This window comes from Saccopteryx leptura, chromosome 6, assembly GCF_036850995.1.
Source record: "Saccopteryx leptura isolate mSacLep1 chromosome 6, mSacLep1_pri_phased_curated, whole genome shotgun sequence".
In the NCBI taxonomy this organism is placed as follows: Eukaryota; Metazoa; Chordata; class Mammalia; order Chiroptera; family Emballonuridae; genus Saccopteryx; species Saccopteryx leptura.
The window spans coordinates 132,078,050-132,199,945 of NC_089508.1; the positions used below are offsets into that span (position 1 = coordinate 132,078,050).

General features: G+C 43.9%; 1 protein-coding gene and 1 non-coding gene across 2 annotated transcripts; both read right to left on the reverse strand.

The window, feature by feature from the left end:
• Positions 1 to 61,396: 61,396 nt before the first annotated feature.
• On the reverse strand, positions 61,397 to 120,030 carry HSPA4 (heat shock protein family A (Hsp70) member 4). Its single transcript, XM_066344147.1, has 19 exons — positions 117,285 to 120,030; positions 97,887 to 97,944; positions 93,691 to 93,831; positions 91,230 to 91,352; positions 84,720 to 84,819; positions 83,924 to 84,057; positions 80,955 to 81,199; positions 77,213 to 77,289; positions 75,945 to 76,096; positions 75,336 to 75,442; positions 74,233 to 74,366; positions 72,714 to 72,895; positions 71,554 to 71,643; positions 68,579 to 68,731; positions 67,176 to 67,301; positions 66,849 to 66,956; positions 64,250 to 64,369; positions 63,770 to 63,931; positions 61,397 to 63,557 (listed from the first exon to the last, which is right to left on the reverse strand). Exons 1-19 carry the CDS (start codon positions 117,389 to 117,391, stop codon positions 63,354 to 63,356), a joined length of 2,523 nt encoding a protein of 840 aa, XP_066200244.1. The 5' UTR covers positions 117,392 to 120,030; the 3' UTR covers positions 61,397 to 63,353.
• On the reverse strand, positions 118,405 to 118,544 carry LOC136377939 (small nucleolar RNA SNORA7). Its single transcript, XR_010746541.1, has one exon. It is a non-coding gene; the product is annotated as a small nucleolar RNA SNORA7 (small nucleolar RNA).
• Positions 120,031 to 121,896: the final 1,866 nt, after the last annotated feature.

The following is a 121,896-nucleotide window of genomic DNA, read 5'->3' on the forward strand; positions in this document are numbered from 1 at the left end:
GGTCAATCTAAAAAAATTTAAAAGGGGGTAGTCATATCCTGGAACTCCTACGGGTCTACCATATCATGCTTTTTACTTAAAAAAAATTAAATTTCTTTTGAATGCTGATGAACAGGAGATGCCAAATATTTTTTGCCGGCAAACTACTTCCTTCTTTATTTGATCCAGCTAATAACACTGTTTTGTCTTTTTCCAAATAGCTCTAGATATATGGAAAAGATTTATATAGGCACATGGGGATCTTCAAACCCCTCAGTGAGATCTTCTGAGCATGGCTTTTAAGATACCTAGAGGCAGAAAAAGCCCAATAGAGATCAGGGGAACTACCAGCTTTTAGGATACGCCCTTAAAGGCTCCAACGCCCCAAAGGGGTCTCATAGGATGCCATCTGGGTCCTGCTTCAATAGTGGAAAGGAAGGTCATTGAGCTAAAGCCTGCCAGACTTACATGCCTCTGCTGTGAGGAAACAGGGACACTGGAAGGTAGGCTTCCTCCTCGCTCCTCTAAGGGAGGGTTCAGTCTCTTCCAGCCCTGCTCCAGCCATCTATGACCTAACCTTGCCCAGAATGCTGGGGTTTGCCACTGAAGGCTGAAGGTGCCCAGGGCCGTCAGCCCCATCTACGACACTGTGGACGAGCCTAGGGTATTTCTTCCAAGAAGCAGGTAAACTGATCTCATTTGCACAAGGGCCACTTAACTATGTCTTGCCTGAATAGTCAGGTTTTTTATTCTTCCCTCGAAGATCTCTGTTGTGGGTGTTGATAGTCCTATTTTCTGCTGTTTTGTTTAATATATAGTGCTTCCTTTATTCCTCCTACCTCAATGCCCCACTCATATTTCAGGCTGTGACCTACTCCTAATTTAGAGCTCTCTTTCCCCCTTTTGCCAACTTCTATTATGAATCTACCTTTGCCACCCAGCTTAGTGTATCCCAAGGTTCTCTTTACCAAGCCACAGTTGCAGAGCTCCAGAGAAAAGCAACCTGGTCTCATCTCTCCAGGCAGAGGAGAACAGAAGCTCCATATCCACACATGATGCAGATGGCTTTTCCAGTCTACCTGAATCATTACCAGCTAGAAGCAGTGGTCATTGGAACTTGGACGTGAGCTGCAAAGTATAGAATTGTGACAACAATTCCAGTGCCATGCGGACTTTTCCTGGATGTGGACTTTTCCTGGACTCTGCTCCTTGTGACAGCTCCAAACAGACTGAACTGTGGTTGGGTTGCATTTTTCAGGGATTTGGCATGGTGTTGGGGCCAATTTGGACTTGGTGAACATGTTAAGGACACTATTCCTTTATGGATTCTTGCTGTATTGGCCAAGAGTTTGCTTAAAGGCTTTAATCACTGTAAAGAAAAAAAATAGAAGACTAGATAAAGAATATGTGGCACATATACACTACGGTATACTATTCAGCCATAAGAAATGATGACATCGGATCACTTACAACAAAATGATGAGATCTTGATAACATTATACGGAGCGAAATAAGTAAATCAGAAAAAAAAAACAAGAACTGCAGGATTCCATACATTGGTGGGACATAAAGACTAAGAGACATGGGCAAGAGTGTGGTGGTTATGGGGGGGGAGGGAAGGAGGGAGAGGTGGAGGGGGATAGGGAGGGGCACAAAGAAAACTAGATAGAAGGTGACAGAGGACAATCTCTCATTGGGTGATGGGTATGCAACAGAATTGAATGACAAGATAACCTGGACATGTTTTCTTTGAACATATGTACACTGATTTATTGATGTCACCCCATTAAAATAAAAATTTATTTATAATAATAAAAAAAAAGAGACATGGACAGGAGTGTGGTTGTTACGGGGGGTGAGGGAGGAGGAAGGAGGGAGAGGGGGAGGGGTGGGGGAGGGGCACAAGGAAGGCTAAATGGAGGGTGATGGAGGACAATCTGACTTTGGGTGATGGGTATGCAATATAATTGAATGACAAGATAACCTGGACATTATTTGAATATATGTACCCTGATTTATTGCTGTCACTGCAATAAAATAAAAATTTATTAAAAAAAAAATAACCAAAATTTATAAAAAACTTGTAAAACTCAACACCAGGAAGACAAACAATCCAATCAAACAATGGGCACAAGAAATGAATAGACACTTCTCCAAAGAGGACATACAGATGGCTAACAGACAAATGAAAAAATGTTCAACATCACTAATCATTAGAGAAATGCAAATTAAAACCACAATGAGATATCACCTCACACCAGTCAGAATGATGCTCATTAACAAAACAACACACGATAGGTGCTGGTGAGGATGTGGAGAAAAGGGGAAAAGGGAACCCTCCTGCACTGCTGGTGGGAATGCAGACTGGTGCAGCCACTGTGGAAAACAGTATGGAGATTCCTCAAAAAATTAAAAATCGAACCGGCTTTTGACCCAGCTAAACCACTGTTAGGAATATACCCCCAAAACACCATAGCACTGTTTGAAAAGAAGAAATGCACCCCCATGTTTATGGCAGCATTGTTCACAATAGCAAAGATCTGGAAACAGCCCAAGTGTCCGTCAGTGGACAAGTGGATTAAAAAGTTTTGGGACATATATACAATGGAATACTATGGAGCTATGAAAAAGAAGGAAATATTACCTTTTGCAACAATATGGAGGGACCTGGAAACTATTATGTTGAGTGAAATAAGCCAGGCAGAGAAAGAAAAATATCATATGACCTCACTCATTTGAGGAATCCAAGGAATAATGAGAACTGAGGAATGGAAGTGAGACAGAGGAGGGATCAAAGGGACCAGAGGAAAAGAGGGCAGAGGGAAAGGGGCTGATAGGATGGGATAAACCTGAAGGGAAGGGGGGAGGGTGCTGTAGGGAGGGGGACAAAGGAGATGTTGAGGGGAATAGGGCGAGGGGGGATGCATTCGGGGTGACCCTAGAATCTATGTAAACACAATTAATTAAATAAAAATAAAGAAGAAAAAAAAACTTATCTGCAAAGCTTCCTCCCAAGAAATATATATATAACATATATATTATATATATGTAATATAGAGATTAGATATAGATATATGATATATATTTTATATATATATATATATATATATATATATATATATATATAATCATTACAGCATTTTTCAAGAGCAAAAACCTGGAAACAATAAAAGTGACTGTCAATGAGACTAATAAAATTGCATTCATCCCTCGCCATATTATGGTTCACTTTTCGTGGTCTAACTGTATTGTGGATTTTTTTTTTTTGTATTTTTCTGAAGCTGGAAACGGGGAGAGACAGTCAGACAGACTCCTGCATGCGCCCGACAGGGATCCACCCGGCATGCCCACCAGGGGGCGATGCTCTGCCCCTCCGGGGCGTCGCTCTGCTGCAACCAGAGCCACTCTAGCGCCTGGGGCAGAGGCCAAGGAGCCATCCCCAGCGCCCGGGCCATCTTTGCTCCAATGGAGCCTTGGCTGCGGGAGGGGAAGAGAGAGACAGAGAGGAAGGAGGGGGAGGGTGGAGAAGCAAATGGGCGCTTCTCCTATGTGCCCTGGCCGGGAATCAAACCTGGGTACCCCGCACGCCAGGCCTACGCTCTACCGCTGAGCCAACCGGCCAGGGCCATATTGTGGATTTTTAAATTGTATATATCTAATTTTGTATCACAGATTGTTCACTGTATTATGGGATTTTGCAGTATATAGGCATTTTTATATATTTATTATTTTAATTATTTTTGCAGTAAAATAAGCAAAATAAGTGTGAGAAAGGTTAGTAACTGGGAAAGGTTTATAAGAGTTTGGGGAGGGTTTATAAAGCCTTAAAATATATATAAATAATAAAATAAGTATAAAGTTGTTACTTCGTGGATTTTTGCCTATTGCCAGGGGTTCTGGAACCTAACCCCCACAATAAACAAGAGACCACTGTATATTCTATTCATATAAGGACCACTATGCATCTATGTAAAAGCATAGAATAGATCTTTATATACTAACAAGGAGAACTTGCCAGACTAAACTGTTGTTTGAAGAAGAAAAAAAAGCAAAGTATAGAAGAGTGTAACCCTTTTTGAGTTTAAAAAAGATATAGAGGCCTTGGTCAGTTGGTTCAGTGGTAGAGCATCAGCCTGGCATTTGGAAGTCCCAGGTTCAATTCACGGTCAAGGCACACAGGAGAAGTGACCATTTTTCTCCCCCTCCTTCTCTCTCTCTCTTCCCCTCCCACAGCCATGGCTCAAATGGGTTCAAGCAAGTTGGCCCTTGGCACTGAGTATGGCCTCTCCTCAGGTGCTAAAGTAGCTCGGTTGCTGAGCAACAGAGCAATGACCCCAGATGGGCAGAGCATCACCCCCTAGTGGGCTTGCCAGGTGAATCCCAGTCAGGGCACATGTGGAATCTGTCTCTCTGCTTCTCAAAGAATTAAAACAAAAGAAGAAGATGTAGATTCATATATGCATAATTTTTCCCAAGGGGATACATAAGAAACTATAACAAAAGTTATCCCTGAGGTGACGGACAGAGAAAAAAAGTTTAGAATTTTTTTTTTCATTTTTCCCCTTTTTGTAGTTTGAGTTTTCTAACCTTAAAAATGTTTTGTTTCTGCCTGACCAGGTGATGGGATCATGGATAGAATATTGATCTGGAACACTGAGGACCCAGGTTCAAAATTCAGAGGTCACCAGCGTAAGCATCAGGTTGCTGGCTCTAGCCCAAAGGTCACTGGCTTGAGCAAAAGGTCATTGGCTTGTCTAGAGGCACCCCCCCCCCCTTGGTCAAGGCACATATGAGAAGCAATCAATGAACAACTGAGGTGCTGCAACTACAAGTTGATGCTTCTCATCTCTATCTCTTCCTCTCTGTCTCTCTCTCTTTCAAAAAAAAAAGTTTTGTTTCTAATATCAACAGGACATTTCTGGGTGGGAAGATTAAGACCTATTGCTTTTCTTTTTTGTAGCTCCTTACATTAAAAGACAAGTAGCCTATTAAAGAATGTAAATACTGACCTGTGGTGGTGCAGTGGATAAAAGCGTCAGCCTGGAAATGCTGAGGTCGCTGGTTCGAAACCCTGGGCTTGCCTGGTCAAGGCACATATGGGAGTTGATGCTTCCAGCTCCTCCCCCTTGTCTCTCTCTCTCCTCTCTGTCTCTCTCTCTCTCTCCCTCTCTCTCTCTCCTCTAAAATGAATAAATAAAATAAAATAAGAGTTTGTATCTTTAAAAAAAAAAAAAAGAATGTAAATATATAATCAAGAGAGATTTTGATGGTGGAGCTGACACTTAGCAGCCTTGCCTATTTGATAGACCCCCCAGGCTGGGAGACTCTGCCCTCTCCCAGGAGCCGCCCTCTTCACCTTTGGCATCTCCCAGCCCCTCTCCTGGTTCCCCGCCCCCCTCAAAGGCAGCATACTCATTGCCTTGCATCAAACCCTGCCTTAGAAGGGCCAAAGGCCAAGATAGAGACTTCCAAAATGGTTCTGCTCCTCCTAAAGGCAGCCAAGAGGATTCACTCCTCACACAGAGAAGAGTGCGATACATCTTCCCTGGCTGAGGACTGGCCTCCCTCCATCTCTGGTGCCAGGAGTCTGACCCCAAGGATGAGCCTCCAGTCACAAATCTACATGGGCAAGGCCCAGGGCTGGACCCAGACCACAACAATAATAGCTAGAGATGCTGACTTCTTAAGCTCCCTTTGCCCATCTTCGGTAAAGCATCAAACCCGTATCTGACATCCCAGTAACCTCTGAAGACATTCACCAGCAACTTTTTTCAACTCCGATTTCACACTTTGATTTTAATACCTAAATTGATTTTTCTGTCAATGACAGGTACTAGCTGAGAACCAATGCCCTTGACTCAGACGCTGTTGAACTCCAGGCCAGAGCACTGTCCTGGCTCTGGCACTCGCGGGCCGCCCACCTGGCCTGCATAGAGCACTTTGACAGAATCTGATTATCCAATCAGTACCTCCTGCCTCAGACATGAGCCCCAAAGGAATCTGTCTTGATTATTTATACTCCCCTTCTCTCCAGCTTCTGGGGCTGAGTTTTTCTTTCTACTCACAATGGTTTTACTAACTCTAAATTGAGCACTAGTGTCTCTCAGCACCGCTTCTTCAGCATCCTCCCTCACTAACTGCGGCCCGTGACCAGGCACCAGCACCAGCACACGGCCCTGGTGAGACAGTAGGCATGAGCCATTCGCAGTGTGTAGGGACAGGCAGGACACAAAGCAGATGCCAGCTGGAGGGCCTTCGCTGAGGCTTCTCACACAACAGTGCATGAAAGGAACCCGGTGGCCCCACCACAGAGGAGTTGTTTGGAGTTAAGAAGATCAACCCCTACAAGGACCCTGCTCTGGAAGCTTCTGCCTCATGTCAGAGCTCATAAGCCTAGGACTAGTGCCCTTCACTGTCACAGGGTCAGACCAAGGACATGAGGAAAACAGAGCCTTTCCAGCTAAGCCAGTCTGCTGCCTGAAGCTTGGCCCCTTTGCAAATAGCCACCCTACCTCAGAAAAAATGGGGCATCCTACAGGAAAACAGACATGCCTGAGCATTTATTTTATTTTATTTTTTCTAGTCAGGGAATCTAGAAAGGGCTGGCAGAGGTCAGCAGAGCTAGAAAGGAGGTGGGGTGGTGACACTGGAAACTCGGAAGGGGGACGGGGAGCAGAGGCTTGCTGCCCCCACACAGTGGCTGGGCTCTGGACCATCTCCAGGATTAGGGTTTGCCAGGAACTTGGATCCCAGCCATAGCTCTTAACACAAGGTCAGACACAGCCCCTGGGAGTGAGGACCAGCTCTCTCTGGTCGCTCCAGAAAGCGGTAGGGTGACCAGCCATTCTGGTTTGCCCAGGACTGAGAGGTTTCCCAGCCGTGAGACTTTCGGGGCTAAAATCAGCTAAGTTCAACACAAAAAAATTTCATGGAGAATTCAGAAACAGAAGGTTCAGAGTCACCTCTCAGGGATAAATCTCTGTCATTTTTTCTCTACAGCTCTTATATCAGAGTTAACTGAATCACAGGGCCCAAGTCAAGTGGCTCACAGTGCATGACCTCAGAAAACACCTTCACCCTGATGACTGAGTCCTTCTGTACAAACACAGTAAGAGCCACCTCTCTCTGGGATAAGATGATGGACATAAGACCCAACAAATCTCACTCTCTGGCCCAGGGCTCAGCCCTGACCATAGAGGAAAGAACTGAACCACAATGCCCTCCAGTACTGTGGTCATAGCTCTCTCCCTTGCGGGTGGGAGATTGCCTTAACATTAAAAGGGCAGAGTTCTAGGAAGGGACACACAAAGCAAGTTGGTAGGGACAGTGTTTCTGGGCAACAGGAGACGTTTCTGGTGCCTTTGCAAACCCCACCACAGGGGTTGGTACCTCTATAGACTTGGGCTCAACAGAAGGGGAAAGCCAGTGACTGGCTACAACTTCTTCCCAAGCAGTAACATCCTCTGACCTTTGGCAAGGTGAACCGCAATGAGCCTACACTGTCACGCAAGGCCACTAAAGCCAGGATGTGGCTCATGATACCACAAAGAAGGTTCTGACACAAGGTACTGAGCCAGATATACACATCTGCCATCAGCTCAAGTCCAGGGATGTGCCTGAGGGAAGTATGAAGGCAGATATGGGATGTACAGGCAGGCAGCTATGCTCTGTTGTGAGAGTTCTAGTGAAGGGTACTGCGGCCCTAAAAGAGTCCATACTCAGAATTCCATGTGTTATACAAAAATGTCTCTGTGGCTACTGGGAAACTGAGTATCTTGACCTCCAGTTCCACTTTACTAGAGCAAGTCATACCGTGTTGATTTAATGTATAAATACATAAGAATGGGATAAAATATGGAAATATTACTCAAGACAGACAAGATTTACAAAGTAGATAAACTACATGGGGATCTCACTTCTCAAAACTTTATCTATTTGGCTCATTTTAACGATCTTTCTTCTACTACTGAGGCTTCTGAGAGGAAACACTATTCCAGATGCATAATAGAAAAAGAAAAAGAATTCCAAGGCTAACCGGCAAACCAGTTTTTATTTTATTTTGTTTTTAAGTGAAAGGAGGGGAGGTAGAGACTCCTGCATATGCACCAACTAGATTCACCTAGCAATGGGCCAATGCTCAAATCAACTGAGCTATTTTTAGTGCCTGAGGCTGATGCTCAAACCAACTGAGCTATCCTCAGTGCCCAGGACCAACACTCAAACCAGTCGAGCCGAAGTGGGAGCGAGAGGGAAAGAGAAGCAGATGGCCACTTCTCATGTGTGCCCTGACCAGGGATTGAACCTGGGCCATCAACGTGCCAGGCTGAGACTCTACCCACTGAGCAACTGGCCATGGCTGCAAATCATTTTTTATTGTCACAGGGAGGAGAAATATTTGTGGAAATGATGGACATTTCAGCTGCTTCTAGCAACCATCCTCCAGACTTCTCTAGGGACTACTGGGGACAAAACACCAATGAGAGAGTGAGATTCCAGAAGGTAAAACATGAGGGGATCCACATTTGCATCTTTTTTCCACTGACAATTTTCTAACCCAAGAAGAGCCAAACTTCTGTTGTAGCTCTCTCACAGGATCCATAATAGGATCTCACAGTATCTATAACAAGATCTCTCATTGGAGCTATATAACAGGATCTCTCATAGGATCTATAATGGGATCACTAACAGGATCTATAACAAGATCTCTCATAGGAGCTATATAACAGGATCTCTCATAGGATCTATAATGGGATCACTAACAGGATCCATGCCAGGATCTCTCATAGGAGCCATAACCTTGGGTGTCTGGAGCTTAAAGTGCTTTCATCACAAGCAATTCAGAGCTAGTGGGACACCCATCCTCCTCCACGAAGTCAGAACTTCTATCAGAAGGGGCAGTGAGGGAACATTCAATAGCATACACAGTGAGGGCTAGGAGCATGGGTATGAGGCCAATAGAAAAGTGACAAACAGCAGAGTCTAAGTTTTAGGCCCGACCCCTCCCCCTCTACGTCTTCTCACCCGGGATTTTCTTGCAAGCTATCAAAACCAGCAGGACTAAGAGTGGAAGTGGGGAGGGTGCCAGTAGACACTTCAATAAACAACTTGCAATGGATACTAGGAGTTCCAAGGAAACTTCAGACCTCGAAAGGCTGGCACTCACCCCATCTTCACACCCTTATCTGGTGAAGGGTACACAATTGCCATCAGGTGACTATCTCCAGGATGCCGGGTGATCTTCCCATTAAACCTGATTGACAATAGAGAGGCTTTAATGCAGAATGTGAATCTTTGAGCAGTAACTGTGTACCTCAGGTGTTTGTACTAAATACCCCAAAATGAACCTCTAAGCAAAAGGACATCTGTTATGGCAGCAGCTTGAGTCAATATTAGACAGCTGGGTCAATCCCAGGTTCCTACCAAGCATAGCAAAGCCTTCTTGCATTCCCCACTCCCAACACACTCACACACACCACGTGTACACAGCACAAGCAGCCTTCTGCTGAAAGCTCACAGCTGATAGTACAGGGGCACCCAGACTTTTCACAAGAAAGTCTCATCTCACCTCCTCATACAGAACCCTTAGCCACATCAAACAGTTCTCTGCTTCTCATGGTCATATTGTCAAACACTTCCTCAACAGGGAGGCATGAAGCAGGCCCAGACACAATCCTAAAGTCCTTTTATTGGGCCACAATGTAAATTACTCTCAGAATCAGAATCACTGATGATTCTACTCTGGGAAGAAGAGAGACGATAGAGACCAGAATCTGTCTGGTAGTATGAGGGGGATTGACATCCAAATTCAATATGTATTAGAGATTTTTTTTAAGTGAGAGGAGGGGAGACAGTGAGACAGACCCCAGATGCACCTTGACCAGGATCCACCCAGCAACTCCTATCTAGGGCCAATGCTCGAATCAACCAAGCTATTTTCAGCACCAGAGGCTGATGCGCTCAGACCAATCATGCTATCCTCAGCACCCAGAGCCAATGCTCAAACCAATTGAAAAATTGGCTTCAAGAGAAGAAGAGAGAGAGAAGGGGGAGAGGGAGAGGAAGAGAAACAGATGATGGCTTATGGCTTCTCTTGTGTGCTCTGACCAGGAATCAAACCCAGGATGTTCATACACCGGGTCAATGCTCTATCCACTTAGCAAACTGACCAGGGCCATGTTAAGGATTCTAAATAACAACTGAACTAAAAGTATACCTAACCTATACTTAACATTAGTGATGTGCTAGGCCAAATGGTGAGCACTGGCTTTATCTCATGTCATCCTCACAACCAACCTAGGAGGTGGGGGTTGTCCTTCCCAATTTACAGATGAGAAAACTGAGGCTCAAAGAGGCAAGTGACATACCCAAGGTCACAGAGCTAATATGTGATAGAATCTAGATTCAAATCTGTCTTAATCACTAAGTGCCTTCTCACTATTAAAAAATTATACATACACAACTATAAGATGTACTTTTGTAAGAGGCCTCATTAAATAAGAACAGATGTGAGCTACCAGGAATCTCTTGACGTGGACATCACTCTTCTGTACCACAGTGGACACTGCTGGCCATGCTTCATCCATGTGAAGACCTGCATGTGGAAGCTTGCTCTGTGACCTCGTAGCATCACCCAGGAGTTTCCCAAGACAGCTGGCACTCCTTTGGTGCTTTGTGGAGAGTTCCTTATGCAAGATTCAGCCTAAAACACAGTATTTATGTAATGATTATCTTGACCAGCACCCCATACACATAGGCAGAAATAGGATATCTTGGTTTCATTTCACACTGAAACAATACTTGTGGGTTTAGGAAAATTAAATTCCACTTTGCTCATAGCCAGGCAGCAGGAAACAAGCAGACGTATGATGTACACAGGGCTCGAGTGCAGCCAGGAGCTCCTGCTGAGGGGCAAACCTCAGAACAAAACAGGGGAACTGAATCTTGCCCTAAATTCACTTGAATCGACACCCGTGTCCACATAACACATCTCCCCCTCAAGGAGTCAAGATGTGTTCTCTGAGCAGGGACATGGCAGTTGAGGCTGAGCAGGGCCTCTTTTTATTGAATTTATTGGGATGATACTGGGGCCAGGCCTCTGACTATTCTAAGATCCCACCCATTGCCCCTCTGCCTCCATATACTCCTTTTCCCGAAAGTCTGTGTTCTTAGGAGGCCCTTAGAGCACAGGAAGGGCGGATGCCAGGAAAGCTGGCAGCAAAGGGGCTGCACACTGATTCTTTCCAGGGCTCAGGAGCTGTGGAGGTGATCCTTCCCACACCTACTTACTCAATATCTACTCCATGCCAGGCACAGGGTAACATCGGAGCTGCAGCTGAGTGAGACCTTCCCTCACAGAGCCCACGAGCTGGTGGGCAGATGGACCAGTGAACAGACACTAACAGTTCAGAGTGATCAGAGCTGTGACACACGATATGCAGAACCCTCTGGGAGGACAGGTCACCAGACCCAGCAGAAAAGGAGAGTCATGGTAGAATCAGGGAAGGCTTCCTGAAGGAACTTCTAAGCTGAGACTTGAGGGTTAGAAGTTAGTTTAGCAAAGCAAAGGAGATAGTGGGGGTATGGGGTTCCCAAAAGGACTAATGTGGCAGCCACACCTGGCAGGTGGCATGCACCATCCCAAGCCCTGGCAAGATGAGCAGGGAGTGGGCACAAGGTCTTTGCAAGTCAAGCTGATGAGATCCTGCCTTCCCTGAGCACAATCTCCTTGTGGTGCTCCAGGGTCCAGAGGTATCTCAGACCAGGCTGTCTGTCTGCATCCCGTAAGGGTTCATCACAATGAGAATACCAGACCTGGTTATTTTGAGGTCGGGGGTGAGATAGAGGTGACAGCCTTACCATATTTGGCATGGCAAATTCATGGAGACAGAAAGTAGGAGGTCATCAGGGGCTGGGACAGGAGGCATGGAGAGCAACTGGTCAATGGTACAGAGTCTCTGTTTGGGATAATGGTGGTGGTGACACAACACTGTGAATGCATTTAATATCCGTGACTTGTATATATTGATACAAAAATGGTTAAAATGGAAAGCTTTATGTTATAACTTTACCACATTTTTTAACTGGCCAAAGCAGGGGATCACCTAAACTTCCAGCCCTTCCTAGCCTTGGAGAATAATCAACAGTCTGGACATTAATCAAATATATATAGCATATACCTAATGCATTCCTATTCTTACTATTATTATTAAGTCCACATAGCTTTTCTTGTGATCACCAAGTTATGAATGACTATATTTGCTATTAGTGCTCCTTAAGTACTCCTAGAGAATTCCTATATTTTTTAAGATTTTTATTTATTGACTTTAGAGAGAGAAAAGAGAGAAAAAAAGGCAGGGGAAGGAGAGGAAAGGGAAGCATCAACTCATAGTTGCTTCTTGTATGTGCCTTGACTGGGCAAGCCCTGGATTTCAAACCAGTAACCTCAACATTCTAGGTCAACACTTTAGCCACTGAGCCACCACAGGTCAGGCAGAGAGTTTCTATTATTAAGTATTAATTAACTTAACAATCACTGGAGAATCCCCAATATAACTCCACATCATAGGTTTTTCAAATTCAAGTTCAGCTTCCCTTTCCATAGCTCACTCCCATGTCCCACAATAAGCTGTTTACCATTTCAATTATTTTAGTTCCAACAACTGTGATCACTGTGCTTAAAGTTCAATCAGGCTTCTAATTTTAAGCATCGTTTTTGTGTATAGTGCCAACAATTGACAAGCGTCCTGAATTTAACATCTGTTCCCAGCAGTAAATGGTTTTAAATTTGAGAACTGAAAACACATATAAGGCAATTATGAGCAGCTCCCACACTGTGATTCACGGCTGCATCAGCATCCTCCTCTGTGACAGCGATGGTCCTGATGGATGAGGCTGCAGCCAGCAGCGTGGTACAGCACAGAAGCTGTGTGAACAACCTGGACACCCCATGCCACCGCAATGCCTTTTGACTAACCAAAAAACAACCTACTGTGCACCAGCAAACCTGCCGGACTTTTTTTATGAGTGCTCTCTCATAGAATCCTCAAGTAAGTTGACTTGCCCCAGAGCTAGGAGCAAAAGTGGGGTCTCTGGGGAAATCTTATACAAGCTCAGACAGCCATCTCTGGGAATCTTGCTGATGTTCACAGCCAAGAAATCATGGCAGGTGGCCTTAGCCACCAGTGTCCTCTGAGACAGTGCTGATATCTGTAGCAAGGCTCTGCTGCTGAGAGGTGGGGATGGAGAACCCAGCCGGAGACTGTCCAGCTGGGCTCATGGACTCAGGTATGAGCTCACAGAAAGAAGGGATGTAATTACAGCCCAAGGTGTTTTTCATTCAGATTTGGGAGGTGACACTGATCTCCAGTTGAGACAGCTAGAATCATTAATTGTACAGAGAGAAAGCAGTGATTTCTTTGAGCTCAATCAGATGATAATTATACTTAAGTTGAGAGAAGACAAGATGGCGCTGGAGTAGGCGGACGTACCAACATCCACCTCCCAGAACCAAAGTGGATTACAAACTAATTTTAAGAACTATCATCTGGAAAAACCAACTTTGGACTAAACTAAGAGGACTCTTCAACCAAGGAACACTGAAGAAGCCACACCGAGACTGGTAGGAAAAGCGGAAATGTGAAGAGGGCTGCCCAGCTCCCCAGAGCGAATGGCAGCTGGGAAAGACTCGCATGGTGGAAAGTGAGTTTAGCAGAGAGGGGAGGGTCCTGAGCCCCAGGAACAAAGCCCCAGCCTGCAGTCCCAGAGCTTAGAAGAGGTGTAAGGACAGTATTTAGCTGGAAACAAGTCAGGATACTGTTTGTGAGAAAGAGTCTGATTTCTCAGACCCAGGATTCTTCTTAAAGGGACCACGCAGAACACCTCTTTCACAACCACTCACTCAGGGCTCCGGGGAATGGGAGGAGAGAGGAGAGGACCGGAGTAGCAGGAAGAGAGTGTAATCTAGGAGGCACAGGGAGAAACATTTTGGGAGACAGCCACCCTAACCCCTGGGTCGAGTCACTCCCCAAATCTGAAGTGAATATTTCCCCCAGAAACAGCAATACCAGCAAAGGAAAGCAGGATGCCAGCCAAACAAGCTCTCCCACAGCACTCAGAGCAGAGTTGCTTAGAAGGAGGAAGCTTTTGGGTCTACAGTAGTGAGTGTTAGGTTCTGAACTGCAGCACCCGCACCCACACGGCTGAGGGATGCAGAGGCGCAGTTCTGTCAGCAAGGGCAGAAGCCAGGTAGCCACCACTGGGCCCAGTTGTGAGCTCAGTCTTGCCCGGCTGGGGAGGAGGGGGCATACAAAAGTGGTCAAGCTCAGCTGTGGGCTCTCTGTAATCCAGCCTGCAGGAGAAGAGCGGGAACCCCGAAAGGGGTGGAGACCAGCCCTTGAGCAAGGGCACAGGAGCACAGCCTTGCCCCGCTGCCCGTGGAACCGAGGCTTGTGGCCTGACTTGGGAGCCGGCTCCTCCCACGAGAGTGGAGCCAAAAGCCCAGAACAGGCGGAGTTCTCCTACTGAGCTGAGTGTGGGCACACAGTCCTGCCTGGTCAGTAGAGCCAAGGCTAGCAGCCGTTCCACGAGCAGACTCCTCCTGCAAGGGTGGGGCAAAAGCCCGGAAACAGGCGGAAACCCGCAGCTGAGCAAAGGTGCTTGCCAGTGCCCTCAGGACCGAGCATAACGCCACCCACAGAGGCGGGGCAAAGGCTAAGGCCACCAAGGCTTGTGCACCAGAGCACATGAGCACAGCCACTCCCGTGAAGGAGAGGTGGAAACCACAGCAATATCCCCAGTGGGCAGGCACCGGCAACACCCAAACCCAAATGCCCTAGGCAGCAACAGAAGACGGGGTGGCGGGCTTGCAGAAAGACCATACCTAGGGAACAGAGGCCATACCCAGTGGACTCCAGGGGCCAAAACCTTCCTTTACCCAGAGAAAATGCAGAAGCAGAGAAATGCAACACAAATGAACCAAGAGAAATCCCCAGAAAAGGACCTAAATGAATCAGATATAACCAAATTACCAGATGCAGAGTTTAAAATAACAATTGTTAGGATGTTCAAAGATATTAGAACAACAATAGATGGTCATTACAAAAACCTAAATAAAGAGATAGCAAATATAAAAAAGGACATTAAAATAATAAAAAAGAATCGGTCAGAAATGACAAATACAATATCTGAAATAAAGAACACAATGGAAGGAATTAAAAGCAGGATGGATGAAGTGGAGAATCAAATCAGTGAGTTAGAGGACATGATAAATAAAAGCACAGAAGCAGAGCACAAAAAAGAAAAGAGACTCAAAAAGTCTGAGGAAACTCTACGAGAACTCTGTGACAACATGAAGAGAAATAACATCCGTAGCATAGGGATTCCTGAAGAAGAAGAGAGAGAACAAGGGATAGAGACTTTATTCAAACATATCATCCCTGAAAACTTCCCTCAATTAAGGCAGGAAAATGTCTCACAAGTTCAGCAAGCACAAAGAACTCCATTAAAGAGAAACCCAAAGAAATCAACACCAAGACACATCATAATTAAAATACCAAAGCTAAGTGATAAAGACAAAATATTAAAAGCTGCTAGAGAAAAAAAGACTGTCACCTACAAAGGAGCCCCCATAAGGATGACTTCTGACTTCTCAACAGAAACACTTGAGGACAGAAGGGAATGGCAAGAAATATTCAAAGTAATGCAGAACAAGAACCTACAACCAAGACTACTTTATCCAGAAAGGCTATCATTTAAAATTGAAGGAGAAATAAAAAGCTTTACAAAAAAAAAAAAAAACTCAAGAAATTCACTACAACCAAACCAAGGCTGCAAGAAATGCTAAGGGACTTGTTGTAAACAGATCAAAGGAGAAAAAGAATATAGCAAAAGAAGAATACAGTTTTAAAGAATAAAATGGCAATAAACAATTACATATCAATAATAACCTTAAATGTAAATGGATTAAATGATCCGATCAAAAGACATAGGGTAGCTGCATGGATAAGAAAACAGGACCCATACATATGCTGTCTACAAGAGACACACCTTAAATCAAAAGATGCACATAGACTGAAGATAAAAGGATGGAAAAAATATTTCACGCAAATGGAAATGAAAAAAAAGCTGGGGTAGCAATACTTATATCAGACAAAATGGACTTTAAAACAAAGACTATAGTTAGAGACAAAGAAGGTCACTACATAATGATAAAGGGATCAATCCAACAGAAAGATATAACCGTTATAAATATCTACGCACCTAATATAGGAGCACCTAAATATATAAAGCAGACTTTGATGGACTTAAAGGGCGAGATCAACAGCAATACTATAATAGTAGGGGATTTCAATACCCCATTAACATCTTAGATAGATCCTCAAGAAAGAAAATTAACAAAGAAACAGCAGACTTAAAGGACATATTAGATCAACTCGATTTAATAGATATCTTCAGAACCTTTCACCCTAAAACAGCAGAATATACATTCTTTTCAAGCACTCATGGTACATTCTCTAGAATAGACCACATGTTAGGGCACAAAAGCAGTCTCAACAAATTTAAGAAGATTGAAATCATATCGAGGACTTTCTCTGATCACAATGGCATTAAACTAGAAATCAACCACAACAGAAAAACTGAAAAATACTCAAACACTTGGAAACTAAATAGCATGTTATTAAATACCAAATGGGTAAACAATGAGATCAAAGAAGAAATTTAAAAATTCCTAGAAACAAACGATAATGAACACACATCAACTCAAAATTTATGGGACACAGCAAAAGCTGAGAGGGAAGTTTATAGCATTACAGGCATACCTCAAGAAGCTAGAAAACACTCAAATAAACAACTTGACCCTACATCTAAAAGAACTACAAAAAGAACAGCAAGTAAACCCCAGAGCTAGTAGAAGGAAGGAAATAATAAAGATCAGAGCAGAAATAAATGACATAGAGGCTAAAGAAACAATACAGAGGATCAATGAAACCAGAAGCTGGTTCTTTGAAAAGGTAAACAAGATTGATGAACCTTTAACCAGACTCACCAAGAAAAAAAGAGATGACTCAAATAAATAAAATTAGAAACAAGAGTGGAGAAATAACAACTGACACAACAGAAATACAAAATATTGTAAGAAAATACTATGAAGAACTGTACGCCAAAAAACTAGACAATCTAGATGAAATGGACAAATTCCTTGAAACATATAATCTTCCAAAAATTAATCTGGAAGAATCAGAAAACCTAAACAGACCAATTACAACAAATGAGATTGAAACAGTTATCAAAAAACTCCCAACAAAGAAAAGTCCTGGGCCTGATGGCTTCACAAGTGAATTCTACCAAATATTTAAAGAAGAACTAACTCCTATCCTTCTCAAGCTATTTCAAAAAATTCAAGAGGAAGGAAGACTTCCAAGCTCCTTTTATGAGGCAAGCATAATTCTGATTCCAAAACCAGGCAAAGACAACACAAAAAAAGAAAATTATAGGCCAATATCCCTGATGAATTTAGATGCAAAAATCCTCAACAAAATATTAGCAAACCGGATCCAGCAGTATATGAAAAAAATCATACACTATGGTCAAGTGGGATTTATTCTTGGGAGGCAAGGCTGGTACAATATTCGCAAATAAATCAATGTGATTCATCACATAAACAAAAGACAGGAGAAAAACCACATGATAATTATACTTAAGTTGATAAACTGTAAAGGGAAGTAAATATAAAATGCTAGAGATATACTTTATTATTAAGTATGTCTGAAATCTTCAATTAGGAAATTTAATCATTGTAGTCCTGTAGGACAGAGCTCTCTTAACACCCTAGCCTGTCTCTGGGCCTTCAAGAACTCCAGTTCTATCACGGGGGTCAAACAGATGGTTGTGGAAGGAAATTGCACTTCAGGAGGGCAGCACACAATGGAATCCACAGATGCCAAGTTGTAATCTTGTGCACCTGAGAACTGTATGTTATTAACCAATGTTATCTCAGTAAATTTAATTTTAAAAAATAAGTGTAAATAAATGAATAACTCTCCCATATCCACCTCTACTCAAAAACCTTCCCACCTTCTCTGAAACCTCGCTTCCTGTGGAAACCACCACTTCCCCAGCAGGGCGGCAAGTGGAGTCCTCACCTCTTGCTGTCACATGAACACTCTCACAGCTCCAGCAACCTCATTAGGTCACCAAGTGATTGGTAACCATTCATCTAATGGGCCCATCTGGTGCCCATCTTCCCCCCCTTACCTCCCACCTTGTAGGTGAGCAATGTCCACATGATGACCCATCTTGCACCCTGACCTCTACTTCCTAGGCCATCTCATGCCAGTGTCCTCCTCCTCTCCATCTCCATCTCAGCCACCCAGAATCACACCCTGGACCTGGTCACCTACCGACAGTACACCCCTGTCACCATCATTAATTCAACACCACACTCTTCCCAGCCTGTTTGTCAGGCACTGCCCTCTGGGCATTCTCTGATGGGTCCAGGACCTCAATCCTTCCTCCCCTCTCCTTCTGCATCATCCATCAGTGCAGTGCAGGTGCATGAGCAGAGAGACCAATCAAACAGATTTGTCTTTTTCCTTGTGTAAATTTGAATATTTTTTATTATTTCATTTGTGTAACGCTGGCTTTGACTTGGAATGTATGCATATGTAGTTTTGTTAAATCACCTTAAGAAAGTATATCAGTCGATAGAGGGTGGTCAGGGAAGGCGTCTGTTATATTTGAGCAGAAATCTGAAAGGAAGAGAAAGAAGAAGCACATGGCTTTCTGGGAAGAACATTCCAAGCGGAACAAACAGTAAATCCAAAAGCACAGAAGGCAGCAGTATGCTTGGCAAATCCAAAACACAGCAAGGAGGCCAGCGCAGCATGGGCAGAGCAAGCAAGGGGGGAGGGTGGGGGCTAAAGTCAAAGAAGTGAGCAAGATGGCAGGTGGAAGAGAGCCATGGGGAGCCTCCACAGCCACGAGAGGGCCATGGCTTTTACTCCGATGGGAGGGTTTGGGGCAGAGAGGTAACATGGCCCAACTTGCATTTTAAAAGATGAGCTCCAGCTGCCGGGTTCAGAATAGGCTATAGGGCAGGGCATGAGCGGAGGCAGGGGTGCCAGGAAGGAGGCTATGATAGTACTTCAAATAAGAGAGAAAGGGGAGGAGGAAGTAATGAAAGTGGTCGGATCTATTTTGTATTTTGTAAGTAGACTGTATTTTAAAGGTAGAACCAATTACACAGATAAAGATAGACAGATGATAGATAGGTAGACAACTGATGGACAGGTGACAACCAGGAAGCAGACAGAGGACAGAGCACCAGAATGAAGTAGGCACATACACACCCCTGAAAGCACACCCACAACTTATTGAGTGAGAAGCATATCACAAAGCAGAACTATAATCCCATTTACACTAAAAAACAATCACATATTTATATGTGCAAAGGAAGATTTAGAATGATACACACTCAACCGCTAACACTGATTACCTCTGAGGAATAGGGTTAAAAGGGGAACTATCATCTTTTATTTTAATGTATTTTTGGTTTAAGCAATAAATATATATATATATATATATATATATTTGTTACTCATGCTGAGTGAGACAGGTCATTTGGTAGTGAGCACCCCTCCCCAAGAGGTGGTGAGACCTGGGCTGGACGACCTCTTCATGAGTTAAGTCACCAAAGGGAGTTAAGCATCAGATGACATATTGGACCTAAAGAGTTCTGGCATTGGGCTTCTTTCCCAATAAATCTTTCTGGACCCCCTCACCCCTCTGAATTTCAGTTTCCTCACTGGTAAGTCAGGGACATAATACCTACTTCACTGGCAGGGGTCAGAGGCTGAGACAGTATATATACAGTGTCTAGCACAGCACCTGGCACACACACTCAATAGTATAAATGCCCTCCCCTTCCCTAGTAAAGATTCCAGGGAAGTTGGGGGGGGGTGCTTCTCCCAAAGGCTCAAAATGCCCTAACGTTCCAGGTTCCAGGGAGACAGGAAGTTTGCTGGACTAAAAGGAATTCCAGTGCCTTATCCCCAGAAAAGGGTGAGGGTCTCCCTCAAACCAAAGGGCAAAGCTGCTTCCCCCAGTCCCTCTCTAAAGACAAGAGAGTGATATAGAAATACCCCCAAATCTATTAGCAGCTGCGTGTGGTTGAACTCCCAAAATTCCAAATCAAGGTCAGAATTTCCTGGCAATTTGTGACTTTCCTCTCTCGGCTTGAAAGGAGGCCACAGGGAAAGGGAAAGAAAAGCTTAATGCTATTTATCTAAAATCACGGATACTTTCTGAGAAGCTATAAAATGTGCAAGCTCTTGCCAAATTGATGTCAAAAGAGCTGTGATCTCCATTTTGGCCGGAAATGATCCGTTCCCTTCCTAATGCAGATATATGGTTTTCATGCCTCAAATCTGCCCAGTCAGATGAACAGAACATTCTTAATTATTTTGAAATTATTAAAAATGGAGCCATAAATCTATGCTTTGATGAGACATGGTGATTTGACCCCCAGACATACCATAATGGGTTATTAACAGTGCTTCCCAAATCTATTGAAATTATTTTCCAAAGCTATTCACTAATTAATAGCTGTTCACACAATGATCATTTTTGAGAAAGTATGGAACTGTGCCACATTATTTTGTGATGGGAGCATAATCATGTCCATTAAAATTATTTGTATAGTTTTTAACCTTCTGTCAGAAATAAATGAGGCTAGTCTAAGGGTAATACAAACTCTGCAACAATAGCTAGAGGTTATCTCCTCTGTGAGGCTGCTCAAAACTAAATTTGTAGCCCAGAAACTTAGAATTTGTCCTTCAGCTTTCAAGCTCCTAGAAGCAAATGGCAAGAAGTGCCCAGGAAGGACAGTCCTCATGACCTTACTGCCTTCACATCACCCCTTTGTGGCCAACAAACTGCTCCCCCTCAGCCTCTGGTCATCTCCTGCATGGCCCCTTGCCCATCTCACCCCTCCAGTCCACCTTCCTGGCTGAGCCCCCAACATTCAGTTTGTGTAAGCCACTACCTGCCCGAATTCTGATGTCCTGGCCCTGGGACCACCTCCTTGGACTATATGGGACCTGCTGGAAGACAAGTGCTCATCCCACTCATCCCTGTGTTCAACAGAGCCCAGCAGATGGAACTTGTCCCAGTGGCCATTACCAGTGGAGGAAGGGGTAGCAAGCTTGCTTAGTTCTCACTTGCATTTGAGGAGTGAGACTGGGTAGGAGACCGGGTCACACCTAAAGACAGCACTTTTTGCTGGGAGTATCTAAGGGTGTATTTGGAGTCAAGGGGAGGCATGCCTTACTGCCTTCCCAATCAGCAGTCCCTCCCAGGTTCTGGGAGCCTCCTGTCTCAGATCTGGCCAAATGGAGACACCCCAAATCCATGAACAAAGTTATACTAAAAAAGTAGTTCTAGTTTATCTGAAATTCTAATTTAACAGAGCATCCTGCCTTTTATCTGGCAATTCTAGATGGAGGCAGGTGTCCACGTATAGGGCACATCCCTGATCAGCCCAGATGGTCTTCCCGACTTCCAAGGCATAATCTGCTACATGGTCACCCCTACCATCAGCAGCCACAGGTCAGGTCTTCTGGGCTTAAGCTCTGTACAGGGCCAGAAATAAAACCTAACCTTGAGTTCTTTTTCTTCAAAATAACCATGTCATCTTGTCTCAGCCCCTGCCTCTCTGTCCAGCTCCTCCATTCAAGGTGACTCATCTCCATCCAGGTGACTTGCTCCATCCAGGTGACAAGTCTTCTGCCTAGCATTCACCTTCTCCTCCTTCCAAGAGACAGCCTTCTCTCCCCACCTTTACACTCCTGCCAGCATGCCTAGCTGTGGCCACAGAGATGTCACCGCCTGAGGTCGCAGGCATGGGAGCTTGAAAGGGGCTGGCCCTTAATGCTGGCTACCACACACTCCATGAAAGAACTTCCTCTGTACAGGTGGTGGGCGGGAGGCTGGTGTTGGGCAGGGGAGGCTGGGAGAAGCAGTAGCAAAAGCACCTGTCACAATCGGGCTTGTGCCCTGTCCCCTCCTCCCCAGACCCCAGAAGGTCTCCCTAGCCAGGGAAGCTTCCAGCAACTTCCCACCAGTTCCCCAGATTCATCTCTTATTGGCCAATAACTATGTATTGCACTCCTACTATGTGCCAAGAAATGCTCTAGATGCTTGAAAGACATCAGAAGGAAACAAAAGAGAGATCCCTGGCTTGTAACACTTATTCACAGAACAATCCAGCAACACCAAATTTGGCAACAAAACAGCCACAGACCCAAATGGAAGCCAAAATGTCATCACCTGTGTGAAAAATTAGTAATGCTGACTTGACTGAAAATATCAAATTATTTCATGAAAAATAGGGAGTGACCAAATAATTCAAATAAGAACATTTTTAAATACATTCAAGGTTGTTCTTTGGAGGAAACCAGGCTTAAAATAGTCAAATCTCTGACAAATAAAAAAACAAAAATTTTTATTTTTAAAAATGAAGTAGATACAGGAAAGAATAAAAAATTGTAAGGCACTTAACTATTCTTTTTTTGCTGATGAATTTGAAGAACTTGAAAACATGGATGATATTCTGGGAAAAACATAAATGATCAAAATCAATCTTTTAAGACAAACAATCAAAAAAAAGCTGAAGCCCTGGCCGGTTGGCTCAGTGGTAGAGCGTCGGCCTGGCGTGCAGAAGTCCCGGGTTCGATTCCTGCCCAGGGCACACAGGAGAGGCGCCCATCTACTTCTCCACCCCTCCCCCTCTCCTTCCTCTCTGTCTCTCTCTTCCCCTCCCGCAGCTGAGGCTCCATTGGAGCAAAGATGGCCCGGGCGCTGGGGATGGCTCCTTGGCCTCTGCCCCAGGCGCTAGAGTGGCTCTGGTTGCAACAGAGTGATGCCCCGGAGGGGCAGAGCATCGCCCCCTGGTGGGCAGAGCGTCGCCCCCTGGTGGGCGTGCCGGGTGGATCCTGGTCGGGTGCATGCAGGAGTCTGTCTGATTGTCTCTCCCGTTTCCAGCTTCAGTAAAATACAAAAAAAAAAAAAAAAAGGTGAAAAGGTACCAAATATTTACTTCAACAAAGGTTCCTGTTACACATGTTGAATTTAACTTGCAGGAAACTGCTCACACTTGTCCTGTGAACAGTTCCACCATAGGAGAGAAGCTGATCAGCAGTGTCATTTATTATATGAAACCATCATAACTGACACCAAAATCTGACAGAAATAGTAAACAAAATCTATGGATTTTCCTCACCAAAAGAAATAGGTAAATCTATGGATTTTCCTCACCTATAGAAATAGGTAAAATAATTCTAAATAAAATACCAGAAAATAGGCCCTGGCCGATTAGCTTAGTCGGTTAAGAGCATCATTCTGAAAGGACAAGGTTGCAGGTTCAATCTGTTAGAATCCATTGGAGTCTGAAAAGACCAGTGTAACAGGCTTTATTGAAAGGAAGAAAGGAACCCTGCCAGGCTGACTCATAAGGGAGAATTGCGCCAGGCACAGACTAGGATGTGCTTTTTTAAAGGTTAGGGGAGGGGGAGTAGGAAGGGTCGTGGGGCATTTAGCCAACTGGCTACAGTATAGGATGGTCTTTTATGGAAGTTTGCCAGGACTTCTTGGCTGTGACGTCAGACATTCCTTTGTGGTTGGTCATCTGCTGCGAGCCCTGAAACAAGACTACTAGCAGGGTTAAAGAAATAAAACCTAAGATTCCCAACTATTTGATATATAAAAAAAGAAAAGAGTGGTTCTTAGAGAGACTAAAGGGAAAGGGGACAGAGGTCATCATCTTCTGTAACTTCTTCCTGCTGAGTAGGGGCAGTGAGGGGTTATGGCTTCTCTAAGGATTACTCTCAGTGGGGGGTATAGAGGTGCAGTTGTTGGGTAGGGGTGTATTTATAGCAGTGGTTCTCAACTTGTGGGTCGCAACCCCAGTGGGGGTCGAACGACCAAAACACAGGGGTCGCCTAAAGCCATCGGAAAATACATATTTATTATACAATACATTTTAAATAAAATATATATTTTCCAATGGCTTTAGGCGACCCCTGTGTTTTGATCATTCGACCCCCGCCAGGGTCGCGACCCACAGGTTGAGAACCGCTGATTTATAGGGTTCCAGATTTTTTGTTTCGCAAGGGCAGGTTTCAGGGTTGGTGTGTAGGGTTAGGTAGATTTTTCCAATTTTCTGATTGGTGAAGGTCTGCATGTGGTTTTATAAGAAACTAGAGAACAAACGTAAGAGGTAGGGTCCAAAAGTTAGAAAAATAAATAGGAAAGTGAATGGACCAATGAAAGGCAATAGTCAAGACACCCAGTTTGTGTGAAACCACTGATTCCATGTTTACGAATTTGCTGGGCTTCAGAGAGAGAGAGAGTGGGAATAAGACAGGGCAGTGGCCAGTCCCCCTGCCCCAGACCTACTTTTATATAAATTCTTAAAGCAATAAGAAGGATTACCTGTATAGCTCGTTTGGTCCTTAGATTGATGGGTAGTGTACTAGGAACTGGAAAAGGATCATGGGGTGGGATTAGGTTGATATATGGGGTGAGATAAATTAGGGTACAGGTTTCTGTCCAATTAGTAGGGAGACACAGATAGGTGTTGGTCCCACACGAGTAGAAAGCCCCTGATTGGGTAAGGCAGACTGAGAGGTGAATAGAGAATAGAAGGACAAGGGGTTGGTTTTGTTTCTCTGTTTCTGAGCTCCAGATGGTCAGGGTAGAGGAAAGAGCCACCCCAATAAGTGGGGAGAGTAGAGGATTGCTAACTAGGGTGACAAACATTCATCGAAAACCAGTTTTCTGACTCTTCAAATTCTTTTTTCTCTGTACAAATCTCCTACAACCTGCACAAACCTTCTACAACTTACATAAACCCTCAGCTCTCATGAACATTCTTATCCAGAAATAATTGGCTTTCATAACAACTTGCTTTTTCCTTTTTCTTTCAAAAGTATTTCCATACCTTATACCAGGGGTAGTCAACCTTTTTATACCTACCATCCATGTTTGTATCTCTGTTAGTAGTAAAATTTTCTAACTGCCCATCGGTTCCACAGTAATGGTGATTTATAAAGTAGGGAAGTAACTTTACTTTATAAAATTTATAAAGCGAAGTTACAGCAAGTTAAAGCATATAATAATAATTACTTACCAAGTACTTTATGTTGGATTTTCGCTAAGTTTGGCAGAATAAATCTTTATAAAACAACTTACTATAGTTAAACCTATCATTTTATTTATACTCTGGTTGCTCCACCACTGCTCACCATGAAATCTGGAATGCCCACTAGTGGGCAGTAGGGACCAGGTTGACTACCACTGCCTTATACCTTCTATTATCAAAACCATACAATTCCTTTCTAGTCAGAACTCTTGATTTAAAAATCTTTAACCTTGGGAGCTCCAAGATGGCAGCAGAGTAGGTGGATACACAGACGCCCAGCTCTCAACACCAAACTGGAATACAAATCATTTTAGGAAAAATCAGCATGAAAAACCAACACTGAACTGCAAGAACAGCTCTCAAAAACCAAGGAGCAAAGAGGAAGCCACAATAATCCTGGTAAGGAGTGCCTGAATCTCCTCTGTTTACAGGAACGGAAGGGGAGGTGAGGCTGAGAGCCCAGAGAGGATTTCACAGAGGAAAAAGAGCAGAAACTACTGCTCACAGCCACTTACCTGGTGACCAGGGAGCAAGGTGGGTTGAAAAGACCAGCTTATCTCCCAAGTGGAAAGGACAGGGAGAGGGACAGACTGTGAGGGGCTAAGGTATGCAAGAAACGAAATAAAAAAGCTGACTCATTCATGCTGGAGGCGGCCATAACTGGGGGAGGGACTGAACCTTTCACAAAACAGAGCTGAAGTGCTTCCGGATCAGAGAATTCCGGACATCTATCCAGCTCCAATGAGCGCAACAAGACACAGCTGAAAACAAGAAGTGGAGAAGAGGGGCAGTAACTCAGGTCTCCATGGAGATCTAAGATACACCTCCCCCTACTGAAGCTGAGAAAAACCCTGCCCCCAGTGAGATTAGTTGGTGGAAGAGACCTTCAGCGTCTCAGGTTACACCCATAGCATTCCTGGTTACAGTTTCAAGGAAGCCCCCTGCTGAGATCAGTTAACAACACTATCACCTGTTAAGAAAACAAACAAATCAAGACTTCAAAGCTGCCCAAATCCGAAAGTGGATTACAAATAATAGCTGATACCAACCCAAGAAGACCTAGAAATAACACAACTGAAAACTGGAGGCAGACAACACCAAGCCTAGACTCAATCAACTTTACAAATAAAACACCATGATGAGAAGACAAAGGAGTGCAACCCAAATGAAACCACAAGAGACACCTTTGAGAGATGAGCTGAGTGATATGGAAATAATCAAACTTCCAGATGGGGAGTTCAAAATAATTATTGTAAGGATGCTTAGGGATCTTAGAACAACAATGGAGTGGCAGTTTGAAAACCTAAATAAAAAAATAGCAAGTATAAAAAAGAACCAGTCGGAGACAACAAATACAATATCAGAAATAAAGACCACAATGGAAGGAATTAAAAACAGGATAGATAGAGCGGAGGATCAAATCAGCGAGTTAGAGGACAACTGGAATGAAGGCATGAAAGCAGAGAAGAAAAGAGAAAAGAGACTCAAAAAGTCAGAGGAAACTCTTAGAGAGCTCTGTGAAAACATGAAGAGAAATAACATCCACATCATAGGGGTTCCTGAAGAAGAAGAGAAAGAACAAGGGATAGAGATGTTGTTCAATCATATCATAGCTGAAAATTTCCCTAAATTAATGCAAGAGAAACTCTCACAAGTCCAAGAAGCACAGAGGACTCCATTAAAGAGAAACCCAAAGAAACCTACACCAAGACACATCATAATTAAAATACCAAAGCTAAGCGATAAAGAGAAAATATTAAAAGCTGCAAGAGAAAAAAAAGTTATCACCTACAAAGGAGCCCCCATAAGGATGACATCCGACTTCTCAACAGAAACACTTGAGGCCAGAAGGGAATGGCAAGAAATATTCAAAGTAATGCAGAACAAGAACCTACAACCAAGACTACTTTATCCAACAAGGCTATCGTTTAAAATCGAAGGAGAAATAAAAAGCTTCCCAGACAAAAAACAACTCAAGGAATTCATTACAACCAAACCAATGCTGCAGGAAATGTTAAGGGGCCTGTTGTAAACAGATCAAAGTGGGAAAAGAATATAGCAAAAAAAGGAATACACCTTTAAAGAAGAAAATGGCAATAAACAACTACATATCAATAATAACCTTAAATGTAAATGGATTAAATGATCCAATCAAAAGACATAGGGTAGCTGCATGGATAAGAAAACAGGACCCATACATATGTTGTCTACAAGAGACACACCTTAGAACAAAAGACACACATAGATTGACGGTAAAAGGATGGAAAAAAACATTTCATGCAAACGGAAATGAAAAAAAAAAGCTGGGGTAGCAATACTTATATCAGACAAATTGGACTTTAAAACAAAGGATATAGTAAGAGATAAAGAAGGCCACTACATAATGATAAAGGGAGCAATCCAACAGGAAGATATAACTATTATAAATATTTATGCACCTAATATAGGAGCACCCAAATATATAAAACAGACTTTGATGGATTTAAAGGGCGAGATCAACAGCAAAACTATAATAGTAGGGGATTTCAATACCCCACTAACATCACTAGATAGATCCTCAAGAAAGAAAATTAACAAAGAAACAGCAGATTTATTGGAAACACTAGATCAACTCGATTTAATAGATATCTTCAGAACCTTTCACCCTAAAGCAGCAGAATATACATTCTTTTCAAGTGCTCAAGGTACATTCTCTAGGATAGACCACATGTTAGGGCACAAAAGTGCTCTCAACAAATTTAAGAAGACTGAAATCATAGCAAGCACTCTCTCCGATCACAACGGCATGAAACTAGAAATGAATCACAGCAGAAAAGCTCAAAAATTCTCAAACACATGGAAACTAAATAGCAGGGTGTTAAATAATGAATGGATTAAGAATGAGATCAAAGAAGAAATTAAAAAATTTCTAGAAACGAATGACAATGAGCATACAACAACTCAAAATTTATGGGACACAGCAAAAGCAGTGCTGAGAGGGAAGTTCATAGCACTACAGGCACACTTTCAGAAGCTAGAAAAAGCTCAAATAAACAACTTAACCCTGCATCTAAAAAATTAGAAAAAGAACAGCAAGTAAAGCCCAAATGTAGTAGAAGGAAGGAAATAATAAAGATCAGAGCAGAAATAAATGACATAGAGGCTAAAGAAACAATACAGAGGATCAATGAAACTAGGAGCTGGTTCTTTGAAAAGGTAAACAAGATTGATGAACCTTTAATTAGACTCACCAAGAAAAAGAGAGAGAGGACTCAAATAAATAAAATTAGAAATGAGAGAGGAGAAATAACAACTGATACAACAGAAATACAAAATATTGTAAGAAAATACTATGAAGAACTGTATGCCAAAAAACTAGACAACCTAGATGAAATGGACAAATTCCTTGAAACATACAATCTTCCAAAAATCAATCTGGAAGAATAAGAAAACCTAAACAGACCGATTACAACAAATGAGATTGAAACAGTTATCAAAAAACTCCCAACAAAGAAAAGTCCGGGGCCCGATGGCTTCACAACAGAATTCTACCAAATATTCAAAGAAGAACTAACTCCTATCCTTCTCAAACTATTTCAAAAAATTCAAGAGGAAGGAAGACTTCCAAGCTCCTTTTATGAGGCGAGCATAATTCTGATTCCAAAACCAGGCAAAGACAACACAAAGAAAGAAAATTATAGGCCAATATCTCTGATGAATATAGATGCTAAAATCCTCAACAAAATATTAGCAAACCGAATCCAACAATATATGGAAAAAATCATACACCATGATCAAGTGGGATTTATTCTGGGGAGGCAAGGCTGGTACAATATTCGTAAATCAATCAATGTGATTCATCACATAAACGAAAAGAAAGAGAAAAACCATATGATAATTTCAATAGATGCAGAAAAAGCATTTGATAAAATCCAGCACCCATTCATGATCAAAACTCTCAGCAAAGTGGGAATACAGGGAACATACCTCAACATGATAAAAGCCATCTATGAGAAACCCACAGCCAACATCATACTCAATGCGAAAAAATTAAAAGCAATACCCTTAAGATCAGGAACAAGGCAGGGGTGCCCCCTTTCACCACTCTTATTTAACATGGTCCTGGAAGTCCTAGCCACAGCAATCAGACAAGAAGAAGAAATAAAAGGCATTCAAGTTGGAAAAGAAGAAGTAAAACTATCATTATTTGCAGATGATATGATATTGTATATAGAAAACCCTAAAGTCTCAGTCAAAAAACTACTGGACCTGATAAATAAATTCAGCAAAGTGGCAGGATATAAAATCAATACTCAGAAATCAGAAGCATTTTTATACACCAACAATGAACAGTCAGAAAGAGAAATTAAGGAAACAATCCCCTTCACAATTACAACCAAAAAAATAAAGTACCTAGGAGTAAACTTAACCAAGGAGACTAAAGACTTGTACTCGGAAAATTACAAAGCATTGATAAAAGAAATCAAGGAAGATACAAACAAGTGGAAGCATATACCGTGCTCATGGTTAGGAAGAATAAACATCATTAAAATGTCTATATTACCCAAAGCAATCTATAAATTCAATGCAATACCAATTAAAATACCAATGACATACTTCAAAGATATAGAACACATATTCCAAAAATTCATATGGAACCAAAAGAGGACACGAATAGCCTCAGCAATCTTAAAAAAGAAGAATAAAGTGGGAGGTATCACACTTCCTGATATCAAGTTATACTACAAGGCCGTTGTACTCAAAACAGCCTGGTACTGGCATAAGAACAGGCATATAGATCAATGGAACAGAACAGAGAACCCAGAAATAAACCCACAGTTCTATGGACAACTGATATTTGACAAAGGAGGTAAGGAAATACAATGGAGTAAAGACAGCCTCTTCAACAAATGGTGTTGGCAAAATTGGACAGCTACCTGCAAAAAAATGAAACTAGATCACCAGCTTACACCACTCACAAAAATAAACTCAAAATGGATAAAAGACTTGAATGTAGGCCGTGAAACCATAAGCATCTTAGAAGAAAACATAGGCAGTAAGCTCTCGGACATCTCTCAGAGCAATATATTTGCTGATTTATCTCCACGGGGAAGTGAAATAAAAGACAGGATAAACAAATGGGACTATATCAAACTAAAAAGCTTTTGCACAGCTAAAGACAACAAGAACAGAATAAAAAGACAAACTACACAATGGGAGAACATATTTGACAATACGTCTGATAAGGGGTTAATAACCAAAATTTATAAAGAACTTGTAAAACTTAGTACCAGGAAGACAAACAACCCAATCCAAAAATGGGCAAAAGAGATGAATAGACACTTCTCCAAAGAGGACATACAGATGGCCAACAGGCATATGAAAAAATGCTCAACATCACTAATCATTAGAGAAATGCAAATTAAAACCACAATGAGATATCACCTCACACCAGTCAGAATGGCGCTTATCAACAAAACAACACAGAATAAGTGCTGGCGAGGATGTGGAGAAAAGGGAACCCTCCTGCACTGCTGGTGGGAATGCAGACTGGTGCAGCCACTGTGGAAAACAGTATGGAGATTCCTCAAAAAACTGAAAATTGAACTGCCTTTTGACCCAGCTATCCCACTTTTAGGAATATACCCCAAGGACACCATAGAATGGCTCGAAAAGGAGAAATGCACCCGCATGTTTGTGGCAGCATTGTTCACAATAGCGAAGATCTGGAAACAGCCCAAGAGTCCGTCGGAGGACGAGTGGATTAAAAAGCTTTGGTACATATATACTATGGAATACTATTCAGCCATAAGAAATGATGACATCAGATCATTTACAATAACATGGATGGACCTTGACAACATTATACGAAGTGAAATAAGTAAATCAGAAAAAAAACTAAAAGGAATCCATACATAGAAGGGACATAAAAATGAGACTCAGAGACATGAACAAGAATGTGATGGCAACAGGGGTGGGGGGTTGGGGGAGGGGGGAGGGGGTGAAGAAGGAGAGAGGGGTTAGGGGAGGGGCACAAAGAAAACCAGATAGAAGGTGACAGAAGACAATTTAACTTTGGGGGAGTGGTATACGGCACAATCAAATGTCAAAATAATCTAGAGATATTTTCTCTCAACATATGTACCCTGATTTATCAATGTCATTGCATTAAATTTAATGAAAAAAAAATTTTAAAAAAATAAGAAAAAAAAATCTTTAACCTTTAGTGACAATTAAGTTGACTTTCTTTTTACCCTAGTTTCCCTTTTCCTAAAGTCTGATCAAAAGAGTCCTTAGTTTCTTCATATATTCGCCATACATAGACCAACCAGCTTCTGGTTTGTGGTTGGAGTAAGGCATGTCGTTTTTCTACTTTAGCAGCAGTGGGAGTTGTCAGGATCACGGTGTGTGGACCTGTCCATGTGAAAGTCAGTCCTTGGGTGATGTAATGCTGGAAGCGCATCTTGGACAGTCTTTGAACAGTTTGCTGAGTAACCTGTAAATCCTGCAAGTACTTAGGGAAAGGGTGGTTACATTTCTACACTTTGCAGCTAGAGTTTAAGTCCTAGTGACCACTGCTTCTAGCTGGAATTAGCAGCAGGTCCCAGCCTATAATAGGCATGGGGTATTGAGACAAGTGGAATAAAGGAGACACTATACATTAAATAAGGCAACAAAATTAGACTGTGGATACCCACAGTAGAGATCTTTGAGGGATAAATAAAACTCAAATATTCAGGAAAGGCATAGTAAATGGCCCTTGTGTTCACAAGAAATGAGATCAGCTTATCTACTACTTGGAAGAAATACTTTAGGCTCGTCAACGATGTCCTTGGGCCTTTAGTGGCAATTCCCAGCAGGCAGGGCAAGGTCAGGTCACAGGTAGCTGGAGCAGGGCTAGAAGAGACTGAACTCTCCCTCCATGGAGCAAGGGGGCAGCTTACCTTCTCGTGTTCCTCTTTCAACAGCAAAATGTGTCCCTTGGTGGGGCTGAGAAGCCTCGCAGGCTTCAGTTCAATGACCTTTCTTTCCACTCTTGATGCAGGGCCCTGATGAAATCCTATGAAGCCCTTTAGGGTTCTGGAGCCTTTAAGAGCATGTGCCAAAAGCTGGTATTTCCTGTCCTCTTTTGGGCTTATTTGCCTTTTCTGTTACTCCCTTGGCCATTATAGACCTTAAAAGCCATGCTCAGAAGATCTCACTGAGGGGCTTGACTAAGAGAGCAAAATGGGGAATCCAGTGTCCAAAGAAGCCTATTAGACTGAGGAAAGAAAGGATTTGATTTGCGGTGGTAGGTGGCTGGAGACTGCGGAGGGTCTGAGTTTGATCTATGGTGAGACCTCAGGTGGTGGGGGTTAAGGCGATGCCCACATAGACTATGGACTAAGAGTGAAGTTGAGCCTTAGCAGAGAAGACACAATATCTCTTCATGGTGAGGAAGTTAAGAAGGATGGTGGTGTGTCTCCTTGAGGCAGGCAGGGAGGGGCTGCAGAGGAGTAGGTTATTTACATATTATAAGAGAGTACTAGTTTTGAGATTGCATGCTGCTAAATCCTGAGCTAGTGCCTGCCCAAACAGGTGTGGGCTGTTTTTGAACACCTGGGGTAAGACAGTCCACGTAAGTTGCTAGGCTGCATTAGTATCTGGGTCGGTCCAAGTAAAGGCAAACAGAAAGTTAGAGTCGGGATGTAGAGGAATGGTAAAGAAGGCATTCTTGAGGTCTAGAACCATGAAGTGAGTGGTGTTTGAGGGAATGTGTGACAGTAACCTGTAGAGATTAGGGACTGCTGGATGGAGGAGAATTACTGCCTCATTGATTAGGTGTAAGTCTGGTACAAGGTGATAAGCCCCTGAAGGTTTTGAACAGGAAGGATGGGGATATTGCAAGGAGAGTTCATGGGGATGAGTAAGCCTTGATTTAAGAGGTGGTTTAATAGACAACTCTGCCTTTTTAAGCTTTTTGAGATGGCAGGGAGTTGTTAGCATAGAGGGGAGGAAGAGAGGAAGCAGACAGATGGACAGTGTGAACAGCTGGATGGAAAGAAGGAGGGTCAGAATCTGTAGGAGGAGGAGGAGGAAGTTGAAGTGCTGGTGGTGGCACCACGTGGTCAGAGGAGTCAAAAGATTAAAGCTCTGAGGAGAGGGGTGGGGGCGAGGAGGAGGAAGGCATAGCTGTAGCCTGTGAGGAGGGGTTTGGAGTGAGGAGAAAGGCACCGCTGCCACAGCCTCTAAGGAGTGGATGGAGAAGAGAAAGGCAGAGCCACAGCCTGTGGGGTGGGAGGAGGGGTCGAAAAAGAGAAAGGCAGAGCTTCAGTCTGTAAGGAGAGAGGGGGGTCAAAGAGGAGAGAGGTATTTGCAAGTGAATGAGAAACAGGATTCACGAAGGAAGGGGGCTTTTCTGGAGGGAAGAGACTCAAGCAGGAGAGATCTGCAGAAGGACTAGAGAGGGGTCCTGAAAGAGGGGTGCCCCCGGGGGTCAGGCAGGAGGGGAGAGTTGGGAGTTTGTGGAGAAGGAAAGATTAGGAACAAAGGTTTTAGGTGAGGTTTGTCTGGCCAAAAACGGCCTGTGTGTAGAACAGGCAGAGATTAAGGACAGGAGAGAAGGTAGAAGGAAGCCTGCACGTAAGGAATTTCTGAGGCTTTCCCAGTCTGGTGGCAGAAATTATCTAGGTCCTGGAGGATGTTAATATCAAAAGTTCCATTTTGGGGCCAGTGGGAGCCATTATCTAGTCTGTACTGAGGCCATGCCATGTTACAGATGAAGTTAAGAGGCATCCCAAAGGAGTAGTCTCTGAGGGTCGGGACTAGGAGGAGCACATATGGGTGGAGAATAGAGAAAGAGAAGAGCATCCTCTGACTTTCAACTATACTTTATACTGAACGTGGAAAACGAGAAGGCCCGACGTAACTGGGAATCTCACTTTCAAAGAGGAGTGGAGCAGCCTGGCTAGGCGCCTAGGCTTTCGAGGAAGTCCGTGTTAACAGGCTGCCTGGAGTAGAGACCTCCCAATCAGCGACCTCGAGAAGAGAGAGTGAGGGTGAGGGACGAATAGGGGCCTACCAGAGACGGGAAAGAGCAGAAACTCCTTACCTCTGGTCCGGCAGGGGTTCGAGACAGGGTCGGGTAGCCAGCCAATCAACCTATGTTCACACAGCCAAACAGAATCAAGGAGTAAGCCCGGAACAAGCTGCCGCTGCCCCCTGCTTCCCTGGTAGTAAGTTTGGCTGGTGAAGGGGATCATCCAGGTGTCCGGTACCCTGTCCCGGGTTTCAGCACAAAATGTTAGAATCCACTGGAGTCCAAAAAGACTAGCGTAACAGGCTTTATTGAAAGGAAGAAAGGAACCCTGCCAGGCTGACTCATACGGGAGAATTGTGCCAGGCACAGACTAGGATGTGCTTTTTTAAAGGTTAGGGGAGGGGGAGTAGGAAGGGTCGTGGGGCATTTAGCCAACTGGCTATAGTATAAAGGATGGTCTTTTATGGAAGTTTGCCAGGACTTCTTGGCTTGTGACGTCAGACATTCCTTTGTGGTTGGTCATCTGCTGCGAGCCCTGAAACGAGACTACTGGCAGGGTTAAAGAAACAAAACCTAAGGCAATCCCCAGTCAGGGCACACACATGAAGCAACCAATGAGTGCACGACTGAGTAGAACAACAAATGAATGCTTCCCTTCCCCCCTCCTCTCTATGTTCCTCTTTCTGTCTTTCTATAAATAAATCAATCAATAAAAACAAATTAAGCCCTGGCTGAATGGCTAAGTTGGAGCGTCAACCTGGAGCCTGGAAGTTGCTGGTTCGATTCATTAGTCAGGGCACATACAGGAGCAGCTTGATGTTTCTGTCTCCCTCTCCCTGCCTCTTTCTCTCAAAAACAAAACAAAAACAAAAAAAAAACAAAAAATAGGATTCCACAGAATACTAAAGAATAAAACATAACAATAAAGTAGGGTCTAGCCGAGATTTGCAAAAATGATTTAGTGTCAGGAAATTAGTCCCAACATCCCTCAGACAAGGGCCTCAGTTGTTTGTTTTAGTGATAGCCTTGTGCTGAGATTCTTGTTACAGTCAGCATCTTTTCCACATGAAAATTCTAAACCTGGGAATGGAATGATACTTGCTGAATATAATAAAGTATATAATATGTAAAGAATTTCTCTTCTAAGGATACTGGTTATATCAAATGGATGTGTATTTAATTATATGACACTATCAATGGGAAGAAATTATATTCAGGGGTGGGCAAAAGTAGGTTACATTACCAGCCATCATTACCTGAAAGATAAATCATAAGGATATGAAATAATAACAATAAGGAGACAAATAATAATTAATAAATAATCCAAGAATAAACTGTTTTGCATACTCACAATTGTCAATCTACTTTTGCCCACCCCTGTATAGACTCCTCTTGGTCATTCTTTTTTTTTTCTTTTTTAGAGAGGAGAGTGAGAGGTGGGGAGAGGAGCAGGAAGCATCAACTTCTGTATGTGCCTTGACCAGGCAAGCCCAGGGTTTCGAACCAGCAACCTTAGCATTCCAGGTCGATGCTTCATCCACTGCATCCACCACAGGTCAGGCTCCCCCTGGTCATTTTTAAGTGCATTTCTTTCACCTGTTGAAATAATTGCTTTCCACCAATGCATAAGGTTAATGCTAAGTCATTCTCTCCCCTCCCCTTCCCTTTCCACCAAGCTATCATTAAATCAGTGCATAATAGAACCAATATGTTAAATTTGATCATCTCTCAGATGAACAACTCACATCAGACCTACCAGTGTAACATGCAAGTATGACATTAAAACTAGGGTCAAGATGGAAATGCTCATTACCCCCATTATTATCTAAGACTTTTCAGAAAGACCTAATCAACACAATAAAAAATGGCATTTAAAAGCATGACTATTAAAAAAAGACTGTACTGTACTATCATTTTCATTCATTCACTTATAGATTGTATTTCTACAAAACTCAAGACAATTTAATTAAAAAACTGTCAGAACTAATAAGAAAAGAGTCCAGTAGTACCATGGTTATTAGTAAATATGCAAAACTCACTAGTTGGCAAAGCTGTGGTGAAAAGGGCATACTCATATGCTGTTCATAAGAATTGGAGTTGGTACAACCCATCTGGAAACAATTTGGCAATGGGTCAAAAATCTTCAAATATTTATACAAAAATAAATAAAAGTTAATACCCCTTCTGGCAAATACTATTGCTTTCCCAAAAGTTACTCCTGCTTTTTTTCTATTAACAGAACCTATGGGGAGCAATGCCCTTGGCCCAGATTTAAGGCAGCTATGGTAGTCCTGTTACCTTTACTAGTCATGGATCTAGGAGTAGGCATTTAACTTAGATTTATCTAAAGGAAAGTCTGCTGGAGACTTTAATCCTTGGAAAGTGAGAGCTCTAAGGATAAATCCCTTTTTTTTTTTCCTTTTCTTTTTTTAAGTGAGAAGAGAGGCAATAGACACCCACATGCGCCCCAACTGGGACCCAGCCAGCAACCCCAGTCTGGGGCCAATGCTCAAGTCAACCAAGTTATCTTCAGCACCCAGGACCAGTGCTTGAACCAATCAAGCCATGGGCTTCACGAGAAGGGAGAGAAGGAGCAGAGGGAGGGGAAGAGAAGTAAATGGTCATTTTTCATGTGTATCCTAACCAGGAATCGAACCTGGGACTTCCGCATGCCAGGCCAACACTCTATCTACTAAGCCAACTGCCCAGGGCAAAGAAACCCCTTTTCCTTACTCCTAGAGAATCTATCAAATAATGGTGTGATACTTGGAGCTATGGCAGCTATTTTGGGCCATGAAAGAACACACTGTCAATACACTGAAAAATAGAAAGCACCTAGCTCTTGATAAAAACACCAAGCCACTGGCCCAACCTGTATAATCTTTCCTCTAATTTGAATCTGAACACAGAGTGGGTATACATCATTCATAGATGTCTGACATCTTTTTTAATAACCCCATGACATTTTTGGTAGTTTCACATCAGTCTTACCTTCCTGTACTAGGAATCCAAAAATCTACCTATCAGTCTGGCTTTATTGCTAGACTGAGGACCTGTGTCCCAGGTTATGCTGATGTAACTGGCCATACAAGTGCCGATGGAACTTGTACTCAGAAAGCAGAGGTAAAAAGACAGCCATATGCCAGGAGTTCAGTTTTCTAGCCATGTGCTGTTGGAGACAATTGGTCCTTCTAGAGCAGTGGTCCCCAACCCCCGGGGCCGTGGACCGGTACCGGTCCACAGAGAAAGAATAAATAACTTACATTATTTCTGTTTTATTTATATTTAAGTCTGAACAATGTTTTATTTTTAAAAAATGACCAGATTCCCTCTGTTACATCCGTCTAAGATTCACTCTTGACACTTGTCTCGGTCACGTGATACATTTATCCGTCCCAACCTAAAGACCAGTCCGTGAAAATACTTTCTGACATTAAACCGGTCCATGGCCCAGAAAAGGTTGGGGACCACTGTTCTAGAGAATCTACGAGAGAGCCTGTGGAGTCCAGAACCTGGGGTCATTAAAGCAAATCAGCAGGAAGTGGCAGCAGTAGTGTTTCATTAGAAAGTTTCACAGTGGAATGGAGCCTTGGTCACACCTGCTTTGTTCCTGGCTTTCATACCCAAGGAAACTTCTCTGCATAACCACCTCAACCCCCAGGCTATCTAATATCTATTTAAATATCTACAGTAGATGCTATCATTGTAAATGAGAACCAGAACCTGTAATTCCACCTCTAGCAATCTATTCCAAAGAAACAATCTGAAACCTAGAAAGAGCTTTAGACAAAAAAATAATTGCTGTATTATCTGCAATGATGAAAATTTTTAAAACAATTTAAATGTTCCACAATGAGAAAATTAGGTAATTTATAGTAAAGCCACTTGAAATCTATAAAGTGCTTGTAATAACATGGAAAATTACTAAGATAATAATGGAATAGTGAGAAATCATGTTAGTTTGAACATAGCCTTATTTATAGGAATGAGAGTTGCATAAGCATTTCCCCCACTTGGGTTAAGGACTCCTTTTATTTTCCAACAAGTACCCTCTGTGGCAAACACCTTGCAGGCAGGTTGCACAGCCACCACCTTCCCTGAGACTTTGCCTCCCCACACCACAGTGTGAATCCTGGCAGCCATGTTTGAACCTCATGACCCCTCTTTCTGCTCACAGCTGACTGGACCAGGGTAGACAAGCTGAGTCGGTGAGAATCTTCTCCAAGTATTTGGACTTAGAATGTTAATTTCCTCATGTGTCTGGAACTGAAAGTCAAGTAAGAACTCAAGGGGTCCAGGAGGTTTTCTTCCTCCTTCTGTCCAGAGAAGGAGGGAAAACTGGCCTGCAGAGAAAGAGGGGGGAAAGGCGGGTGGGGGGGACACCAGAGGGTGGTAAGGGAAAGACAGGCAACAGAAAGAGAGGGAATAAGGCAGAGGGAGAGAGCTGGCAACTTTCTAGGTTCTAGTCAGCCCATTCTTGGGTCCCAGCTTCCTCCCTGTCCTTGGATTCTCTGAGAAATTTCTATGTCCTTATAATAATTTTTTTGCCCTGAAGCAGTTTGAGTGGGTTTCAGTTACTCAGAACCACAGATGATCTTAGTAGCACATTTTTTTAAGACTTTATTTATTCATTTTAGAAAGGTGAGAAGGAGGAGTAGCGAGAGAGAGAGAGAAGGGGGAGGAGCAGGAAGCATCAACTCCCATATGTGCCTTGACCGGGTGGGTAATCCCAGAGTTTCAAACCAGCAATCTTAGCATTCCAGGTCAATGCTTTATCCACTGCACTACCACAGGTCAGACTTAGTAGCACATTTCTAAATGTGAAACATCAGGATGCCTCAGGAGGAGGGCACCCTACCCTCAGCACCTCTGACTTTTTTTCTGTTCACCTTCACCTCCTCAGATGCTGAATTTTGGATGTCAGCCTGCACAGCCAAGCTAAAATCACCCAGGTAAGCTTGACCAAACCAGATTGGAAATCACAGTAAGTTCCCAGTTCCCTGCATTGACTGGTCAGGGTGGGGGACCAGGAAGGGTGGGAATAAGGAGAAAGTATACGGCTGTAGGTGTTAACAATAGACTTGTCTTTACTGGAAGGAAACAAAAGTGTGGAGCTGGGAATAACTTAAAAAGTCTTGGCCAGGCCTGACCTGTGGTGGCGCAATGGATAAAGCGTCGACCTGGAAATGCTGAGGTTGCCGGTTCGAAAACCTGGGCTAACCTGGTCAAGGTACATATGGGAGTTGATGCTTCCTGCTCCTCCCCCCTTCTCTCTCTCTCTCGGTCTTTCTCTCCTCTCTCTCTCTGTCTCTCCCTCTCTCTCCTTTCTAAAATAATAAAATAAATAAATAAAAATAAAAAAAATTAAAAAACAAGTCTTGGCCAGAGCCAGAAGAGTCATGGGGGAAGAAAGTTAGTCTGAAGATCGGGCATTTTAAAAGAGAAAACAGAGATATAAGTGCTCACTAGAAGAGCCACTCTTCAAGGACATTAATGGGTAGTAGAGAACATTTAGGAATTTCTGCATAACTCCTGGTTGGCAGGCCCCTTAAGAAAACCATCAACAAAGTTGTTGCTTTCCTTCATCCCTGCTTTGGGAGCTTTGTATATTTCTTTCAGATGCTTAATTGTACTGAGACTGTCTTAATGAAAGGAGGTCCAGTTTGGGGGTAGGGGGTTTCTTCTGATTTCACAGGGCAAGGTGGGAGGGGGTGGATAAAACCATCCTAGTACTTAGAGGAGGAGAATGGGACTTGGTGGTTGTGATCCTAAAAATAAGAGGAAAAGGAGCCATGGAAACGTCTGTGCATTTTCTTCAGAAAGTGCTGCTGCTGGCTATGCATGCTGACAACTCCCCAGAGCCCAGAGCAAGCTATGGTGTGTAGAAAGGCCCCGGCCGCCCTCTGCACCATTTGCAAGGGAACCTCTCCAGGAATCCTGCTTGCAATCTAATTCAACTAACGGTAATCAGTTGACTACTGATCGCAATGATTAAAACCTTTGCTGATGCAGAAAATCTGGAACCTCAAAGGGCCAGACCTGACATGTCCTCCAGCCCTCTCCCCCCACCCATTGCCCTGGTCAGTGATGCAGCCTGACCAAGACAGATGAGTCTGCTCCCACCTTCACACCTTCAGGGCCCTGTCACTACAGAGAAAAAGAGTTTCCCATCCCAACACCCATTCCTGCTACTTCCGGAGTGACCAGTCAAATTCAGACATGCAGGCAGTCCTGTCTTTGAGACTCACATTCCCCATAGGAGACCAGCTTTCCCTGTGGACTCCTGGGACTGCTGCTGCTGCTGCTGAGAAAGTATGGGCTATCAGAGAGAGCAGGTTCTGGAAGGTTCATGCCTGCATATGTGAGGGCAGTTATTCTACCCCCACATGGTCAGGCACAGCATCCTAAAAACAAAGTCCTTTCCATCTTGTCTCCCCTACCCCTCAACTCAAAATCCCTTCAGATCCCTTCTCCTCCCTCTTCTCAGTCATGCTCTTGATTCCTTGAGTATTTAGAAAATCCTATGAGGTTTTTATGGAAAGAAGGTCGACCTATTATAAAAATGCCTTTCCAAAATGACAGAGGTGGCCACCAGGGAGCTGACAGTTCTAATTAGGGAGACAGGCTTGATTAGCATAGCCATGGCACTCAAGAACTCTCTAGAGAAGCCATTGAAAGCCTGGAGAAGCCCCAGACACATCTGGGCAAAACACAGAGTTAGGGAAGAGAAATGTGCTGTGTTCTGACTATGGTGCCCTCTGCACCATTTGCAAGGGAACCTCTCCAGGAATCCTGCTTGCAATCTAATTCAATTAACGGTAATCAGTTGACTACTGATTGCAATGATTAAAACCTTTGCTGATGCAGAAAGGTTTTAATGTCCTCAACAGAAGTTGACCCATCCTTGTGTTGGAATGAGCCCCTTTCGTTTGCCCTTTCTCTATCGTCATCCACCCCATCCCCTTATCCATACACCAAATCACCCATGCTCCTTTTACCAGTCTGTCTATTTACATGTTTATGCATCCACCCAGTCATCCATTTAGCTTCATCTCTCCATCTACAGATTCACCAACCTCTATTTTCACCCACCTTTTATTCATCCATCTTCCCACCCAGCCATCCATTTGTCCATCTTTCTGAGTTTCCTCCAGCCATCCAGTCCTCCAGCTGCAATGTTTTCAATTCCTAGGTTCACTTATGTCCTTGCAAAACCGTCCTACCACAAATACACTCACCCATCTTTTTTTTTTTTTTTTTTTTTCATTTTTCTGAAGCTGGAAACAGGGAGAGACAGTCAGACAGACTCCCGCATGCGCCCGACCAGGATCCACCCGGCATGCCCACCAGGGGCGATGCTCTGCCCACCAGGGGGCGATGCTCTGCCCATCCTGGGCGTCGCCATGTTGCGACCAGAGCCACTCTAGCGCCTGAGGCAGAGGCCACAGAGCCATCCCCAGCGCCTGGGCCATCTTTGCTCCAATGGAGCCTTGGCTGCGGGAGGGGAAGAGAGAGACAGAGAGGAAAGCGCAGCGGAGGGGTAGAGAAGCAAATGGGCGCTTCTCCTGTGTGCCCTGGCCGGGAATCGAACCCGGGTCCTCCGCACGCTAGGCCGACGCTCTACCACTGAGCCAACCGGCCAGGGCTACACTCACCCATCTTATTCACCCAGCCAGCCTACTACATGCAGACTTCCCAGGGATATGTAGCATCATCTCTTCCCCACCACACATGCAAAGTGATATCCCTTTGATTCTGGGTGGGAGGTATCAAAAGTCCCAGGAAATTTAGTTTGTTCAAGAGCACATGGGAAGATTATTTATCTGTGTCCTCTAGAAAACAAAGGCTGTGGACCTTGCTGATTCTATTACCCCACTGAGAGACAGAAATAATTCAGAAGGTGAAGGTTAAATCACCACTTGGTGAAACAAAACTTACAGACAGGAAGGGAGAGAAATGAGAAGCATCAAGTCTTCATTGCCGCACCTTAGTTGTTCATTGTTTGCTCTCATATGTGCCTTGACTGGGGGGCTATAGCAGACCAAGTGACCCCTTGCTCAAGCCAGTGACCTTGGGTCCAACCAAGCTGGTGAGCTGTGATCAAACCAGATGAGTTTGCACTCAAGCCGGTGACCTTGGGGTTTCAAACCTGGGTCTTCTGCATCCCAGTCCAACGCTCTATCCACTGCGCCACCACCTGGTCAGGCCCATTAAACTCTCTTTGATTATAATTCATAACAATGACTAAAGCAAAGAAAAAGGGTATCTTCAGCCCAGCCAAGAAACGTGTTCTTCTGAACATTAACGATTTTTTCCATAAGCAGAAACACAGGGTGTCATGTCCAGAATAGCCACCGCCCACCTACAATGATGAGTGGGAGTGACCAGGTTCACCCTGAGTGAGCAAACTGCTTCCCCCTCCCTCCTCTACAGAGGAAGCCACCCAGCTGCCTGCTGGAGCTGAGCCTGGCTGGCCCTGGCTGGAGCTGCCCAGATGGGTCAACACTGCTAGTTCTTTGTGCAGATTGCCAGAGAGCCCTGGACTCCGCAGGGCAACATCTTTGGCTTTCCAAGTCCAGGGGTTTCATGCAAAAGGGCTCCTGGCTGGGTGGGGACCAGTTCCCAGGCAGAGAGGGACTCTGGGTATGCCTAGGGAGCAAGTCCCAGAGAGGCTGGCCACAGTCACTGAGGTAGGACCACTGGCCTTCTTCAGCCACAGCCGCCACATTGAAGGACCTACCTCCTGGTGCCCAGAAAAACCCCCGAGTCCAACGCCTGTGTCTGGGTAGCAGAACCTTAAGGTGAGCCGCCCTCCACAGCCTGGGATAGACAGACAGGCAGAAAGCTAGGCACTGGGGACTTTGTTCAGCCGGTTGATCCCTCCTGACTTAGCGACTCCCCTGCACCATCCCCCTTGCGCCTACAGACTCTCTCACCACATGACTCTTGGATCTCTCATCCCCAGTTCTCTGTTCCCAGTGCCAAATGGCACCTTGACATTTCCTCTCAGACCTTTCAACATCATTGCAAAGTAACAGACATTTAAAACTCAACCACCCATATCCGGGCTAGTGCTTTTCCCTACCAACCCAACCTAAAGCAATGGCACCTTCATCCTCCAGCCATCCCCCTGGGCAAGCCAGTCACCTGGGAGACACCCACACCAACTCACCACACCTCCCTGTCCTCACACCACATGTCTACTCCCTCGCCCATGCCCTGGTGGTCCCACCTCCCAGCCATCTCTCGGAGAAGCACACTTCACTACCCCTCTGCTTCTACCACCCCATCCGAGCCATCACTGTCTGTCACCTGGACATTTGCTGTCATCTCCTAAACGGTTTTATGACTTCCATTCTCAGTCAGGAGCTAGGGTAGTCACTCTCTGCTTAACACCTTCAATACCAGCCATTGCTCTTAGAATGAAGACTGCCTTTCCTTCCCTGGACTCCGTGGCTCTGCCTGGGCTGGTTCCAGCCCACCTCTCCATTTCATTCTGCACCACGACCCCTTGCTCTCTGCACTCCAGCCACCAGCCTCCCTTTGGTCCCTCAAACTCACTTTGACCTCTCCGACCACAGGGCCTTTGCCTTCCAAGCCCACCTCACCTCTCTCACTTAATGACCTGAGGGCTATCTTTCAGGCCCCAGCTTAAACACACCTTCCTATGGCAGGGAGCCTTCCCACCACACGCAGTTCCTTCTCACACTCATCACAGCTAACGATAACGTTTTCATGTGTGTGGTTATTAAATTTCTGGCCCCACTAGAATCTAAACTCCGTGAGGGCAGGGACCATCAAGTCTGTTCGGCTTGTCACCACACATCCAATGAATAATTATTGTATAAATAATGAATAAGGACAAGATCAGGGCTCCATTGCTGTAGGCCAAAGGAAAGTATAAACTCCTCCCCCCCCCATGCCTCTGCCCAAATGTCAGCCCCCAAAGGCCCTAGACTGGCCCTTGACACCAGGCAAGTGTGTCAAGGAGTATGAATGACTCAGGGCCAATGTCTATATACTAAGAGTCAGACATCCCAGTCCTCTGTCAGGCACACTCTTGAAGCCCTTCTGAGTGACACCAGTGACATCACAGGACAAGAAGTGATGGGCTTCTCTCAGAAATTTGAGATCCACTAATCCAGAACCACTTCCCTACTCACAGGCAGCTTCTTCTTCCCTCGTCTGTCCCCACTCCACATACAGCCCTCATCTTGCCGGCCCCTCAAACATCCTTCCCAAAAACATCCTCCCTAAACAGTCTCCAGGAAAAAAGCATGTGTGTGGGGCAACGTTTCAGGCTGAGCCTGGCTGGACTCACAACCAGCAAGCTTGACAACACGGTAGGACAGGCCCCTAGGTGTCCATCTGCAGAGACATTGAGGCATCTCCCAGGAGAGGGTCTGTCCTGAGAGAAAAAGGGCTCATGACAAACTTGACCCAGAGACCAAGCTTGGTGATGTGACCAGCTCTGGCCCTGATGACTACTCAGCCTGTGTGCAGGCTATCGCCCAAAACCAGAGTCTTGTTCTACAAACACCACAGCAATGAAGGATGTCAGCAGTCTGGCTGCAGTGCCTTCAACTGGAGAAAATGGGGAAAAAGAGGCACCTCTTCCTCCACATGAGCTCAGGACCACATGCACGAATCTGAAATACCCAGGAAAGTGGCTCCAGAAAGAGGACAGAGCTCTTAGAACCAGGAGGGCTTAGGCAGTCAGGCCCAACGGGCCTGCCAGGACCGGACACTAAGGAAGAGAGAACACAACCCCACATGCCACCATGGGCCCTGACTCAGCCTGTTCATGGACATAGAAAGGAATCACAAAATCTGCAGGGAGCCCATTCTGGGAACTGGTCCTCATGAGCTGAGAATCCAAGAAACTTTGAATATGGGCCAGCCGGGATAGAGCTTAAATCCCTTTATAAAATTTATAAAATCAAAATGGTCCTCAGAGACTCAGACCTCCCAAACCAAGTCCAGAGAGACAGGTTTATGGATCATTATTAAACTGCTGAGAAAAGTATAAACCAGGAGACTATTAGACATAAATCAGACAAATGACAAATTATCATACTAATAACCATAAAACTTCCATTCCTTGAGCTGGACACTTACTGTGTTTCAGTTCATCCTCACAACAACCCTATGAGGCAGGCAAGGTCCTGCTGTCATTTTGTGGATGAGAAAATGAAGCCCCAGAGGGGATAAGTTATGGCTTCCGGGTCACACAGGTGGAGGTGGTAGAGACAGAACCTGAACTGGGCCCAGTCTGACTCCAGGGTCTAGCATTAATGCCTCACCAAGAGGACCTTTACACAGCAAAGATCCAGGCTGTATCAACCTCACAGTGAACGCCAGTCTTGTCTCACCTGATGGATAAAGAGAGCTAAAATTTACTTACTAGGTGCCAGGTGAGGGGCTTACCACTTGAAGACAATATCTTGTTTGCACTCACAGGGAGTATTAATCCCATTTCACAAATCAGGAAGCCGGTTCAGAGAAGCAAGTTACAGGCTCCAGGGCTGGGTCACGAGGACAAGCCTTTGGGCTCAGGACTGAGTTCCATGAACTGTCATGTTTGTTGCCAGACCCCCTCCCCCTGGGGTGCTCTGGGGCAGATGGGAGTCTGAGATGCCCTATCATCCTCCCTACCATCTCGGGGAGACTGGATTGGAGCTACCAGTCAGGAAGAGAGCTGAGTCTGACTCCAGCCCAGGTCAGGCGCACTGTCCTGGACACGCAGGCCCCAAGGATCTGCTGCCTTGGCGTCTCCAGTCAGGTCAGCTGGGCCCAGGTCAGTGGGCCCAAAAGAAAGGCCCCAAGCAAGACAATTTCTCCCCCACAAAGCACCTTAAACTAGAGCACAGGCCTGCAGACCTGCTGGGTCCCTGTTATCCTGGAATGTCCCTCCCTATGAACAGAGAGGAAACTCTGAAGCCTATCCCAGAACAAAGGACATTGAGGACCACACCATCCTACTGCCATAGGCCCCCTACACCCAATCACAGATCAAATTGAGTGTTACTTATCACCTTTACTTCTGCACGTGGATGGAGGGTCTGGCGAAAGGTCTAGGGCAGGGGTCTCAAACTCGCGGCCGTGCGGCCCGCCCACCAATTTTGTGCGGCCCGCAGACTAATCAAACTTCGTGGATTAGTCTGCGGGCCAGTCTGCGGGCCGCACAAAATTGGTGGGCGGGCCGCGAGTTTGAGACCCCTGGTCTAGGGGGTACAACATGACAACCCGAAGGCTAGAATGAAGGCCCAGATGAGCCGGAGGGGCTGTGCAATGAAGGGAGAGTGCCCACTCTTCCAGCCCAAACAGCAGTGTGCAGTCAGCAACTTTCCCCTCACCTGTGTGGCCCACACCTGCTGTGAGGATGAAAGTCATCTGATACCATGGGGGAAGCAGCTTTCTGCCCATGAACCCAATGCCCACAAGTGCTCCCATGGACAGCCATCTGCTTCCCAGCTGTTTGGTAAGCCATCTCCCCTCACTTCCTTGGGACTCCTGTCCCACTGGGGGCCTCCCTATGGGCCCAGAATGGTGCTGAACCTTCACACACTTTCTTGTTAATCTTCACAATCGCCCCAGCAGAAAGGACTATTATCATCATCTCCATTTTACAGATAAGGAAACTGAGACACAGTCAACATCAATGCCTTGCCTATAGTCAACCAGCTCATGTATGGAGGTGCCGCGAACCAGCGCAACTCATATTTGACCAGGACCTGAGGGACAATGGTGGGGAATGGAGAAATAAACAGAGAGAGAAAAAGAATGGGATCGAGAGGTCTCCGTAGGCTGACAACCCACCAGAGCCCCTACACCCCTGGTGAGCTTTATTTTATAGTGCAGAGAACAAAGCCGTTTGCAGAACAAGGGAATCTCTGACACAAAGTCATATATCTGAGGTATAAACAGGATCTTTCTCAAAAGTACATGACCTTTCATCATGCATGACATTATAATTAGCAGTTCCACAAACAAGGGGTAAGAGGAAGGGCATGTAAATTGCCTCAAGGAGCAAAAAAATCAAAGGTTGTGGGGAAAGGTTAGGCTTTGGCTTAACCCTTAGACTGTATGGGCCTTGCCAGTTTACAACCTGTCTCCCACATGGAGGAGCTGGGACCAAGGCCAGGCCTGTCCAATTCCAAAGTCTTCCACCTGTCCCTCGGCCTCCAGGCTGCACCACACAGCTCTGCACCCCATCTTCCAAGCACCAGACCCTCGGGTGCATCAGGCAGTGGGAATCACCCCTGACTGCCCTCTTTCTGCATCGTCTGATTACTCTTACCCACCCTCCTGCCTGGGAGCTCCGCAGATTATGAGCTCCAAGGAAGCGCTGATGGATAGGCCCAAGCTCAGATACTTCAAGCTGCCCGCTGCAGTGTGGCAGCTCTGGGCTCCCACAGTATTGTTTACTGATAAATTCCTGAGAATTTATAATAAAGTTGACGGGGCCTAGGCCCTGGCCGGTTGGCTCAGCGGTAGAGCGTCGGCCTGGCGTACGGGGGACCAGGGTTCGATTCCCGGCCAGGGCACATAGGAGAAGCGCCCATTTGCTTCTCCACCCCCCCCCCTTCTCCTCTGTCTCTCTCTTCCCCTCCCGCAGCCAAGGCTCCATTGGAGCAAAGATGGCCCGGGCGCTGGGGATGGCTCTTTGGCCTCTGCCCCAGGCGCTAGAGTGGCTCTGGTCGCGGCAGAGCGACGCCCCGGAGGGGCAGAGCATTGCCCCCTGGTGGGCGTGCCGGGTGGATCCCGGTCGGGCGCTTGCGGGAGTCTGTCTGACTGTCTCTCCCCGTTTCCAGCTTCAGAAAAATACAAAAAAAAAAAAAAAAAAAGTTGACAGGGCCTAACCGATGGGTCCAGGACAAAAAGAAGCCAATTACCCAACTCTCTCTCCTATGATTTTAAAACAAATGTTTGAGCATGTAAAATTACAGCTTGTGGTTGGAAAGTACGGAAACAATTCCAACCTTGCCTTTTATTGCTACTCATAAATGTTAAATGTGGCGGGCTCTACCTCTGAAATTTATTTGTTGCCTTTTGTCCCACGTTTCTAAAGCTGACGCCAAAGCCACATTTGGAGCTGGTGTCCAGGTGATTACTCTGCAACTCCAGGAACAATGTGTAAAACAGAACCAGCACCGGGCAGCAGAGGACAGGCCACCGGGGCCCACCCCGACCACCCAGTCCTGAAATGCGGGTGAAGGGCCCCTATCCCCTGCCCTCTGTGGTTCGTACTTCAAGTGATCAAACCTAGACCAGTAGACTGGGCTCCTCCCCACTTCCTAGAACCCAAACTGGCCTGACTCTTGGCACACTTATACAAGCCAAGAATGAAGGTGGGTTCTTGCACACTCAAGTGTGATTTGCATGTAGGGTTATACCTGGGCTCTGGGATTCCCCGGACCACCCACAGTGGGGACTTGGGAAGCCGGCCACGCAATCAGTTCTGCACATGTGCTTCTCACAAAACTGCCTACTGAGGAAGCAGGAAGTATGGAAGTCAGAGGGATGCAAGGAAGAGTATCCGGGAAAGTGGCACTCTCCTGCTCAGAATTCTCAACCAGGCATCCTGGCATCTTTGCTCAAGCCAGAGGCCCTTTCTGATAGGTCAGCTGCTGGGCCTACTCACAGGGCAACCCCAGAAGCCCTCGTACAATTCAGCCCCACCTCTGAGCATGTGTGCCCTGAGGTCCCTGAGATACCCACACATGAAAAGGTATATTCTGACAACAAAACAAAAAGGCAGCTAACCAAATGGGAGATGATATTCACAAACAGCTCTGGTAAAGAGTTAATATCCAAAATATATAAAGAACTCACAAAGCTCAGCAATAAACAAGCTAACAATCCAATTAAAAAATGGGGAGAGGGTCCTAGCCAGTTGGCTCAGCAGTAGAGCATCGGCCTGGCGTGCAGGGGACCCGGGTTCGATTCCCAGCCAGGGCACATAGGAGAGGCGCCCATTTGCTTCTCCACCCCCCCCCCTCCTTCCTCTCTGTCTCTCTCTTCCCCTCCCGCAGCCAAGGCTCCATTGGAGCAAAAGATGGCCCGGGCGCTGGGGATGGCTCCTTGGCCTCTGTCCCAGGCGCTAGAGTGGCTCTGGTCGCGGCAGAGCGACGCCCCGGAGGGCAGAGCGTCGCCCCTGGTGGGCGTGCCGGGTGGATCCTGGTCGGGTGCATGCAGGAGTCTGTCTGATTGTCTCTCCCCGTTTCCAGCTTCAGAAAAGGAAAAAAAAAAAAAAAATATATATATATATATATATATATATATATATATATATATTAAAAAAAAAATGGGGAGAGGACCTGAACAGACACTTCTTCCAAGAAGAAATACAAATGGCCAAGAGATATATGAAAAGATGCTCATCTTCTCTAGTTATTTGAGAAATGCAAATCAAAACTACAATGAGATACCAACTCACACCTGTTAGATTGGCTATTATCAACAAGAAAGGTAATAAGTGTTGGAGAGGCTGTGGAGAAAAAGGAACCCTTATTCACTGCTGATGAGAATGTCTGATGGAAGACAGTATGGCATTTCCTCAAAAAACTAACAATAAAGCCACCATATGACCCAGTAATCCCTCTACTGGGTATCTACCTAAAAAACTTGAAAATGTTGGTATGCAAAGACATGCATTCCCAAGTTCATTACAGCATTATTCACAGTGGCCAAGACATAGAAACAACCAAAGTGTCCCTCGATAGAGGATTGGATAAAGATGTGGTACATATATCATAATATACACAATGGAATATTACTCAGCCATAAGAAATGATGACATAGTGACATTTACAACAACATGGATGGACCTTGAGAACATTATACTGAGTGAAATAAATCAGAAAAAGCTAAGAACTGTATTATTTTGTACTTAGGTGGAATATAAAACTGAGATTCATGGACATAGATAAAAGTGAAGTGGTTACCAGGGGGAGGGTGGCAGGGGGAAGAGGAATAAAGAGGGACAAATATAAGGTGACTGAAAATTATTTGACTTTGGCTGATGGGCACATAACACAACCAACAGTTCAAATGCTATCAAAAGGTTCACCTAAAACCTATGTATTCTTATTGATCAATATCACCCCATTAAATTTAAAAAGGTACGCTATGAGCTGTGTGCCCTCAAAAAAGATATCTTGAAGTCTCCCTGTACTTAAGAATAGGACCTTATTTGGAAATAGGGTCTTTGTAGAGTTTATCATAGTAAATGAGCTCATTAGGAGCTCATGAGGGTGGGCCCTAATCCAATATAACTGGTGTCCTTATAAAAAGGGGAAATTTGGACACAGAGACAGACCCACGCAGAAGAAAGACAACATGAAGGCACAGGGAGAAGTCCACCTACAGCTCAGAAACACCTGAGGAGGCTTCCAGAATCCCAGAGAGAGGCCTGAAACACATATACCCTCACAACTCTGAGAAAGAACCAACCCGCTGACTAGGCCTTAATGTCACACTGTGGCCTCCTATAATGCCAGTGGCTGAGGCCAAGCAAGTTCACATTGGATTCAAGCAGACGGTCAAGGAATTGCAAAGCTGGAAAGCTTTGGGCCATTCCTGCTTATTAGAGTCTTGCAGGGCAGATAAACAAACAGGCAAGGGAAACTACTTCTTATGGCAGCAGGCAAATGAACAAAACAGCCCCTCACAGTGGGAGGCAGGCAATCCACAACCTGCCCTGAGGGCCAGCATCCTAGCCTTACACAGGCTACACACACGTGGCTCTGCCATGTGCTCATGCACCAGTCAAGCAAAGTGCAAGCAAGCGAGCCTAACGCAGCTGTCTTCCCAACACTATAGAACTGAGACTATTTCTACTGTCTAATCACAGTACTCCATCACAGCAGCCACAGGAGACAAATACACCCTGTCACTGGGACACTGTGTTGTAACAACAAAGCTAAGAACAGGTCATTCAGCATTTTTTTAAAATGTTTTTTATTTATTCATTTTAGAGAGGAGAGAGAGAGAGAGAGAGAGAGAGAGAGAAAGTGGGGAGAAGCAGGAATCATCAGCTCCCATATGTGCCTTGACCAGGAAAGCCCAGGGTTTTGAACCAGCGACCTCAGCATTCCAGGCCGACGCTTTATCCACTGCGCCACCACAGGACAGGACAGGTCATTCAGCATTTTAAGGGCACAGTTTAGCCCTTGGCTCTTCAGAGGTCCAGGGCCAGGCTGGGTTCATCCTAACATGAGCTTCCTCCAGGCCCCAGAGGGGGCTCTAGCCAGGTGTTTACGTGGGCCCATGTTTTCAGTAAAGTTATAACCTGGGCCATTTTGACCCAAATAGGGCTGAAAAGAAAGGAAAGTTTAATCACCACCAAGTCAATCTATGAAATAGGAAGAAAAAGGCCTGAAACAGCATGCAGGGGCACTACCAGAGTGTCCACACAAGCTCCTGGAAACACTGCCATCTTGTCCCCCAAGAGCAAAGGGTAAGTGGGAAATAGGGACATCAGTCCACATTTTCACCAGGAAGACAAAACTGTCACTGTTGGCATAACAGGTCCACTGGGGACAGAGAGGGAGACGACCCCACAGAGAGACTGGCCTAGGACAGACTGTCCCTGTGACCCTGACCTCACCACTCTGGCTGTTTCCTTGGTGACCCAGCTCAGGTGGATTTCTCTTCCCCATGTGCTCTAGAGAGGAGATGACTCTTCCAGAGGAACCACCACCAAAGCCACTTCATAGCTGGCTGTTGGAACAAGGGAACCAGGCTGAACAGGGACAACGAAGGGCAGTGTGTCTGCGAGGGTATGCTCACAGAGCCCAGCCTCACACCACCTCCGACCGCAGGAGGACCTCTCCTCCAGCAAACCCCCAACCCTATCCCCACACTCTCAAATCCCCCTGCTGTGAGGGCCAGGCATTGAATGGGTGTTGTGGGCAAAGCTACTTTCACGTGGAGTATTCTGCTCGCAGCTGCCAGGATGCCTCCTCGAATGTATGCCATGCTGCAACTGGTTTTTCTGAAGGGCACTGATTCCCTCCGATTCTACCCTAGCACAGGAGAGCTCCACTTAACCATGGAAACCGAGCCGTGCTCTCTGGCCACGTTCCTTTCCACGTGAACCACCTAGCCTCAGGATCACTATCTCCCTTCACCAGCCCTCCCTTGCCCCAAACAGAGGATTGCTCTGCAATGCAAATCATCTTAGCTCAACAATTTATGTGGCTTACCGCACCCTCACTCACCTTGATGTGGTGTGAAAGCTACCCGGGCTCCAAGCCCCAGGAACTCCCTCCCCATCTGCCTGCAGGATGCCGCTTGTATAGGTGACTTACTTGCATGTCCCATGTGTCCTTGGAGGAGCACCAGGCCTCAGCCCAGGCAGCCCACAGATGGGGGACACTACTGAGCTATTTGACCTTTTGTTCTACCTGTTCAAACAAACCACACTCAGGCAGCAGCAGCCCCAGCAAAGGTGCCGCGGGCCAGGGCATAACGGACTGGGGCCAGCTCTCTCCACACACACACTCAGGTGTCCTGGAGCTGCAAGCCCGGGATGAGGTTGCGTTCCTCCTTTCTCCTGCAGCACCAGGCCAGAATCCTCCTTGCTTTACAGAGCCTCTCAGGGGTCCCTGTGGCCTTTCCTATAATCGATCTCACTCACCTTTGACGGTGTTTGTCATCAACTTCAAAGGCCCCCAAGACTTAAGTAAAATAATGGCTGCAGAAAGGGGAGTCAGGAAGAGCATTTAATATGACACCACCCACTAGCCCCTGACCCTTCCCCATCTGGCCACTTTCTTTCCCCACACTTTCCACCCCGAGCTGTCTGTCCATCCCTGCACACCTCTGGTCCAGCTGTCCCCTCCATTTTGAGCACCCTCATGAGCCCTCTCTGCACTTGCTCATGACACCGCTCCCACCTCTCAGCTGCTCCATAGCTCCTTGTGCTTCTCTCCAGGGGTGATTGCTAATTGTCTGTTTATTTGCTAAACTAAGAGCTGCAGGAAGGCAGCTGTGAGCCCTGTGGATAGTTGCCACCCCAGGCCAGGGCTGAGCCCAAGGCTGCTCAGAGAATGTTGATGGACAAGCCAGCGAATGAAGCCAGGCTCCCCGTGTTTAGCACCCAGCAGCTTCCCTCACATGGCTGCCATGGCTCCCAGGTGGAGTCCTCCAACAGCCCTGGGAAGTGGGCGCCATCACAGCAATGCCAGATTGTCGGGTGCCATTTATTTTGTACACTCCAATTAAATTAACGGGAAGCAATTTCATTAACAGATAGTGCTGCTTGATGAGTTTGTTCCAACTCAGGGCTTATTTTTAAAGTGTCCTTAAAAGCTGTGTGGAGTCAGCTGAAGATCTGAATCTGATTTAATGGAAATTGTGTAACACTATGTCTCACCTGGGGATGCAGAGTTCTTCCCCTTAAACTCTGGGGACCCCTCTGAGCCTCAGAGCTCTCCTCCAGTGCGAGGAGGGGTATACATACCTGAAGCTGGGCTCTGGAGGCTGTGAGCCCAATTAGAGAAGGGAACTCAAATCAGCAAAAGCTTCTCCCCGGAGAAACTCTCAGCCTAGCCAGTCGGAAGCCACTCAGAGAAATAGTCACAGACTTATCTACAATGTGAGGGCCTGGAAAGTGGGACGCTCCCTGGAGATGAGCCAAAGGCCAGTCCCCCACAGAAGAGAAGACCACACACGAGCAACCACAGTCAGGCCAAGTTCATGTAGCCTGAATCACCCCCAGCACTGGTGTCAACTGGATGTAGTGTTCAGAGTCACAGTCCTGCCGTAGTTTCAATGAAACTCCGAAACTCTGAACTTGACTGGGCATTGCTTAGGAACCCTTTGCATTTACCTCTCTTCCTGCTCCCCACAAATGTACCCTGGTCGCTTCCCTTCCCCCTCCCACCCACAATCACCTTCACCCTCAGTTGTTTATTACATCAATTAAGAGCCTCCTTTATTCCCTTAACCCAGACTCTCCATCCCCAGAACTAAAGCAGCAGATCAGCATCACTTGGGAACTTGTTAGAAATGCAAGTCTCAGACCCCCCCCTAGACCTGCATCAGAACCTCTGAGGGGTTTAACCTGTGTTCTAACCACGCCCCACCCCTACCCCACCCCTGGATTCAGAGGTACAGCTGAGCCACTGCTTTACCTCAAAGGACAGCCCAGGAGCTGAACCACAGGGAAGGTCCCTCTCTCCCTGCTGCTTCAGTCTCTTCCCACCTCCTGATGTAGCATTACAGAAATCTGGGACACAAGCTGGCCAAGACAGAACTCAGGGTGGGAAATAGCAGGAGCCAATCCTCTTTGGAGGGATGGGGGACGCTCATACACCAGGAAATCTTGCTACCACAAGACAAGGAGCAGAAACTAAATTGGGTGTCCAGAGGCTCACTTTGACCCAGCTGATCCGAAGCTGGTCTTAATCCCCTGTGGCAGAGCCTAGGACTCAAAGTCCACAGCTTCCTGGGACTCGCTATCCAGAGACTCCCTCCCTCTACAGAGGTCAGGGTCAGCTCCCTCTTGGCACTACTAATGGAACCAGGCCAAGTCCAAAGGAGTGGCATAGGGGAGGCTTGCTTCCTTGCTCTTTGCACGATTAGTGCGTGAGCACATGGCAGAGCCACATGTGTGTAGCCTATGTAAGGCTACGGGTACTTGCCCTCAGGGCAGATTGCTTGCCCACCACTGCAAGGGACTATATTGCTGTTTGTCTGCCTGCTGCCCTGAGAAGCAGTTTCCCCTGCTTGTTTGCTCGTCCACCATAGTGAGAATCTATTAAATAAGAATGTCCCACTGCTCTCCAGCTCCCCAGTTCCTCTACCATCTGTCCAAATCCAGTGTGAACCTGCCTGTCCTCGGCCACCAGCATTACAAGTGGCCCAAGTCAATAGGAATGGTGGGACCTCTGGCACTAAGTGGAATGGATTCATGTGTCACTCCAGAGGCAGGAAGCAACACCTCTCCCCAACCTCCTCCCAGGGGTTAGTGGTGATGTCCCCCAGGAGAAGGTTGGTGCCTCTCTGCTCTGCAGGCTGCTCGTCAGTATTGTTCCTCAGAAGCCAGGCCCCTGGCAGGGTAAGGACAAGAAAGGTTTCTCCCTAGCCCTGGGACTGCTTGTGGCTGCTCCTTGTACTGCCAGTGGGACTTCAAAAGGCAAGTTATGTGCCTAGTGTTTACAATATCTTTAATTTTTTTTTTTTTTTTTTTTTTTTTTTTTGTATTTTTCTGAAGCTGGAAACGGGAGGCAGTCAGACTCCCGCATGCACCCGACCGGCATCCGACCGGCATCCAACCAGCATCCACCTGGCATGCCCACCAGGGGGCGATGCTCTGTCCATCTGGGGCGTTGCTCTTGCAACCAGAGCCACTCTAGCGCCTGAGGCAAAGGCCATAGAGCCATCCCCAGCGCCCGGGCCATCTTTGCTCCAATGGAGCCTCAGCTGCGGGAGGGGAAGAGAGAGACAGAGAGGAAGGAGAGGGGGAGGGGTGGAGAAGCAGATGGGCGCCTCTCCTGTGTGCCCTGGCCGGGAATTGAACCCGGGACTTCCGCACGCCAGGCCGACGCTCTACCACTGAGCCAACCAGCCAAGGCCTTATCTTTATTCTTCTTGTTTGTTTTGAATGTCTTCTACACCCATCATCTCATGAGGGATAGGACTGGTGTGATGAAGAAACCAAGGCCCCTAGAGGTTGTCTTTTCTAGTCAAAATGAGGCCTATGATCAGCCTGGAGCTTGTTAGAACTGTAGATGCTCAAGCCCCACTCTGACCTAGTGAATCAGAATCTGCCTTTTAGCAAGATCCCCAGCTGAGTGTGAGGAGCACTGGGCAGGAAACTTACCCCAGATCTGGGATCCCGGCAACATTCTCCTTTCACAGGTGATGCCACACTTTGAGATGAGGACTCAAGGCATTGCTAGCAAAAGCCCATAACAGAGCCTCTGTGCTCTCACTCGAGGCCTCTGTTAAGCCGATTCTGCTTTTGGCTGCCATGAAGGAGAGATGGCTGGCTGTATTCTCCAAACTCTGGGACTCCGCTTCCGGTGAAGTCTTTACTGCATCTGACCCAAGGCAAAGAAGAGCTACAGCGCCCTCACGTGACAGCTTCGACACAGCCGCTTGCACGAGGCTGTCAGCGGGCTGGAGGGCCGCCAGACTAAGAAGCCAGGACTACTTGTATAAAACATGCTGTATTCAGAGCAAAATTTTGGAGGGAAAAACCCCATATTCTTGCCACATAACTTTCCAGATTAATGTTCTTCAAAACTGGAGTCAGGATTCTGGGCTCTGCCATCCACCTGTTCTGTGAACTTGGCCTGCTCTGGCCCTTTTCTTATTCAGAAAGTGGAGTCAGATATGATCTCAAGTATAGGTGTAATGTTCCGGGGGAGTTTCTTCATTGAAAATACTGCAGGGGGTGGTAAGGGAGGACAAATATATAGTGACAGAAAATGAGTTGACTTTGGGTGATGAGCACACAACACAATCAACAGTTCAAATGCCATGGAGATGTTCACCTGAAAGCTAAGTACTTTTATTGATCAATGTCACCCATTAAATTTAATTTCTAAATAAAGAAAATACTGCACTAATGTTTCACTGGGCACCTTCTCTACATTCCCGGCATCACAAAGGCTGCAAGGGCAGGGGCAGTTGTGAACTAAGCAATGGTCCCTCCTTCAGTCATAGGATGTAGAATGAATTAAGAACAGGACTGGTCACAGAGGAAAGGCCGCCCACCCCACTGGGGCTTCCTTTACGACCACATGGACCCTCTCAGTTTTCTGCATCCCATTCCACACTGCATGCACTCCTGGTCCTTACGGCAACCTCACCAGTTCCAGAAGCCTCCCCACTGGAATTGCTGACAGGTACCATCTACTGATCCCGCTTGTCTTCAGAAATGCTTTGCTATGATTTACATCTTAGAAGCTGAGCCGTTAATGTGGTTTTCCAAGTGTTTCCAGCTTTCTCTTCCCCGCACATTAGCCGAGTTTTAACTGAATGGCAGACTAGTGTATTTTAAGTTTTAAAGTGCATGTAGAAAAAACAATGTACGTGGTGTGGAAGGGCCTGGTAACCTGTGATGTTTTAAGTGTTCTCTCTCCCTTCATTGACCCAGGACTCCAAATCCAAGAGTCCACTTGGCCATTGAAGGGTGTAAACCTAGACATGACTAATGAAAAAGGCCCCAAACACAGCTACCTATATTTTTTTTTCTGCTTGTTGTGCTTGAACCTGGCAAATTCCGCAGAAAATTTAGAAGTAAATATTTCCCATTTTCCCTCCGTCTTTACAAAACAATGCCAAACCCTCCCTCCGTGCCAAAACTAGAGTGACAATAGGGTTAGCCTAGTCCTTTCCCTTGGATATTGGACAAATCTGGAAAGCATTCTAAATTTTTTACATCCTCTGAGGTCTTCCCTTCCCTGAATCCCCAGAAATGGACTGCCCCCCTTATCCTGAAAGTGCTGCTTCTAACTCAAGACAGCCTTTTTTCCATCTGGCCTCCTCCTCTGCTGTTTCAGAGGTCCCGTCCTTCATTTCTACACTGATGGCACCTGCTCCAGTAGCAGTACCCAAATCACAGAAGACAAAGGCGTTGAGGACCATGTCCCAGGGCTGCCACAGGACAGGGATATACTGGCAACTCCAAGACTGCCATGGTCTCCAGGTAACAGGTGGGAATTATCCCCATCTGCACACAGAATGTGGGCCCAGGATATGCTGCCCAACCTCCTTCCTCCCAAGCTGACCCCTCACTTCAACCAGGCCAAGCTTCACTGAGCATCTCCGCCTATGGCCTCACTGCACCTCTCTGAAGCCCTGCCCTGCCCTCCCTACAGGGCCCCCCACAGGACATAACCCTGTCAGCCACTGCCATCTCTCACTTTGTCAAACTCCTGTCCTCCCTAACATGGCTCATACACAATCATTCCCCTTGTCAGCTCGTTCCCTTCAAAGCTTCCATATTCTCTTCCTGATACATCCAAACACGACCCATCATTCCAGGAATGCAGCCTGACCCCTGAAGCATCCTTCCACACCCCACCTGGGAGCCTTCCTGATCTCACCCACACTCCCAGCAACACCTCCAGGGACTCCTTCAGACTTGAAGCTCCCCGTGTCTACTCCTGTTCCAAGTTTGAAACCCTGGAGCCATTCTTTTAAAAATACACATCTCGCTTTTACAAACATTATAAAATTACAAAATGCTGATTACATGAATCTTAGAAAATACAAACAAGCAAAAAACTTACAGAAATCACACACAATCCCACCTTGGGAGGAAATCATTTCCTTGTGAAATATCATCATCCAGTCTTAGTTTTCATACAAATTCTTTAGTCTCTCCAAACGTAGGAAGCTGTGCATATTGTTTTGTAACTACATTTCTCGTGTGAAAATAATGTTAAAGGCACTTAAAAGAAAAATGATTGACATGAATTGACCTTGATAACATTATACTGAGTGAAATAAGTAAATCAGAAAAAACTAAGAACTCTATGATTCCATACATAGATGGGACATAAAAATGAGACTCAGAGACATGGACAAGAATGTGATGGTAACGAGGAGGGGGTAAGAAGGAGAGGGAGGGGGTGGGGGGGGAGAGGAGGGGCGCAAAGAAAACCAGATAGAAGGTGACGGAAGATAATTTGACTTTGGGTGAGGGGTATACAACATAATCAAATGTAAAATAATCTGGAGATGTTTTCTCTGAACATATGTACCTTGATTTATCAATGTCACCCCATTAAAATGGATATTAAGAAAATTAAACCTTCTATCATTATAAAATAATTTTTTTTAATTTAAAAAAAATGATTGAAGTACCTCACATGTACTGAAGTTAACATCCGGCCCTGAAGCCTGCTTCCATGGCCTCATCAACTCATTACTTCACAAAGGTTAACCACTTTCCCAGCTTCTTAACAGCAGAGTTTTGCCCTAAACTAGTATTCTAATATTCTCTTCTAATATTCCCCTTCCTCCAGGTACCAAGTCCTACTATTCCCCCCTTCATTTGGCTCATCCTCTCAAACATGAGTTATTTTAGAAGTCTACCTCCAACTTCCCCCAGGTCCAATTCATTCTGTACACATCACATGAGCTTCCTTAAAACATTCTGTGGCCCTCAGGTTAAATTATCTAAATAGCCTAGTGCCCCACACCAGGACCCGTCTCTCAGCCCAACCACCTCTGACAGCTCTCTACAAGAACCAGGGTCGCCTGACTCTGGGTGAATGTTCACCAACCCCACGGGAGCTCTGGAAGTTCTTCACATGGAACTGAAGCTGCCCTATTGCAAAACTGTCACACCAGCCCTGCCTTTAACACCCTTTCCCAGGACATGCAGGTGACACTGGTACCTCTTCTGTGTAAATGGCTGTCGCACTCCTGGTGACCCCGACTCTGTAAAATGACAAAGCTCTGGATGATGGCCAGCTAGCTGGCCCCAGCTTCCCACCCACCTGCTGGGGTACGCAACTCCTCTCCTCTGGATGGAGGCCCGGGAGAAATGGCCTTACCTAGAACCATGCTGAAGGTGGCTGGCACAGGCCATTGGTAGGCCCTGGTACCCAAGCTCCTCCTGACACAATCAGGCACAGGGAGTGTTCAGCAGCAGGACTCCTGAGTGTCAGGGACCCCTCCCAGCCTAGGCCCAGGCCTTGTACAGTTCAGCTCTCTTCTGATGGCTCCATCCCCTCAGCACTCACCACCTCACATACACCAACACACATATGTGCACATGTACACACCTAGTGGTGGCAACTGTTACTAGCATACTCGGGGCCATGGTATTTTTTTTTTAATTTATTTTAATTTATTCATTTTAGCAGGTGTGGGGGTAGAATGGTGGGGAGGATCAGGAAGCATCAATTCCCATATGTGCATTCACCAGGCAAACTGGGGGTTTTGAACCAGCAACCTCAGCGTTCCAGGTCAACCCTTTATCCACTGTGTCACCACAGATCAGGCTGGGCCATGCTATTTTTTTAAAGGGACAGGTGGCAGCCATGGCTAGATACATTGGTTGGTTAGAGCGTCACCCCAAAGCACAGAGGTTGCTGGTTTGATCCCCGGTCAGGGAACATACAGAAACAGATCAATATTCCTGCTTTTCTCCCTCTCTAAAATCAATAAATATTTTAAAAATAAGTAAAAGGACGGTTGGCTCAGTGGTAGAGCGTCGGCCTGGCGTGCGGGAGTCCCGGGTTTGATTCCCGGCCAGGGCACACAGGAGAAGCGCCCATCTGCTTCTCCACCCCTCCCCCTCTCCTTCTTCTCTGTCTCTCTTCCCCTCCCGCAGCCAAGGCTCCATTGGAGCAAAGTTGGCCCAGGCGCTGAGGTTGGCTCTGTGGCCTCTGCCTCAGGCGCTAGAATGGCTCTAGTTGCGGCAGAGCAACACCCCAGATAGGCAGAGCATCGCCCCCTGGTGGGCATGCCGGGTGGATCCCAGTTGGGCGCATGCAGTAGTCAGTCTGTCTCCCCGTTTCCAACTTCAGAAAAATACAAAAAAGAAAATAAAAAGGGACAGGAAGCATCAGTCCTGACACTGACCTTTATGCTTCTATAACTCATCCTCTACTAGTGTCAAAACCCTCAAAGTAAGGCCCAATCACAGGAACAAGGTCAAGATCGGAGAACTGGGCCAACTCCCACAAGAAATTGAGCAAAGGCCCTGGCCGGTTGGCTCAGCGGTAGAGCGTCGGCCTGGCATGCAGGGGACCCAGGTTTGATTCCAGGCCAGGGCACATAGGAGAAGCGCCCATTTGCTTCTCCACCCCTCCCCTCCTTCCTCTCTGTCTCTCTCTTCCCCTCCCACAGCCAAGGCTCCAATGGAGCAAAGATGGCCTGGGCGCTGGGGACGGCTCCTTGGCCTCTGCCCCAGGCACTAGAATGGCTCTGGATGCAACAGAGTGAAGCCCCAGAGGGGCAGGGCATCGCCCCCTCGTGGGCGTGCCGGGTGGATCCCGGTCGGGCGCATGCGGAAGTCTGTCTGACTGTCTCTCCCCATTTCCAGCTTCAGAAAAATACAAAAAAAAAAAAGAAATTGAGCACAGAAAAGGAAACTTCTCCCCACCCAGTGTGCTGTGCCTCTGTTCAGACCCGAGTCTCTGACAAGTTAACTAGAATTTAGCTGAAATTTTAGCTCTGGGGAAATTTTCACCACACACACACACACACACACACACACACACACACTCAATATGAAATTAAGAAAACCATTCTTTTTGAGTGTAAGACAGGTTTCTTTTATTAATTTTTCCTAAGCTTGTCTCATGTTTACTGAATGTTTTTCTTAGTGTAAGAACGTGACCTGGAGCCTTAACAAACCAGTTTGAATAATGCGACCTGGGATAAACGCCTGTCTGCAGTCATGTATTATCACTCTCTGGCCTGACCATGTGAATCCAACTGGTCTTAAAGCCTGTCTAAACAGAGAGCAAGCAGACCACATCATCTTATTTCTAGTTTAAACTTCAAATTCATCCCCATCCCAACACCCACACCCTGCCCCACACACACACAAAAAAGTACTAGAAAGGGCCATGAAGGACTAAGTCAGTTGCATAAGAATTGGCTTTATCCTGCAGCCAGCACTCCAAAGTAGCTACTGGCCTCACAGCAGGCCAGCGGGAATTCTTGAAGCATGACTGGTAGCGGATGCTCTAAGAACAGGGCCGATTCCTGGCTTCCAGGCATGCTTACGCACCAGCATTAATACACGTCCACCTTACTCCTCCTCTCAAAGCAATGTTTCTCTATAGCACTTGTGAGATTCTAACATCCTAAAATTTTTTAGTGCACAGACAGAAACATTCTAAATGCACAAGGTATAATCATATTTCTAGTAACATAGGCCAAAATTAACAGAGGCACTCTGGTAAACAGAATAACAATTATTACAAGGATCCAAAATGTAACCAACAAAGCTTGTAACAGTTTCTAAGGCAGGTACTAGCTCTGGCCTCTAATACAGGCTTCCCTTGGTTTCCAAAATGCCTCATGCCTATCAACGCCACCCCCAAAGAACATCACAGGAAATGCTTCGGTACTTCCGCCACAGGCTGGCTACACAGTAAGAATGAGGTGCTGTAAAGTCAAGCACTACACTTCTTTAACACCAATTTCAGAGTCATCCAGTACAACCCAGTATATCTGTTTTTGTATGATCTGTCAGCTGTTCTAACATGTACAAATTGGCAGATTCATGACAGATATTAACACTTAACACACAAGTGATCATGAATGAGCTTTAAAAAAAAAACTTTTAACTCTGGTCCTAGAACTTCAAGCTATACCTCAAATTTACAGAACATCTCTCAGCTGAATAAGCAGGCCAGGATACAAATCTTTACACCGTAATTAACAAGTATCAGTTCCTCAGGTAAATTTACCATGCCTATATCTAACAATACATCTACCCAATTCTAACTTTCCAAAGAGAAAATTATTTAGACTTTGATGCTTGGGGTATTAGTAAAACATATGTTCAGGTACACTTTTTCAGGAAGAGCCTCCAGGTCTGAAATCCTCAGTTAACTTGCTCCAGGTGAAGGGGTCTATCTTCCCAGGGGCAGCACATGGCATTTGTAAGAGCTCTTTCCTTTATTGGGTGGCAGGGGCTAAGAAAAGGGTGGGGTTCAGTGGAGCAGAAATAAAACGGGGAGCAGCTCAGGCATACCAGGGCTATTTTATGTGAATCCGTGCCATGCCATGTTCTTGCCCTCAGGAACAGAGGAGACCACCCCTGTCCCCACACCAGCGGGGAGACATGGTGACAATCTCCACAACATATTTCTGAAACACAATTAGGGTTCCTGCCATATGTGTCATAACAAAAAGTCTGCTTGATAGCTGGTTCTAGTTTTTGCTATAGCTCCACTCCCCAAACTTATCTTTGTATAAGCATGATTTAAACATAAAAGGAGTGAAGCATAAGCTCAGTAAGACTAACTGGGCTTCTAAATAGTACCATTATGAAAAAGATACAATGCACTTAAGTTCTGTATCTAACCATTTAGAAGTCAAAATGCTCCGTACATTACCTATACCCCTTCCCCCCAAATCCCCTAAAAACTAAGAAATGTCCAGTATTGGATTGTTCTAGTTGATATTTAGAACAAAGTTGACAACTTAAAGCTTTATAATAATCTGTTTTAATATAAACAATTGTTGGAATCAATCTATGTCCATTTCAGGAAGCTTCTTGTCTGAATCCGAAGGCACAGCTGAGTCTGTGCCCTGCGCAGCAGCCTGGGAACCCGGGCTGTCTCCTTGTCCGTCCACTGGTCCATTCTGCTCTGCATTTTTTGGCTCCTCTTTTGGAGGCTCCACTTTGGGTTTGGGCTTTGAAATTATAGGACTACAGATACTTATCAGCTCCTGGAATGGTAGACGAGAAACTCGTTTCTTAGAAAGTAACACATTTTACATGACACATGATGAAACCCAAGTCCACCCTGTCCCACCCAATCCCCAAATCAGAAGCTAAAATGCAGTAAGGAAGTTCCCTCCCAAATGTCCCTTTAAGGACTATTAATAATAAATAACGAGGCTGACGAGAAAAGACATGAGAATGTAAAACCATAAAATACCTTGATTTTAGCTTCAATGTCTTTTGCTTTGACAACTGGATCCACGGTCATACTCTGCTTGTTCTGAAGATTTAGCTTCTTGTTCATCCACTCCATGGCCTCGTTCGTGCTCTTCTCCACCTTCCCCAGGTCGGCAGCATCCAAATGGTCATACTGGTCCTCCTGCAAACAGCAGCCAACACACAGTGTCAAAGGATGCCACTCCCGACCCAAGTCTCATCTAGTACTTCATAGTCTTTCAAAAAGTTACAATCTCTCCCAAAACAGAGCACATTTACTCTCACAATCTAAATCGATACTCAATTCCTTAAAAATTCAAGAAAGGAAAAGTGAACCCAATTTTTAAAACAAATATGTATTATATTAACAGCCCCCCAAAAAAACAATATTATTAAATAACAGTTAAAGAGAACAAAAGAAAAATATATAATGCCTCAAAGCTTAACTCTAAGAAAATAGTAGGGAAGCAAAAAAAGATACCTTGTTTTTGAAAGAGCTGACTACTTTCATATACTGTTGGATTTGTTTCCCTAGTTCTTCAAATAATTTTGGTCTTTCTTCAGATTCCTGGAATCTTATCTTAATAGGTTGACCTAGATTCTTAACAAAAGAGAGCACACACAGATGTTCACAGGCAGCTCCAATTAGCAGAGCAGCAGTGTTTTTACAGTCACTCAAATCGGTTATGGGTTTAAGTACGTTCAGTTTCCATGTGCAATATAGAAGTTAAATCTTTTTCCCCAGCCCACTGAACTATACAGGCTGGGACAGAAGGAGGTTTACAGCTGTGAATATACAAACCAATTTATTCTTGTATTATTATTTATTACTTATTGTATTATTTTCCATATGAACTGTAAGCCTACTTTTGCCCCACCCTGTATACTCAGGTTAGATATAAGAATGTACACCTCAGTACTATTCAATGTGGAGCCACTCCAACTATCACCTGAGACCCCAATTCTCAAAACACAGTGGGAAGACAACCAAATACAGGTGCCTGCTGACAGTGACACATAACACTCAATAGGAAGTACTGTTGCCAAAAAAAATTTTTTAACCTATACCTGATGAGCCCTCTACATCCACCCATCAATTTACCAGATATTAACCACCCCAGAGATTAAAATCAGCAAAACCCAGACTAGGGGCGAGTCCTACAAGACAAATGAAGTAGTTTTCCCATCAACTAAGTAAGGAGGAGGGCCGCCCTGGACATATAGCTCAGTTGGTTAGAGCGTTGTCCCGATAGGCCAGTGGTAGTCAACCTGGTCCCTACCGCCCACTAGTGGGCATTCCAGCTTTCATGGTGGGCAGTAGCAGAGCAAACAAAGTATAAAAAAAAAGATAGATTTAACTATAGTAAATTGTTTTATAAAGATTTATTCTGCCAAACTTAGCAAAAATCTGACATAAAGTACTTGGTAAATAATTATTATTATATGCTTTAACTTGCTGTAACTCTGCTTTATAAATTTTATAAAGTAAAGTTACTTCCCTACTTTATAAATCACCATTACTGTGAAACCGGTGGGCGGTTAGAAAATTTTAATACTAACAGAGATACAAAAGTGGGCGGTAGGTATAAAAAGGTTGACTACCCCTGCGATAGGCCAATGTTGTGGGTTCCATCCTTGGTCAGGGCACATACAGGAATCAAAGAAAGAATACATAATTAGGTGAAACAACAAATTGATGTTTCATTCTCCCCACCCCAACATCAATCAATGAGTTTTTTTATTGTTAAAATATAAGGGGAGGGATGACAAAAGGAGAACTACAGACATGAGGTTAAGAGACATTATCAACAAAATGTGTGGGCCACACGAGTCCTGAGTCAAACTTACTAAAAAATAATGTAAGTTAACTGGAACTTGAAAACTGACTGAATATATGGTGATAGTAAGGACTTTTTTAGTGTGATATGCTAGAGTTTAAGATTACATTCTCTTTTAAATACATATTGAAATATTTTTAGATTAAATATAACATGGGATTTGCTTTAAATAACTGGGAAAGGGAAAATAGGAAAAAGAAAAAAAGGACGATACCTTGATTTTGAAAGAGCTGACTACCTGCATATACTGTTGGATTTGTTTCCCAAGTTCAAATGAAACAAAATCGTCCGTAACTTGGCATCAGTTGAAACTATTCTTCTCTTTACATTTTTATGTTTGATATCTCCCATAATAAAAAGGAAAAAAACAAAACACTCAATGGGAAGGATCTCACTGGAGGTTCTTGCTGGGTTTTTTTAAACTGAATTTAGAGAGAGGGTAAAGGGAGGGAGGGGGAGGAAAAGAGGGAGGAAGGGGAAGGGAGAGATGGATAGAGGGAGAGAGGGAGGGAAGGAGGAAGGGGGAGAAACATCAATTTTTGTTGTTCCACTTACTTATGCACTCATTGGTTGATTCTTCTATGTGCCCCAACTGGGGATCAAAACCACAACTTTGATGTATCGGGACAGCACTCCAATCGAGCTACCTGACCAGGGCCCTCTTCCTATTCTTGCCAGAATGACAGAAAACTACAGGTATAACCCTTAAGCAATTCCATTCCAGATTAGTCACAATGGCCCAGTTTGAAAAGCAAGTAAGTAAACTAGAGAAATGTGAGAAGTCCTTGTGCACTGGCATCCATTCCCAAGCAAGAGACCTCAACTTTATACAGGTGTTTCTATTTTAACTCTCAGGTTTAATGATCAGATAGATTCTTTAGATACAAAACCAGAGGTCTGCTTTACCAACAACCAAAGCTCACCCACAGCCCTGCCAGAACTGCTCTGCCTGCCTTCAAGACAAGAATAAATGTCCTCAGCTCCAATTTAATGATCACTTTAAGTCTTAACTCAGTTTAAAAAAAATTCTTGTGTTAATATAAGTTCTAAAAGTGAGAAAGAAAATAAAAAAATAAATAAATAAATAAAAGTGAGAAAGAATTAACCCAAGTGATAAAGTGTATAGTTATTTAATCACTGTCAGCCTGTCTTCATTACTTGACATAATTCTTCCCAATTCTGAGATGCTCTTGGAAACTACAGCAAGGGTTCAGGGCACTTTTGCTTTCAAGAGCCACTTACCTTTAACTCAGCCAATTTATCGACGTAAACTTGCTTTGGCTGGTCTTCTCCATCTTCATACAACCAATTTTCAGTATCTTCTAGTTTCAAAGTAAAATTGCTACGATCCTAAAGATGAACAAAACCTTGTCATTAGGTCAATTTTGATTTACCAATTTTCATTTCATCACTTTTGAAATCAGTGGATTCACCAGTGGAATCACAGGCACTATAAACACAAAATGATACTCCCCCCAAAAGTACATTTTAATCATTTTGCAGTACACCCACAGATGCACACTTCCCTTCTAACACATAATAGGTAGCCACAGTGTGTAACCTACTTACCTCTTCATTCACAAACTTCTCGTATTCCCCACTGAGCTTGTCTCTCATCTCATACACATATTCTTCTACTGCGTTCTTAGCATCATTCCTCTCCTTCTCCAGCTTATCCTGCATGATCATCTTACCCTGAGGGCAGTATCAATCAGTTAAGACATTCAGACAATGAAGAAAATTTCCTCTTAAATATTAAGTAATGTCAATTATCAAAGTAGGAAATCCTTCTTTTTCAAATCCTTTTAATTCCGCAAATCATCCAAGAAAGGAGAGCTGGAGGTATTAGTCCTCAGTAAACGAGGAAGACTGAGCGAGAGTTCTGTGGGTGTGCCTAGGAAAAAGAGCAACTGAAATACCAAGATGTAAACTCAAGAAAAACTAAGAAAAAAAATTTAAGACAAGAGAGCTTAAATAGTTAAAGAAACTATCAGCTAGGCCCTGGTTGGTTGGCTCAGCGGCAAAGCATCAGCCCTATGTGTGGAAGTCTCGGGTTCAATTCCCAATCAGGGCACATAGAAGAAGCGACCATTTGCTTCTTCAGTCCCTCCCCCCAGCCCACCTACCCCTCTCTTTTCTCCCCCCACAGCCATGGCTCAAATGGTTTGAGCAAGCTGGCACCAGGTGCTGAGGACAGCTCCATGGCCTCACCTCAGGTGCTAAAATAGTTCAGTTGCCAAGCAATGAAGCAGCAGCCCACATGGGCAGAGCATCACCTGGTAGAGGCTTGCCGGGTAGATCCCGGTCAGTGCTCAAGAGGGAGTCTGTCTTTGCCTCTGCCTCCCTGCCTCTCAATTAAAAAAAAAAGGAAACTATCAGCTCAATGTCAGAAGTGAGATGTCTGCTATATTATAATACCAAGAAAAATCAAATTTACTTGTAGTATAAAAGCTAAAGGTCTGTAAAACAACTATTTTTAGACCCAATGAATACAAGGTAAACTTCATAATAATTAATTCAATATACATGCCCCAAGGTCCCATACTTTGCATCACTCACTGTAACAAGTTATCAAATTGACTGACAGCAGGAGAAGGAAATTAAAACAAAACAGTGCTACCATTAATGCTATGTGACCTATACCATCAACTCCCAGGACCGACAACTCAGACATCCCAATCCCTAGTGAGCAAACATACGTGCCCAAATATGAACAGCACCTCCCCCTAAAACAAAGCCATAATGTCAAAGATCTTGATCTCATAACAGAGCTTCCAGGAATACAGAAGTTATTTTGCCATAAAAGATTTTGGGATTGCATGCTATCTATTAAACTTGCTCTTACACAACCCAAAAACCTATAATAATTTTTCTTAAACTCCAAACCAAAAATGTGTAAGGGTCACTAGAAAGGGTTTGAACACTATGTCCACAATTTGTTAGCTTATTGTTCTGAGACTTGAAATAACTACCTCATTTTCAATGTACAAGTTGAGCATCTCTCTGTCTATCTGCCACAACAGCTGATTCTCAATTGGCAGGTCCACAGTACTGGTCTTCACTTTTGCTTTCTTGGCTTGAGGTGGTTGATCCATCTTTTTGTCTTTCAATCCAGCTTGGGAAGTCTAAAATAATAGACATCGTTAAGAACAAATACATAAACTACCTTAAACTTCTGAAAGGGTCATATTTCAAAACCTATTTTTGCTTTTTTATTAACTTTGTTTTCGCATTAATGCCTCAGATACCCAAGGTATATAATATCTGGAAAGCTAAAATTATAAAAAACTGTAAAAATCTAATCAATGGAGACAGAACGTAATGGTGGCTGCCAGGGGTTAGGGGAGGAGGGACAAGGAAATAGGAGGTGTTGTTCAATGGGCACAGTTTCAGCTCAGCAAGCTGAGAAAGTTCTGGAGACGGCTGCATTGCAATGTGAACATACGTAACACTGCTGCAGTGCACATACGTGCACGTATATAAAGCAACCTCTCATCATCCCCCAGTCAGCACACAATCACTCTTAAATCTTCATGCTTATCTAAACATATAGACATGCAGACGCGTCTACAGCCATACCACCCTGAACGCGCCCGATCTCATCTGATCTTGGAAGCTAAGGAGGGTCAGGCCTGGTTAGTACTTGGATGGGAGACATGCAGATGAAATTAGTGAGGAGAGTATCTAAAATTTTTATGGACTAGAAGCATTACCTATATAATTTTCAGAATGTCTGACCTATTTACATTCTCACAAGGAATGGGAGAGCCCATTCTACTGCATCCAGGCCATAAATGGGAATTCATCTACCATCACATCACTATTATTTTCTTTGAGTCAATAACCTTTGTTTCAAATTGCCTAGTAGTCCTATTTCATCCACCATTCTCTCCACCCCAAGTGATTGACTCTTCTGGTTTTTTCTAATTTTATACCATTTGCCTATAGAAGTTTTTATTGTTGAGTCTGCCTATCTTTACCTCTGAGGTTACTTCTCTCACTCTCTAAAATCAATAACTTTAAAAGATTCCAGTCATTTCCCCACATCCTATCCAAGTAAATTAAGTTAGGTGCTAAAATTTATGTATTATTTGCATTTGTTTCCCTCCATACAGTACATACTCTGAAAGGCACCAGTTCCCAAGCCACATCATAGAAAAAGCCTCAGTAACAATCCCCCGTAACTTCCCACAGCTCCATCACATGGGGTTGGGGACAGTGGGAGTGGCACCTCTCCCTTCTCCTCCTCCCCCACCCTCCATAAGCATACAGGAGAATGAGTACTTCTCTCTCCCATTGCCCTCAACCCAGCCAACAACATGAAGGTTTCCCACCTTGGAAAATGCCTGTAAAAGACTCAAGAATCTCTGAACATCATTTTCCCTATCCATTATTTTCTTTTTCATAAATTATTTACACAGCTAAAAGAAAGTAATCACAATCTGTTAACTGATAAGCATATGGGCAACAGACTTAAGCCACCTTCAGGCTCTGCCAAACTTTTTTAAATGCCACAATCATAACATAACTAGGTGAGATTATACACTGCAGTGTTATATTAACAACTGGAAAGAGAAGGTGTTTTCAATGCTGACAAGTTTAAACATGAAAACTCAAAAGTTAAAATTAAAGAACAGGTATGTCACATATTCTCTTAAATGCTTGGGTAAGGATACTATTTTAAAAATATATTTAAGTACATTATTTAAAACAATATTTTCTGACAAAAAAGATGAGCTTCAGAGAGTTGACAAAATTTGAAAGGATTCTCTCACTTATCAGTGAAGAATGGGCAGGATGACTATTAGTAATAGCCATTCAGAAACCAGCATTAGCCTGACCAGGCGGTGGCGCAGTGGATAGTGTCAGACTGGGATGTGGAGGACCCAGGTTCGAGACCCCAAGGTCACTAGGCTTGAGCACGGGCTCATCTGGTTTGAGCAAAAGCTCACCAGCTTGGACCCAAGATCGCTAGCTCGAGCAAAGGGTTACTTGGTCTACTGTAGCCCCACGGTCAAGGCACATATGAGAAAGCAATCAATGAACAACTAAGGTGTCGAATCGAAAAACTAATAATTGATGCTTCTCATCTCTCTCCGTTCCTTTGTCTGTCTGTCCCTATCTATCCCTCTCTGACCCTCTCTCTGTTTCTGTAAAAAAAAAAAAAGAAGAAGAGGAAGAAGAGGGAGGGGGAGGAGGAGGGGGGAGGGGGAGGGGGAGGGGGGAGGAGGAGGGGGGAGGGGGAGGGGGGAGGAGGAGGAGGAGGAGGAGGAGGAAGAGGAGACCAGCATTAAACAATCACACGTCTAATAAAACTAGGGCTTCTGGCCCTGGCCAGTTGGCTCAGTGGTAGAGCTTTGGCCTGGCGTGCAGAAGTCCCGGGTTCGATTCCCGGCCAGGGCACATAGGAGAAGCACCCATCTGCTTCTCCACCCCTCCCCCTCTCCTTCCTCTCTGTCTCTCTCTTCCCCTCCCGCAGCCGAGGCTCCATTGGAGCAAAGATGGCCCGGGCGCTGGGGATGGCTCCTTGGCCTTGGCCCCAGGCGCTCAAGTGGCTCTGGTCGCAGCAGAGTGACCCCCGGAGGGGCAGAGCGTCGCCCCCTGGTGGGCAGAGCATCGCCCCCTGGTGGGCGTGCCGGGTGGATCCCAGTCAGGCGCATGCGGGAGTCTGTCTGACTGTCTCTCCCCGTTTCCAGCTTCAGAAAAATACAAAAAAAAAACAAAACTAGGGCTTCTGAGAGCTTTTTCTCAGACACTGGCCAGAGCAGAGTTCAAAGACCATGTACTTATCCAATGTACTTTCCAAACATACTATAAAACTTTACTTTAAAACTATTCAAATACATGAGGAATTCCTAATATAACTACCTTCCTAACAATAGTAAAAACACAGATAAACCATGTATGTAAAGAGACTATAATACATCCTCTAAAGCACAATTCATACCTCCATTTCTTCAGACTCAGCCTTATTTTCTGCTGGCATTTGCTGCTGTTGCTCTTCAACATGTGGTTCCTCTTGGTCCACTTGCATTTTCTGAAAAACAGGTCACATCAAATCCTGAAACTAGTTCATACCAGTGAAAGACCAAACCACCAAATGACACACTAGCAGAATCACAGTATCAGATCCCTGCTGAATTCCCAGCATCAGAAACTCGAGTCCAATTCCAGGTACGATGTACATGTTACTTACAACTCAGAAGTCTTCCTGCTTGGATCTCAGGAATGACCTCTTACACTGCAGGGAAACCTCCCCTGCCCTAGCTTTATATAAACAAGAGTAGCTGTGGAATTGCTCTATAAACCACATAAAGTACTCAAAGTACACAGTATGTCAATATTTAACAATATAATCTGAAGACAGCATGAATTTCTCCAAGCTTCCTGAGTAGTAAATTTCTCTCAAAAGTCTTCACTTTTACCAGCAGTTTTTACATCAGTCTTTTCATCCTCAAAGTACAGCTACTGCATACATTACAGTAGGCAAACACCTTGAGAATTCTGTTAATAGACTGAAGCCTGACAATACAGTAGGCAAACACCTTGAGAATTCTGTTAATAGACTGAAGCCTGACAATAATAAACTAAGGAGAAATCTGTGGAGACCCTGAATCAGTGGCTTCTGATGCCTGCAGCCTCCCCCAGAATGACCTTGGAGGTCTCTAACACTGATACCCTGGCCCTAGTAGGCCCAGATAAACTCAAAACAAATCTCTGGAGATGAGACCCAAACATTTGTAGTTTTATAAAGCTTTGATTTTGCTCCACAATAGGATGAGACAATGCATGATTCCAACAAATCAATGTCAAATCTATTCCACTTGTGAAAATGATCAACTAAGGCTCAAACAGCATTCTCCAATAATCAGAGTCAACACCTCAAATCAACAAGTGCATGGTCTGAAGGAGGGAGCCAGTTATGTCACATTTCTGTGTAAATTCCGGGTAGACTTTCTGCTAGTTCACCCATGGGAGAAGAGGACACATGCAAACTGAGCCAGCATCTATCATAATGTTCCTCCCTTGTCACCCAGTCTAGCTCTGAGAATTTTTAAACAAGTCACCTCTGAGCCATCATAAAATGATATAAAATATCCAAATTACCTCTTCCTCCTTTGCATTCTGATCTGTTTCCATTGGTTCCTCATTTTCTTCAAACTTGTGCACTTCCACTAGAGATGCACTGGACACACTGAAAATGCCATGGATATTTACTCGAACCTTGACTTTGACTTTCGAACTGGAGCCATCAGACTGAGGAGTGACTTTCTGAACAGAAAACTGAGCTAGGGACATATGAGAGACAAAAGAGAGCAAATAATCTGATAGGAGACATTCTAACATGAATATATATCTACAAAGTCAGGTTATGTGCATTTCTCAGTTAACAGGTCAGTAACAGAGTCAACACCTCAAATCGACAAGTGCATGGTCTGAAGGAGGGAGCCAGTTATGTCACATTTCTATGTAAATTCCAGGTAGACTTTCTGCTAGTTCACCCATGCTGTGGGGGAAGGGGACACATGCAAACCTCAAAGGGGACACCTCAAAGAAGCAAAGTGGGTACTCACAGAATTTTACCAAATCGTATTTCTCCTTTCTCTTTCACATACAAACTCTTATCTTGTCCCAATTAAGGGTTCACATATCTCTTAACCCTCTAAACATTTCTTTCCCTCTACTCCCACTCTCTTATTCGATGCTACTACCAGATAAATTCCTAAAACAATTCTGTCACATTCTACAGTCACACTCGAGGACTTGCCATTTATAGATTCAGTTACCAAACCAACATTTTACTTATGTTTTTTAATTCACAAAACTCTGCAAAGCATGAATTACCACCTTTATTCCTATTTTACAAATGAGGAAAACAGTAGATTAGCTTTCTACAGCTTCTAAGTGCCATTTAGGACAGTCCATGAACTCTAGGTCTGCAATTACTATGTAACTTGTTTCTTTCCTCATCTAGTACTATTTCCAGATTATAAATTTCTTAGTCTCTGAACACTATAAACAATATGGTTTATGATACTGACATCACAATTTCCTAATAATTTTCTGGGTCAAAACTGAATTTCAACTCCTTTCAATATCTAGCCCCACATTAAGCACAAGGTATATACCCAGATGATACATAAACCAGGAAATAATGCTCCCACAATAGGAGATCCAATTAAATGATCATCCTGGTTTGAAACCTAGTAACAAGACTAAAAGAGGGTGCCTGACCAGTGGTGGCACAGTGGACAGAGCACTGACCTAAGATGCTGAGGTCCCCTGTTCGAAACCCCAGCTTGAGTGCAGCCTCACAGGCTTAAGCATAGAATCAACATGATCCCTCTTAAGCCAGGGGTCACTGGTTCAGCTTGGAACCCTTCAGTCAAGGCACATGTGAAAAGCAATGAACAACTAAAGTGAAGCAACTATGAGTTGATGCTTCTCATCTCTCTCCTCCATCTCTTTCTCCCTTCCCGTCTTTCTCTAAAATAAAAATAATAAACTAAAAGAGGGTTTATTGTGTGTGATCTGAAATACTGAAATTTCAGAATATTGTACTTACTCTGCTTTTCCCAGTTCTCCCAACTGTGTGTAATTTTTTAAATCCCAACTCTTTACTTACCTATAGCAGGATCTGGGTAGGGCAAATCCTGAGGAGAGCTGTAATAGGCCTCAAGAGTGAAAGGCTCCTTTCTATAAAATGTGAGTACTTTAGAGAAAGGAGCAGCATGATTTCTTGGAAAGACTTCACAGTCACTAAATGGAGAAAAGACAAAAACACACAAAATTAGGATATTCCTAACATTTTCCCATGCACTCTAGTTTTACAATTATTGTGTAGCTTTCTTTAGTTATTCTTCTCAACTGGCATCATTTCCAGATTATAACTTTCCAAAAACAAAACAAAACAAAAAAGCCTAACTGATGGTGGCACAGTGGATAGAGCGTCGACCTGAGATGCTGAGGACCCAGATTCGAAACTCTGAGGTCACTGGTTTGAACGCGGGATCATCAACCTGATCACAGCTTGAGCCCAAGGTCGCTGGCTTAAGCAAGGGGTCACTGGTTTGGCCAGAGCCCCCTGGTCAAGGCACATATGAGAAGCAATCAATGAACAACTAAGGTGCTGCAACTACAAGCTGAGGTTTCTTATCTCCCTTCCTGTCTCTTTCTCTCTCACACACATAAAAAGAAAAAAAAAATACACGTGTGTGTATCAGTTTTTTAAAAAGGAATATATTTCGTCCTGGCCAGGTAGCTCAGTGGATAAAGCAGCATCCCAGCATGCCAAGATCATGGACTCAATCCCCAGTCAGGACACACATAAGAAACAAACAATGAGTGCACAATTAAATAGAGTGACAAGTTGATGTGTTAACACTTCTCTCTCTCTCTCTCCCCATCCCGTACCCCTCATCTCCCTCTCTTTGTCAAATTAATAGAAAAAACTTTTTTTAATTTAAAATTTTAAAAAACTTGGTTTAAAAAAAGAAATATATTTCAATCTGCACCAAAAGGCAACAATTATTTCATCACGATCAAATATCAGAAACTAAATAAAAGATATAAACTTCCTCTGATGACTAAATTAAGTAATCACTTTGACTCGTGCACTATAACAAAATGTTACAGATTTGAAGAAGCTGAACTGGAGCACAATTATTTTACTCAAACTTAACACTGAATTAACTCAAAGTACAAAAAATAACTGATAAACGCTATTACCTTGACCCTTCTTCAGCTGGAGAATTCCATCTCAGAGATATTGGGTATGGAACTACATCAGTGATAGAAAATTCTCTGACTTTGAAAGCAGGCGATAAGATTGCACACTAGAATAATAATTTTTAAAAAATTCCATTTGACAAATATAAACATGAATATCATGAGTTCCAGTAAAATAAGACTTCAGAAAACCATCATAAATAGTTTTTAACTATTTATAATAAATTCTTGATGTCTGAATATGCACTTTTATAAACTTCTATCATTTAATCACCTATAATATAGTTGTTCTTTATCTTTCCATTAGCTCCACCCTTTACTTAATTGATGTACAATAAATACTACTTCACATATAAACAACAGATAACATGCCATATCCAACAGTATTTCAGGCTTACCTATGTTTCTAGTAAATTAATTCACTTTATTACATGTATAGAGTTCTATTAATGAATACCACCTCTGACTTCCCTTTCAAAACAAATGTTTCAGAACCTTATACCTTGAGATCACCCCAAGCTAAAGCCAGGTTATTAGCCAGATACATAAAGCCACTGCTGCCTCGTCACAATGACCTGTAAGTGGCTTGTGTGGAAAAAAGAAACTCACCTGCAGTGCACAGCCTCGAGTGACGGCTTCATCGGCATTGAGTGTTGTACTGAGCTCTTTACCAAAAAATTTGCTAATCTTCTCTTTTACTGCAGGGATGCGTGTTGCACCACCAACTATCTCCACTGCATAAATATCTTCTTTCTTTAACTCTATTTTAAAGTAATTGGACATTGAGATTAAAGAATCTCTAAATTAGCATTTCACAGTGAAATGAAAGAGCAACACAGCACATCATCACAAAAGAACCCATAACTCCCTCACTCTAGCTCTCCAAAACAGCACTCACACCAATGTGTGCTCACACACAGATGCACAGTATCTGAAACAAGTAGGTATGTTTTGATTCTCAAAATAATGGGAGCAGGGTGGCACAGTAATATTGGGATTTAGGAGGTGAAAGCCAGAATACTCCATGTCCTACAATCTCTGAAAGTGTCCCACACAAAGAATTGTTAAAACAGGAATAATTAAGCTAGCTGTAAGGAAGGTAAGAGGGCCCTTCAATTTTTGGATCACCCCGACATGACATGAAAGAAAAAGAGCTACTCAGATGCACATCTAGCCACTCCAGCACCCATCCAGAGAATAAACAGTCCCCATTAGAGCATCCATCTTCTCACATCAGAAAGAAGGTACGCACCATGGTTCTGCTATCACTCATAAAATAACTCTTACTACCAACTGGTTTCCTGGTCACATTTTATGTAATAAACACTAACAATTTGTTGAGAAAGGCTATTTAAAGAAACAGGCTGTCACAGCGTGGAAAGAACATGCCCATTTGCCATAATCACTGCTGACAGAATTTTTCAGCACTGAAATAGCTAGTAACCAACACAACAGTGGACTCGAAGTAAACATTTTGGAAAAATCAGTAATATAGTCTTAAATCAAATGTCTACATTTTAGCCCAAGTTAAAAAAGCATATCATCCATCTGCTCTAATTGTCATTCAGCAAACAAAAGACTCACTGACAAAAAGCCTACAAGATTCCTCTGGCAGCATTGCAAAAGACAATTTTTACGATCATGAAACAAATGAAAAGTTTATATCCATCTCTGGTCTGAATTAGGTTTCATGGGTAAACTTAGATTTCCCTGGACATTATTATCAAAAGATTACTTGGAGCAAGTGGGAGTTTCAGAAGGAAGATATAAAGAAGTTGTTTATACAATAAAAATGTGTGTAACTGAAAAAAAAAGTAATAAACAGTATTTCCAAAGAGTGTGAGATACACAAACAATTCTATCACAAAAATACTTACTGGCTTGTTCCAAAACACTACGAAGTGGCGGCTCCACTCTAGCTAAGAGATCAGCACACATCTCCAGAAATTTGCCTCTATTTAAAAAAAAAAAAAGTTAAATAACATTCTACAAAAAGACAGATGATAGTAACAAGTACTGTCGAGAATGTAGAGAAATTGGATCCCTCAGACATTCCTGGTGGGAATATAAAAAATGGTACAGCCACTGTGGGAAATAGTTTGGTAGTTCTTCAAAACATTAAAACACAGTGTTGCCATATGACCCAATAATTCTACTCTGGGTATATAATGAAGAGAATTAAAAAACATATGACCACATAAAACTTGCACATGAATGTTCTACAGTAGAATTACTCATAAATAACCAAAAAAGTGGAAAAAATCCTAGTCTGTTAAATGTGCTCAGCAACAGGAATGAATACAATAAAAGGGACTGATACATGTTAAAACACAGATGAAATCTGGAAACATTAGGTTAGGTATATAAAGCCAATAAAAAAAAAGTTACACAGGCCCTGGCTGGTTGGCTCAGCGGTAGAGTGTCGGCCTGGCGTGCGGGGGACCCGGGTTCGATTCCCGGCCAGGGCACATAGGAGAAGCGCCCTTTTGCTTCTCCACACACACCCCCTCCTTCCTGTCTCTCTCTTCCCCTCCCGCAGCCAAGGCTCCATTGGAGCAAAGATGGCCCGGGCGCTGGGGATGGCTCCTTGGCCTCTGCCCCAGGCGCTAGAGTGGCTCTGGTCGCGGCAGAGCATCGCCCCTGGTGGGCAGAGCGTCGCTGACGTGCGGGTGGATCCCGGTCGGGCGCATGCAGGAGTCTGTCTGACTGTCTCTCCCCGTTTCCAGCTTCAGAAAAATACAAAAAAAAAAAAAGTTACACAACTCCATTATATGAAAAGTTCAGACAGGTAAGTTCAGAGACAGAGAGTAGATTTATGGCTCGTAATGCTGGGGAGTAAAAGAAGAGATGCAGACGGTGCATATAAGTTCTTTGTTTTTTTTTTAAATTTAATTAATATACTTTATTTTTTAGATCACTTTTAGGTTTACTGTACAGAGAAATAAAGTACAGAGAATTCCCATATACCCCTCAACTCCCCCAGTTCCCCTAATGACACTCTGCATTAGGGTGATTCATTTCTAACTGATAAGCCAATATTGATAATGAAGGTATGTACATATTAGGGTTCTATAGGTTTTTACAAATGTAAGTATTCACCATTACAGTATTACAGAGTAGCTTTACTACCCTAAAAATCCTGTGTTCCACCCATTCGCACCTCCCCAGAACCCATGCCAACCACTGACCATTTTACTGCCTCCACAGTTTTGTCTTTTCCAGAAAGTCATGCAGTTGGAATCATAAAGGATTTAGCCTTTTCAAAGTGGCTTATTTTACTAAGAAATAAATGCATTTAAGGTTCCTCCCTATCTTTTTACAGCTTGTCAGCTCATTTAGGGGTTCTTTATTAGGTGACAAGTACATTCCAAAATTGGGTTGTGATGGCTGCACAATTCTGTGAATATACTAAAAGCCATTGAAATATACACATTAAAAGGGTCACTTTTATGAATTACATCATAATAAAAAGAAAAATTATAGAAGTGTAGAAAATATCCATCATAATGGCAAAAATTCAAGACCACAAATGCTAATATTGGTAAGGATGTGTAACAACACAAACTCCTACATGTTGTCAGGAATTTAAAATGACAGTTGTACTCCTAATAGCAAGTGATTTCTCAAAAAGCTAAACACAAAATAACCAAAGGACCCAGCAATTTCACTCCTAGATATATACCCAAAAGAACTGAAAACAAAATACTTGAACACTTGTTCATGAATGTTCGTAGCAGCATTATTCACAATAGCTAAAAGGGGAAAACACCACCAATGTCCATCAACTGATCAATGGATAAATGTAATATTATTTGCCATAAAAAGCAATGAAGTATTAATACATGCTACCATATGAATGAACCTAGAACCCATTAAGTGAAAGAAGATAGACAAAAAAGAAGCTAACACATACAGAAACGGGAAAAGTAGGTTTACAGTTTTAAGTACATGAAACAGTTTGTTCTTTAAGTATTACTATTATTTTCCATACAAACAACTGTAAACCTACTTTTGCCCATCCCTGTATTGTATGGTTCCATTTATATGAAATATCCAGAATAGGTAAATCTATGGAGATAAAAGTAGATTTGGTGTTTGCCATGGGGAAGAGGTAAGAGAAATAATAAGTGCATGCTTAATGGGTATGAGGTTTTCTTTTGGGGTAATGAAAAATGTTTTGTCACTAGGTGGTCATGGCACAACATTGTGAATATTCTCAATGACACTGAATTGTTTATTTATTTTTTTATTGACTTTAGAGAGAGAAGAAGGGTGAGAGAGAGAGACAGAAACATCAATTTGGTCCTGTATGTGCCCTGACCAGGAATTGAACCAGCAACCTTTTGCATACCAGGACAACACTCTAACCAGCCAAGCTATCTGACCAAGGCTGTTCATTTTATAAGCGGTATAAGAATTTTACCTCAACTTTTTAAAAAAATTAATTAGAAGAAATGCTATGTTAACAGAACTAAATCATCTGGTTTCATTAAAAAAAAAGAGTGCTAGTGAGCATTCAAGACTAAGTGAAGGCTACAAACTAGAGTAGAGAACACAGCCATGTGCCTGAGAGTGTGGGTACAATACAACTCTTTTCTCTAAGCAAGACAGCCTAATTAACAAGTCCTGGCCAGGTAGCTAAGTTGGTTGGAGCGTTATCCCAAAACAGAAAGGATAAGGGTTCCGATCCCTTGTCAGGGCACATTAAAAAATCAACCAGCAAATGCATGAATGGATGGAACAACAAATTGATGTTTCTCTCTCTCAAATCAAATTAAAATTTTTTATTAAGTATAATAAATATATATTGGACTCTCATAATCATGTAACATTCTACTCACAATTTCTGAAACACATACTGGTACGCCCCTATACCCCATCCCCACTACCAACACATACAAAACTGTTACTGAATAAAAATGGAAATCATCACTTTCAAAAAGTGGGGAAAGGTGACTACAAATCTGGTTACTAAGCACAATAATCTAATTCTAGCAGATTGGAAGCAATTTAAATTCCACCTCAATTTTTTAAGGCCACCTTTCTCCAAACAAACCATCAGTCTTGCCTAAATTCTACCAATATAGTTCACATCTAAAGAATATCTCATTCTCACTACACCACCCAACCAACCCAACCTGACAACAGTAACACTCAGACAACAGTAAAAATAACATTTCTGAGGACAGTCCTGAAACAGCAATAACTCAATTCTTGTAGCATTGTACAAAAAGAGATGTTGTCTTCAAGTGATCCTGAACTTCCCAAAACACCAATTTCTGAACCAGTGACTAAATCAAACTCAACATAATTCTGTATTAAAGCACTTTGCCCTAATTTTATGAAAACTGGTAATTATATGTATAATTCATGCACATGTAAGAATTACCAACTTCCTGCAGTCATCAATTAATCAAAACAAAAACATTAGTCTACATTATTAGAATAACCAAACCCAACCTTTATATAAACAGCATGATTCTGAATGGCCTCTGATTTTTACCTATAGAACTGAAATTATCATATAACAATGATGATTTCAACAATTAGCTAATTAAGGCTAATAGAAGTGGAGAAAAATCACAGTTCAGTTTAATGTCAAAATATTAATATAGTTACCTATTCATAGTTCCAGATACATCAACATCATTCATAAAACACTCGATGCTCAAAGGGAGATCTGAAGCATTTGCACTCATCAATTTCTTAAGTTTCTCACACTCTTGAGATAGTCGTAATAATGCACGGATTTTGGACTTTATGTCTAGCTTATATTTCTTTCCAAATTCTTCACAGAAGTGATTTACTAACACCTCATCAAATTTTCTGCCTCCCAGTGTTGTGTCAAATGCAGTGGCCAGAACCTTAGAAAAGAGATAATTAATTCAAAAATAAAGCAATTTAAGATTTTATCATAAATATATTTAATGAGTAAAATGTAATAAGGGGTGCGCAAGACATTAAGGTTCAAACAGGGCAAAGTGCATGTGTCATTTAATCATTGTTAAAACCACTGTGAAGAGACAGTGTAAACCCCAATTTACAGATGATGCTACAAACCTACACAGATCAAATGATCTCTGCAGGTCACAAACCTAGTAAGTGTAGAAATAGAATTCAAAACCCAGGATCATCAATTTCAAAACCCACGCCTTCTCCTCTACACATATCTGATTCCAAACAGCAATTACATATCCAAGGCCAAATATACTAACTAATATGTCATGTACACAGTTCTAGTGTTATTGCTATCACAAAACTGTGAATAATACCAAAGCTTACTACCAGGACAAATGCTAAGCCTTAACTCCCAGCAATCTGTTTCTACTTAACACAGAAGTCTTATCCATTTGGGTTACCCATTTTCCAAATCTATAACAGATTAGAAGCAATCTAGAGCTAATCAGATTCAGTTAATACAAGATAGGTTAAATAAGCAATGACATCCTTATGAAGGATTAACGCCAATAAAAACAATCTCTTTGAAGTATGTTAAATGTCATGGGGAGATTTCTAAATCTGTTAACTAAAGAAAAACATGACAGAACTGAAATACGGTGTGTTTCCAATTTTGTTTTCTTAAAAGAGAAGAATGAAACACACCAAACTGTTGAAGATTTTGAGTATGTTTTTCTTTCCACATGGGATCTTTAATAACTAGTATTTTTAAAATTAAACTTTAATTGGAAAACTGACAACCCTTTAACACAAAGCAAAGGCTATCTATGACCACTACCTTCTATTTAAAAGGTTTAAAGTACAGAATTTTAGAAATAATCCTATTAGTAATCCAAGTAAAGTTTAAACACTCAAAATTACAATTGATTCAGTGTTCATAGTTAAAATCACAAACTTCTCATTTTCCAACCACCCCAAAGATTTGTTTTCTATTTTTTTTAAACCCTAAAAATAATATAAACCAGAACCAAGGTGAGTTTTCAGAGTAACAGAACTGTACAAAAAAGAAAAAATGCCTTCCAAACCTAACAACAAACTACTTGTTTGGGATAAATAGACCCCTCCCCAACAATCCCCAAATTGAGGCAAGAAAGCCAATTTAGATCTTGGAACCAAGAACACAGATACACAACCCAAATAAACACTCAAAAATTAAGTGGTTCTTAAGCAAATTCCAGATAAAAATCACCAAGCTAAAATTTTTATATCTTATTGTGGAACTAACATATAGTATATACACCAACAAATTTAACTGTTACTGTGATGAACCTTGGCCCCTCCCCATCTTTAACACTGCTAGACTTCTCTGCATACAAGACTGCTTTCTCCAGAGGTCTAAGATTCCCAGAAACCTAGAATACCACTCCTAGCCTGGTTTCTTTGAGCCATCAAGGTCTAGTTCCTCTATCCTTAGCCCAGAAGGCTCAAAACCGTAAGAGCAAGAAAGAGAATACCTTTATAATAATCTCAATCCTCAGTGTAAAACATCAAGGAACTACATGTTAAATAATCCTTGCCTGACCAGGCAGTGGCACAGTGGATAGAGCATCAGACTGGGACGCAGAGGACCCAGGTTTGAAACCCAAGGTCACTGGCCTGAGCGTGGGCTCATCAGCTTGAGCATGGGCTCATCAACTTTAGCGCGGGCTCATTCAGCTTGAGCGCGGGCTCTCTAGCTTGAGCGTGGGATTATAGACAAGACCCATAATCGCTGGCTTGAGCAAGGGTCACTAGCTTTGCTGTAGCACCCCCCCCATCAAGGGACATATGAGAAAGCAATCAAGAAACAACTAAGGAGGCCCTGGCCGGTTGGCTCAGCGGTAGAGCGTCGGCCTAGCGTGCGGAGGACCCGGGTTCGATTCCTGGCCAGGGCACACAGGAGAAGCGCCATTTGCTTCTCCACCCCTCCGCCACGCCTTCCTCTCTGTCTCTCTCTTCCCCTCCCGCAGCCAAGGCTCCATTGGAGCAAAGATGGCCCGGCCGCTGGGGATGGCTCTGTGGCCTCTGCCTCAGGCGCTAGAGTGGCTCTGGTCGCAACATGGCGACGCCCAAGATGGGCAGAGCATCGCCTCCTGGTGGGCAGAGCGGCGTGCTGGGTGGATCCCGGTCGGGTACATGCGGGAGTCTGTCTGTCTCTCCCTGTTTCCAGCTTCAAAAAAAAACAACAATCCTAATAAGCCTGCAGGTAAGCATTATTTTCTCCATATTAGAGATAAAAAAAATAAGGGCCTGGCCAATTAGCTCCGTCAGAGCGTCATCCCAAAACACCAAGGTTGCAGGTTCAATCCCCAGTTAGGGCAGATATCGGTAGCAAACAATGAATGCACAACTAAGTGGAACAACAAATGAAATGCTTCTCTCTCTCTCTCTAAAATCAATCAATTTAATAAAGAGAGAAAGAAAGCTAAGTAATCTTAAAAGCTTTTTCCTCACACCATGCCAAACTCTTAATAAATAATTTTGGGCTTAAAACTTCTACCCCACCCCTATGTACCTAGTTTCTAGTTCATATGGCTCACAGGAAGTTTCTGTTAGTGAAATAAAATCCTTTAATATTTATTTAAATTGTCTCTCACAAGTTCCTAATTACCACACACTTATAATAATCTTCCAGAAAAAAATATACTTACTTTAAGTTTTCCTCTATTAAATGCACATACAGAAACTTGGTAAGAAGAATGCCCCATGTCTACAAAAACTACATTTCTTGGTTTTTCTTCTAAGGCAGGAAGATCTTGCTTGTAGATTCCATATGCAAGAGCAACTATATAAGAAAAAAATTCAACATAGTATTATCTAAGTAAACTTAAAAATTATTTAAATAGAAAAAAACAGACTCTGTATATAGTGAATGAAGTTGCATCATATGCTATGTTTTAGAAAGAATCAAATTCTTTACAAGTTTTGCATAATTTATTCATGAAGAACATTTACTTTAGAGAGTTAAATGCTGACATTCACTTAGGGTTCCTTAATGTTTCCAAATCCAATTTCCAATTCCAGTGACCTTGGCAATTGTTCCCAAACCACTTCCCCCACTTCCCCAAACATATTTTCCAGGATTTGCTCCACATCTCAACACTCCCACAAACCCTGTCCCTGAAATGCTGCTTTACACCCACTCCTCAGACTCCACCAGTCCACACTTCATAGGAAAGACTACCCTGGAAATTAAAGCGCTGCTCCAACCACACAATAAATGTACTCCTTTCCAAACAACCACATAATTGAATGCCAAAGTAAGTGCTACAAAGATACAGAAAAAGTACTGGTCAGAGGAACTCTTCATTTATGTCAGTGACCAAAACCACTGACACAGGTGTAAGTGCTGTTAGCAAAATAAAAAACACAAAACCTTAGGGTTTTAAGACTCTACAACCTTCAAGATGAAGCAAGTCAAAAATTTGAGTTAATAGTCTCTCTTACCTGCAGTGGTTTCATTCATTAATCTCAGGCAATTGAGACCAGCAATCTGTGTTGCATCCATCACTGACCGTCTTTCTGCATCAGTATAGAAACAAGGAACCTAAAAAAAAAAAAAAAAATTTGAAAGTTTACTGTATTATGAACAGATTCCTCACCTAACACATTGTTGACCACTCAGAAGTTAACTTGTGTTTGCACTTGCATTAGCTATTTTAATTTTTGAAACTCAGGGTGATACAGGATTATTGTATTTGTGACTCTTCGCCATGAGGGTCGAAGTTCGAAATACAGCATACCGTTCTCTAATTCTATATTCTCATGCGGACTCCTTTTCTTCCCACTCCTCCAGGTGTGAGATCGAAGGTACGGTAAACAAAAACAATCACAGTGTCAAGCAGTCTAAACTTGGACTATCTTCTAACATCTCGCGGTTTGAACACACATATCAAGGGTATTGTAAAATCTTTCTTTGTCGTGTTCAATCCTGTTCAGTTTATTAAAAAAGTGACTTTTCTTGATATTTAGGTTTTTACCACAATTATAGTATTACAAAAGTTTCAACCATGATGGATTGTGAAGGTGAAGAACTTTTCAATGAATTATATGTAGACACTATCTGACTGTCCGAGTGATTTTGAAATATACTGTAGTGATGTAGAAATTGATAGTTTATGGGAAGACAGTAATGCTGCGGCCCCCTGAGGCCATTTATCCGGCCCCCGCCACACTTCCGGAAGGGGCACCTCTTTCATTGGTGGGCAGTGAGAGGGGCATAGTTCCCACTGAAATACTGGTCAGTTTGTTGATTTAAATTTACTTGTTTTAAATATTGTCTTTGTTCTATTTTGGTTTTTTTACTTTAAAATAAGATATGTGCAGTGTGCATAGGGATTTGTTCATAGTTTTTTTATAGTCTGGCCCTCCAACGGTCTGAGGGACAGTGAACTGGCCCCCTGTGTAAAAAGTTTGGGGACCCCTGCAGTAATGAGTCAGGTATGAGACCACCAAAATGACAAAAAGGAAATGTAATAAGATCTGATAGTGAAAGTGATTCTGAAGAAGGGAGGATTGAAAATGATATTACACCAACGTTGGAGGATTATTCAAATATTTCGGTGTAAATGTCAACCTTAGTGATCCACGGAGCATCAGGTCTGTGGTCACTGGTATAAAAAAACATCCAACTAGAATGTATAAAGCATGTTCAAAAGGAAAGCCCAGCGATACCAGATATATTTGCAAAACATGTTGTATACCATTACACATAGGTGATTGCTATATAGTATACCACACCAAAAAGTTACTAAAATATGTAATATGTATAAAATATAATATGTAGCAAATATGTACAAAGTTTCAAATTCATTATGTATAAAGTATACTGAAGTTTATTTAGATTGTTTCACTTTCATACTCAATTACAAAAAAACAGATGACGTAACTTCTGCATAAAATTGCCAGTCAACAGCCTGACCAGGCGGTGGCGCAGTGGATAGAGCGTCGGGCTGGGATGCAGAGGACCCGGGTTCGAGACCCCAAGGTTGCCAGCTTGAGTGTGGGCTCATCTCATTTGAGGAAAAGCCCACCAGCTTGAACCCAAGGTCGCTGGCTCCAGCAAGGGGTTACTCGGTCTGCTGAAGGCCCGCGGTCAAGGCACATATGAGAAAGCAATCAATGAACAACTAAGGTGTTGCAACGCGCAATGAAAAACTAATGATTGATGCTTCTCATCTCTCTCCGTTCCTGTCTGTCTGTCCCTGTCTATCCCTCTCTCTGACTCACTCTCTGTCTCTGTAAAAAATAAATAAATAAATAAAAAAGATTGCCAGTCAACAATGTGTTAAGATATACCCGCCAAAAACAGTAAAATCCAGAAACACCCTCAAGCACCTATAGCAATTTATTCTGCATACGATGAAGGAATTTAACAAACCAATATGGAAAAGTTAGATTATTCAGTTAGTATTTGTCCAGATGGATATTTATTTATCCTGAATATCCATTTAGACAAATGGGTAGCCAGCCATACAGAAAATAATAAAGTTGCATTGCTAATGCACATTTTATACCAAAATATTGGTCAAATCAAGGACTTAAATGTTAAAAAAAAATCAAGAGTACCAGACTAAAATTTTAACAACAGTGTAGGAAAGGGTTTTCTTCTTTTTTTTTTTTTTGTGACAGAGAGAGAGAGTCAGAAAAAGGGACAGAGACAGGAAGGGAAAGAGACGAGAAGCATCAATTCCTCTTTGCAGCATCCTAGTTTTTCATTGATTGCTTTCTCATATGTGCCTTGACCGTGGGGCTACAGCAGACTGAGTAACCCCTTGCTCCAGCCAGGGACCTTGGGCTCAAGCTGGCAAGCCTTGCTCAAACCAGATGAGCCCGAGCTCAAGCTGGCAACCTCGGGGTCTTGAACCTGGGTCCTCCACATCCCAGCCCAACACTCTATCCACTGCGCCACCACCTGGTCAGGCAAGGGGTTTTCTAAATATAACAGAAAACCCAGAAGAAAAAGGTATTTTTTGTCTCGTAAAAAATTCTAATGACCAAAATGGGGAAAATATTTGCAACTCACATCATAAAAGTGCAAAGAGCTAATCTAATAAATTAAGACCTACAGATAAAAAAGAAAATTGCTCTACCAGGTATTCAATTAGTTAGAGCACCATCCAGGTACACCAAAGTTGTGGGTTTGATCCCCGAATAGGGCACATACAAGAATCAACCAATGAATGCACGGATAAGTAGAACAACAGGTCAATGTTTCTCTCTCTCTCTCTCTCTCTCTCTCTCTCTAAAATCAATATTTTTTTAAATGGAAAGCATAAACTCAAAATGAAAAAACAGGAACATTTCACAAAAATGGAAATTAAAAATGGCTCTTAAATTTTAAAATGTTCAACTTCATTTCACCTAAAGAGGAAAATATTTTAATGATACCATTACTCTTCTATCAGAATTAGCTAAGGCAGCCCTGCCCAGTTGGCTCAGTGGTAAAACGTCAACCTGGCGTGTGAATGTCCTGGGTTCAATTCCCGGTCAGGTCACTCAGGAAAAACACCCATCTGCTTCTCCTCCTCCCTCTCTTACTTCTCTCTCTCTCTCTCTTCTCGTCCTGCAGTGATGGCTCGATTGGAGCGAGTTGGCCCCTGGCATTGAGGATGGCTCCATGGCCTCCACCTCAGGCACTAAAAAAAGCTCAGTTGCTGAGCAACAAAGCCCGCCCCAAATGAGCAGAGCATCACCTAGCAGTAGGCTTGCTGGGTGGATCCCAATCAGGGTCCATGCAGGAGTCTGTCTCTCTGCCTCCTCTCCTCTCACTGGATTAAAAAAAAAGAATTAGCTAAGGCACCAGTAAGGTGTGCTGGTGAGGTTGAGGTCAAATAAACCCTCTCAGTACATTGCAGGTAGAAGTGTAAATTAGTACAAATTCTTTGAAGAGCAATTAAACAAATTTAAAAATTAAACAAATTTTTGAAGGGCAATTAAACAAATACAGTAGTCCCCCTTATCTGTGGCAGGATATGTTCCAAGAACCCCCATGGATGCCTAAAATTGAGGATAGTATTGAGCCTTAGATATAATGTTTTCTTCCTATATATACCTGTGACAAAGTTTATAAATTAGGCACAGTAAAAGATTAACACCTAATAATAAAATGGAACAATTACACAAAACACTGCAATAAAAGTTGAGTGTGGCCTCATCTCAAAATATCATACATTGTGGATATGCTGGACAAGGGGATGGTTCAGACTGGCAGTCAGAGAAGGACTCAGAACAGCATGCAACTTATAATTTATAAATTGCTTATTTCTGGAATTTTCCATTTAATATATTTGGATTGAGGTTCACTGCATGTAACTGAAACCACAGAAAGCAAAACGACGAATAAAAAGGGGACTACTGAACACATAACCTTTGTCCCAGCAACTGCACTTCTAAGAATTTAGCCTAAAAATCCTACAAATATATAAGAACAAAATGATAGTTGTTCAAGTTTGCTCAGTGCAGCATTCTTTACAATAAAAAACAAAAACCTGAACGTCCAGCAAAAGGACTTGGTTAAGTAAGTACCCCATAAACTGGAGTACCCTGCAGCCACTAAAAGGACTGATGCACTTCCTGACTGCTATGGAACAAATACAAGATAAATTGTCCAAACCTTGTCAAACAAAAAGTGAAAGTAAAAAAGGACCTAGCTATATTTGCTTCAGTACATAAAAACCTCTGGAAAGGTCTGCAAAGTAGTAAAACTGGTACCCTTGGGAAGGAAAACTACGTACTCAATAGCGAGGGTGCTGAAGCTTCCCATAAGCCCTCCTTTCTACACATTTGATTTTTGAACACTGAGCTATTACCTCCCTAAAAATATCAAGTTTATATTTTAATAATCTATAAAACAAAACACACCCAGGCTCTATTTACACAGTGATCAGATACACCACTAGTACCCAAGAGCTAAAGTAGTTACTTTGTAGAAGAGAGTTCACATAAAGTCCAGAGATGCTATCCTTAGAAAGGTCTAATGACAAGGCTGGCCCTTTCCTAGCATCCAGGAACATGAATGATAAACAGTTCCCTAAGTTGATACAAAAATTTCCCTAAATGTTAAGTCACTGTGCCTAAACTATTTCTATAACACATTATGCAGATTACTTACTTTCCTTTTGGAAGTCTGTAATTTTGGTACATACTGACACAGGGTACCTACATGACTGACCCCCAATAGAAACCCTGGACACCTTAAGCTACAGTAAGACCTTCCCTGGTGTATGGTATTTTCATACATGTTGTCACAACTTATTGCTGAAAGAATTAAGTACAGCCGGTAGGACTCCATGAAAAGGGGACTCCCAACAGTGCCCATGTACCTTTCCTTTTGTTGATTTTGCTGTAAAAACCCTTAATTGTAACTACAGCTATATGGGGAGTCTTGTGAATTCTCCTAGCACAGTAGTCGGCAAACCACGGCTCGCGAGCCACATGCAGCTCTTTGGCCCCTTGAGTTTTTAGCAAAGGCCAGCTTAGGAGTACCTTAATTAAGTAAATAACAATGTACCTACCTATACAGTTTAAGTTTAAAAAATTTGGCTCTCAAAAGAAATTTCAATCGTTGTACTGTTGATATTTGGCTCTATTGACTAATGAGTTTGCCGACCACTATCTTAGCAAATTACTGAAACTCAATGCAGTCTTGAGGACCCATGCAAAAACAACTTAACACATCACCATTAAACTTGTTCAAAATGCTGAAAAAGCCACTCAGGCATTCCATCATTTTACATAAATTTTACTTGTACACTGAGCATAATTCAGGACCAATATTAAAGGGACTAGATGGGGAAATGAGGACAAATCTGGTGGACCAATAAAGAGTTCAGGAAAGGCAGAAAGCATCTAAGAAAATGCAGAATCTGTATGGAATCTTTAAGAGAAGTAGCATTTCTATTCTTTGTGCCCCCAGAATGTGTTCCAACAACCATAATCCAATCCCTCCCAACAAATGTCAGTTATGCTTTACTAGCAGCTGAGAACTAAGGACTCCACCAAACAGACTGGAGTAAAAAAGCCACCTAACAGTCCTTGCTTTGTCAATCAATGCACCAATAAGAGAACACAAATAAAATATAAGATAACAGATATAGAATAAGGAAATTTAGTGACAAAGCCAATACAGCTGCCCAAATTCCAACAATTTCTAAGGACTCCATCATACAAGCACAAAGCTACAAACAGCCAGACTAACACCTAAACAGGGATATTAGAAAGATATTGCTCCTTGCCTTTAGTGCTAGATACAGTGACAGCAAAGATTCAGAGATAGAAATGAAGAAAAAGAACATTTCTCATTGAGAATATTCAACTAATTTAACAAATGAGTGGCTACCAAACACTATGCTCAGTGCTAGAGGAAATCCAGGAAGAAGTGGGCTTTGATATAAGTCTTTATTTTATTAGGCAGAGTAACAGATGAGGCCTGAGCAATAACTAGGGGCCAGAAAAGAAACTTAAAGAAAATGAAGACTAGTTTGATAATTTTTTTTTAATTGAGAGGCAGAAGGCAGAGACAGACTACTCCTGCATACACCCTAACCGGGATCCACCCAGCAAGCCCCCGACCAGGTGATGTTCTGCCCATCTGGGGCCGCTGCTCTGTTGCTCTGCAACCAAGCTATTTCAGCTCAGTTGAAGCCAAGGCCATGGAGCCATCATCAGCACCCAGGGCGAACTTTGCTCAAACTATTCGAGCCATGGCTGCAGGAGGGAAAAAGAGAGAGAGAGGAGGAGGGGTGGAGAAGCAGACGGTCACTTCTCCTGTGTGCACTGACCAGGAATGAAACTCTGAACTTCCACACACTAGGCTTCCGCTCTACTGCTGAGCCAACTGGCCATGGCCTAATAAATTCTTAAAATCATACAACCTAAGGCAAAAATGTTATTTGCAGCTAAAATGCAAATGCTTCTTCATGCAAGTTCCCACTAATGAATAGGACTCAAACTCACCGAGACAACACAGTCCACAGCAGGCTTTTTAAGAACACTTTCTGCTGTCTCCTTCAGTTTAGACAAAAGCATGGCAGTCACCTGTTCTGTGGTAAAATTTCGTTCTTCCTCCATATATGTCACCTGCAATAAAATAACAAAAGGATATAGATTTACTACATTTTTTCATGTCCTAAGGTTTAAAATGAGCAATGTCTCACATCATCAATGGAACATTATCTTAAAGGGTAACTAAAGAAAAGTTACCATAGTTTTGGAAGAAAAACTGAAGGTCACTTTTATTTATTTATTTTGTGACAGAGTAAAGAGAGAGGGACAGACAGGAAGGGAAAGAGATGTGAAGTATCAATTCTTCGTTGTGGCACCTTAGTTGTTCGTTGATTGCTTTCTCCTATGTGCCTTGACCGTGGGGCTACAGCAGACTGAGTAACCCCTTGCTCAAAGCAGCAACCTTGGGTCCAAGCTGATGAGCCTTGCTCAAACCAGATGAGCCCACGCTCAAGCCGGCGACCTTGGGATCTCAAACCTGAGTCCTCTGCATCCCAGTTCGTTGCTCCATCCACTGCACCACTGCCCGGTCAGGCTGAAGGTCACTTTTAGCTTTATAACATGGACATGCTACTTGGAGATGAGGCCCACTGTGTAAACAATGTGACAGCCAACAAAACCTGAGACAGGCCCTTGCTGGTTGGCTCAGTGGTAGAGTGTCGGCCTGGCGTGCAAGAGTCCCGGGTTCGATTCCCGGCCAGGGCACACAAAAGAAGCGCCCATCTGCTTCTCCACCCCTCCCCCTCTCCTTCCTCTCTGTCTCTCTCTTCCCCTCCTGCAGCCGAGGCTCCATTGGAGCAAAGATGGCCTGGGCGCTGGGGATGGCTCTGTGGCCTCTGCCTCAGGCGCTAGAATGGCTCTGGATGCAACAGAGTGACGCCCCAGATGGGCGGAGCATCGCCCCCTGGTGGGCATGCCGGGTGGATCCCGGTCAGGCGCATACGGGAGTCTGTCTGACTGCCTCCCCGTTTCCAGCTTCAGAAAAATGGGGGGGGGGGGGGGGGAGGGAACCCTGAGACAATTTACCTGTGCAGAAGCAAACTAGTATAGCTCACCATGAGCCCCACTGCCCTCTGTAAAGGGGTGTACCAGAAAAACCAGTTTACCATCTGACATACTGAGTTTTACTTTTACTATGCTGACTTTATTATCACCTCCCCAGTTAAAATTCTCTCTACCCTGAGAACACGGTTTTACTCTAATTCATTCACTGCTATAACCCTAGCACCTGACAGACCCAAGAGAATAAATGCTTGGTGAATTAAGGAATGATTAAAGAACAAAGCTTCAAAATGTCCTACACCCTGGATGAAAGTCTGTAACTTTGACAAGAGTTGCAAACTTTAAATGTTGAAAGGTTGCCTAGGATAAACCCCATCCCATGTATATCCCAACTACAATCCAGACCAGAAAACAGCACTATCTTCTTTTAATCTGCTGCTCCAAAGCAGCTTGAAAGCTACTTGCTCCTCACCTCCTTGCTCCCCATCCAAACCATAAATGTATTCTGGTTTACAGACTAACAGTTTCTCGTTTTACTGCATGATAAAGATGGGAAAATAACCTTCCAGCCTCTTTCTAAGCTACCTCTTCTTCCCTATTTGTCTAGTCTTAGTCAACTCCTCCACCCTTGTACTTAGATCCACTTAACTCCCAGGTCTTCTCCCTAGTATCTTTCTTCTTTGGCTCTTGCAATGGTGGACTAAATTTGCCAATATCTGTCCTATTTTTTTCTTAATAAGTATCCCCCACCACCATTTCCTCACCTCCTTCCTTTCTCCTTCTCAGCTTTACCCCTAACTAGGTCATTCAAATTGTTTTGAGATTATTGCCCCAGAAATCCTAAGTAAACCCAAGGATCAATCTTTAGTTACCAGAATTCTTCACCTCTAACTTCAATTGATTCTCGGCTATAATGGCACAATCGACTACCTTTTCTCCCAATTCTCACCATCTCTTGGATTTTAGCCTATTCCTATGATTCTTATTTTTCCAAATGGAATGCCTCAAACACCAATTCTCCTCTCTAAACTTACTTGCCTGGAAAGCTCAACCACCTCTTAGAGTCTCCTTACACTTCTGAGTGCTAGAGAGGCAATGCCATGCCCCCTACTATTCCTCAGCACATTTCTTTTGAAAGATTAGTTCACTGCATGCTTCACAGAGAGACTCTTCTAGATAACCCAGAGATATCAAAGACTAAACTCCCTTTTCCTAAAAAAAACTCTTTTCCAATCTAATTTATAATGTTAAGAGTATGCCCATACATTTGGCTAGTAACTTAAAAGTATGGATTTCTTTGCCTGCTCTTCGCATTTTCTTGACAACACAAAATCAGAACGATGATAATATATACACTGTCTTAATGAAATAAAATGCTGTATTTTAATCACAAGGAACTTGAGAACCTTACCTTTATACCTGTTAATCCAGTGGGCAAATGAACAATATCATATGCAAGGTTAGATTTTTCTGCCTCTACAAATGGATCAGAGAATGCTCGGCCATGAAATCTTTTAAATCCTTGGACTGTGTTCTTTGCATTAGAAATGATCTAAGAGAAAGGATATCAGAGTCAAAGAGTAGAAAGACTGATACAATTTAACTTAGGAAAGAAGAAATTCAACATCAGATTAAATTAGCATTTTAACTCCAAAGTTTCCGAGTTTCAGTTTTCTTCAGCACTAAACCTTTCCAAATGATGCCTGCTAGCATGTGAAGTGGGGCTTAAGGGGTGAGGGACATGAACCGTTCCCTCACAAAGACCACACACCAGCTTGTCCTGCTTCTCCGCAAAGACAGGTCATTACACTTATGAAAGTATTTTCTTTCTTATACTTCTAGTCAACGTTGACATGAAATGATTTTTATTCTTTAAAAAGTATCCACAGTTTATGATTCAATCTTTCCAGGAGTCAGTTTGGAACTATGTGTCAATTCAGAAATTCTAGTGAAAGAACCATAAATGAAAATCAATGACACTAGTACACAAAGATAAATGCAAAAAGATATTGACAGAGTATTATTTATAATACCAGAAGACTAGAAATAGCCTTAGTGTGTATGGATAAATCAAGTGTGGTATATCCATATAGTAGTCAAGATTATTTTACGAGGTTGGAAGCCAAGTACCTATATAGTATGACCTCACTTTTGGGGGGGGGGGGGGTACATATTTATATGCTTAGAAAGAATGCAAAAGGCTATGCATTAAGATACTAACAGTAATTTCTGGGTAGTAGAAGTACAGTAACTTTCTAGTTCCCTCAAGTATTAATCCTTTTTTTTTCTCTACAATAAACTATTATAATTTATGAAAAAAATACTGGCAAAGACATTCCAAAATATTCAAGACTGAACTTGTGCCTAAGATTTACACTGCAGGAGTTGAGTGTGCCAGGCCCCAAGGAAAAGCTGCAGAGCTCCTCTGCATCTGGTATGTCAAAAGGCACACACAGCCCTGGCCAGACAGCTCAGTTGGTTGGAGTGTTGCCCTGATGTGCAAAGGTTGTGGGTTCAATCCTGGGTCAGTGTACATACAGGAACAGATTGATGTTTGTCTCTCACTCTCTCTTCCTAAGTCAATAAGTAAAAATATTTTTAGGCCCTGGCCGGTTGGCTCAGCGGTAGAGCGTCGGCCTAGCGTGCGGAGGACCCGGGTTCGATTCCGGCCAGGGCACACAGGAGAAGCGCCCATTTGCTTCTCCACCCCTCCGCCGTGCTTTCCTCTCTGTCTCTCTCTTCCCCTCCCGCAGCCAAGGCTCCATTGGAGCAAAGATGGCCAGATGGCCCGGGCGCTGGGGATGGCTCTGTGGCCTCTGCCCCAGGCGCTAGAGTGGCTCTGGTCGCAACATGGCGACGCCCAGGATGGGCAGAGCATCGCCCCCTGGTGGGCAGAGCGTCGCCCCATGGTGGGCGTGCCGGGTGGATCCCGGTCGGGCGCATGCGGGAGTCTGTCTGACTGTCTCTCCCTGTTTCCAGCTTCAGAAAAAATGAAAAAAATATATATATATATTTTTAAAGAAAGGCAAACACAGAGGTCTTTTTGTAAAACAATGTCAGGTCCTGCTTCAGTAAGCTGCCAAATAGAAACTCAGTAACACAATAACTATGTCAACTTAGAACCAGGCAGCCAGTTTAGTACAGTAACTATTCTCAATAATGAAAGCAAATTTAAAAAACAGGAAGAATTCAATGAAACTTTAGAAGACATTTCAAGATAGCTATGTACTTGCTATCTACTGCCTCCTAAAATTATCTTGAGCTTCTGAAAATAAGGTTATAAAACACCTAGTTTAATTAATAATCAACTGATCCTAGCCAGGTAGCTCAGTTGGTTAGAGCAGTGGTCCTCAACCTTTTTTGGGCCACGGACCGGTTTAATGTCAAAAAATATTTTCACGGACCGGCCTTTAGGGTGGGACGGATAAATGTATCACATGACCGAGACAAGCGTCAAGGGTGAGTCTTAGACAGATGTAACACAAGGAATCTGGTCATTTTTAAAAAATAAAATTGTTCAGACTTAAATATAAATAAAACAAAAATAATTTAAGTTATTTATTCTTTCTCTGTGAACCGGTACCAAATGGCCCACAGACCAGTACTGGTCTGCGGCTTAGGGATTGGGGACCACTGGGTTAGAGCATCATTCCAAAACACCAAGGTTGCAGGTTTGATCCCTGGTCATGTCAGGGCACATGTAAGAATCAATCAGCCTGACCTGTGGTGGCGCAGTGGATAAAGCGTCGACCTGGAATGCTGAGGTCACCGGTTCGAAACCCTGGGCTTGCCTGGTCAAGGCACATATGGGAGTTGATGCTTCCAGCTCCTCCCCCCCCTTCTCTCTCTCTGTCTGTCTCTCTTCTCTCTCTCTCTCTCTCCCTCTCTCTCTCTCCTTTCTAAAATAAATAAAATTAAATTAAAAAAAAAAAAAAAAGAATCAATCAATAGCCCTGACTGGGTGGCCCAATGGATGGAGCATCATCCCAGCACACCAAGGCACTGGTTTGATCCCTGATCAGGGCACAGAGGAGAAGCAACCAATGAGTGCACAGCTAAATGGAATAACTAAGTATGGAAAAAAGTTGATGCTTCTCTCTTTAAAAAAAAAAAAAAAAGGCCCTGGCCGGTTGGCTCAGCGGTAGAGCGTCGGCCTGGCGTGCGGGGGACCCGGGTTCGATTCCTGCCCAGGGCACATAGGAGAGGCGCCCATTTGCTTCTCCACCCCCCCCTTTCCTCTCTGTCTCTCTCTTCCCCTCCCGCAGCCAAGGCTCCACTGGAGCAAAGATGGCCCGGGCGCTAGGGATGGCTCCTTGGCCTCTGCCCCAGGCGCTCAAGTGGCTCTGGTTGCGGCAGAGCGACACCCCGGAGGGGCAGAGCATCGCCCCCTGGTGGGCAGACCATCTCCCCTGGTGGGCGTGCCGGGTGGATCCCAATTGGGCGCATGCGGGAGTCTGTCTGTCTCTCCCCGTTTCCAGCTTCAGGGGAAAAAAAAAAAAAATCAATGAATGCATAAATAAGTGGAACTAATCAATGCTTCTCTCTCTAAAAATCAATAAATTTAAAAAAATTTTAATTCATAATCAACTGGCCAACCACCATTTTCATAGGCTTATAAATTTTAGGCCCTTCTCAGTCCAGAAAAAAAGACAGGTATGTATTCTATATTTTGCTCCAGATTGAACCATAAAATCAAACATGCAACTCCTTAATTTCACAGCAACATCAGATATTCAGGGTAAAAGAACTCGTAGGATTCTGCTCCTCTGGTTACTCAGAAACCAGCTAATAAGTCAGATTCCTCATCATCCCTGGCTTGTTGGCTCAGCAGTAGAACCCGGTGTGTGAAGTCCTGGGTTCAGTTCCCAACCAGGGTACACAGGAAGCGCCCACCTGCTTTTCCACCCTTCCTCTTCTCCCTTCTCTCTCTCTCTTCCCCTCCCGCAGCCAAGGCTCCACTGGAGCAAAGTTGGCCCAGGCGCTAAGAATGGCTCCATGGCTTCCCCCTCAGGTGCTAGAATGGCTCTGCTTGCAACGGAGCATCACCCCAGATGGGCAGAGCATCGCCCCCTGGTGGGCATGCCGGGTGGATCCCGGTCGGGTGCATGCAGGAGTCTCTCTCTAGCTCCCGGCTTCTCACTTCAGAAAAATACAAATAAATAAATAAATAAATAAGTCGGATTTCTCATTTACAGAGTAAACTAATGGCAAGTTAATGTACTACTTCTACAAGTATGCTTTCCTTCCTTGAGAACCTTGATTAACAAGATCAAATCTAGAGCAACACTTACCCTCAATATTAGTAAGAAAGGCCAGTGAGATAACTTTAAGGAGCATTTAAAACATCAAGAAACAAGCAAGCCTTGCTTAAACCAGTTCTGGGTAAAATACATCCTTGTAATTTGCATACAGCAGACTATACTGTCCATGCTCCTCACTTGAGCATGTGCAAACAGAGATCCTTCAGGTCCGTCTCTCAGCTCTGTGAACGCCTAGGGCCCACCAGAGCAGACACAAAATGGGCACTCGAATGGCTGCTGAATGGAAGTGTGGACAAACCATAAAAATAAGTTGCTTTAGGGAAAAAAAAAACAAAACTATACCTACCTGGCTTTTAGCTGCTGCTCCAATTGAACGATTCTTAGGACCGAAAGAAATGCAAGCCCTAGAAGATAAACAAACAATTCAATGTTTAACCTTAATGCAACATCACACCCAAAACCATATCAGGCAAGATTTCTGAGTCTTTGCTAAAATGCCATATATTTAGAAGCACACAGTAAATTTATTATTTTAACCTTTATATTGAGTAAAATTTTCCATGAAATGGGCTACCTCTCAGAATAATAAAAGTCCTATTATTTGGCCCTGGCCGGTTGGCTCAGCGGTAGAGCGTCGGCCTAGCGTGCGGAGGACCCGGGTTCGATTCCCGGCCAGGGCACACAGGAGAAGCGCCCATTTGCTTCTCCACCCCTCCGCCGCGCTTTCCTCTCTGTCTCTCTCTTCCCCTCCCGCAGCCGAGGCTCCATTGGAGCAAAGATGGCCCAGGCGCTGGGGATGGCTCTGTGGCCTCTGCCCCAGGCGCTAGAGTGGCTCTGGTCGCAATATGGCGACGCCCAGGATGGGCAGAGCATCGCCCCCTGGTGGGCAGAGCGTCGCCCCCTGGTGGGCGTGCCGGGTGGATCCCGGTCGGGCGCATGCGGGAGTCTGTCTGACTGTCTCTCCCTGTTTCCAGCTTCAGAAAAATGGAAAAAAAAAAAAGTCCTATTATTTAAATGTTGAAGTTTTATGGGATGACCACCTGTCTGAACTATTACAGGGAGGTAGACTAGTCAGTCTCCACTATGTTCTAATTCTTCAAGTCTGGTGTTCCAAATCCCAACATAAAATAATGTACCTTCCTGGCCCTGGCCAGATAGTTCAATGGTTAGAGCATTGTCCCAAATTGCAGAGTTTGCCAGTTCAATCCCTCCCTAGTCAGGGCACACAGGAACAGAACAATGTTCCTCTCTCTCTCTCTCTCTCTCTCTCTCCACCCCCTCCTTCCTCTCTTACTAAAATCAATATTTTTTAAAAATAAATATAAAACAATATACCCTCATATCGATTCATCAATTAAATCTTCCTTGTTTTTAAAAATGTTACAGGCACTAGCCAGATAGCTTAGTTGGTTAGAGCAGTGGCCGGCAAACCGTGGCTAGACTGAGGACACTTTTAGCAAACGCCAGTTCAGGAGTACCCTAATTAAGTTAATAACAATGTACCTACCTATATAGTTTAAGTTTAAAAAATTTGGCTCTCAAAAGAAAGTTCCATCATTGTACTGTTGATATTTGGCTCTACTGACTAATGAGTTTGCTGACCACTGGGTTAGAGCATCATCCTGATACGCCAAGGGTGCAAATTCAATCCCCAGTCAGGGCGCATATAAAAATCTACCAATGAGTCTGACCTGTCATGGTGCAATGGACAGAGCCTTGACCTGGAGCGCTGAGGTTGCCAGTTCAAAACCCAAGCCTTTCCCCATCAAGGAACATACAAGAAGCAATCAATGAACAACTGAAGTGTAGCAACTACGATCTCACTCCCTCTTTCTCTAAAATCAATGAATAAAAATTTAAAGAAAAAAATCAACCAATGAATAAGTGGAACAACAAATCAATGTTTCTCTCATTCTCTCTCCCTTTCTCTCTAAAAACAATGGAGAAAAAAAAAAAAGTTTTTAAAAGCCAGCTTAGCCTAACCAGGCGGTGGCACAGTGGATCGAGCGTCGGACTGGGATGCAGAGGACCCAGGTTCAAGACCTCGAGCTCGCCAGCTTGAGCGTGGGCTCATGTGGCTTGAGCAAAGCTCACCAGCTTGGACCCAAGGTTGCTGGCTCGAGCAAGGGGTTACTCGGTCTGCTGAAGGCCCACAGTCAAGGCACATATGAGAAAGCAATCAATGAACAACTAAGTGCCACAACGAAAAACTGATAATTGATGCTTCTCATCTCTCTGCATTCCTGTCTGTCGGTCTCTATCCCTCTCTCTGACTCTCACTCTGTCTCATTCTCACTTCTGAACACATTCTTCCAAATCACCAATTCATATACTGCCTGCTGGTTTGATCTATCTGCTGCTTATTTGAGAAAGCAAAACTGAAACCTGCTTAAAGGTACAACTACTTTAAAATACTTAAGTATTTAAAATACTTAAGTGCTTAAGCTTAGTCAGTTATACTCGAGTTGATGCTTTACCTATCATAGCTCCTATGCATCATCTTATGTTTTTCATTCTGTTTAATCCTTCTGGAACCTTGCCCCATGTTCATTTTACTCTCAATCACCTCCCTTTATAGTAGCTGCTTTCTCTCAAGCTACAGGATCAAATTCACTCACATCAAAAAAAAAAAAATCCCAAAAGATAAAGATCCTCCTAGAGTCCATTTTCCTCTCAAGCTAGAAAAACCCCTCTTCCTTCTGCTTTAATTATGACTGCAGAAATTGCTTACGAGAACGATCCCATTTAATCCTCATAGGCATCCTATGTTTTCCTCATTTTATAAGAAACTGAGATCAAAAGGGTATTAATAAGTATATTTACCCATGGTCATGTAAAGTGAAAGGAATGGAGTCAGATCATGTCTCCGTACTTTACATCCTAGCTCTGACCTTCTCTAGTCTCCCAGTAACCCTAGTTCTTTCAATTTAGCAGAGTAAGAAATAAGGCTCTGGAGCCATACTGCGTTGGTCCAAGTCTGACAATATTAGATGACCTATTAACTGAGTAGAATTTACTCCAATTTACTAGCCCTATGCAAAGTGGAAGAATATTGGGCCTCTCTGTGCCTCCATAGAACCCCTGTGAACCAATCGAACCAATCTCCCAAGCGCAGTTACAGGCAGCTGTGCTCTGTATAAATATGGTTTAGCATCAGGGGTAGTCAACCTTTTTATACCTACCGCCCACGTTTATATCTCTGTTAGTAGTAATATTTTCTAAACGCCCACGGGTTCCACAGTATGGTGATTTATAAAGTAGGGAAGTAACTTTATAAAATTTATAAAGCAGAGTTACAGCAAGTTAAAGCAAATAATAATAATTACTTACTAAGTACTTTATGTCAGATTTTCACTGTTTGGCAGAATAAATCTTTATAAAACCTACTATAGTTAAATCTATCTTTTTATTTATACTTTGGTTGCTCCGCTACCACCCACCATGAAAGCTGGAGCACCCACTAGTGGGCGGTTAACTACCACTGGTTTAGCTTGAGGTTTCATCACATTTCCTCTGAACCTTAAGCCCTGTGGGCCTAGAGCATACTGGGTTTAGCCCCTCAGGAAGCACAGGTGTCAAGTTCAGCCCACCTGCAAATATACCAATATCACTAAAAATTTTTTTACATTTCCTCAGTACCACTTAAATCTCTCCTATCACACACAGCCTATACTGCCCTTTAGGAAATTTCCCAAGGGCAATCTCATGCACTCCACTCACTCTTTCCACTCCTAAGCCTATTGACTGGTAAAACTACATCTTTTTAAAAACTACCCAGATTAAAATTTTTTATTGAATTTTATTGGGCTGACATTGGTTAATAAAATTATACAGGTTTCAGGTGCACAATTCTATACTACATCATTTGTATATTATTGTACTGTGCGTTCACCACCTGAAGTCAAGTCTCCTTCCATCACCACTGATCCCCTCCTTGCCCTCTTCTAGCTCCCCCTACCCCCTTTCAATCTGTAATCAACATACTGTTGTCTGAGATTATTTTTGTTTAATCCTTTCATCTTTTTCACCCAGGCCTCCCCTCTGACAGCTGTCAGTCTGTTCTATTGTTAATTTATTTTGTTCATTTTAGTCCACATATGCGTGAATCATAGTGTACTTGAGATTTTCTAATGTGTATACTGCTAATACCCCAATCCAAACATAACTAAAGACAATGTTAATTATCTTCCATTGTTTCTTGCAGCCCTTTTATCTTAAGTGAAAGAAAGGGAGATAATGAGACTAACTCCCACATGCACCTCAACTGATCCACCTAGCAATATCAGACTGGGCGAAATCAACTGAGCTATCCTATCTTCAGCACGAGGGGGGGGGGGTTTAAACCAATCGAGCCACTGGCTGCAGGAGGGGAGGAGATAGAGGGTAAGAGAAGCTGATGGCCGCTTCTCTTAGATGCCCTGAGCAGGATTTGAACCCAGGACATACATTCGCAGGGCCATCGCTCTATCCACTGAGCCAATTGGCCAGGGCCTACAGCCCTTCTTTCAAATCTCCTTCTCAAAACAAGTTCTGAGTACTAGCTATAAGAACAAACATTAATATTCCCAACTTTCCTGTATGTCTGTTGAAGATGGGTTAATTTCCTATTCTACCTAGGTAATTCTAGAAGTAAGGGCTTCTAATTACCTTTCCAAGAAAACCAATTACAACAAATAAAGCCCAGATTCCTTTATGTGGAACCTAATGTCTCTCACTGTCGCAACCCCATAACCCCTTCTTCCAGCTGCACCTTAAAACACATAGTGACCCAACAAATTAAACAGTCTTCCCATCTCCCTGCTTTGCTCATACCACTTTTGCCACCTGAAATGCTCTGGTACCTTCTCAATCAGTCATCTTCCAGAAATATCACCCACTTTGTCTGTGAAGCCTTCCCAATCCCCCTAAAGTAAAAATTAATCATTCCTACGTCTTCAAACTTGTTAGATTTTGGGCTATACAAATGTAGAGTATCTGCATCATCACAGAAATGTTCTGTGGTACAAAGCTGCTCTAAGTAGCCTGACCAGGCGGTGGCGCAGTGGATTAAGAGCATCGGACTGGGATGCGGAAGGACCCAGGTTCGAGACCCCCAAGGTCTCCAGCTTGAGCGCGGGCTCATCTGGCTTGAGCAAAAAAATAAAAATAATTTTAAAAAGCTCACCACCGAGTAACCCCTGGCACGAGCAAGGGGTTTCTCTGTCTGCTGAAGGCCCACGGTCAAGGCACATATGAGAAAGCAATCAATGAACAACTAAGGTCTCGCAACAAAAAACTGATGATTGATGCTTCTCATCTCTCTCCATTCCTGTCTGTCCCTATCTATCCCTCTCTCTCTCTGTCTCTGTAAAAAAATTAAAAAAAAAAAAAGTTGCTCTAATATTTTCCTTGAAATCATTAACATTTTTACTTTTAAAATCTACTTCTGCCGTTTTAATAATAGTATTAGTGTTTCCTATATCTTAAAAAGTTGAATAGAAGTTTTTTTGTTTTTTGGGGGTTTTTTGTATTTTTCTGAAGCTGGAAACGGGGAGGCAGTCAGACAGACTCCCGCATGCGCCCGACCGGGATCCACCCGGCACGCCCACCAGGGGGCGATGCTCTGCCCATCCGGGGCGTCGCTCTGTCTCGACCAGAGCCACTCTAGCGCCTGGGGCAGAGGACAAGGAGCCATTCCCATCACCCGGGCCATCTTTTGCTCCAATGGAGCCTCGGCTGCGGGAGGGGAAGAGAGAGACAGAGAGGAAGGAGAGGGGGAGGGGTGGAGAAGCAGATGGGTGCCTCTCCTGTATGCCCTGGCCGGGAATCGAACCCGGGACTTCCGCACGCCAGGTCGACGCTCTACCACTGAGCCAACCGGCCAAGGCCAGAAGTTTTTTATTTTTTATTTTTTTTGTATTTTTTCTGAATTGAGAAACAGGGAGACAGAGAAACAGGTTCCTGCATGCACCTGACCAGGATCCACCTGGCATGCCCACTAAAGGACGATGCTCTGCCCGTCTGGGGCGTTGCTCCATTGCAACCGGAGTCATTCTCTGAGGCGGAGGCCATGGAGCATCCTCAACACCTGGGCCAACTTTGCTCCAATGGAGCCTTGGCTGCAGGAGGGGGAGAGAGAGAGAGAGAGAGAGAGAGAGAAAGAGAGAGAGAGAGAGAGAAAGGAGAGGGGGAAGGGTGGAGAAGCAAATGGGCACTTTTCCTGTGTGCCCTAGCCAAGAATCGAACACAGGACTTCCACATGCCAGGCCAACGCTCTACCACTGAGCCAAACGGCCAGAGCCTTAAATAAAAGCTTTTTATCAGTTCAAATTATTCATATTTTTGGTCTTTGCATACACACACTACAAACAGTTCCCAACTTCTCACAAAGCAATCAAATGTCACTAATGAAACATCAATCTTCACCACATAATACATACAGCTGCAACACCTCAAACAGGGTACACAACTCTTGCAAAGTATAGGCAAAGTCCATACTTTTTTTACCATATCACAGAAAATCATCAACATAGTATCCTGCATAATTCTTACATTATAACAGTAAGCCAACTACTGCACCAAAGAAAGAAATCCTTAGGGGAAAAAAGAAAAAAAGAAAGAAATCCTTAGCTTTCCACTTTGCCATCAACTTGATTGAGATGAAGATACATGCACTAAAAAGATCTAAGACTCTAGTATCAAGACAGTCTGGGTCTGTCCAAATCCCTTCTCTGCTTTTCTAGCTTTCTAACTGTGACCTCTCTGTTGCTTAATCACTCTCAAATTCAATTAATCATCTTGAAAATGGAGAAATTACAGCACCTCCCTCATATGGTTGCTTTAAGATTAAATTTTGTTGATCTACTTTTATATCAGAGACTAGCACAGAATAAATAAAATATTAGCTATTATTATAGCTTCAGTGAAGCACTGGTCTGAGTTTCATAAAAAAATACCAGCCCTGGCCAGTTGGCTCAGCGGTAGAGCGTCGGACTGGCGTGCGGGGGACCCGGGTTCAATTCCCGGCCAGGGCACATAGGAGAAGCGCCCATTTGCTTCTCCACCCCCCCCTCCTTCCTCTGTCTCTCTCTTCCCCTCCCGCAGCCAAGGCTCCACTGGAGCGAAGATGGCCCGGGCGCTGGGGATGGCTCCTTGGCCTCTGCCCCTGGCGCTCGAGTGGCTCTGGTCGCGGCAGAGCATCACCCCTGGTGGGCGTGCCGGGTGGATCGCGGTCGGGCACATGCGGGAGTCTGTCTGACTGGCTCTCCCCGTATCCAGCTTCAGAAAAATACAAAAAAAAAAAAAAAACCAACCAACCAGTTTGCTATGAAAGTTCTGCTTCACCTTCTCACACTGTCCACTAGAATCCAGTCAGCCATCTTTAAAATCATCTACCCATGAGAAATAAAAAATCCTACTACTTCAATTTAAAAAGAACAATTTAATGATGGTCAATATGTCAAACAGCACATATTGACAGATACTTCAACCTAAAGGCTTACACACTTACACAAAAGTGAAGAGAGCCCAAAAATATTCAGTTGAGTATTAGTGCCAGCACCAGGACCTAGTTCAGTTCTTTCTAGTGCAAACTCACTGTAGAAAAATTAGAAAACAGGCCCTGGCCGGTTGGCTCAGTGGTAGAGTGTCGGCCTGGCGTGCAGAAGTCCCGGGTTCGATACCCAGCCAGGCAAACAGGAGAAGCGCCCATTTGCTTCTCCACCCCTCCCCCTCTCCTTCCTCTCTGTCTCTCTCTTCCCCTCCTGCAGCCAAGGCTCCATTGGAGCAAAGTTGGCCCGGGCGCTGAGGATGGCTCCATGGCCTTTGCCTCAGGCTCTAGAATGGCTCTGGTTGCAACAGAGCCATGCCCCAGATGGGCGGAGCATCGCCCCTTGGTGGGCAGGTCGGGTGGATCCCAGTCGGGCGCATGCGGGAGTCTGTCTGACTGCCTCCTCGTTTCCAACTTAAAAAAATACAAAAAAAAAAATTAGAAAACAACAAAGTACAAAGAAGAAAACAAAGATTGCAGTAACTGTAATTCCACAACTATCTCCTACGCACCGCAGATGGCCACAATTAGCATTTAGATAAATACTTCTAATACAGGAAACCTCGTTTCATAGCACTTCACTTTACTGATGTGTTTTATACAAACTGAAGGCAAGACCCTCCACCAGCAAAAAGATTACAACTTGCTTCATGGCAGTACTACCTTTATTGCAGTGGTTTGGAATCAAGTCCATAATATATTCAAGGTATGCCTGTAATTATATAAGTACTAAAACAGACTAGATACAAAACTCCATTCAGGCTGTTTCTCCTCAACGCATCCTGTGAAAAGTCTTCAGTGGCTCAATTATTCCGTCAGGATAGTAACACAGAATACATACGACAAGATATTTAAAGGCAACATATCTACTGCCGTCCATTCACCAGGAACTTCTCAACTTTGCACACAGCCTGTATCCAGTCCCCGCTTAACAGCAGGAAGCTTCTCTTTCATCCAGGTCAAACTCCCTGGTCCCACAGCTTTCATTATTAAGCCTTCATATGCCAGACAATAAGCTAAGCATTCTACATTTAATTCTCCCAAATACACTCTCACAAAGAAACTATTACTGACCCAATTTTATAATGAAGATCTGACTCAAGGATTCAAAATGAGGACTATTGAACTCCAAATCTCATACATGCATACTTCAGTAGTGCCAACCAAACCCATTTAATTAATGCCTACTTTTTTCTACACCTTCCCTCAGACTCTCCACATTCTTTCCTCCATGTATTCTTTTTTTTTTTTTTTTTTTTTTTCATTTTTCTGAAGCTGGAAACAGGGAGAGACAGTCAGACAGACTCCCGCATGCACCCGACCGGGATCCACCCGGCACGCCCACCAGGGGCGACGCTCTGCCCACCAGGGGGCGATAATCTGCCCATCCTGGGGGTCGCCATGTTGCGACCAGAGCCACTCTAGCGCCTGAGGCAGAGGCCACAGAGCCATCCCCAGCGCCCGGGCCATCTTTGCTCCAATGGAGCCTTGGCTGCGGGAGGGGAAGAGAGAGACAGAGAGGAAAGCGCGGCGGAGGGGTGGAGAAGCAAATGGGCGCTTCTCCTGTGTGCCCTGGCCGGGAATCGAACCCGGGTCCTCCGCACGCTAGGCCGATGCTCTACCGCTGAGCCAACCGGCCAGGGCTCCTCCATGTATTCTAATCCTATATGCTCAAGTCCCACACCTCCCCCTTTCCTCATCATTCCATCCCCCATTGATATAACTCCTCTGAATTCAATTATTTTAAGTCTGTACATAACCTTTAACTGCGGCTTTATGTCCCTCATATTTCCAACTAGAATATCTCTAGACAGCAATATTGTTATCTTACAATTCCTCATCTATACCACACACAATGCCAAGTTAAAGCTGCTAAAAACATTAAGTACCTAGACACTTGTTGTTTGACTGACATTACTTTTCCTCCATTCCAAATTACAGGCTGACAGTATTGGAAATTAATTCAAATTAAGACAGAGAATAAATAGCACTGATCTCCCTTTCCTAGGTAAGCAATAATACCAGCAAAACCTTTTTACACATTCAGATAGGATATTAAAAACAGCTGCTGCCTGCCTGGCCGGGGGGTGGCGCAGTGGATTGAGCGTCGGAATGCGATGCGGAGGACCCAGGTTCAAGACCCCGAGGTCGCCAGCTTGAGCATGGGCTCAACTGGTTTGAGCAAAGCTCACCAGCTTGGACCCAAGGTCACTGGCTTGAGCAATGGGTTACTCGGTCTGCTGTAGCCCCACGGTCAAGGCACATATGAGAAAGCAATCAATGAACAACTAAAGTGCCTCAATGAAAAACTGATGATTGATGCTTCTCATCTCTCTCTGTTCCTGTCTGTCTGTCCCTAACTATCCCTCTCTCTGATTCTTGCTCTCTCTGTAAAAAAAAAAAAACAGCTGCTGCCTGACCAGGCGGTGGCGCAGTGGTTGGAGCATCAAACTGGGACTCATAGGACCCAGGTTCAAAACCCCAAGGTCGCCAGCTTGAGCTCGGGCTTACCCAGCTTGAGCTCAGGCTCACCAGCTTGAGCGTGGGGTCACTGGCTTGAGCATGGGATCCTAGACATGACCCCATGGTCACTAGCTTAAGTCCAAAGGTCACTGGCTTGAGCAAGGGGTCAACTGGCTCTCCTTGAGCCCCCCCACTCCCGTCAAGGCACATATGAAAAAGCAGTCAATGAACATCTAAGGAACAGCAACAAAAAAATTGATGCTTTTCATCTCTCCCTTCCTGTCTGTCCCTATCTGTCTCTGTCTCATACACACACAAAAAAAATAACAGCTGTGACCGGCACAGATTCTAAAAGGTAGTTTCATGTTTATAAGTGTGTAGAGAACTGCTCTCAGGATATTAGGACAGCTGTTGCTCTAAATTCACCTTCCTAAACAATATAAGAAAATGAGCTTTTCAGAGAACCTATAGTAATTAGATTATCAAATAAGAAATGGCGGCAAAACTGATTATTATATTAACCAGAGTGTCCTCTGGTTACTTAGGCCCAAACTAGAAAGTACCGTATTTCCCCATGTATAAGACGCATAAACTTTTTCAAAAATTTGGGGTCTAAAAACTGGGTGCGTGTAGAAGTGTGGCATTTCAAATGCCATAGATGGAACTGAGGACCAGACAATATATGAAGACAGTGATTAGTCATCAGACACAGATGAGGACAAGCTAATAGATGGGAGTTTTGACAGTGATAAGGAGTTGTATGAATTTTATGATGCATAAAACTTGAGTTCAATAAATTTATGTAATGCCTTTTTTTTTTTTTCAAATTTCGGGCCCCAAAATTATGGTGTGTCTTATACATGGGAGCATCTTATACATGGGGAAATACGGTATCCCCAAAAAAAGTTGCTACTAAATAACTTGTTTTTCTGAGATACAGTATCTAAAACACTCCTGAGCCAGTGACTTTTGCACATTTGATGAACCCTAAAAGGCAAACTTCTAGATTCTATTTACTGTTCCAATATATAGTAATCCATTAATAAAGAGGATTAATAAAAAATACAAAAAGGTAATAATAGCAATAGCAAATACTTGCACAGACTTTACTCTAAACACTTTAGTTTAACTCCTTAATCTTCACAACCCCCAGTAAGGTATATAAATCATTTATGTTCCTGGTATAAACTAATCTCTTAAATTTTTACAGAGTATTCTATTCTGGAAATATGTACTGAAACTCTACGCATTTATATCCTTTCCCCTAGCAGTTTGGCATCTGGAAATCTATCCAACAAAAACAGAAGTATTAACATGTAACCATAAATATAAAAAACTACTTCTTGAAGAACTGTTTGTAACAGCAAAGTATTAGAAATAACCTGAGTGTTTGAAGAAAACATGTTACAGCCATAATTATGAAATTACATAGTTAAGGAAATAAATTCATATTTAACTCTGAAAGTTATCTAAAATACAGGGTGTGGACCCTGGCCGGTTGGCTCAGCGGTAGAGCATCAGCCCAGTGTGTGGAAGTCCCAGGTTCAATTCCCGGTCAGGGCACATCAGAGAAGCACCCTTCCCCTCCTCCTTCCTCTCTGTCTCTCTCTCCCCCTCCCGCAGCCAAGACTACACTGGAGCAAAAGTTGCCCCGGGCGCTGAGGATGGCTCCATGGCTGAAAGGGAGCAACACCCCAGATGAGCAGAGGATCGCCTCCTGGTGGACATTCTGGGTGGATCCTGGTCGGGAGCATGAGGGAGTCTGACTGCCTCCTCGCTTCTAATTTCAGAAAAATAAAATATAGGGTGTGGCAAAAGGATTACAGTTTTGAGTAGGTGAAAGTTTATTTCTGCATTATTTCTTTTATTATATTATTTTCCATATGAACTGTAAACCTACATTTGCATCGTGTATGACTGAAAAAAAAGTTGCAAAATGTAGTATGATCCTATTTAAACACACACACTCAAGGTATATAAGTGAAAAGCTAGAGAAAGGTATGCAAGGATAGAAAGCAAATAATTAAGAGGGAGAGAAAACTCCACTTCAACACTTGAGTATCTGTTGTTGTTTTTGACAATGACAGAGTCAGAGTCAGAGAGAGGGACAGACAGACAGGAAGGGAGAGAGATGAGAAGCATCAATTCTTCCTTGCGGCACCTTAGTTGTTCATTGATTGCTTTTTCCTATATGTGCCCTGACCTGGGGGCAACAGCAGCCCGAGTGACCCCTTGCTCAAGCCAGTAACCTTGGGCTTCAAGCCAGTGAACAAGGGGTTATGCCTATGATTCCACACTCAAGCTGGTGAGCCTGCGCTCACGCTGAGCCCATGCACAAGCCGGAAACCTCAGGGTTTCAAACCTGGGTCCTCCGCATCCCAGTCAGACACTCTGTCCACTGCACCACCTCCTGGTCAGGCAACAAACAAGTATTCTGTTAAAAGTCAGTTAGAAAAAGAATGTTTTAGTTTAAAAAACACAATTTAGAACCTACTGACAAAGTTCCTGTAAATAACTTCTACCAATTTTGTATAAAAGGTTGTATTTTAGTTCTTAAATGATTTTAATAAGCTACTTCCAGAACCTCTGAAATTAAATATGAGGGGAAATGGTGTTAAGTGGTCTGAAACACTAGTTAACAAATCAGCCTTCCTTTTCTTTAAATCCAAGTCATGCTGCTCTTCTTAGAGCTACATGACATGAAAAGACATTCACTTCATAGAATAACTGTCTTGCACAAATAAGGTATCAGATGTTAACCTGCCAGTCACTTAAAAATTACACATATTTTCAGCTTTTGCTCTGAAGGGTGATTATTAATCATTTCATCTCTTCAAATTCCTAATATGTTGCTTCATCAGGAAGTCCATAAAATTGATAATGTAAACAATTCATGCCTTATGACCCAGTGATTCCACTTCTGAGTATATATATATCCAAAGAAACCCAAAACACTAATTCAAAAGAATATATGCACCCCTACGTTCATTGCAGCATTATTTACAATAGCCAAGATATGGAAACAGCCCCAGTGCCCATCAACAGACAAGTGGATAAAAACTGCAGTACATGTAATACAATATATTACTTTGCCATAAAAAAGACTGAAATCTCAGCATTTGTGACAGCACAAATGGACCTGGAGGGTATTATTATGCTAAGTAAAGTCAATCAGAAAAAGACAAATACCATCCATATGATTTCACTTATACGCAGAACCTAAGGAACAAAATAAACTAACAAAACTGAAACAGACTCAGATCCAGAGACAAGACTGATAGTTGCCAGAGGGGAGAGAGGTTGGGGGACTGGGTGAAAGGGTGAATGTACCAACTGGTATTTACAAAGTAGTCACGGGATGTCAAGTACAGTATAGGGAATACAGTGAATAATGTTGTAATAACTGTGTAACTACTAGAAATATGGGGGGGCTACTTTATGAAGTGTATGTACATCTGAAATTAATACAATATTAAATGTAAACTGTAATTTAAAAATTCAGACAATTATTTTCATAAGTAACTCATTTCTACCCTATAAATTGTTCATTGTGGAAAGTATGGCTCAATTAACCTCACTACTGTTTGACATTTCAATGACTTTTTTTTTTTTTTTTTTGTATTTTTCTGAAGCTGGAAACAGGGAGAGACAGTCAGACAGACTTCCACATGCGCCCGACCGGGATCCACCCGGCACGCCCACCAGGGGCGGGACGCTCTGCCCACCAGGGGGCGATGCTCTGCCCCTGGGGGGGGGTTGCTCTGCCGCAACCAGAGCCACTCTAGGGCCTGGGGCAGAGGCCAAGGAGCCATCCCCAGCGCCCTGGCCATCTTTGCTCCAATGGAGCCTTGGCTGCGGGAGGGGAAGAGAGAAACAGAGAGGAAGGAGGGGGGGGTGGAGAAGCAAATGGGCGCTTCTCCTATGTGCCCTGGCTGGGAATCGAACCCGGGTCCCCTGCACACCAGGCCGACGCTCTACCGCTGAGCCAGCTGGCCAGGGCCTCCAATGACATTTTTAATGCAGAAAAAAACACTTTATGGTTGGTTGTACCTTTTCTAATGTAATAATCCAACTAAATATAAAATTAGGTTTTCCCTCTTACTCCAAGCCTATAATCAAAAAACATCAACACGGACACTTCCCAATTTAGAACTCCACAAAGTTTATCTTGAGGCCATCCACCTCTCACCCATGCTACCACACTAGAGAGCAACATCAACACTCACATGTACTACTGCATAGCCTCCTAAGGTATCACCCTGCTGCTGCTCTTGCCCTTCTCAAATAAATCCACTCTCCTCAAAAAAGTTAATCATGTTTTAAAATGTTAGAATACCTTCCACTGCGCCTAAATAAAAATCAAGAATGTGACTTTGCAAGATCATCCGCCATCATCTAGTCTGCCCTCCCTAACTCCTCTCCAGACTCATCTCACATCATTCTCTCAAGTGGCTCAAGAGTCGCAGCTATGTTCCTCTAAGTCTGTCAAATCTGCCAAGCTCTTCTTGGAACAGTTCGTCTTCCCTTGCTGTTCCTTCTGCTTGGAACAGCTCTTCCTCAGACCCACAACTTCCAAGGTAAATTCCTACTCATATTCCAGGTACCAGCTTATATGGCATTTTTTTTTTTTTTTTGTATTTTTCTTAAGTTGGAAACGGGGAGGCAGTCAGACAGACTCCCGCATGCGCCCAACCGGGATCCACCCGGCATGCCCACCAGGGGGCGATGCTCTGCCCATCTGGGGCGACGCTCTGTTGCAACCAGAGCCATTCTACCACCTGAGGCAGAGGCCACAGAGCCATCCTCAGTGCCCGGGCCAACTTTGCTCCAATGGAGCCTTGGCTGTGGGAGGGGAAGAGAGAGACAGAGAGGAAGGAGAGGGGGAGGGGTGGAGAAGCAGATGGGCGCTTCTCCTGTGTGCCCTGGCCGGGAATCGAACCCGGGACTTCTGCATGCCAGGCTGACGCTCTACCACTGAGCCAACCGGCCAGGGCCACATCGCACTTCTTAAGAGCACCTTTCATCTCCACCCAACATACAATTTAAATTAGTATTTAATTGTCATTGTATCTTGTACTTTCTCACCCAGGCTACCTTTACCACAATTAGTAATTGCGTATATATTTGTTTAACATCTGGCTCTTTCCATTAGTCATGTCCATGACTGGAGGATCCTGTTTATTTGTTCATCAGACTACCTCTAGTGATTAACACAATGGCTGTCATATTGGAGGCTCTTAATCATTTGCTAAGAGAAAACCTAAACCTGACAAAAAAAAAATGAGCATCTCTTCCGAGTAAGACTCAATTAGCTCCTCAAAAACTGAATTCAAGCCCTGGCCGGCCTGGGGTGAATTCAGGAGTCCTGGGTTCAATTCCCGGGCAGGGCATACAGGAGAAGCGCCCATCTGCTTCTCCACCCCTCCTCCTCTCCTTCCTCTGTCTCTCTCTCTTCCCCTCCCGCAACCAAGGCTCCATCGGAGTCAAGTTGGCCCGAGCGCTGAGGATGGCTCCATGGCCTCTGCCTCAGGCACTAGAATGGCTCTGGTTGCAGCAGAGCAATGCCCCAGATGGGCAGAGCATCGCCTCCTGGTGGGTGTGCCGGGTGGATCCCGGTCGGCCGCATGCGGGAGTCTGTCTGACTGCCTCCCCATTTCCAACTTCAGAAAAATACAAAAAAAAAAAAAAAAACTGAATTCAAATGCTGTTACCCCCACCCACAATTTAAAATGAGGTACTTCCATCATAGCCACTGTGGAGTAGTCTGCAATGGGGGACGGTCACCTGAGGAACCCAGCCCCAGGAACTTTGGCTAGGACCGCCCACACTCGGGCGCGCCAAAAGAAACTTCCCAGGAGTCTTTTGCAAAAAGCGACTGTCTGCCAGCCAGTGAAATTTCACCACATCATATTAGCTCGACCACGCTAGAGACCCTTTAAATATCCCCCACGCGCATCACCCCATGCAACTTCCCTGGCCTCTGTGTCCCCGGGACCAGGGAACATCGTCAGGCTGGATGAGCTCTGTACTCAATAAAGCCTTTTTTTATTCCACATTTTGTGGCTCCGCCCTTCCTTCTTCCTCTATTGGGGAAAAATACCTTACAGCCACCCCTCTAGAATTTCCATCTCATTTCCACTCTCACACTGAAACAAAAATGCATACCAGCCTCTGTGTACTTACTTCTGAGGTATAAAATCATTTTTCCATATAACCACTACAAAGATCAACCTTTCCACTTCCAGGTTCTACTCAGCCAGACTCCAACACAGCAATTTAAGCTAATCAAAATCACAGTTCAAAAATATTACTGCCTGACCTGTGGTGGCGCAGTGGATAGGGCGTCAACCTGGAAATGCTGAGGTCGCCGATTCGAAACCCTGGGCTTGCCTGGTCAAGGCACATATGGGAGTTGATGCTTCCGGCTCCTCCCCCTTCTCTCTCTCTGTCTCTCTTTCCTCTCTCTCCCTCTCTGTCTCTCTCTCTCCCTCTCTCCTCTCTAGAAATGATTAAAATTTAAAAAAATTAAAATTAAATAATTTTAAAAAAACTTATAAAAAAATATTACTTAGATGTATGGCATCCCTATAAGTTCCTGAGGAATACAAACAAAAATATAGGAAAAACATGCAAGAAAAATCACTTAAAGTATTTAAAGGAGATCTTATCAGAATGACATGGTATATCTGGTCACCCATCACTTAGCCTTTGAGGAAAATTTACTTGTAACCTGGAAAAGTAAAATTCTTTTTTTCCTGAAAGGAGTCAGGTTCAAGTAATGGAATTATGTAAAAGTATGGTAATGACTCTACAAAATGAGAGCATAAAATAAGTCTAAAAGAAAGGGCAGTAAACACCATTCTAATATTTGAGATTTTCTTCCCTCTGGAGCAAGTATTTTCAACTCTAGGCAAGAAAAAACCAAGATGTTACATGCCTAACTCAGTGCACCAGCCTTTTTAGTTCCTTGGAGGAAACTATGACAATGAAGAAAACCAGGATCTAGAGAGGAAGACAATGTCAAATAGAAAAGTAATGGTTAAATACTTTAAAAGAAACTTCAATGCTTTTAAAAAAAAAAAAAAAAAAAAGGGCACTTCAATACACAACACACTTCCCTGGAAATACAAATTAGAACATACCCATTGTTAAGAAATATACAAATTGGTGGTGAGGGGGTATGTATGCTAACAAGTAGAGGCTTTCTTTCGAGATTGATGAAAATGTTTTAAAATTGATTTAAGCCCTAGCCAGATAGCGTGGTTGTTAGAGCGTCAACCCAAAGCAGAGGTTGCTAGTTTGATCCCTGGTCAGGGCACATACTCTGTTCTTGTCTCTCTCCCTCTGTCTCTCCCTCCTCTCCCCTCCCTAGCTAAAATCAATAAATTTAAAAAAATTTTTAAATTGATTTGATCGTTGCACAATTTCATAACTACACAAAAACAATTGAACTACACACTTTAAATTATATCCCCTGCTGGCCCTGGCCGGTTGGCTCAGTAGTAGAGCGTCGGCCTGGCGTGCAAGAGTCCCAAATTCGATTCTCGGCCAGGGCACACAGGAGAAACGCCCATCTGCTTCTCCACCCCTCCCCCTCTCCTTCCTCTCTCTTTCTCTCTCTCTCTCTCTCTCTTCCCCCTCCCACAGCCAAGGCTCCATTGGAACAAAATTGGCCCGGGCACTGAGGATGGCTCTGTGGCTTCCGCCTCAAGCGTTAGAATGGCTCTGGTTGTAACAGAGCAACGCCCTAGATGGGCAGAGCATCGCCCCCTGGTGGGTGTGCCAGGTGGATCCCGGTCGGTCGGGCGCATGCGGGAGTCTGTCTGACTACCTCCGTTTGCAACTTCGGAAAAATACAAAAAGAAAAAAAAAATAGGCCTGACCTGTGGTAGCGCAGTGGATAAAGCATCGACCTGGAAATGCCGAGGTCGCTGGTTCAAAACCCTGGGCTTGCCTGGTCAAGGCACATACGGGAGTTGATGCTTCCAGCTCCTCCCCCCTTCTCTCTCTCTCTCTCCCCCTCTCTCTCTCTAAAAATGAATAAATAAAATTAAATAAAATTTAATAGATATATATATATATATATCTCCTGCTAAAAATTAAAAACAAAATCGACAAAGCCATCAGACTTCATTTTGGGGTCTGGGTGCGCTTTTAGAAAGACCTGGGTTGCCTCTAAAATAAGGGGCAGAAACTTGACAAGTAGAAAGGAAACGTAACCTTCTGAGTACCAAAGATCAGGCCAGTAGATGGGCAACCTAGTTTGGCTAGCAATCTGCTTAGGAAGCGTGACAAACGTGAGGGTGAAAATCGGGTCTTAGAACAGATGACCGTTAACGGCCACACTAAGAACTTATCAACTAGTTCAAAGTTTAAGAAATTCTGTCCAAAAGGAAAACAATAGATTGAAAAGCCTCTATGTACTCAAAAAGTAAGTTTTATTTACTCTAACAAAGAAAGACCGAGGTGAAGTATGATTTCTTAGAATTGTGTCTATACTGGTCCCATCATTTAGTATAGGTCAGGGGTCCCCAAACTTTTTATACAGGGGGCCAGTTCACTGTCCCTCAGACCGTTGGGGGGCCGGACTATAAAAAAAAACTATGAACAAATCCCTATGCACACTGCACATATCTTAAAGTAAAAAAACAAAACGGGAACAAACAATACTTAAAATAAATAACAAGTAAATTTAAATCAACAAACTGACCAGTATTTCAATAGGAACTATGGGCCTGCTTTTGGCTAATGAGATGGTCAATGTCCGGTTCTATGTCACTGCTACCATAACAAGTGATATGACGCCTGCGTCCTGCGTCACCGGAAGTAGTACTGTACGTGAGGACCGCCACATACAGTACTCCAGGAGTATGTTCCTCTCACTGACCACCAATAAAAGAGGTGCCCCTTCTGGAAGTGCGGGGGGTGGTGGAGGCGGATAAATGGCCTCAGGGGAACGCAGTTTGGGGACCCCTTATAAATTCTAAAAGTCAAAGTGAGCTCGAGTCATTCATTAACAATTGTGGCCAAATCCTGGTTTGACTGTCTTACTGTGAAAGTGGACGCGCACAGAATAGCAGAAATAACCCAATACTCTTCAATATACTGAAACTGTGAAAAAAGCAAAATGAATGCAAAGGTATCAAGGTGGCAGCGATTTTACTAAATCCTTTTCCGATTCTAGCCGTGCTACCCCAACCTGGTCCATATTGAGCTTGAGCCTCAGGTCCTCACGCTCCGTCGCTTCGGGGCGCCGCCCCGCCCCCACTCACGTGGGACTCCGGCCGCTCCAGGCCGCTCCACAGTTTTGCCGCAGGCAGACACCAGAACCCGGTCAACTTTTATTAAGTGCCTGCTGTATGCAAAGCTAAGAATTCTGTTAGGTTCCAGAAACGTCCGTACACTCCAGGCCTGGTCTGTGCCGGCTGAAAGAGGACCTCGGTCCCTCCTACACCCCAGGCCTGCCTGCCTTCCAGGTCGTGACTCGAGGCCTCCGCTGGCCCGAGCGCCGCACCCAGTATTCATTCGGCCAGCGGACCACCGGGAAAAGGTCTCGCCCCCTGGCTCAGACCCACACGGCAGGTCGCGGACCGTAGTAACGTGGCACCCAGTGGGGGTCCCCTACCTACGGGGCCTTAGGCTCGGAACTGAAAGGACTCCAATGCTCGTGTTCCCCAGTTCCGAGGGTAGCCGACGGGAGCAATTACTCTCTCCCCACCCTCGGTGCACGCGGCCAGCCTGGCCCACACTTACGGCGTGCAGCGGTCGCTGTACTCATTCGCAATGGTCTCGATGCCGCCGGCGCGCGCCACAGCCACGTAGCAGCTCTGGAAGCCCAGATCTATGCCCACCACCGACATGGCGCTGGCTACAGCTCAGGCTCGAGCCCGGGTCCGGCCGGCGAGACAGGACGCGGAGCACGACGGAGACGGCGCACGGAGAGTGGACTGCGTGGGCCGGAGGACCGGTGCTAGTGCGGGACTGGCGAGAGCCGAGGTGCTCGGAAACGGAGCTGCTGCGGAGCGTGCTGCTCGGCCGGCTCCGGCTCAGCGGCCGCAGAGAGGGCGCCGGGCAGCGGGGGCGGAGAAGATCTCGAAAGATCTCGTTGCGACGAGAGTGAAGCTGCAGAACGAGAACTACGAAGGAAAGGAATGTTCTCGCGAGCACTCGGTGCAGCCGCTCTTCCTTTTGCGGTCCCGCCCCTAGTTACAGACAAGTGTACGTCATGTCCAGCCTCGAGGTGCTCGGAAGATGGAAAGGGGTTGCAGAACCCCCCGCAGCTGCTTCCCACAGATGCAAAGAACAGTTGGGCACCTTCCCTGCCGAAAGAAAGGAGAGCCGGCTAGAAGCAAAGTGCTGAGAACCTGTGTTTGGTCTACTTTCGCCCCTTTTCCTTCTATCCAAAGAAACTTCCGGTGGCGGGTCCTCCTACGCTCCTCCTTGTGTCGGTCCCCCAAAGTAGGAGCGAGAGCTAATCTTCAAAACCCGGAAGACTCTCCTGTTGCTCTTGGGATAGGTTGGACCGTAGAGGAGAAGGCAGCTGTTGGAACACGGCCCGGAGTAGGGCCTTAAATCGAGCTAAGTATGGCAAAGTCAAACCGCCCCTTCCGGCAGAGGGAAGAAATCCACTCTCAATTCCACCGCTTTGAGGGGTTTTTTTCCCCCCGTTGATTCTTGTCGCACCGCTCTATAGCTCACTCCTACCCTTAGATAGGACTGAGGGACTTACAGGACTTCAGCCTTTTTATCCCCAAAATATTTCAAGCACCTGTTCTGAACTGGATGCAAGGGACACAGATGATAAACTACTTCGGTCTGTTCAGCCTAGCAAGTAAAGTGGTAGGACTATATGACGCTAATTAATTTTTTTTAACATTGTTGCAGACTATCTTCCAATCACCAGCTACTAAGCAAACGGGGACTGGAATAGGTACCTCTGCCAGGCTTGCTTTCCCTTATGTCTCCAAAGCTGGCAGAATATTAGCCACTTCCCAGGCATGATCCTGGGACGTTGAAACTAATGAATCTTAATTTAAGGGTCTATCACTGGCACGGACACCTGGGAGAGCAGTGAGTTGCTGAAAGTTCCGGAGTGTTCCAGGTGCAGAGGGGAAACCAGCTTGCGCTCAAGAAGCAAGCTATGTAATAAGCATGTCTGATAAATTGCCTAATGAGAGATTTCAGAAGAGAAGCGATCTGAATCTCCAAGTCTCCAGTAATTTGTTGTAATGTCTTATTTTAAATATTTACTTTATGATACTATTTTTTAAGGGTCCCCAACACTAAGTTTGTTGTTTTTTCTAGTTAGGTTGACCTGGACCTTCCTCTGTCTCCTATTTTTTTCTTAACTAGAGGGATATTAGTGACACCAAGAACAGTATTGGCCTTAATTATGACAGGCTGTCTCCATTAGTCTGCTCTAGGTTATTAAGCACTGAGCAAATAAAGGCTAGGGTGCAGGCTGAAGTGTCTAATCCACCTAAAAGATCACTGTGTCTAACAGACTCTCTCCCTTCCTTCTTATGAAAGGCTTCCTCATCCTCTAGCTAAACTGGCAAAAAGCACACCCATAACTCTTTATGTTCCAACTTCATATCTACTTGCCCTATTTGCCTTGGCACTGCTTTCAATTTAAAATACCATCACCCTATCAATCTTAAGGATTTTTCCTTCTTAAAAATAAAACAACATCAGTCACAGAGAGTACTCATCCTGCTAAAAATAGTTTTCTGGATCGTCAAACTTATAGCTCAAGAGGCTATTCTAGGATAGTTTGTTTGTTTGTTTGTTGTATTTTTCTTAAGTTGGAAATGGGGAAGCAGTCAGACAGACTCCTGCATGTGCCTAACCGGGAGCCACCGGCATGCCCACCAGGGGGCGATTCTTTACCCCTCTGGGGCATTGCTCTGTTGCAACCAGAGCCATTCTAGCGCCTGAGGCAGAGGCCACAGAGCCATCCTCAGCGCTTGGGCCAACTTTGCTCCAATGGAGCCTTGGCTGCGGAGGGGAAGAGAGAGACAGAGGAAGGAGAGAGGGAGGGGTGGAGAAGCAGATAGGCGCTCCTCCTGTGTGCCCTGGCCGGGAATCGAACCCGGGACTCCTGCATGCCAGGCCAACGCTCTACCACTGAGCCAACCGTCCAGGGCCTATTCTAGGATATTTAAATAAATGAAGTCAGAAAAAGTTATTTAAGAATTCTGAAGAATCTTAATGACAAGTTTCTAAGAATCACAATTGTGAAGCAGTGAAGTTGTCAGAATGATATTGAAGAAACTAGTTGAAGCACAAGTTCTTTTCATTCAGCATAGTATCTTGAGTACTTTTTTTTTTTATTGAGTACTTTTTTAATGTTTATTAATTTTGGAGAAGAAAGAAGGGAGAGAAAGGGATAGACAAGAACATCCATCTGTTCCTGTATGTGTCCTGACCAGGGATCGATCTGGCAACTTCTGTACTTCAGGACAATGCTCTAACCAACCAAGCTATCTGGCAAGGGCTATCTTGAGGATTTTAGAAAAACAAAGTTGTTAAATGCCTTTCTCTGGTACAATGATTAAATTTAGTTCAAAGAAATTATCAAGGTGTTTGTTTGTTTGTTTGTTTGTTTTAAAAATACAGTATTCATAGGCTGCTCACCATGAAACAAAAGTTTCTCAGTTGGGAATTCATAATCATCCCTGCCAAGTGTCCTGTGGAATACTGTCCTATATTCAGGAACAGCTTCTGCAATTCTTTGCTGCAGGAGGACGCAAAAAGCTCACATAATGGTGTTTTCTGGTCTCTCTGTCGTAATGAGTGGACCAGTGCCCTTATTCAAACCACCACTCCTATCTTATACTCCAAAACTCTAATCACTCAATAATAATTACCATATTCTACCTCACCTCTACCTCCTACTATGTGTGCCAGACATTGTGCTGAGTGGTTTGGATATCATAATTCATTTAATCTTCATAGCAAGCACAATAGGGAGGCATTATTTTCCTTTTTTTTTTTTTTTTTTTTTTGGTATTTTTCTGAAGCTGGAAACGGGGAGAGACAGTCAGACAGACTCCCGCATGTGCCCTACTGGGATCCACCCGGCACACCCACCAGGGGGCGATGCTCTGCCCCTCCGGGGCGTCGCTCTGTCACCTGGGGCAGAGGCCAAGGAGCCATCTCCAGCGCCTGGGCCATCTTCGCTCCAATGGAGCCTCGGCTGCGGGAGGGGAAGAGAGAGACAGAGAGGAAGGAGAGGGGGAGGGGTGGAGAAGCAGATGGGCGCTTCTCCTGTGTGCCCTGGTCGGGAATCGAACCCGGGACTTCCGCGCACCAGGCCGATGCTCGACCACTGAGCCAACCAGCCAGGGCCTATTTTCCAATTTTATAGATGAGAAAACAGACCTGATGAGATTGAGGAATCTGCTCAAGGTCACACAGCTTTTATTTTTTATTGTATTTTTAAAATTTATTTATTGGTTTTAGAGAGGAAGGGGGAGAAAAAGAAAGAGGCAGAGAGATGGAAACTTCAGTCTGCTTCTGTATGTGCCCTGACCGGGGATCAAACTGGCAACCTTTGTGTACCAGGATGATGCTCTAACCAACTAAGCTATCCTGCCAAGGCCAGGGTCACACAGCTTTTAAAACTCTATGACTTCAGCCCTGGCCGGTTGGCTCAGCAGTAGAGCGTCGGCCTGGCGTGCGGGGGACCCGGTTCGATTCCCAGCCAGGGCACATAGGAGAAGCGCCCATTTGCTTCTCCACCCCCCCCCCCTCCTTCCTCTCTGTCTCTCTCTTCCCCTCCCGCAGCCAAGGCTCCATTGGAGCAAAGATGGCCTGGGCGCTGGGGATGGCTCCTTGGCCTCTGCCCCAGGCGCTAGAGTGGCTCTGGTCGCGGCAGGGCGACGCCCCCTGGTGGGCAGAGCTTCGCCCTTGGTGGGCGTGCCGGGTGGATCCCGGTCGGGCGCATGCGGGAGTCTCTCTGACTGTCTCTCCCCGTTTCCAGCTTCAGAAAAATACAAAAAAAAAACAACTCTGACTTCAGCATAGGTTTTCTATAATGACACTGCTGCTTTCTTTAAATTCATGTTCCTTATAGAGATTCATTAAAGTGAATATGGGAAATAAAAGTAAAAAAAATTCATCTAGAATCTTTCACTACTGACATTTTGGAATACTTGCCTTCATTTTGGTGTTTTTATTGTATATGATGGTTGAATTTGGTTGTGCCTTTTTTTTTTTAACATTAGGTTAATTTAGCCTTTCCCAAACTGTATTCCCTAGGACAGTGTGTCATGAGGTATTAATAGGTTAATATTACCATTTTAAAGGCTCTGAGAAGTCCTGTATAAAACCTATTTCACTTTGTTGAATCATAAATACAAGT

Coding starts and splice junctions, on each gene's coding strand:
- HSPA4 (XM_066344147.1), bottom strand. CDS start 117,391: ATGTCGGTGGTGGGCATAGATCTGGGCTTCCAGAGCTGCTACGTGGCT. Junction 68,732..71,553: donor CTGAGTCTGAAGAAATGGAG/GTATGAATTGTG, acceptor CTATTATTTTAG/ACTTCCCAAGCTGGATTGAA. Junction 64,370..66,848: donor ATAAATTGGCTGAGTTAAAG/GTAAGTGGCTCT, acceptor TCTTTTGTTAAG/AATCTAGGTCAACCTATTAA.